At 42.6% G+C, this 106642-nt stretch overlaps 1 protein-coding gene across 4 annotated transcripts; it reads left to right on the top strand.

Moving 5' to 3' along the window:
- Positions 1 to 13507: 13507 nt before the first annotated feature.
- Positions 13508 to 106395, top strand: ADCY9 (adenylate cyclase 9). 4 transcript variants are annotated; one of them, XR_011741430.1, is made up of 11 exons: positions 13508 to 15942; positions 59055 to 59227; positions 64182 to 64286; positions 68683 to 68900; positions 73592 to 73694; positions 76723 to 76931; positions 84607 to 84766; positions 87663 to 87811; positions 90788 to 90829; positions 96588 to 98067; positions 106024 to 106395. XR_011741430.1 is itself a non-coding variant. In XM_065851000.2 (10 exons), the coding sequence occupies exons 1-10, from the start codon at positions 14244 to 14246 to the stop codon at positions 97774 to 97776; spliced, it is 4047 nt and encodes a 1348-aa protein (XP_065707072.1). In that variant the 5' UTR covers positions 13508 to 14243; the 3' UTR covers positions 97777 to 98746. The 4 variants fall into 4 exon arrangements, 2 of the variants coding, with proteins under 2 accessions (XP_065707072.1, XP_065707074.1); XR_010652422.2 differs by having other exon boundaries at positions 104588 to 106395; XM_065851000.2 differs by lacking the exon at positions 106024 to 106395 and having other exon boundaries at positions 96588 to 98746.
- Positions 106396 to 106642: the final 247 nt, after the last annotated feature.

The following is a 106642-nucleotide window of genomic DNA, read 5'->3' as shown; positions in this document are numbered from 1 at the left end:
CGCTGGGACAGCAAGGCGGCTGGGAGCGTGTCAGCCCAGCCTGCCGGGCGGCTCGCAGCCAGCAATCACACCACAGCCCAGCACTCCTGCACACGCTATTTCATTTGACTGCTCTTTTCCTAACACATTCATTAGCGGTCATTTAATTAGAGGATGCAAAAATGAGCTGTTCCGAAGTACTAAATATATGCATGCAAAATATGCGATGAGCAATTAGTGCTACTAATAAGAGAGGGAGGCATGGTGGCAACAACAGGAAAAATACAGCAACGTCCCAGCAAATCTGAGATCCAACCTGGCTCAGCTGCCTGCAGCGACCTGGAATTACCCCAGCGCCTCTTGGGGCACAGGCAGAGAAAGTTAAACATGGGTGGGCAAGCTGATGGATGGTGAGCAGCTGTTCCTGTCCAGGGGTGTCCCAAACCACCCGGAATTCAGAGCAAAGGCTGTCAGAAGGGATGGGAAGGGGCTGCTGGCACTGCTACCACTCAAAATCTGGATCTAAATTCAGCAGGATGGGGAAACCCATTGCTGTCCGCCAACTTTCTGATGCCATTTGCTTGGAGATGGGAATTAATGGGGCTGAGCATGTGAACCAGGGACTCCTGGGGATGGGGAATGCTGCCAGCTGCTTCCCAGTAGCTGTGATTGTTATTAGTATTAAATTCAGCACTTTTATGCAGGATGGAGAAGTGTTTAGGCAGGAGCCTAGCTCCTGTCCTACCTGTCATTAAAAAACATTGCAAATAAGCTGCAATGCAAGGAATTAAGAGTAAATGCATCCTCTGTAAGTGGCTTCAGCCTTTCATGGCATCTGTGTCCCACCATTTCCTCTTCGGCTGGCTGAGCTACTGAGCTACTTCTGTTTTCCTTGTTCTCATGACGAATACATTGCTTTTTCTCCTTAATCCTGCCCACAGCTCCTGACAGCGGCATCTCAGGCAGGAAGAATCCTTTGTGATGGAAATTTCACGTCAGCTGCAGCTGCAGCCCCAGCCTGGCCAAATCCAGGGCTGTGCCCCGGGTACTTGCCCACCCAGCCGGTCGCTGGTGCTCTTGTCGCTCCTTTGCAGCCAGCACCGGTACAGGATACAAGCCATACACAGTCAGAGCTAAATGCTAACACAACCCGTCAGGCTGCCCGGCGAGGGGTGCTCTCGGTACCCACTCGTGCCGTGATGAGAGATGCAGGGACCTGAGGAAATGCAGGAGCGGTGCCGGCTCCCCGCTGGCACTGTGGTGCCAGGCGGTCCCTCCAGCTCAGTCCCGTCATCTCTGTCAGCCAGAGAAGCTCAGCAGAGCCGGGAGGTGCTGCCAGACCCTGAAATCCCTGGGGATGCCAGGAATAGGCAGCACCACTGCACACGGGCTTGTCAGCATCCCCAGATGAAACATTTCATCCTGCATTGACAAATCTTTTTGTTGCTTTCAAGCACAAAACTGAAGAGGTTTAGAAACCATGAAGAAGCATATAGGAACTCCGGGGGTGACCACAGATCCCCTCTCCCCTCCATCGGCAGAAAACCAAACACTTGGTGCTCTCTGCTTGATGAAGAGTTGATAGTGCTTCAATAGAAAGGGTTTAACAACTTGTTTCCACCTTGCAGAAGATCTTGAAGGGATTTTCAGCAGTTGAGACCTGCTCCTGCTGAAGTCAACGGTGACGGACCTCAGCCAGACGCTCCCAAAGAGCCAGACCGGTGCAGCTCGGAGGTCCCCGGCAGAGCTGTGCTGACATGCACAACCATGGGGCAAAGCAGAACGGGGGGTTTATTGCATCCTGGGACAAGGTTTTCCTATGACATTACCTGCCTGGTTTATTCTGGCTGCGGTTCTCCCCCAGCGAAGAACAAGGCAGGACGCTGTGGGGTGGGATGTGGGGCTGGTGGTGACAGGTCAGCCCTTGCCAGGGGACACTGAGAAGAGCCATGCTAGTGGGGGCAGAAGGGAGACCCTCCTCTGTCTCCTCCCGGTGACTGACAGGACTGTGACACAGTCAGAAGCTGCGGTTAAAATCCAGAGAATGCCAGGAGAGACAGCAGCAGCGTAGAGCCAGGTCTGGCACGCCACGGCATGTTAGATTCAGTGTGGCCAGCGTTCGTGTGCCTCCCATAGCAGGTCCTTAAACCCCTGACACTGCCTGGGGAAAGGCAAAAAATCCCAAGATAAGATTTAGAGTGAGAGATTTGGACATAAAGAGGGGCAGCGAGGGAAAATAAACCCTGTGGCAAGTAAAATACCAATGCCAGGAATACCGTGTTGAATATTTTGGACCCAGTGCAATAAAGATGATGTGAAGCATCCTGAGAGCCAAAGTGGGCTTCTTAGGGTGGTGAAGGATGCTGGCAGACTCACACAGGGTCAGTCCAAGGGTCAGGATGTGTGGGGAGAAACGGGGGAGCAGCAGGTGTGCCTAAATTCAGGCAGATCTGGGACTGTGGCAGCCCCAGGGCCTGGCTGGCTGGGGACACGGCAGGTGGTGGTGGTCACCAATGGTCTGGGATTAAACATGGGGGATCACAGAACAGCCCGGCTTCACCCAGCGCCGGACTGCAAAGGGCGACGGCACCAGTCGCGCGCTGGACCAGGGCTCTGGCCACGGGCTCCCCCTGACGCTGCAGGGAACGGAAAGGTTTTGCTGGGGCTGCAGTACCAATGAAAGAGTTTTCTCTATTTTTTTTTTTTTCACTCATTGCTTGCAAACATCGTCATCTTGTACATACACACAGAATGCCAAAATGTGAGTCAGCTTAATGGCAGTTCGGCTTCTGCGCAGGAACAAGCTGATAAACGGCAGAACTGCAGTTTGCAGAGGTGATTTATTCCCCTTCCAGGGGTTTCAACAAGTCTCTTCACGTCAGGTAGAATACACTCCCGTGATATAAATAAATAAATATTTTTTGAATTTAATTTTTTAGAAATATACTTTTTTTGTTTTCAATTAGTTGCTTCCCATCTATGTGGGGAAACTTTTCACTCTCAGCTAGCGGACAAGTGTACTTTTTTTAGCCTTGATATGCACTAGAGAATGGGAAGAAATGCAGACAACATCCTCCAGCGAGCAGCAGATTCAAACTATAAGCAGGTGGGGGTATTTTTTAATAGCTACTAAATAAGTTTCCTGGCCCAGTTCTGTGATCCAGCACAACAAAAGATCCTATTCACATGAGGGAGCAGATCTGAGACCGCCGCAGGAATCTTAATTCCTGAATTTCTCAGCTATGTTTTTTTTTCTGATGTAAAGAATCTCAATGAGCTAGTTCTGGAGATCTTGACATAATGTCGGTTTTTTGGTAACCAATGCTATAGTTTAAACCCTGATCTGTAAACACTCAGGTATATACTTATATCTACATGTATAAACAATACCATGCAGGTCAGCAAAACTAACCATGTATGTAAAGTTAAGGGCATGTGAAAAGTGTCTGCAAGATTGAGGCCAGCGATTGCAAAACAGTTTAAACTATAATCCTCCATTTTCATTAGTTTCTTGAAAAACTTCTGCTGTGGGCTTGAAATTCTTCCTGTTTTGTTGAGCCAAAGGTGATTTTTCTCCTCAGGCAGTCTGAGCAAAAACCTTCCTGCTGTTTTTAAGCCGTTAGGCTTCAAAAATCACATTTCTCACTAAGGACATTCTGCCCTTTTAATTTAGAGAGTTCAGTGTTGGTGTGTATTGTGTAAATAGAGCTAATTAAAGACAGTTGTTATTTGCCATACATAAAAATACTCTTAACACCACAATCCGGTGGATTTAGCTGCTTTTGCTAAACAAAGCAGGATCTGTATGCACCGGCAGCATCCTTTTATCCTACAAATGGGGTGTTAATTTTTCAGCCTAACATATAAATAAGACCTCAGCCCCCAAAGTTCATCCCTTTCTAGGAGGCGGAGCAGTGCAGAAGCGGTGGGTTCCAGGTTTAAGCTCTGTTCTCTCGGAAGGTGAGGGGTGTCCATCTATGAAGGGCGCTAAAGCATCGCCCCGTGCCCAGCGCTGCTGGGGAACCCCGCACTGACCGTGTTGCTGGAGTTCCCTGGTCGGTGCAGCCGCCGCTCGCTCGGGGAAGAAGGCGGCTATGGGCTGGTTTGCAGCCTGGCCGGGGTTGGGAAGACGATAATCTCTGCAAGAGCCCACGCCTGCTTTTCTGGCTTTTAAGAAAATGAGGCTGCAGCAAAAGCGATGAGCTGGGTGCCCCCCGGTCTGAGCAGCCCGGCTGTGAAGGTAAAAGGGGGCAGGATGAAAAGTCTGGTTAAAAATCAACACACGGCCATTCAAGTCAAACTGTCTCTGAGGGAATATGGCATGTGCCTTGAGTTTGAACCAAACGCGACAAGAGAAGGAAGCAAGAGATCCAGATTAAGAGCAAATCCTTCATTAAGAGATTAAATGGTGCAGATAAAAAAACAAAAACACCCCCCCCCAACAAATAAACAAACATCCCCACCAACAAAAACAAACAAAAAACCCCAAATCCCGTGGCAATCATTATTTGAGTTATGATAAACTGAGATTTAACAAACATGTGTTTCAACCATGAAAGGGGAATGGAATATTTTCCCTGCTTTTCCATGGAGCCAAAGCCGAGGAAGTAACTGGAATGAGGATGGTAGAAGAGGAGAAATGAGCAGACAGGAAAATGCCACTTAGCACAATAAATCTGATTCTTAGCCCCCACTTTCCTGGTTTATGGTCAGAACCTTTTCTCTGTCTATGGGAGCGTGTCCCGCCCCTTGCAAAGGACCAGGCGGCTGGGTGTGAGATGGAGCCCTGGAGCAGCAGCCACCCCCCTGCACCGCTGCAGACAGGGCAGGTTCCTCTGGTCACCTGGCAGAAACATCACCTCAAGGCAGTGGAATATATATATATATATATACATATATATATAAATACTCTCAGTCATGCTTCAACTTTGTAGATTATTCAGGAGCAGGTTCTCCAGGCACTTGGGAGTTTAATATTAATAACTGAGATGTTTTGACTAGACACACAATCTGCTCGGTTGGTTGGTTGGTTGGTTGGACTGAAGAAACACTGAGAGGCAACTTCAGCTCCTTGTTTTGTTTTCTAAGTATTCTAGGAAATAACTGACCCAATTAACAGGCAATATGTGGGACAGTTTCAGGCATGTGGTGACGAGTCGGGGTCACACATTTTAGACATCCTTCGGTAAATAACTGAGCTGTTTGAACCTACCCAAACATAACCCCTGCACAGCTCTCGCAGGTACAAATCATGCAGAGCTTCCAAAAGCTGCAGCCTGGAGGAAACCTGTGGTGGGAAATTACCGAAAAGCCTGTGACAGGCTCTGATTTTTCCTGATGGTCATGAAGGGTTCAGCACGTGCCACGAAGCATGAGGGTTATTAGATTTTTGGCTTATCAAGTATGACTGTTGGTACTCCCGTTACCCAGTTCAAGGAGATTCCTGGTTTATAAAAGGATTCGGGTCCCATTCCTAACTCCTGATTGCATCTAGTCAATAATTTCTGGATTTAATTGAATTTCTCCCTTGATGACCTCTGATTGTGTCCTATGTGGCACTTTGTTTTGCCCCAAACTCCCCTTTTTAACAAATATTTGCTGTGTTTTGGTACCCCATGACCGACATTTCTCCTCGCTGTAAAAGCATGCACTTTCTCTTATCTTCCTCCAAAAGTATTTAATGTATTTGTCTAGTTCACAAACAGCAGAACTCAGACCTGAGTGACTTCACATTTTATTTCCACAATATATCACAGTTGTCAGGGCAGCAACGCAGGTACAAATGACTACGAGACGTGATAACCATCTCTGCCAAAGCGTTATGTATTCGTGTTTTCAGCCACATTTTCTTCCCATCTTGTTCCCTGGAAACAGAACTGGGTGCGTGGCAGAAAAATGCATTCACGCTCAGCTTGAAACACGATTGTTTGGAAGGTGTTTGCTGCTCCTTTAGCACTCACAGTCCATCGATAGCCCAGCAAAAGTCCCGAACACTCAGCAGGCATCCAGCACTCCTCAGATATTCTTTGAGAGTGTCAAAATGCTGCAGGTAACATCTTCATTTGGTAATTTTTAAGTACTCGATTCTGAAGCTGCAACAATAACATTTTACTGTAGTCTTTTCTTTGTGCAGTGTAAGTAAAACCTTTAAGTTATAAAGTGTAAAGTGCTGCCACAACCAGTTTAGAATGAAATCAGTTTTTAACAAACACAAATGCTGAATATATCAGGGGGTGCAGAATCAGTGGGCTGCATTGGGCCGCCCCAAAGTCAGTCACCACACTAACATAGCAGTGGTCAAATCGCACTGTGTCATTTCTTCGTGTTTCAAAGGCTCAATAAATCGAAATAATGACAAGTTCCTGTGTTTGTAGACAAGAGAAGCTCTTCCTGTGCTTATAGAATACAAACCATCTTATATACAGACTAAAAATTGATGTAATACTTGCTCAATGCCTTCCACTGCACACTTGTCATATCATTGCTAAACTGCTCAGATATGTCTGCTCCGGTTGGAGTAGTGGGGATCATCTATATTCCCAGACAGCATTGGAGTTGCAGCCCTGTAGTTACAATCTCAGGTAGAGCTGAGAAGAATGCTCTCTTCTGCCCTTTCTTAGGAAAAAAAGAAAATCACCAAAAATCCAATATTACTGAATTGGGCTATTTTTTTAAATGATTCTGGCATGCACAGCGCAGAATAACAGATTTGTAGTTAAAATACACTGTGACAGCCTGAGCCAGGGGAAGAGAATGGGAATCTATTGAGGGACGTGGCTGGGACGCTGTGTCGCGGTCAGAGAACGCTGGGCTGGGCAGGGCTGGCTCGCAGACCCGTCCCAGCTCACGGCGCTCGGGGTCACCTTCCTGCCGCAGCTCAGCTGGGGCACGGCATCAGGTCACCCAAACACCATGGCAACTCTGCTCTCCCCAGAAATCTGAGTTTAAAAGGGGCTCGGTGCATGCGCAGTGAACGTTTCATTAAGTTTTACGTTGTGTAATTCCTCACGGCACTCGCAATCCCACAGCCAGGATTTTCTGTGGATTTGCAGCAGGTCTTTCTTTCAAACGTGCAGCATGTGCACAAGATGGTTGCATAAGCCTGTCAGTGTGCCCGGTAAATTCTCAGCCCCACCTCTTTTTGGTTGAATTATGCAAACCCCTAAGTATAAAATGTGTGCAATTTGCAACTGCACTGCTGCAAAAGTCAGAAAATGGTAAAATTGTGTGTTGCAACATTCACATCCACTGCAGAAATGACAGTTTTCTCAAATCTCTATAATTTCTTTCATAATATTGCAGGAAAATCCCATACCAAGTCTTATCCCCAGAGGAAACTTGCCTGCGAGGTTATACGAATAGTTTAGACTGGTTTAGCTCTCAATAGCTAGACTTATTTAGAAGAATTTAGTTCTGAGGGTCCTTTGGATGCTCCTGTAAAAAAGAACTCCTCTGTCCATCGAGATCTTCCCACAGAAACTGTGCTATGGAGACGGGTTGTCTAAATAAGTGAGCTGTGAGAATAGAAAGGCTTTATTTTCTGTTTCTCTATAGTGTTGGCTACAAAAACCTTATTTTGCAAGATCACATAAATCGTGATGTTATACAAGCAGAGGAGCCTATACAAGATCTTCATGGCAAGAGGGGAGGTGGTTGTACTGCTGTGCAGGTTTGCAGCACATGGGCATCCAGCGCTTCCTTCAGAGGAGACAGAGGAAACGTTTCCAGAGAAAGTAAAATACATCTGGACTTTCCCTAAGACAAAGGTTTTTATTCCCTCAGCACAGTAATGTTTGGATATCTCATCTGCTCAGCATTTGAAAGGGGTTCCTGAGTTTTGTCGGCTCTTTAGAATGGAGATTGGGGACAATGTGCAGCACAACAAAGGGAAAACCAGGAGAACTGACAGAAAGCGGCACACAAGTGTCTGCCTGACAGCCCCCTGAAAATGTATCTTTAATGGGTGTCCTTTTGGAGGACGCTAAAAATTACTGATGCTACAGCTGCAAGATAAAAAGCTGAGCTACTTGAGAAGAGGTGAACAGCTGAATTAACATTATGATTATGTTTCTACTTCTTGGCCTGACTTGGAGCCACAGAAACTCCTCCCTAATTTATATCACATAGCACTATTCTTACATGCCTTTTCACTGCCTTCCACCTACTCATGGAAGTCCTGCTGATGACTTTACAGTGTCACTTCCCACTAGGTGACTGCAACTGTTGGTCATTTTCACTGTTTTTTGCTATTTTATACTGTTACAGAGTGGAGTTACAGCACGGCAGCGAGAGTGACTCAACTCTCCCTGGGGAATCCTGGATGAGCACGGCTGTAGCTGATCTCCAATCAGTGTTTTACAGCTTCCACCCTGTATTCTTGCCATCATTCCTTAATGGCTTAAGACTTTGCTTCAGCCTGGCTGTAGCCTGACCGCTGTCTCTCAGTCCTGAGAAGCTGCAGGTGGATGGAGAGCGAGCGTGGTGCTGAGCTAGTCTGGATGATACCAGCTACTGCCACTTGTACAGTCCTCCTGCTGCTCACTCCTCGGTGCTTCCACGTCCAGACAGTCCCATTCACAGCAACCTCAACACTCCTATTTCAAGTAAGAAGATGCAGGTTTTATTTATTTATTTTTACATAATTGTTTTGAAAGCAGCAGAGTGTCATGCAAGTTCCTCCACTGAGCGCTCATGGTTATAAAAGCATGTTAGATGTGGCTGTATTTGCAGATAACAGTGGTACTTCCTCTCTTCGGAAACGGAGCAAGTTTCTATTTCAGGCTTTGCTGACTCAAGGGTGAGGTACCCAAGCTGATTCAGCAGCTTGGCAAGCCAGGAGAACTTCTGGTTATGAATGGAATGAGCAATAAATTTTAAGTTTGTACTCGTCTTGCAGAAATGTATCTTTGAGTGAAGCCACCTCCTGGCGGCAGACATTTTGCCGAAGAAGAAGTGGTGTGGTCTGCATTGCTTTCTGTGTAGAACGCCACTTGGGAGAGATGACTCTAAAGCTTGCAAGTAAACTCCTGGTCCTATGAGAGACAGCAATTCCCATTCAGCTGGGGCAGGTTTCATCCTCCCTTTTGAGGTTCAAGTCCCAAATAAGATCTTCTACTGCTTATTCACTTATTTTATCAGTGCATCTTATCTGGGACATGAAATCACATCAGTAATACAAATAATTTCAGAAGGATGAAAATACAGAACAGGATTAAAAGGAACCTCGCTACCCTGAGGAGGTGAGAAGAATGCGACACTTACTCAGCTTGTGTGGCTTTGTATGGAAAAGATGTCAAAGTTAATTCTTGTGCTCTTCTTTGATGGAAGAGTGAAATAAGAACCATGATACTATTCTGAATTTCAAAAGCATGGAGGAGTAACAATCCTCCAAAATATATTCTAATGTTTGCCTGTTAGTCTGTGAACAGAAGTCAGAAAAGTTGTAGGTTTTGAATCTATAACACGAGTTGTTTCACCTAGAGGTTACCAGGATTCGAAACAAAGCTTCTAATGAATGCCACACACAACAGCAAGGATGCAGGCGCAGAAGTTTGTCAGAAAGTGAGGCTCTGCTGTTACAGTAAGAAGGTAGGGAATGGGTCATCTGTGCCATCTCCCCCGTGCCTTTCTGTCTCTGGATGGACTAAATAGGTTTTAATGTATTTTCCTCCACTATTTATGCTGTCTGCAGAGCCAGACAGGACGAATAGTCTCCACCCATGGCATCCATGATGCCTTTTCTCTCAGGCTGTAAGTTTTCCTTTGACAGCATACAATAAAAGCCACAAACTTCTAAACAGCATTTCTCATTCCCGACTACACCTGCTGGCACTCACATACGCTGTTGATCTCGCCAGCAGCTCCCGTGTCATATTCTTCTGCCTTGTGAAGGCGGTTTGTGAAGTCTAAAAAAGCATCATGTGGGTTGCCACATTGCAGAACCTCCCTAAATAGTTTGGTACAGCTCCATCAGATAAATGGTGAAGTACAATATTATGAATGTCAAACAAAACCTAATCATTAGAGCTGACAAAGCTCTGCCTCTGAGGAGGGAAGTAAATTCAATTCTATAGACTAAATATGTACATTTAATGGCAAAAAAGTTAAAAGTAGGATATGCATTTGCCCAACTATTGCTCTGTAAAGTATCTCCTTGGTCTCTGAGAAAGGAAACCAGTCATAGAATGTTTTGGAAGGGCAGTCAGAGTTCTCTACAGGAAAACAGTACAACCCAGAGCTACCAGACACTAAAATGAACCCAGGACTCAAAATCGATACTGCGGGGTAGCTCCCAGCCCTACCAAGATGTGCTGAGTGTGGCTGCTGAGAAAATGACCCAGAGGAAGCGTTTTCCTGAAAGGATGCTACAAAGATTACCCAAGCAGATGCCCTTAGAGGGACATGCTGACTGTATCATAATCCACCTCCTGGATCAAAACAAATCAGAAGGCAAGGAGGGAAATAACAGATACAACTTCAAACCACTTCTTGCCCTCTAAGATAAGTTTTACTCACACTTGAAATAAATACAAGCTCCACTGGTGTCTCTGGATTACTGTTTACATGGAGTTAAACTGCTGCTTGAATTGAATGGAAAAACAACTTTGTGATAAAAGCAAAACGAAAATGACCTAATACCCAATTTTAAAATTTCAGTCTTTCAGGAGGCAGCACTATTTTTTTCCCAGCCAGTATGGAGCTAACAAAAGCAAATAGATGGTAAATGGTCTCCCCCCTGTATACACAGGGTATGTTTCCACAGAGCATGACGCTGACAGAGGATGCTGGGGCATGGCTGGGCTGGGGGGTGTCGGAGAACTGTTCCACCCAAGAGTCAGAAGCAGGAGCTGGATGGGAGTTAGAGTAACAAACCTGGTGGCAGCTTCCTCAGGGGAGCAAGGATTCTGAACGATCTCCAGGTTGTGATCTGGAGGTTACCAAAGGAGGGGTTCGACAAGTCAAAAATTTTATGTCTTCTTGAGTTCCATTTCACTGTCCTTCGAACAAGTAAAACAAGGCTGGGAAAGAGGAGACTACTTCATCAGCGGAGATCAAAAGCGATCTCTGACTAGTAACCAGACAAAATTTGGCATCATGTGGGTCACTCAGTTAAAACTTGTGATGTAGCTACTACCTTTGATGTGATTCTGTTTATTCTAAGAACATACAAAGTCCTGCTTTATTGAGCACAGGGGAAGCAAGACACACACTTCTCTTGCATCTCAGCCTGAGCTCTGCTTCTGCTTGTCCTCCGCCCCCTGCACACACATACCTTCGTGCCCAAAGTGTTGGTCTCAGAGTTCTGTGTGCACGCAGGGAAAATCCGCATGAGTGGCCCCCCACATCTGACAGTGTGAGCACACTCGTGCACATGAACTCTCTACATGCAGCACAAATGCACCTGAACTACCTCCTTCCTGTGCATTCACACACAAGTCGCTGCCCAACAATTTTATGTCGAATGAAGGCATGACCTCGCATCTTCATTTGAGATGAAAATCAAAATTAAAGCCTACCCAGGCAAGTTTCAGTAGTAAATACCAATTTGAAGGGCCTGAGCTTTTACTATACTCTAACGTTTTACTTGTACTCTAATGTTTTACCTATTTACTGCCCATGCACTCTTAGTCACCCTAGGCCAAAGGAACTGAATGAAATTGTGACTTTATTGATAGCAAGGAGAAAAATCACATCTTCAACTGAAAGAAAATTTACCCTGGCATTCTTTTCAACGACATCCTGATTTACTTAGAAATAATATGGGCTCAAATTATTTCCTGTTTCCCCCCCATACTGCAGCTCGTTGTAGTTTCTGCCCTTTTCAGAGGGAAAGGCTGAGCTGAGCCAGACTGGCAGTTGAGTAAGGACGTCATAAACAATAATAATAAAACCATACCATCATAAAGCAAGGCTAAAATAAAATTATGCTTGAAATCCAGTACCTCTTACATCTCAAAGTCCAAATCACCCTATCTCTAAGTCTTACAGGTTTACACAACAAAGTTAAAAAACACAGGTAGTTTTACCCTAAATATTTTGCCATTGAGGCAAAATCTTCTTTCCTTTTTCCACCAAATTTCTACAATGTCTCTGAATACCTGAAGTTGTCACACTTGTTTAATCCTCCAGATTAAATAAATTCATCATCCTTTATGAAGTAAAAATGTAATTTAAAGTACATTTAGGTGAATCAATAAAAGGTTGCAAAGAAGTCTTAGTAAATTTATCAATTAATAGGCAAGTCCAGGAGGCCATCCTTCTTTTCCGCTCTGTCAGCTCAGGGGTTTCTTTATTCCCAACAGTGTTTATGCAGGAGTGGCATGGTAAGCAGCTCTCGTTATAAAATATTGATCAGCCCGAGCCATTAGTTGGAATTCGAGAGATCTCTGTGTCCTAGCAAAACGAAAACAATTATTACTATTGACTGGAATTTTTTATTAGAGATTGTTTTGCTGTTTGAGCACGTCAGGAAATGCAAATTTCTTCAAAACAATAATAAAAACACATTTTACAGCCTGGTTACCGCACAGTATCTTTAGAAAGGAAACGAAATAAAAAACCCAGCCGGTTTCAGCTCCAGTAACTGGCCTCATATTTTCTATTACCGTTTGGAAAAAAAAAACAGAGAGTACATTTTACCGACCCGCAGTGTTTTCGGAGGAGAAGGGGCTCGGTGCTGTGGGGCGGTCACTTTGGGGGCTCCCGACCGGGAAAGGATCGTCTGGAGAAACAGCAACGGGGCTTGAGGGAGCGGGAGGCACCGCAGGGAGAGAGCGGGACAAGCATCGGAGCGGGGTGAGCAGAGAGGAGAGAGCGTTTGGGAACATCACCTGCGAGCAACGGGGCCGGATGGGGAGCGGGGCCGAAGCTGAGGCGAGCGCAGGGAGAAACCCCGCGAAGGAGGGAGAGATCGGGGCCGCCTGGGAGGAAGAGATAATGACACCGGGGGAGCGGCGCGGGCGAGATAGCGCCGGGTATAAACAAGCCAAGAAAGGGGACAAAAATCAGCCAGCAAGTTCGCAGCGCGCTGCGGAAAGGTTAAATTGTTCGCTGGAGTGCGCGGTGTTTGCGCATGGCAACTGTCAGCCGGGCCAGGGGCGGCCCGGGGGCAGCGAGAGGCCGGGCCCGGGGACGCTCTGAGGTACCCGCCCGGCTGCGGCCCCGTTGCCCCCGCGCCGGCCCGGCCCTGTCAGCCCTCCCCGCCCGCTGCCGCCGCGGGGCTGGCGCTGCCTCACGGGGGGATAAATCGGCCCCCGCACCCGTCTCTGGGGGAGAGGGGCGCGCCCGGGGTTCTGAGGGCCGGTGTCCGTGCGCCAGCACCGGCTGCCGCCCCACGCCCGTCAGGCCGGGGAGCGGGAGGGGGTGCGCGCTCCCGCTGCGGCGCCGCGCCCCGTTGGCCGGCGGGGCCGCGTGCCCGCAGCCCCCCCCCAGCCACCGCCCCCGTGAGGAAGATGGTGGTGGCGGCGGCCGCCCGCGCTTGAGCGCGCCCCCGCCGCTCCCCTCCCCTCAGACGGCGGCGCGCAGGCGGGCGGGCCGGCCCCCGCCAGGGCACGGAGCTCCCCGCGGCGGCGCGGCACCACCCCGCCGGGAGGGGTGACGGCACCGGGACCGGCCCCGCGGCAGGCGACGGGGAGGAGGAGGAGGGAGCAGCCGAGCTCCGCGCCGGGGGCCGAGGGGCGCCGCAGGGGCACTTCGCTCTCTCGCCCGGGCGCTGCCTGCGGCGCCAGGAAAGCGCGAGGCGGCGGAGGGCCCAGGGCCCCGTTGGCGGGCGGGGGCGCCGCGCAGGCCGTTAGGGGGCGGCCGCCGGTGCCGTCCCGGTTGGGCGGGCGAGAGGGGCGGCGCGGACCGGCCCGTTGGCGGCGGCCGTGAGGGGAGGAAGCCGCGGGCCAGCTGCAGCCGACATGGAGGAGCGGTCCCCTCCCGGCGGGGGCCCGGCGTACCCCCCGCGGGACTGAGCGAGCCGCCGCCCGCCCCGCGCCTCGGCAGGGCTGCGGGAACGGGGCCAGCGGCGGGCGGCAGCCCCGGCCCTGCCCGGCCGGCGGAGGCGTGCGAGGCGGGGGGAATATGTGGGGCTGCCCGCGCCCCAGCGCCCCGTGTGCCGAGCCCAGCGAGCGGCGGAGCGCCGCGGCGCTGCCCGGCCGCCCCTCCGCGCAGGCGGCGGTGGCAGCGGGAGGAGACTAGAGGCGATTCTCCGAGGAGCCCGGTGGCTTTCGCAGCCTGAGAGACCCAACTCCTGAGCGGGCTCTTCGGGAGCAATTGACAACATGGCTTCCCCACCGCACCAGCAGCTGCTGCATCACCACAGCACCGAGGTGAGCTGCGACTCCAGCGGGGACAGCAACAGCGTGACCGTGAAAATCAACCCCAAGCAGCACCAGGGCTGCTCCTCTGCCAAGCACTGCAAGTACAGCATCTCCTCCAGCTGCAGCTCGGGGGAGTCGGGGGGCACCCGCCGAGCTGGTGGAGCTGGCGGCAGCGGCCCCGGCCTCCGCCGGCAGAAGAAGCTGCCGCAGCTCTTCGAGAGGGCCTCGTCCAAGTGGTGGAATCCCAAGTTCGACTCCAACAACCTGGAGGAGGCTTGCATGGAGAGATGCTTCCCGCAGACGCAGCGCAGGTTTCGCTATGCGCTGTTCTACATCGGCGTGGCCTGCCTTCTCTGGGGCATCTACTTTGGCATACACATGAGAGAGAAACGGATTGTTTTCATGGTGCCGGCTCTGTGCTTTCTCTTGGTATGTGTAGCCTTTTTTGTGTTCACTTTCACTAAGACTTACGCTCGCCATTATGTGTGGACTTCACTGATACTCACCCTCCTGGTTTTTGCTTTGACTCTCGCTCCGCAGTTCCAGGCTCTGAAACCTGTCTCAGGAAGTGGTGACATGTCCAATCAGACTTCCCCGACAGATCCTACAGACACTTGTCTTTCTCAAGTAGGCAGTTTTTCTATGTGTATTGAAGTGCTCTTGTTGCTTTACACGGTCATGCACTTACCCTTGTATTTAAGCTTGTTTCTGGGACTGTCGTACTCGGTCCTCTTTGAGACCTTCGGTTATCACTTCCGTGACGAGAACTGTTTTACACTTGTTGGAGCTGGTGCAGTTTACTGGGAGCTGTTGAGTAAAGCCTTTCTGCACATCTGCATCCACGCCATCGGTATTCATTTATTTATCATGTCCGAAGTCAGATCGAGAAGCACATTCCTGAAAGTGGGGCAATCCATCATGCATGGAAAAGACTTGGAAGTGGAAAAAGCCCTCAAAGAGAGGATGATTCATTCTGTTATGCCAAGAATAATAGCTGATGACTTAATGAAGCAGGGGGATGATGAAAGTGAAAACTCCATCAAACGTCATTCCACCTCAAGCCCCAAAAACAGGAAGAAGAAGCCCTCCATACAGAAAACCCCCATAATATTCCGTCCTTTTAAAATGCAGCAGATAGAGCAAGTGAGCATTTTGTTTGCAGATATTGTTGGCTTCACAAAAATGAGTGCCAATAAGTCTGCCCACGCTCTGGTGGGACTCCTAAATGACCTGTTTGGACGTTTCGACCGTCTGTGCGAGGACACTAAATGTGAGAAGATAAGCACTTTGGGAGACTGTTACTACTGCGTCGCTGGCTGCCCAGAGCCCCGGGCAGATCATGCTTACTGCTGCATCGAGATGGGCTTAGGTATGATTAAAGCCATTGAGCAGTTTTGCCAAGAGAAAAAAGAAATGGTGAACATGAGAGTCGGTGTTCACACTGGAACAGTCCTGTGTGGCATTTTGGGAATGAGGAGATTCAAGTTTGATGTGTGGTCCAATGATGTCAATTTGGCCAATCTGATGGAGCAGCTAGGGGTGGCTGGAAAAGTCCATATTTCGGAAGCTACTGCAAAATATTTGGATGATCGTTACGAAATGGAGGATGGAAAGGTGATTGAGCGAGTTGGTCAGAGTGTGGTAGCCGACCAGTTAAAAGGTATGTGCTTTTATTTTGTGCTCACTTTTTTTTTTTCCCCTTTTGTGGGAATATATTTTCCCTTGTGCATGTTTTCTGCTTGCTGACTTGCAAGTTGAACACATTTTACATTGAAGTCTGCATGCTGGTGATCACAAACCATGGGAATTATGGAATAAATGATGCCATAGAGATAAGCATGAAAGATCTTCTGGGATACTCAAAATGTACTTCAAAACTCCTCATTGCTCCTTGTGAGAGTATGACGTTGTAGGGAGGAGAAGGTTAATGTGTTTGCTGTCTCTAAGAGGTTTTTGTTTTACTGTTGTGTGTCATCCTTTAATTCAGTAAGTAAACTTGTTAATTGACTTCATCTGCCATACATAGAGCATATGTGTTTTGCAAAATTATGTATATCTGTGAAAAGTTTTTTTTTGGCATTGGTAGAGTTGGGACTGTGAAGACATTTAGGAAAAATGACAGCTGGATTCACAGAAAGAAATGAGCACTGTAGATTTGGCAGTTAGATATAGCAAGTTGTTACAGTTTGAAGTTAGGCTGGAAAAAGTTACTCAGGTGGTTGAGTGAGCTGGCAGAGGCTCATTTCTGCAGCTCTAAGGATTTGGGGATGAAACTGTAAATTTACCATTCGGAAAAGAAAATGAGGGATCTTTCAGTTCCCCTTATGGCTTGGCTGAGGATTCGATTTTCATTTTTCTGCACGGTATTCATTTTGAAATGAAACCCTTGACTGCTTTCTAGCAGCACTCAGGGGCGCATGCAGGAGGATTGTACATGGTGAGGGTTTAATTGTCTCGTTAGCAAAAGTTGTGTCTCCAGTGCTGTGCCTTTGGCAGGGGTATTGAGTTGTCTGCAGTGCTTGTAGCCCAGGGTGGGGAGCAGACGAATCAAAATGGGAGTGGAATATGTTGCAAACTCTTTTATACTATGTGAGCCTGTTCATTCTGTTTATAAGTGTATTCATTTTTATAAAAAAAAAATGTTGAAGATGGAGTGGAAGGAACTGAAAGAGTCACAGGACAGTGCTGTGATGGAGGAAGGAGATATTTGTTGTGACAAATACAAAAGGAGGCCTGGATGGCTGTGGAAGTGTCAGTGAGTAAGGACAGGGAGAGAGTATTGCAAAACAGTGGTGGAAGTGGTAATGGCAGGCCACTCGCCTGTGGCAGGTGCTTATTTTGATGTGACACAAATACTTATTTTTGGTGAGCTGGCTGTCCACATGCATATGGCAACAGGGCTGAAATGAGAGGCTTACGGGGAGAAAAAAATATCGACAATGACATTGGTGGCTGGAAGCCTTAGAACTAAAGCAGATGTGTGTCCCTGGGCTTCAGCTTTCTGTTTAGTTTCTAAAAATACAGATTCAGTTAATTTCCTTGAAAACTGTTGACACTGGTGTATTTTGGTGGAAGTGTGCTTTCAAGAAAAAAGCATCAGACGTAATTTCTCTGTTACTCTAAGCTGAATCTTGCTGTTCTAGTGAAAATAAAGTGAATAGGTTGTAGAGAAACAACCGTGTGATAGTTAAGTTCCTAATTTTCCTCTTCCATCTACCTTTACAGCCAGATGCAGTGTGAAGACTGAGTTGTGGCAACAAATTAAATTAAGTAATTTTGCTAAATTTATAACTGTAGTTGATATCACTAATCACAAAGTGACATGAACCTATTTGTGGAGACTGAGGGTACTGCTCTTAAATATTTTTATTTGTTTATATTTTCTTGGAGGTTGCAAGAGCACTGTGTAGAGCAATTATACCCTGTACCAGCAGTGTATTCCTCATGGCCTTTCTCAGACTTCTGTCCTTGGTTACATTTATTGCGAGCAGGCATGCATAGGCTGCTGTGTCTCATCAGTACAGGGGTTTGGATTTTGCAGATTTGAATGACTTTCACAGGTCCAACTTTAACCAGGGCACTACGAATGAACAAACTGAAATGCAATCTAGGTAAGATGAAGTATGCTTTGTAGACTGACATTTTAGCTGTATTTTATTACCTTGAAATCTAACTGTGAAAGCAGTCGTGGAGCATGTGGTAAGAATTGCTTTAATGAGGAATATGGGTTGGGTTTTTTCCCTTTTCTATATTTTGTTTTGGAACTGTAATTAGCTTCCATTTCTTATCAATGTCTTATATAGTTACAGACATTGGAGTCTGTGTGTACTCCTAAACCACGCAGATGCTGTGACTGCCTGGATCCACAGGTCAGTGGCACTTGTAGTCCCTGTCCCTCCAGTGCCCAGACTCTCAGGACATGTGGTGGGTGCTATGGAGTTGCCCATTTTTCCTCTTTCCTCAGTACTTTGTTCTGCAGTCAGATTACTTGGCTGGTAGGTAAATAGCATCAAGGGAAAAAAAAAAGGCAATGATAAAAGCAATCTAACAGCAGTGCCAGAGGCGGGCGGCTGGAACCTGCTGCAGGGGAGGGTTTTGTTAAGGAGCAGCTCTGAGATTTAATAGAGGAAACTGAGATTTCACCTCTTAATTAATTGTCCTCTGCCAAACACCTGCTCAGTTTTGTGAATGGAGGTGCTGTTTTAGGAAGCTTTGTTTTATTATTTTCCCTGAGAATCCATTGATAGTAGTGATAAAGAGGAGGAAGTTTGTGGTTGTTTAATTATGTCATACATCATACTCTTTTCAAGTATGAAAGTGCTGTGGAGATAATAGGCAGAAGCTTTGTCTCTCTACCAGTACTTCACTTCTCATCTTCTTTTCAACCATTGGTATCTTAATGATATCCTTTTTTTTTTTTTTTCATGTTGTATGTCTAGTTTATTATCTCTTAATGGTCTGAGCTGCTGCAGTGGTCTCAGCCATCTTTCTGAGACTAAGTCAACATGATCAGGTAAACTCTTCATAGAGCAAAATTGGAGGTGCCAAGACCTCAGTGCCTGCATTATGCACATTTCAGGACTTCTACCTAAGGCTAGTTCTGGGCTGGGTCGTTGAACGAAAGTACCTCTGTGGTTGGAGCACATCAGGTGTGCTCCTGGAGTGAGCCTCTTGGTTCGGTTCACCCGGAGGAATCCAGGTACAGCTCTACAGTGTGCACCAAAGCGGGATATGTGGGAGTGAATTGGGCCAGCTGTTTCAAAATGGCGTTCTCCGTTCCATTTGAAATACTAATGTATGTGCCCCCCCTGTTATGCTAGTGCTGTTCCTTGTTTTTTGGAATAGACAAGGCAAAACTAAATTTTTATCTCCCTGTGCTGTTTTGTGGTTCACTTAAATTTTTTAGGATGGAAATATCTGTTCTTCTACCTTTGTTTCCTTGGCTCCTTATTGCAAGAAGTGGGGTGCTGCTATGTTGCTTTGTGTTTCTGACTTCTGAATTAAGTAGATGGTGTTTGAAAAAAAACAGCGAAGAGGGTGAGCCACTGATGGCCTTGCAGTGTTTTTGCCTGTTTCTGCCTATTTGTTTTTAGATTGCTTAGGCCGTCTATTTTCACAGCACCAGATCCCCTTGGGTGTGAGGGGAGTGCAGGAGAGCAATGCTGTGCTGATATTTCGAGGTCTACAGATAAACCCTAGACAACAGTTCAATTATATCTGCCATAAAAAAATTACCATAGGCCTTCAGACAATTTACTTTTTCTGTTTTCATGCCGAACTTCCCAACAAATACATTTGTTGTAGACTATGAGATACTGAGATTCACATAATACACGTTAATGTGTCCCTTCTGGACTTGGTGGAGTCAGAGATCTCTTGTCAGGATATAAAAAGTTCTGCTTATGGAAATGTTTTTGTTTTGCCCTGTTCTTCTTGGTTGTTTGCATTTTTCTTTCTTGTTACTTAGGAGGTCACAGTATTGCTATTTACCAGCCAGCCAGCAACATTTCCAGAAATACCAGGGTCACCAGCATTTTTTTTTTTCCCCTTTTTTTTTTGAGTGCTCAAAATACATAAGCATGTGGGGGCAAGAATGCTTTCTCTCTGTTTATAGAGCATAGTACAGCAGAACCATTATTTCATTTTGGGCATCTGTATATATGCTGATACTCTTGTTTGAGTCATTGTTATTAAAGGATTCCCAAACTTTCTACAGCAAGACACCTCCTTGTTCAGTTTGCCTCAAGGAATGGCTTGATTGCTGAACTTTAGTTAGAAGCCCTAGAAGATACAGACATGTTTTTCTCTCTGACTTTTGCCATTTGCTTCATCATGGAGAAAATGTAAGTGAATCTGGTGCAGTGTGTCACCTGGCCAACCCAGCTGTGTCGGTGATGGCTCCAGGGGAAGGTCAGCTCTCTCAGCGCTGGTTGCCTGAAAATCCACCAGTTCACCTGTGGCAGCTGGTGGCCATTCCTGACAAGATCTGTAGCTTACTGTATAGTCTTTCCCTGTTCTCCATGGTTCTTTTAATATCCACTTTACTTTTAAACATTTTTTTAATGAAGCAAATCTGTTATAAAAATCACAATTTTACTCAGTATTGAAACCTTTTAATGTAATTTAAGGTTATTATTTCTCCATAAATAGCCATGTGCTTTACACAGTGGCAACCTGTGACCCATAGGATGCTTTTCCCTTGGCAGACTGTGGGATGCAGCTCTGCCTGGTGACTTGATACTCTGCTGCTTCTTCGGGTTTGGGTTCCAGGGAACACAGTGTGGATGTTCCTGAAAGACAGAAGTCCAAGATAAGGTTATGAAGAAATGAGTCGCTGAATTTCTGTTCCCTTTGCAGCTGGTCAGGGGAAGACCATGATTATACCCTTACTGCCTGTCCCATCTTTCTGTCTTTTACCAGCCCTGTGCACAGAGGACTTGGAGCTGTCCTGTGCTTCTGGAAGTTCCCAGGTAGATGAAAGATAAGACAAAAGTTTTCCTTAGCTTTTTGAGCCCAGCTTGCTGGGCGTAGCGTGAGTGGAGAAGGTTTGTGCTTGTGCCAGCAGGACAGCTCTGCAGAGAGCTCTGTGCGGATTCAGCTTTGCTCTGTGGCTTGGCTAAGAGCAGCTTTACTCTCATAGTGAGTGTTTTTGGGATGAGAGCAGGAGGTCATGGTGCCGATCTTGTCTGTTGCCAGCTGCTGTGCAGGTCTTCCCATTCAACCTCTAGTTGCATCGTGTTCCATAAATGTAAATCTTTAGATACTGGCTTTTAATGTTTACTGAACTCGTTTGTAACAGACATTGTAATTCTGAATTTCATGTATTTTAGTATTAATCTGATGGTCAGGCAACAGCTGACAGAACAAATTTTACTGGTTTTTTAAGTGATAGTGACATAGGCATACGTACACATTTCCCTTTTTCCACAAAACAAAATTCAGAGTCCTAAGAAAGAACCTTTTAATGAATTGCCCGCTTATCAATTTTACCTAACCCGACCTATTAACTGGTATTATTGAGGTAGTGGTTCATGATCTTATTTTCAAGTGTGAGACTGAAAATAAAATACTGTACACAGGTTGACTTCACTCCTGTATTTAAAAAATGAAAAGTATTCAGTGACAGCTAAAGACTTATAATTAGAGGTAAGTTGCGTGAAGGTACATTGCTAGAAGAAGTAAATTCTACATTGATTTAGTGTTTTGATGTGATCTGTAGTTTTACCATGTTTAGCAAAAAGAAAAGGAGGTGAATATAGTGGCTCAGCCTATTTTTTTGTCACGTCTTCACACGGTGAAGATGTGTTTCATAGTTATGAACAAAAGAAGTAACTTCGTATGAAGAACTAGTGATTACTGAGCTTTCCAAATATTTTACATGATGCAATTATGTGACTTTTTCTGAAAGGAAACCTATGGATTTGTGCGTTAGCACTGGCCAGCTTTACTGCCAGGTTGGTTTTATGACATCTGCAGGAAGGTCACAATTCCTCCAGATTTTGAGGAAGATTTGTCGAGTTGCTCGTTGTTTTATTTGTGTAAGATTAAGTAGAAAAATATCTCAATTAAAAAACAGTCACACTTAAGCTATTTTTATTATTTAAGGGAAACTTGGACGTTGGGTTTTGAGGCTTTGAGTTTTGATAACATACTTCAGGGCTAATTTGACTGCACACAGTGAAAAACAGTTTACAAGCATAGTTAGTATCTTTCTAAGATTCTCCGCTTTGTACAGCATGGAGGGTGATTCTAACCATATACTTTATTTAACAGGGTGAGCTCCAGTTTCAATTTATTTTGCGTCCTGACACTAATTAAAAAATAAATCAAGGCAATACTGACAGTCTGCTTGCGAAGTGTTGCAGCTCTGCCTGTTTAAGCCTTTGTGAGCACTGTGAAGTAACAGTTTCAATAGACCTTAGGGTGTTTACATCCTCCAAGAGTTGAAGTGAGCATGGCAGGAGTGGGGCTTTGTTCTGGTACATGGGAAAGATGAGTGCTGAAATCTGAGGTCCCGTAATACTGGAGGGACGCCATGTCTTTGGCTGCATTCGGTGATTGTCATCTGCAGAGTCCTTAATTGATGTTTTTCTCTTCAGCTACCGAAAACATAGCTGCTGCAGTATAGACAGGTACCCTGCAAATAACAAGTCTGAGCTCTCTTCTTCCTTCTTTCCATTTACATCAATAAATCTTCAGAGATAGGTGGGGGACTATTTAAATGCAAGAGAACTTCTTTAAATAAGAGCCTTGACACTGTGGCTTTTAGAGGAAAAAGATTGATGGAAAAGACAAAACAAAGTCAAAGACACATAATTTATATTCATCTTCTGTCATGAGGAGGATGCATGATTTGAATGGGTTGTTTAAAACTCTTTTTGCAGTTATTTCACAATATGTACTTCACTTTTCCTTCTGGCAGGCGAGATATATAAGAATTAACATCCACCACTTTAAAACAAAGTACAGTTTCATTGCATTTCAAGTTGCTGTATATTGTCCTGGAATATTACTAAAATTAGTAAATTAAAATTATTTTCTACCATCTACAGTTGGTGTGTAAGCTATCTCTCTCTCTCTCTTGATCCTGAATCACAAGCTCACTCCATCCATCGTGGCTCTGTAAGAAGAGACAGCCATTCCTCTTTCTGTCACAGCTGACACTTGAAAATTCTCTGCTATTTTTAGATGATTTTCAATCTCATTTCTGTCCCTTGAAAAGAAAGAAAGAAAGAAAAAAATCGTAGCCTTTAAATTTGTAACTTCCAGTGGGAGCTGCTATTGCAAAGAAGCCAGCTCGTCAATATAGCCTCATTTAACTCATTTAACAGGTTCTGTTGTATAAGTTTGCATAATTGTGATGGCTGTTTCATAGGTTTGTAGAAAAATGTTGGAATTGGATTTAAAGCAAAACCATGCAGGTTTTGGAAGTGTAGCTGTTTGCTCCCAAGTACTAATTGGTGGAAATGTGAAGCGGCAGTTGGAAGTGAAGTATAAACTGGAGGTTGTACCATAGTGTTACAGCTTCTTCTTTTCCTGAATGTCATGTTGGGGCACTGGTGCTGTCTTGGGCAATAGGACAGATTTGGCTGGTCAGGCTTATCTCGCATTTGTCAGTATTGGACTGTACTAGGAACCTCTACTGCCCTTTCAAGCCAATTTTTTTCATCAAATGAATAGTCTCTTTTTTTTTTTTCTTGTCTTGCACATATTTTAGCACAGAGCAATAGACTTACTAGGTATGTGGCTTTAGAGACAGATATTTTTCATGGTGAAGGAACAAACTGTTCTAGATGTATTTCTTCACCTAGCATTCATAAGATTCAAAATGCCCCTTTACCATTGCCCAAAACCTTTTTGCCTTTGTTATTTGCAATAGTAACTTAATGTGTGAATTCTTAGCAAACCATATAAACAACAATGATTATATTGCAAGTCTTTATTTCACTGGTAGAACTTACTGTTCTTCTTGTTGCACTTCTAAAGCTGTTGTCTTCAACTTGACTTGATAAATTTAGAAATCACATTATTGTCACAAAATAGTGTTACTTATAAAATCTCCAGAGCTGGAACAGTGCAGAGGAACTAGTGAAATTAAATCCACTAGCTCGGTAATGGACCTTTCCTTCTGACCGCTGCTTAGCGTATACAGAAACCTGCAAACAAAGGAAAAGCTCTTGCTATACATGTAGCATCTTGAATAGCTACTGGTGCAAGAGCAATTTGCTTTCCTTTTGCTGCTGCTTTTTTTAAACCTTCAGCTGAAGTTAACTCACATTCGCTTGTGTGGGTGTTGTCATGGGCTGAAGGTTCCTGCTGACCAGGTGGTTCTTTAAACCAGAGGTGGTCCCAATGCAAAGGGAGGAGAGGGGCCATGCAGAGTCTTAGTTTCCTTCCAGTCTTGTTAATTATAGACCTCAAGAGAAATTTTTTTTTTTCCCTCCTGAAAAGAGAGGGAGGAGGAGAAAGTGGAAAGCAAAGCTAATCCATAATCAATAACAATTATGGTAATACCTGTTGATGTGTTTTAAGAGCCAAAGTGGCTGAGATTTGGTTGACTGTGCTTAACTGCACAATAAGCAAAAAAAAAAGTCTATGATCAAAGATGCCATTAATATTGATTCAACCTACAGGAAACATAAGAAAACTTCTGATACTGGATGCCTAATTCTTTACATTCATTGCATAAACCAAGGATATTTGAGTCAGAAGTGGAACATTTTGAGATGTGCAGCTTTGATTTTTGACGTAGATGCATATGCTTCATATATGGAATAGATTTTTATTTTCTTTACAGAATATTACGTTAGGTTTGCTATTTCCAAAAGACCTCCCAGCAAAGCTCTAGCATTGCTGTTCCCAGCAGTTCTTGGAATCAAAGCCTTGCATTTTTTACCTCTTGTTTAGTGGACGTGTGAAGTCTGTCCTGTAAGGTACTAAGTGTCTTTAACCTCTGACTGACTTGGACGAAAGTACAGCAGATAAATCTTTTGGAAATGCTCAGGACTTGACAAGACCGATGTTAAACACAGGATGTAATGAGGAAATGTTCCTGTAAAGGCATTATTCGTGAAGAGACCAGGTACAACACTAGCTCCAAATTTGCTTTGTTTAGGCAGCGTGATGCTTAGTAGGAGCTGTTGGTGTTTCTGGGAAGTCTGTGTTCAGACTGCACTGAGAGAAGTGGCCACAGGCTGCCAGAAGGAACATGGAGACTTGGTAGTGTCGCACACGTCCACAGTGAAATGACAGCAGCAGATAAAAAGGCTTTGATCCAAGACTTTTGAAACTTTTCCCATCTATTTCCAGTTTTTAAAAATCGGTTCTGATTTGATAACACTATGTAGGAAAGCAAAAGCATTTCACTTGTTTGCCCCGACTCACTATTTAGGACTGACTTTGCTACTAAGATACAGTTTCTGAAAGAGATTCCATCTCATATGTACATATGAGTTACTAATGAGACAGTCCGAATAATATTTAATGTTTTAGTTGCTGCTTGGCAATGTGGCATTAACTAGAAGCAGAAATCATTCTTAAAAATACGTGAGGATGAGAAAATGTGTTACAAGGTGTTTTATAACCCTAGTAAACCATTTAAGAGAAACACACACACCCCATGCCTCACCCTAGGTTCTGGAATCCATAATGATCTGAATTTTTCTGCTGACGATGTTAAAATAACATATACGTCTTTGGTTATGAAACATTGCTGCTGCTGGAATTTGCTGTGGATACAGGGGTAAACAAAAGGTCTGCCAGTCTTTACCGAAGTCACATTTTCTTACCTGTGTCAGATACTTTAATTTGGTCTTTGACTATAGTTTTCCACAAATAAATCCAAAAATCTTTATTACAGAAAACTGTTGTGAGTTATTTTGGTTTTATAGATAGGTATATGTGTGTATATACATAACATTTCAGTAAACATGTGCATCCTTAGGATGTTTCTTATGTGAAAATACTCTGAGTTGTCTTTGTAGTCTGTTATTTCTGAAAAAGAAAATGTTTGAATCATGTTTAATCAGCTTGGAAAGTGTGCTTAATTCTTGTAGCACAAATGAGTAGATGTTCATCAAGTGGGTGGCTTTTTAAAATGAAAGTTTGCTTAGCTCCCTGTATTTAATAAGGAGCAGCATAAAATGTACCTGCTGATAAGAGAAGGTGGGAGAGGTTTTCAGACCTCTCCCAGTGGTGGCTGCAGCACAACATGGGATGTGCCCAGCTCACAGTGCTGCTCGTGGGAGACCAGATCTGGAAAAAGGAGGTGGTTGCCACAGTGGCAGAGATGGCTTTGAATCCAGTCTGCTCCTCATGGTAACTGAGCCTGCGGTCTCTTGCTTTGTCTGATGTAGGGCATGGGGAAAAAAGGAGATAAGAGATGCCTTTTTTATTTTTTAATTTTTTTTTTTAATGTGCAGGCAAAGGCCACCGAGGGGAAGGTGCAAGTTTGTGAGCACTGGGACGACTGTTGTGCTTTGTCGCTTACCCTTGCGCAGAGACAGGGGCAGTCTGGCAATGGCTGTTTGCCCTTTAGGAGCTGGTAATGATTTTGCGTCCATTATCAGGTACTGAAAGCAAATCAGACCATACGGAAGACTTTTTGATCAGGCACAGCGCTTTTTAAGTGTTTTAAAAAAATGTGTACATGATGTGGCTATATTTAAAATGTAGTACATCTGTTAAGCATATAATTCTTTCCAAGATTTCAGGAGGTGACAAAGTTGGAAATTGTCTTATAATTTAGATTAAGTTCGTGGGTTTTTTTTTCAAGTTAGGATATTTGCCTGCTAGGCTTCCATACTTACCAGTGCTTTTTCAGAGTAGTGTATTAGATAATCACTTAAATACAGTGCACTACATTTGCGTTTTGGGACTTGGGTTGTGATTCGACTTGTACTAGCCTACTATCAGTCATAGACAAGTGTGCAGCCAATACGGTTGTAAATTTGTGTGGGTTGTTCTGCTGCTGCTGTAATGGAGAAGGCTTTGTGGTGTTAGGTTGTGCTGACAGTGCATTATTTGTCTAACCCGTTTGGAGTACAGGATTTGTTAATTCTTGCGCTGCTTAGTAAGCCCAGCAGTTGGACCGTGCCCACCGATGTCTGGTGCAGCTTTTTAAACACTAAATCTTCCTAATTCAAATGGCACTCTGTTAAAGTTTACAGTTATAGTTGTTTCATTTCCAAGAGCCAGTTGTTTTTAATAGCAGAATTATTGATTTGTGGAAATAACTGGACTCTGTGTGTTTGTTAAATGTGATCTCTGGGACATTATGGCAACACAACAGTCTGTGTAGGGGAAATACATAATATTCAATTCAGGAACTGCAGTTAAAATACATTGAGTGTGTCTATAGTTTATCTAAATAAGACAACTTTAAATGTAACAAATGACTTTCACAAATACAGGTAAAGCAAAATGGTGTTATAAAGGTCCTTGCTGCTGTATTTGGGTGATTCAGTATAGAATGGACACAAAGTACAAGAGTTAAAGCTATAAACACAGACTTGGGAATGAAAGATGGTAGGAGTAGTTACAAGAGTTTTTATTGCTCTTTCAATGCATATGTAAAATTATAACTCAACTGCAATGACTATTAGAAGATCTTACGGAAAACGAGCCAGTAAAGTGTAGCTGATATTAGATGCTCACTGAAAGGGTTGGTCCTTTGATCTTTATTTATGGAATGAGGCACTTCTCAGAGAAGAAGTGGTATTGGATTAATTGGAAGCCTGTGCTGTTACCTGTGCTTTCCAGGTGGCGAGGAACGGTGGCACTGAGCCCCAGTGAGGTTCCCACTCACATGATGACAGCGGAAAGCAGGGAGCTGGTAGCACCAGTAACCTATTCCACATGTGCTGTCCCGCTCCCCACGGCAGAGGGGGTGCGCAAAGAAAGAAGGAGACGGCAGCTTGAATTCAGTGTTGGACCAAACCAGCAATGGTCCCATTCCTATGCTTGAGTTGGTAATGGCTCTCTCAGAACCTTGTAAGACAAATAACCATGCTCAAAAACTGGAAACTATTTATCTTTTTTTTTAATCCCTGATGTGACTTTGCCATATCTCGTACATTTCCTTTCTTTCAAGAAAGCCTAAAATAAATTTATTGATTTATATACATTTGGATATTTTTATACTAATATATAGTTGAACCATAACAAAAAGAGAATGAAGTTTTACTGTCTAATATTTACTCTTTCCTTTCCCTTGTCAGGCGATAAAAATCTACCACATAGGCACAGTACATAAACTGGAGAGACAGCCAGGTATTTGAATAACTAGTGTGGATTAAATGTATGTACTCGTACATGGATACTGTGGTAAGAGTGAGCCAAGTGCTTGCTTTGAAAACTGTATAGGATCTGTATCTTTAGTTTCTTAAAGAATAAACTTCTCATCTGTAACTGCGTCACCCATTCCTGAAAACCCGTTCGACATTTGCCCGGCTGAATGCATCATTCTTCTGACATGCCCATTTGATAATTTGCCAGAGGAGGTAAGTCATCCCTAATCAAACTCCAGTTATAGCTGTTGTTGGGTGTCTTGGTGTTTGTGTTTTGTGGTGTTCCTGCTTGCTCTAAGAAAGCTTCTGGAATAGTTTACTTGACCTTTCTGTTCTGTGAATTTTAACTATTCCTAATGTAAGTTTTTTTACTCTTTAATGTGAAGCTTGCCAGACACATCCTGAAAATGTGACGATGAAGTGTTGTCTTGCTGTAACTGAGATTTCTACTGTAAATCCTTCTATGTGACTCCTAAAACCATGTTTAAATCCCTAGCAGTCAGACGTGTTCACTTCTGAAATGTATTTGTAGTAGAACAAGTGATGCGAAGGGCTGTTATGTGCTGAGGTCAGGTAATGAGTTCATTTGTTAATAAGAAGCTGTGCTAATCCTTTGTTGACAGCAATTCTCAAAATGCTGTATTTGAGGTTTGTGCAGAAATCCAGGTGCTTGCTGCTGTAGCAGGTATAAACTGATTAAATAGGGAGTAGTTACAATTTCTGTTATTGTTCAATGGGACACGGGGTGTATTGCTTGATAATTCCATTTTGGACACTGTTTGTTTGCAAACACTGTTTTTGGCTGCAATGGGAATATTTTCTCATACCCTGTCACAGTCCCACATTTTCTACCTGTAGCATTTGTGTCTCGAAGTAAGGGGAGTATAGGGGAGAATTGTACTTTTTAATATGGCAGTATAAATAAATTGCAAAATAATTTGAGGTCTTAAAAAGGTGAATCTGTATTAGGACATTAGAAGAGGTAAGGGGATGTGGAGATACCAGGTGTCATTTCAAAAACAGGATTAAGAATTGCAGGTGTTCAGCAGAGCAGCATTTGAAATCTCACGGATGTGGGTAGGTGCTGTGTCTGTAAGGAGGAATGTCCGTGTTGTCCCCTCTGGAAGTTCTTTCTCGTCCTGCAACCCCGTATTTGTTCTGCTCTCCTGCGCTTGGGTGGCAGATGCTTGTTAGTGATGTTTTCCCAGTTGCTTGTCTGCATCTTTTTGTTTGGTTTGCATTCCTTCACTCATGGTTCTGTGCCTTGCGACTTAAATGGGAGAAGTTGTTTGGTTTTTGGGGGGGGGAGCGGGGGTGGTTTTGTTTTGTTTTTCTTAATACAAAACAGATAGCAGTTTCTCTTACTGCGATGTTACAGTAGTTATAGAAGAGAGAGGATTTTTATGTGGCACTTATTTGGGAGGAAGGAAGTGATCCTTTAACAGTCTGAAGTTTTCTGATGCTGTGTTTTGGGGAGATTCGTGCCGTTTCCTGAAACAGAATTTAGCTTTAGGGATGTTGGAGACAGAAAGAACATACTGCAACAGTAACAGTTTAGCCAAGATTTTTTTTTGGTTGCTCATTTGTAATAAGCTCTTCACAAAGTACATTTTAAGACCTTTAAAATGTGGAGGAGCCTCTACTTGTCCCATGTATAGAAGCGATTGAATCACTAAATGTGTCCAGCTAATATTTGACTGTTTTGAATACAGACTACTTAGCATGACTGTTTGTGTGAGTATATCTTTTGATGTGAATGTGTGTCAATGTGGAGAAATTGTAGTTTTTGAACTGTCAGTGTACGTTGTACAAAAGCATGACGTATTTTTAGTTGCAGTTTTATCAGCCAACAACAGAGAGACCAAGTGTGTACAATACATGAAAATCTGAAAGGGAAACGCTAGTGTGGATGTTTACAGTACAGTCAGTAGGTTGTTGCATTTCCTCATGTTTGCCTTTAGAGCATACTACTATCAGATTTGGAGCTTTAATTACTTCATATTTAACTACATTGCTGTTTTTAATGTAATTTAAAAATATCTACTTAACTAAGAATTTAGTTGGGAAAAAAATGTTTTAAAATAACCGGAAGTGAAAGGAAGATTAAAAGCTGATTTTTGTTCCAGTGGGATATGACGAGTTCCCATGGTCTCCTGAGCATGATGATGACGGTTCTCCATTTGTGAGCTCAGACACCAGGGTCTCTCCGTGGAGGTTCAGTTTTCTTTCCAGATGTTCCTTTACATTCTTGATTGCAGATTTGAGGCGCCACAGAGGATCTGAATTTTCTCAGTGAAGTACAAGCTACTACCCAGGATAACTTGTGCGGTTCTAAAGAAAGATCATATTTGCTCATAGATCACTCTCCCTCTGCCCAAAAAAACCTGACAGCTGTTTTAAGAAGTTATTTTCAGGCTGGAACGTGAAACTTGGAAGAGAACCAGACTCCTTAATAAACAAACTTAGCAGTGTGTCCCCCCCTTTAAAAATGACACTGTACTTTTATTTACAATTTAATGTAGTTGATCGTATGTTAATGGTGTAGTTTATTTCCCCCTTTTTATTTACTTTCATGTTCTTTAATGTTTGTTCGCTAATATTAATAATTCAAAGGAATAAACAAGTGGAGGAAGTGGTGGACTTTGTGGTGGGAGTTGTAATAGTGCTTCCAATGCAATTTGCTGATGTGAAATACGTTGTGAAATAGGAAAGGCAGGATTTATGGATACTGGTATTGTTATGGTTTCTAGCCATAGAACTGAAGAGCAAAACTTGCTTCTGAGCAATATCTCACATATTTTGCAGCAAGTTTCCAAGGTCCCATAGCACCATGGTAGCTTTTCTCAAAATATTGTGGCTTATTTAGATAATGTTTCAGTGTTTGTTTTCTTTGTTCTCTTGCAACTGAAGATAAGCCCCGTAGGCATTATAGCAGCAAAATATTTTAATGGGATGGAAGCTGTTAAGGGAAAACAGCTATTCTTACATTTTCTTTTGTGTTTTTAATTACCCATTAGATTGTATCTTCTGAGAAGTAAATTAGAGAGGAATTTTTTGATGGTATTTGGAAAAACTGGGAGGCAATGGGGAAGTGAAAATCAAAGGGGTGGTGGGTGACAGTGCGAGGGAAGAGATTATAAGAAGTTGAAATCTGTAGAAAACTATTGATTAATATTAACTAAGACTAATAACGTGGATCACTTTTTGAGGTGTGTTTTCTTTAGTCCTTAAATTTCATACATTTTGTTTCAGTAATAGAAGAGACATGAACAAAAAAGATGTATGAACTCTATCCATTTGGTTTGCAAGAGCAACCGAGATAGTCAGATGTCTAGAAAAGAGCAAAGGAATTGCAGCTGGTTTGGTCCAGAGTAAAAAGCTGGATGGGAGAGAGAGACACATTCTGCAGATGTGGGGAAGGGCTGTGGGCAGAGTGGGAAAGAGCAAGAAGCCCTGGACTGAAATGGCTGCAAAAGCAACGAGACGTGTTGGGTGGAACAACAACCGAAGGAGAAGTTAAGGAATGATGAATGTCTGCAGAGACTGCTTTGGGGTGTCTGACCTTGGGGCAGGCGAGTGCCTGGGCTGGTCAGCAGTCCTGTGAGCCTTATCAGTTATTACTGCTGTGGAGATAACGTACCACCTTCTAGAAAGGATCAGAAGGCTGCGAATAGTGATTGATTGCTGCTGGAACAGCTTAGCTGGGCCGCTGTAAATAAAGATGAGCTATTTCAGCAAGATGGCATTAAAAGAATTGTAATCCTCTTTTTGAGTAATTTGGCATAGAACCATTGCCGATTTACTGGGGGGGGTGTGGAGAATGTTGTTGTTTTTTTTTTTTTTTTTTGTGTCGTGATCTGTCTGACTTGTCCAGGATGCACAATAAAATACAATTGCTCTGCTTGAAGTAGACAGAGATGATCTTTGCTGTCATCAAAAGCTTCATGGAGTGATAAAGTGATGCTAAAGCTCCACCTTTCCTTTCTGTGAAGGTTTAGTACCCATCAGTCTTGGTAGCCCATTTCATGGTGTGTTCCCAGAGGGGCCCACGGGTGCACGTGAATGCGGGTTTGCACACACAGGTTGCAGAATGGTGACCCAGATGTGCATTGGGCTCGCAGTACCTGTTTCTGGAATGAAAGTGTGGTGTTGAACAGAGAATTGTGCACTTGTCCTACATCCCAGTGACAGCTGCTGAACAGAGCAAGGTGCTTCGCAGGGTTAGTACTCCTTTTTTTATTTTTTTCCCTTTTTTTTAACACTCAATCAGTCCCTGCTTCTCATTACCAAAGCTTTTCCTCTTGGTAGAAATTCAACACGCAATGGAATTCAGTTGTATCTTTATATGGATACATGTGTAGGTATATAAATAAATTCTTTGATTCTGTTCAGAACTGAAAATAAATATTGTACGCTAATGTTTTTGGGGGTTGTTTTGCTTTTAATGTGAAAGCTTTTGGATGCTGCAGCCATGTAAAATGCCAAGACAGAAGCTGGATATCTCTTTCCATTTGAGCTGCCTGTGAAGCGGTGCCCGTGCTGTGGGTCAGCCCGTGTCCCTGGCAGGTAGATGTGACAGCCCAGGTTGGCATTGCCCGTACGTGGGTGACTCTGCTTGTTATGTCTTCTCGTTCTGTGCTTATCTGTGGTTGCCTTGGCCGGCCGAGTCCAATTCCACTCCAGTTAGCCAGGCCTCGGTTTGCAGCGCCGCTGAGCCCTGCTCTGAAGGTGTTTTTGTTGTGGGTGCACTTGTATGATAAGTTTTTGTGATTACAAATGTATTTCTTGTCGGAATTCATTCCGCTCTGGTCTGCAAGCCCTGCCGTAACGTTTCCAGATCTGTTTAACTGGAAACTTCACTCACGCTGTCTAAACTTGCAAAAACAAACCAGACGTAACTATTTGGAAAGGTTGTTGTGTGAGCTGTTCTTTCTGTATATTTTCCAAATTTTTATTCAAAAAGTAGGATGTAAATGGAAAAATAGAAGTTGGTTTGTGTTAAAGTATCAACCACAAACAGTAAAAGATCCATTTCCTCTTTGGCTTTCTGAATACAAGAGTGTGTTTGTATCATGAAACATTCTCAAATATTTTTTCTTCTTATTTTATTTTTTTTCTTATCTACTAGTACAATTGTATAGGCTTGCTTATTGATAAGCAGGTAAATATCAAACTACTTGTATCAAAGATTGATAAAATAAACTTTGATTGAGGCGGAGTTGGCAAGAGACGGAAACAATAGGTGTGTGTGAGAACGTTGTCTGCAGTCGGTGAGCCTGGTGACTTACTGGTCATGTTTCAGACTTAATGCCTCTCCCAGCTATGAGGGGAGACATCAAATAATTAATATCATGTTAGCAGTTCTCTCCTTGCAGTTATCTACAGGGAGATGAAATAAAAATACATTAGAAAAAAGCATGTGACAAAGATCAAAATATCCTTGGGGCAGGGATCACTCCGAAGGCTGCTTTTAGGTACCTAAAACTTGAGACTGTCTCTCTCCCCCTTACCCCACTTGTTTGGTTGTATTGTGTTTTGTTTTTCAATAAATTATTTTTATTTTCATAATAAAATTGTTGCTTTGAAGTACTATATTTTAAGGATCTCAGGAAGTTTTAGGGGATTGTATTGTTTATATTAATCAGTTTATACCTAAATATTTCTTTGCATCTGTTTTATTAATTTTTATCTCTTTAATTTTTTTGTTAAATTGCACAGACCCATGTTACTATGTAAAGGTTGCCAGTGTGTGTTTGTATCCAGTTTCCTCAATAATTTGTTCTCTCTTTGAGTTCGAAACTTAAGTCTTTTATTTGCTTTTGTTCAAATGTGAGGTAACAGTAACAGATCTGATTATTTAAATTTCCTGTTGTAACCTTCTCACAACTTAAACATTTTCTATAACACTGAACTTTCACAAGTCCTGAAATTATCCAGGCTATACCTTGCATTTAATTCGCAATTTCAAATTACTGTGGGACCTGTGTCCATAACTCATTTCAGTCTCTCCATCTACAGGTTGTGGAAACTAAGTTTTAAACTAAGATTGAGGAAAAAATTGAGGTATGAATACATTTTGGTCATCTCACTGGGACTGCCTTACCATAAAGCAGGCTGTGTCGAGCAATTTGAAGCCTGCCCTTAGTTGGTACAATATGTTGTGTTCCCAAGGAGCACCAGGGAGAACTGGTGGCCTGTTTCTCCAGCCTCCCACTCATGTGGGACTTATGCAATGGGGACAGACCTGCGATTTAGTCCAAGAAACTAAATCCCATCTTCTGATGGAAAGGAGACAGGGTTTTTAATTTCTCCATCTAGTTGCCAAATGCAGTTTTTTCACGATTGCTGGAGCTGCGTGCTGTTTGGTGGAGGACAAGAGCGTGCCCAGTGGGACTGGTGCTCTGCCGGTGCTGGTGATGGCCACCGTGCGTTTCTTGGCAGGGTTTTCCATGACAGGAGGTGGGGTGTTTACCATCAGTGTTCTGCAGTTTCCCTGTGTCCTTGCAAATAACCAACCAGTCTGGCCCTTGGGCTCAGTGCTGCTGCTCCTCAGGCTCTGCCCTCAGCTGCTGCTGCTGCTCCCCGCATGCTGGTTTTCCTTCCTTTGCCAGCTCTCCCCCTCTCCTCTCACCGGTGTAACTTTTACTCAAACTAAGGAAACACAAGGGAAAATGAGCACATTTTAAGAGGCTGGTTCTTCTCTGTTAATGCAGCGTTGAAGTGCTGCCTAGAGTTTGCCTCCATAGAAAATTTCAGCTTTTGCTTTGTTCTAGGAAAGGGGCAGCAGCTAGAGAAGGGTTTTTAAGTAGGGGAGATAATGAGGCTTTGCTGCTGGTGCTGTGGCACAGGCAGCGCTCACACAGCTGTGTGGTTTCTTGGCCTTCCCTCCTCCATGTAGATTAGGATTGTTGCATTTCCAGTTGCCATTTGGAAAATTTGTTTTACCTTCTTCAACAAAATCTTAGAGATGTTTTCCTTCCCTGCCTCCAGCTTCTTACTTTTCCCTATGCCCCTTCCCTTTCTTCCAGTCCTTCCTTCCAGGTTTCCACTCCGAGACCGAAGCCACAAAAGCAGGTTGATTTGGTGTTTGGTACAACTGGAGGAGTGAAAAGCTGAAGCAAAGGGAGTGAATGAAGCAATGGAAGCTGGGGCAGGAGGGTTGGAAACTAGCTCAGGCGTTCCTCAGTCTGCAGCAGATCCGCTGCTGGGGTTTCCCACATCCTCCGGTCTCTTGTTTTCTTCCTTGTAGTTGTCCAGTTACTGTGCCCATCAGGATGGGATTCCTGAAGAAACAGCCAAAACCTGATTCGAGAGGGTCATAGTCATCCTTTAAATTTTTTTATGGGCTGCGATCAAGAACATTATGCAATCTGTGTTTATGAATTGGCAGTGAATATCCAGGCTGTCCATTCTTCAAAACCAATTTTAACTGTTTTTAATAACATGAATATTCAAAGATACAAATGGCAGAGTAGCTGAACCCCTTCTTGGTTGCCATCTCTGGTGGGCCAGGAAGTGCTCATAAACAGTTTTCAATGCAAATAATTTGGTTTAACTGAGCATTTAGGAGATTTACAATAGCACAAAGCATAAAGTAAATAATACAATATTTTATCTGGAGCATCTCTTTTGCACTTGAAATAAGCGAGGACTAGGAAGGAAAGGGTCGGGATGACCATGGCAAGAGCAGCTCGCCCAAGCTAACCGTGCCACTGGATGGAGCGGAGGTGCCCGCCACAGCCACCGGCTGCCTGGGCCAGGAAAAGAAACATTTCTTGTCAAAATACAGCTGCCCAGCCTGTTCGCTTTCTGGGAAAAACGTCCAGTAACTGCTGGTACAGCCTTGTGATGTGCAGATTAAATGTATAAACATTTACTTACTCTTAACTGAAATTGTTGGCTTTTCAGAACTCCCAGGGCAGGGCAAACCATAGTACTGCTGACTGATGAATGGTCACCGTGTAGCGATGTGAGGCTCAGGCAGAGATTTAAAGTTCAAAGCGGTTTGCCTTTTTTTTGTTTTTCAAAAAATAAAAAGGCTCTTATCAGGAGGAATATAGCAAACAAACTCATTACTTGCAGAAATCATGCATATTTGAAGTAAATTCAGTTTTGAAAAAAAAAAAAAAGGTAGTAAAGATCTTTTCCTCATCATTTGAGTTAGATTACTTTATAACACTTTTCCGTTATTGCTCAGAGGATTTTAAATTTCCATAGGCTCCTTAAATGATGCAAGAAATTGTCCTGTTGGCATACGATGTAAACTGAGTGGAAAAGTAAATATTTAAGACTGACATATTGAAGTATAAATAGCAGTTATCGTGTGTAATGTTTGAATTGTAAAACTATTTCTCGAGGTCTGATAGTATGCACCATTGCTTCTAAAATGATAATGTTTTTTGAAAGTTGCATTTATATTTTGGAAAGTATACCTAGAATTGGTCACAAATACTTTTTTGGCAGCTGTGGTACCTCGGATCCCTCATGCCTTTGGCACTTGTCTCCTCAGAAGGTCTGATCTACTTGTCAGCAAACACAAATTAACGGGCAGCTAGGTTTGTCATTCCCAGAGGTTTATCCGTATCTCAGGCTGGATTTGGAACTGTCTGTCTAATCCAAAAATGAGGAAGATGCTTAGGAAAATGGTCTATGAGGAAGATGCTGAAATGCCGGTGTTGGGTCAGCTGGAAGTCTGGCGGTTTTGCCTGGCTGTGTCCAGCACTCCTGGGGAAGCTTTGTAGGGGATGCTTGTGCTGCCCCTTACAGATACTTTGAATTAACTGTTCTCATCTCAGGCATCTCAACAGCCAAGCAGAGTTTGATTTTTCTCCATCTCTTTGGAACTTGATCTTCAGCACTTGTGTTTTGCAGGAATATTTATTGGACCTTATGTCTTGAAGTACCTTGTCCCACAGCCTCGATTGGAGGGACTCTCCTCTGAATTTCCCATTCTTACAGCTTTAAGACAGATTGTGAGTGATGTTTCAGCACAGTTCTTGTGTTTAGCAGTAATTATACAGGCTTTACTGTATCCTATCTGTGTCATCAAGCCTGGCTGGCTTCCATGTGGGCACGCAACCAGTGAGATGGAAGCTTTTAACGTGCTTTGACATTGCACAACAGCTGTACACTACTTCAAGCTAAAGTTTACCTCAGCCTGAGCCAGCCTGGCATTTGAACTTACTGTTTAACATGTTTTACTTTAGAAATAATGTTATAGGGAGGCATCCCTCAATTGAAAAGTGTTATGCTAACAGGTAACAGACTTCTGGAATTCCATTGGTAATTATAGCTAAATCCACTTTGGAACGTTTAGATATTGTATGTAAAACGTTTTTTACTTAAAGTTTTGTAAAAGGGAATAGTGTGCGAGATCTTTCTAAATTTCATCTTTTCCAGCTCTTAAAATATTGAGTTGAAAACGCAAAAAATCAGTTTTGGATTGCACTGCAGAATGAGAATACACTGGAGCCTTTCAGAGTGTTTTCTTACCTTTCTGAAATGTAGCTTGCTCAGACCAGACTAATAAATTTGTCAGTGATATGCACAGTTATAAATGTTAATTATCATAGTCTCCACAGATGCTACTGCTGTCGTGGTCAGCTCATACTTTCTCTTGTTTATTCTTTCTCTAATACTGCCTGCTAATACTGAGTCATATTTTGAAGTTGTGGTTTGGAGGCTCCTTTCCAAGACCACGAGCTCTCCACCGGTGAAGTGCTGTATTGCTTTACTTTCTCTAGCAGCAACTTCTTTTGGTGGGAACTCCCATTCCCTTGTTTTCCTCCTGAACAACCTGCAGTCCTATGGCAGAGCAGGATTTTTGGTCACCGGTCAGAGTAGCCCAACACATGATTCGTTGTGCATAGCAGCACAGGGACAGACAACTCCTGTTTCTACCTGGCTGTCCTTGTGATGGGATTATAATATTCCTGGCAAGGGCGTTTTTGTGTTGTTAGGTGGGTCCAGCAAGAGGAATTGGGGGATTAAGGGCAACTGCCTCCACTTAAACTAAGTCATCTGGTTGTCACAGCATTAGGAAAGGCAACTGGGAACAACACAAACATGTGCCCAAGTCACATTCATAGTTGCGTTATTTGTTGACTGAATCATATCAGTCATTTTTATTAGTTGAAAAAGAAATGATTAGTAAAAGCTTTTGTGGCCAAGGAAGAAAAGTCTTTTTTTTTTTTTTTTTTTTTTCAATAGTTGTTCAAATATGTGCAGTGAAATATGGTTATATACTTAGCAATAAATACTTGCTCTGCTGCTCCCATACCTGTGGTCAGAGCGATGTGATAGCATTTCTATTATTATCCTAATACAAGTAACTTAGTTAGTAAATTATTATGTTATATATTAGTTTATAATCTAATATATAATTATATAATAATGCTAATGAAAATTAAGAACATTCTCTTAAGTGCTCCAAAAACAATGAAAAAATCTCTAGCCCTGTGAGCGCTGATTTAAATAAACAAGATAGATGCAACAGAGAGATACAGGCCACAGCAGAAAGAAATTTGCATTCGGGATATGAATATATCTAAACATTTTTCTTCACAAATGAGGTTTTAAAAAGGACTATCTAATGTCCTATCTTATATATTTAAAAGTCTAAAAGCTTTGTTAATAATCATGAAATGTGCTGTGCTGATCATGCAATACAGATAACTGAGGCTGTTCAGCACTTAACAAATGTCTTATCTTGCCAACTTCCCTCTTACAGATTTGTTCTCTCCTCCATTTGATCTGCTCTGTTTTGTGCAGCCTACTGCTACTTTTCCGTCTCACTAATTCTGTGATTTGTTTAGTTGCTCGGTCTCACGTACCTGAATCGACAGCAGAGAGTGAGGCTGTACGGCAGGTACAGGCTATAGACTGTTCTACAGACTGTTCATTTGCTGTAGTTTAAACTTATTCATGCACTTCAGTCCATGTGGCTGTTTGGAAACGAGCTCTTCAGACTTCAGATAGCAATTGTAAGCTATACATTTCTATCCCATTTTTATGTTTAATTGCAGTTTGTAAATCCTATCAGTAATTGATTAGAACTGTTCTTCAGAGAGGCTAGATATGGTATAGTCAGGTCTCTGAAGGTGCTTGCTTTGTGCTTGTTTCCTGTCTATTGCTGAAAAGATCAGATTTTTCTCACCATAGTACTGACCGTCTTCCCACTATTTGAATGCTGGAGTGAAAAACGTAAGAAAGAATGCAAGAGTGGCCAATAGATCCTTTCCTGAGCTCAGAGCTCAGGAAGGGGCAGCACACTTTCTAAGGTTGGAATCACTGATTTGACTTTTGTAATTAATCCATATTTCTGTCTTTAGGAGTGTTAGCTCCAATACATTTGTGTAATTTATAAAACTTTAATACCAACAGGTTTTGCAGGTTGTATTACAGTTAATTCTTATTCCACAATGATATCTTGAGCAAATGCTTAATTTCTTTTATTGCCCAAGAAATGCTAAGTGCTAATTTATGATGCAGTTGCGTTCACATTGAATCTTAATTTTATGTGTGTGTCACTTAACAACAGATGCTTTGGGGCATAAAGACTCCTATAATTAGATCTGGCATATGTTTTCAGGATAGGTGAAATAGTTTGCGTGCTTCTAGAATAAATATTTTCTGCAGCCCGTATTTATAATAAAGGTAAACAATTGAACGTGTTAGCTCTGAGTCCTGCATGTTTAGTGTAAGCTGTGGCTTTTGGAACATGTACCCCTATGATTCAAAAATATTGAGTCCTTTCTAATGGTATTTTTTGTTGTTGTTTTAATACTCTAAAAAAGGGAAAGATCAAAGTGCAGTCTGTTCTTTCCTGCCCTTCTAGATACACAAAACAGCTGCAAAGCACAATCAGCTATTGTAGTGATATGTGCCCGAGGTCTATAAATAGATATAAAGCTTTAAGCTTGAACTGTGCTGCTGGAGAGGCCAGGGGATTTTTGCTTGGGGTTACTAAACATTCCCTTGGTTGTTTGTGGTTTAGAACCATAATTTCCTAGGCTGCTATATTCCAATTAAATTTGAATTCAAAATGATTTTGCCGTGAAGGCTTTACATGACTTCACTGTTTGCAGTTTCCTCGTTCCCTGTTTTTTTTTTAACTGTGTGTTGTTGTTTTTCCCCCAAAGCAGGTTTCTAAAGGAAATCGATTTAAACCAAACAACTAAATTGCTTACTAATAGAATATTGTCTTAGACGGACATTTTGAAGGGTATGTATGGAGAGTGAGAATCAGAATTATGTTTCATTTCTCCTTCAACAAGTGTATTGCTTGATAAGAGCTTCGTGTTGTTCTGGACTGGAAGGTAGGCGGCTGCTGCAAGGACGCTCTGCCTCACTGCGCAAGAGAGCAATGAAATCTGTGCGACAGATTCAGAGCTGTTAGAGCTGTTCCCAGATTTTTTTAATTCAATATGCCACATATTTTTTATTCATCATGTTAACTCATATTGGAAGAGCTGTTGAGAATGCGAGAGCTAGGGACTTGTTAGATGATGAGAGAAAAATTAGTGTATTTGGCAGGAGTAAGGCATTGGAGATAATTTGGGTTTTGAGTATCCAGGATGTGGCTGAAGCTGCTGCTGGCAGAGGTGAAGGAGAGTTGAAACTGCTCATCGCCTTTCTGTGCTCTCTCTTCCTGAAAAAACTATTGATTCCCATTGCATTTCAACAACATTAGCACCTAACAATATCACTAGTGATGTCCTGCTTTAAATTTAAATGAGACAGAGTGATAAAAATAACTACTTTGGCATTTAAAATTGGTGCTTTTCAGATGTAACCTTCATGCTTTGAGTCAGGCGAACCAGTGTATCTCAAGTCTTTCTTCTTCCACTGCAGATCAGGAGTGATTTAGAAGATCTTGCTCCATATAGGCATCTCATTGAAGGTGTTCCATGAAGCTTTCAGTGCATAAATACAACTTCAGTAGATGCAGTCAGCATTTTCCAGGGGGATGTAAGGTTATGGTGGAAATTCCTCAGTCAGAGAACAGAGGGGGAATTTCTAATACCTTTGGTGTTACAGTGTTGTTTCTGAAGAAACCGCAATAAAAATGTTGAAGGAAACATTGAAATCTCAACTGAAAAAAATATATATTCTTTTTCTAAAAATAATATACGGGTTTATAAAGTTTATTGCAGCACCCAGAGTTTTATAGAGGATGCAGGTATGTTTATAGGGCTGCTGTTCTGAATGTCAGTGATGGTTACTGAGTGGTGTTTGCCTGTGGTTTTTGTCAGTTGGACAAAATTCATGATGAATTGAAAAAATTCATCTAGTACATCCTTTCTTTGTGAAGATTAGGGCATGAAGGGGAATTTTTAAATCAAATATGAGAAAGACTTGGAAAACTTCTTCCAGTCTATGTAGTCTTCTGCTGGACCAATGAAAATCAGCAGATGTTTCAGACAAACAAAACCTTTCTTAGTTTTCTGTGTGGCAGCCATTTGGTTTCATGGAAGAACAGAGGTTGTTCATGGACCTCTGCTCCTGCTCAAGAGGTTTAATTGGAGCTGGTTGTTATGAATCTCCGCAGCTGTAACTTGTCCTCACCGCATCTTGTCCCGTTGCTGTGCCTCTCTGAGGAGATCCTGGCTCTGTCTTCTCCCTGCCCTCCCGTTAGGCAGTCCCAGTCTTCTCCTCTCAAAGCTGCTGAAACCCACCTCTGTCCCTGCACATCGTGTGCTTCAGTCCCATAATCATAGTGGTGGCCCTCGCTGTTTTCATTCCGCTATTGCAGATGTCTCTCTGGTCTGGGGAACCCAAAACCTGGTTCTCCAAGTGCCATCTCATGCTCACTGTTACGCTGTCATTGCTGAGGTCCCAGCGAACAGCTGCCTGGTGTACCAGTCTCTTGACTGCTCCCAGCATGTCATCTTGTCTCCTCCAGTTTGGTGTTGGCCGTGAACTCAGTGATAATAGAGTTGTTTTCCCCCTCAAAATGACATCTGCAAATTGAGGAGCTCCAGCTTGTTGTAGAAAGGAGGCAGATGAAACCTGTGTACCAGCACCAAATGACATGTAACTCCAGTATTTTACCTTTTCAGCTTCAAGAAAACAAACCATTTCTGAAGCACACCAAACCTTGCTTTCACGTTGGGACAGTTATGAGCAGAGAGATCTCCTTTCACCATAACCACTGCAAACAGGAGGTCCTGTCCATCCATCCATGTTCCTCAGCTGGGAACACCCCGTGTGTCCCAGGAGGGACTGTCTATCCATCCGTGTTCCTCAGCTGGGAACACCGTGGGTACCCCAGGAGGGACTGTCCATCCATCCATGTTCCTCAGCTGGGAACACCCCGTGTGCCCCAGGAGGGACTGTCCGGCCGTGGCTCTGAACCGCAGCCGCCCTGTGGGTGCTGGTGAGAGCGCGAGCAGTTGTGCTGCAGGCGTTGTGCGGGGCCGCTGCTCTCGTTACATGTGCTGTCACAGATAATAAAGACAATGGAGAGCCTTTGGGGAGGTCAGTGGATTCTTTGTTTTGGACTAGAAGATGATGCTGTCCTGTAAGTTTCTTTTCCCAGAAAAGAGACAATAAATTGAAACATTTTAGAAGGGTTGGTTTTTCAGGGCAGGTTCTGTATCGCATGCTCCTCTCTTTTGGGATCAGCATCTTCACCCAGCATTTTCGGTGCATCGGGCAAAATGGGCTCAGCCTCACTTCAGTACCCAGCGCTTTTATTTATTTGCTTTTGAGAGCAATGGCTGTTCTCTGTCTTCTGAAATTCTGTTTTTTTCCATGAGATCTTATTTGGTTTCTGATGTTACAGGCCCCTCGGTTGAACTCCTGAAATCACCTTGTTATCTTGAACAAAGCGTAGCTGTTGTGATAGTCCTCACAACAGTTCCCTGTTTGAGTTGGCAAATCTTTTCCTGAACTTGCTGTACCCTCCAGCAGATAGAGTGGCAATCTAAAAACAACACGGGCTTCACACCAAAAGATCAGATTCAGGCTTCACTGAGCACAGCTCTATTTTTATTTTTTTACTTTCAAACTTCTGTGCGTGCTGGTTCGTCTCAGAGAAAGTGCAGCTACCCTGGATGTGTGCACCATGCTGCTCCAGCTGAAAAGACAAATGCTTTGCTTGTGTTTTGGTGCTAATGGGGGAGCAGACTTAAAATAATCAGTTTTCATCTAAAGTAAACAACTTATATGCCTTCTGACATAAAAGATGAAAAGCACATCCCCTTTTAAAACCAGAACTTGCTCCTTAAGATTGTGGCAGCTTCGTAAATTTAAACAAAAAAAGCGCTTCATATAGTGTTTCTTAAAAATAATTTATCATATGATTTCCATATTCTATATATTCTTCGTATTCTACACACAGGACACCCAGCTGTTGTGTAATAACCTTCGATAGATGGCTGTGACTCAGTAGAGCCCCCCAGTAGCTATAAGAAAAGTATTTCCTTTCTCAGTTTTAAGTGTATACACTCCTGTTCCAGTTTCCCAAGTGAAATCTTGCATGAAATTCCAGTGGCCTGGATCAATGAGAAATTAAAATGTCCTTTCTTGGACTAGGCAGCTAATTGGAAAAAAAAGACATTGAATTATGCGTTTAGCACAGAAAGTTTGTTTTAGGTTGTATTTTGCCCTGTGCAGGAGGATAATGCTGTTCCTTTTGGAGTTTCATTTTCCTAAGAGACATGAATGGAGGTTTCCAGCCTCAGGAAGTGTCTCAAATGGAACAAAAACTGCTGCCCAGGCATGTCACCTTTGGGCTTTTTTCTGTTAAGCAGAGAGCTGCAGCTCTGTGCTGGGAGATCAGCAGAGCCTTCTGTGAAAATTATTAGCTGCATAATGCAATTAATTTTGGCTTGCCCATTTTGGTACAACTTTATTTATTTTCACCCCTGCAGAAGAAGCAATCATTCTATAAGTTTCAGTGGAAGACCACTGTATTAGTGATGTATAGTTACGCACTCTTATATCGTAGGTTTCTAAGGTGATGCTTTCTAAGGGAGAAAAATCCCTCACTTCTACATGATACAGCATTGACGTGTCTTCCTTTATATGCAAAATTATTTTAATAACATATTTGTTGAATTTTAACTGGTTTTAATAAGTAAATTTTAATAAAAGTTGTTAACGAAGCTTTTTATGTTTAATCATTTGGGAGAGTACGCTTGATTTTAACATCGAATTTTTCTATAATTTTTATATTGCTGGTTATGGAAGCCAAGTGCGCAAGAGCAACAGGAGGAGTGAAGTGCAGTCAGAAGTCCACCCAGGAGGAAAATGCCCATGAACAGTAGAGATCTCACTGTACACAAAAATGAGGTGGAACTAAGGCATAGACTGAAGTTCTGATATTAGTGGCAGGGAATATATGTACCGAATAACCTGTGTACTCTGTTTAATACCATTTCATGGTATCAGTGTCTTTAATTAGGTTGATTGTTTAGTTTCAGTTTTTGTGCAGGAAGGCTTTGTAAATTGAAGGGCAATTTTAATGCTTGATTTGTCTGTTTTGAAACTTTAGTGCATCTCGAGTTTTGCAGTTGCCTTGCTATACTCCAGTTATGCTGTTGCTTCTAAACCAGCAAGAGATAATACTGGTTATCTCAGGGTGATAGAGAAAGTATCAGCAGTTGTTATAAAATTCTCACTTTACATAAGATAGAATATGCTTTTTGTTACTTGTATATACTCTTTCTCATTCAACCAAGCTCATAGTGTTTCATAGATATTTTTTAAAAAATAATTGCTTGTTATCAGATTAAAAAACCTCCCCTTTTTAAGATGAGCAAGCTGAAACCACTGTGATTCATCGTGTTTCTCAGAAACCTTGATCCCTAACCTCAGGGAAAGAGTAAGCCCACAAAATACTTCATTCTTCATTGAGGAATTTTGGTTTTGAATGCTTGGATCTTCAAATAAATCATGAAAGACTTCGTTAGGCAAGTGTTTTGATGGAGTTACAAAGCAATGGGACCAGGGAGGTGCCCTTTCCAGTTCTAGCAGAGTTCTGGCAGCAAAGGGCAGCAGCAGCACAGAAGCAAATGCAGGGGTCAGGTAAATATTTAGCCTTTAGATTTCTTTTAATTTTGCCAAGTATAACCAAAGTATAACCGAGAGCCCTTTTTTAAGGTTTGGTAGGGTAGGGGATATTTTTGTTTGTTTTTGTGCTTTCCCTTGATTGTTGGTGTTTTAGGGCCTCTTTTTAGCTTGCCCCCCACCCCCCGCCCTGGTGTAGCTGCAATGAGATACAGATTTTTTTCACAAGAATCTTCTTCTGGAGACTTGAAGTGTGATTTTTACTTTTCCCAGTATCTTTTATACCTTACTTCATAGTGATTAAGAGACTTAATAACTCCACATCTAAATGAGAAGGGATTTATAAGTTATGCAGGTACAGCACAACACCAGCCCAACAGATCCCCTCGTTTCCGTACATACCTGGGCCTGTTTGTATAGGTACCTTGCAGGGCTACTGTCTTGCTATGTGCTGTAACACCCTTTGCAGGGAGGTGGGGAAAGAGAACAGCCCTTTACGCTGTGTGTGCTGATCTCATGGTTTCATACTCTGCCTGAAGATACTCGGGGTGATGCTGGAGTTCCCATGGACTAAAGTAACTTTTCAGAACAAAAACTTTCTGTCAATAAACCTGTTACATGGTATCATTTAACCATAAAGAAAGCTTCTATAAAAAGAACTTTTTCCACATTTCTTTCTGAAATGTGAAGTATTTGGTATATCCCAAAACTACTGTCTTTTACATCAGTTTATCAGCAGATCTCTCGGGGCAGTTACGGGTCTAGCATACAAGCATCACAGAAACATTATTTATATTGTATTTTATGTAGGTGCGAGATCCTGAGAGCCACGAGATCAGCTGAATCAGTTCACCAGCAGATTGATTAGAGGAGATAGTGGGCTGCTGTCTTCTGGTTTTGTTTTTGTGTGAGGAGATGAGTTTCTGTAATGAACTATCTATTTATACCAGCTCAGAGCCCACTGATTTTTCACCCCGTTGTTTTTGCATTCCAGACACATTCCTGTACTCCCCAGTAATAACTTTTAGCCTGAGGGAAGTTTGAAATGTAATCAGCCAGTTATTAGCACAAAGTCTGAGAATGTTTTTGGAAAGGAGGAGGAAATCAAATGTTGGACATGAGCTGACAGAGGAGCTGGTTATTGGGGGGTTGCTTTGGAATGAAGCAGCCTGCCAGGTTTGGTCCAAATGTGGAGAATAATAATGGATGATTTATGGAATATTTGAACCTTGGAAAAACAGAAATGCTGATTTTTACCTACATCTGTTTTACGTCACTTGAAAGATACACCAGTGGTGTTAGTATCTCCTTCAGTCTTAAAACTAGGTTTGAGTGTCAGCATTGGGCAAAGGCTTGTTGCTTGTAGTATGGGGATGAACTCATTTCAAACACAGTAACAAGCCAAAGGGACATGTTAATGGCCTTGCATTTGGACAATGTCTATTTAACTGTACGTTACCTAATGTTGTTCACACTAGGTGATTTAGTGACATAACATGATGATCGAGCAAATCTGTTGAGTAATAAGTGATAAATCTCAATTTCATCAGGCAGTTTACCATTTGGATACATGAAATAATTAATTATGTCTGTTCTATATGTGAATGATTCATCTAAATTACGATTGATCTATCATATTATTTGGTGAAGTGCAAGTTGCTGAACTGGATAGTGATAGAGCATTTGCAGTTAGTGCATGGGACCAGAGCTGGCATGGTTTTTAGTCTCAGCACAAGATCCCTGTTTTTTGCTCTAATGTCTCCTGAGCCAGGTGTTTGGCTGCTGTATGAGGGGAGCTTTGAGTGATGGGAGGAAGACACTCAGCAGCTACTCGGGTGACAAAAAGTTTGTTCTCCGTCCTTGTAGTTGGGGGCAGTCATCACCCTTCTTGCCTGTTGTCTTCTGGTAACAAGAGATGTGATGTACTCCATTGGACAGTGATATAGTGGGAGAGGGCAGTAGAAGATGCCCTAGAGAAAATCCCTTGTTATGGTGGTTTTCAGCCTCTTCTGGCTTGCAGCCTCCTATGAGTACGGGTGCTTCAGCATGCTTAGAGACTCAAAGCCAGCTCTCAGCAGGCTCCTTTTCCTTGATTTTTGTTCACAGATGCTTAATAACTACTCCATAAATTCAGAGTCTAAGGATCACAGGCTGAAAACAACTGAAAGTAGAGTCAGCTGTTGGCTAAGACTCTTCCAGTGGAGAGGCTGCTGTGTCTGTCTCACCAGCGTAACCGGCCAAGAGCACGGCCGCCTTCTCACCAGGTGGTGGGTTCTGTCTGCAACCGGCCATCGCAGGAGCCGTCGTGTGCTTGAGGGTCTGCTCCACATGTAACAACACACGATCAGTCTCCGGGGTGGGTTTAGTGCCATGTCCCGAGTAAAAGGGATCCGTGTTGTGGATCCACCCTGGAGCCTGAAGCCACGGCTGCCACGTGCAGAGGAAGAGGACGGTCAATGTGTCGTGTCAGGACTAGAGATTGAGTGCCATACAGGGCGGAAATGGAAGGAATCTCAGAAACGCTTTGACTGTGCGAATAAACATAGTCCTGGAAATATTTCCTATTTAACTTTGTTTTGTGGCTTTTAAATTCTTTTTATTTTGAGGAGAGGTTGTTTATATATTTTACTCAAGGAGGGGGAATAAACTGAAAAGATGATTCTCTCTGCTTGGGGGAGACAAAACACTCAGTAGCTGTTCTCAGCAGTGGCCCTTGAATTAATCTTTCTTTTGTGCTAGGAACACTGTAAATACTCAGTGGCTGGAGTTTGCCAATTAAATTAAAATTACAGCTGCATAGTGATACGTACCTAGGTGGTGGCTGCACTTAAGAATTTCTTCTTCACCACCTTCCCAGTTTTTATACTACTGCTATATATTGTTATTCTGAAGTGCCTCCTGCAGCAGTTTTATTTGCATTAGTTTTATATTTCTGTACTGAATTAGTAACCATTTAGAACTGTCAACCACATGTAAACAAGTGGTGCATAAGTTATGAGTAACAACTTACCTGGAATTACAACCGCCTGTTTGTATTGCACAAGGCACAATGTTGGGGGAATTGTGACATGACTGAATTCAGTACTGCAACGTAATTTCTATTTATTGAATTTCTTGTAGCCCATTTGAATAAATATTAATATCTCTAAGCTTGCATGATTCCCACAGCCTGGGACAGGGATTGCTGGATTGCCATGTTGTTGAAATATAATGATGAGCAGCGTTATTTGCAGGCTCTGCAAAAGCTGTGCTTGCTCACTAGGTAGCTCTTCAGTTCTGGCTGAAGAGCAACAGAGCTTGGATGGGGGAACAAAAGATCATTATTAATCAATTTAACAACAATAAAACGTATTTACCAAATTCTTGATCTGAACATTAGTTCTTCAAACTGTGCTGGCAGGCTTTGATGACAAAGATAAAAGTGATGATCTTTGAAAACTGAGATGTAATTTTAAAAGAAAATAATATCCTCTTATTTGTAATGCATGAGTTATCTATGATATGCAGATTTATTTCTTTTACTTTTTGTCTCTTAAGAACACATCGTTTATGTTCTCGGAGTGTGACTTGGGCTAATCAAGTTATGAACTGTTATGTGAGGTATCGTCAGTATTTTTTGTGAAATGTTACTTTTGTCCCTTAAGATGCTCCAGTACAAATAAACAGGCGTGGAGCAAAGCTGGCCAGAGTGTGCGGTGAGGCTGCATAGCAGATCCAGAGCTGTGCATTTCCCAAAGCCCTGCCATGCCTTCTCAATTAATTGCTTTTACCTTGTTAGTGCTTTTTGTAATGGGAAGAGGTGGCAAGTTCCACATGTGCATAGCCAGTACTGAGGAAAGGTTAAATGAGAAGGGTCATTCTTACCAGCGTGTGATGGATATTTGGAAACATATGAGTTAGTTTTCTTGTATGTGATCACAAAGATGCCTGAGATTATACGTTTTCATTTTGACTTAAGATGTGAGTGCTTGCTGTGTGTTTTCAATATTGTTTGATCAGTTGCTTGGAAAAAAAATCTTAAAACTGCTGCTGCTGCTGATGTGACATCCGGTCTTTACCTTTTAAATGTCAGACTGTCAATTTTTGACTATGATCAACCAAAAAAGTTCCAATGTGAGGAGCCCACCAGCTCGTAGTAGATCTGCCCATGTTTGTTAGTTGATTTAGGTTTACTTGCCTACAAGTCCATAGAGAGCAGTGCAGCTGCACGACAGTTTATGAAGGCCTAATTAGCCCGTAGGATTGTCCTGGCTTAAATAAAATGCTGATTTAGCATGTCAGATCCAGACTACCTGCATTATGCAACAGGGAAAGAATTTGCCTGATTGTAGTCCTGTCAACACAAAGAGATTGCACCAGTGTAACAAAATAGACTTCGGAAGTCTTGTTTAAATTGGTGCGTGCTCTTGTCTGGAGTCTATTAAAAAAATTTTAGTACCAAGAGCCACAATAGCTCACTCTGTTACCACGGGCCGGAGCAGGATTCAGTTGCATCAGACTATTGTTTTTTTAATTGGAATCCTTTTGTGCATCCTGCGCGCTTGCTATTCATCACTTCTAAAATATCAGTCAGGAAGATAGGTGGCATCTTCCAGTCCCCAGTGAAATTTTCCTGGGTGGGATTTCTTAAACTTCTAACTGCCTTCAATCCGGCCATGCCTTTTTAGTTTAAAATTAATAAATTCTCATTCCCAAGAGCCTGGAGCTGGTGAAACTTTCACTTGGAGTCTCTTTCTCTTCATCTTATTAAATTCTACCTATATTTAGCAGAAGCTGGTATGACCATCCATAATTCTTAAGGTATGGCAGCCAGAAGAAAACTTAATATATAGGATGTCTTCCTGGAATGCTTGTGGCTTTGTATAATTGTCTCATCTAGAGGAGTGGAATTTTTCTTGAAAAATCCTCGTCTATCTGTAGATCTCTGTTTTATAACGCTGTTGTTTAAACAGATTGGCTGAAGTCCGTGCCTTGGAGATATCCTCTGTGCAGTTTTCTGATTGTTTGTTTCCCTCCCACAGTAAAATGTAGTTTTAAGTTGGAAACGCTTTTTTGTTTATAATAAAAGGAAGTTTTGGAAGTATATGCCACATATCCCCAAAGGATCGTTGCGATCTGGAACATCAGAACTTCCCACATGTGCAAATTCACCAGGGAAAGAAACATTGACAGATGCGTGACCGAAAGCTTGGATTGAAGTGGCTGTAGGGGAGGCTCCGTGCAAGGGCTCCCTCCATCATCTTCCTCGTTCCCGTGCTGTTCTTGTGGCTGGGCCTCTTGCAGTGATTTGATCTAAGTACAGGGATGCACATAATGCTGGTGCGTTCCTGAGGAACTCCTGGGTCTCAATGTGTGGTCCTGCATTTATTAAAATGGAAGGCTAAGCAGCCTTGAACTTTGAGGTACACTCTTGTCAACTATGAGTCGGGGGGGAACCCCAAACCCACGTCAACACCCTAAACAAAAAACTGTAAGAAAACATTTCTCTATAATGTCTTCAAAAGCCAGTGTTGTCACCTTATCATTTTTCGTAAAGAACAGAGTCCATAGCATGCTGAAACAGACAGGTTGTGTAACTGAAATGTATTGACATCCGCTTTACATCAGCGCAGCGGTGCACAGCGGGCTGTACGGCTCCATGTGCGCGGGTGTCGGGGGGAGGCGGGCAGTGCTGTGCAGGGGGTTCCTGGGGCTGCTCCGTCTGCACCCACTGCTGTGTCCTGTCTGCTCCTCAGTCACAACCCAGTGAAGCCAGCGTTGAATTTCTAAACGGGCTCTATTCATAGTTAGATTTGATTTCTGATTCATTATTCTTTAGGTGTATTTTCAGAAAAGGTATTCTGTGGTAGGAATATTGCCATTTTTGCAGAAGTTTGAACCCTGTGAAAAAGCTGTGCCCATGTGTGCCTGGTTGACTCTTGTTTGGGCAGTTGTATTGTTCAAAAATTTTGTTTTCCCTCATCATACAGATTCCTTCTCAGCTGTTAAAATTAACACAGAGGGCAAAGGGATAGTCAATAAATGTGAAAAAAAATAATGCCAAGAAGATAATAGCAGATGCTTTTCGGTGCATGTAATTGTACCATGGCATTTGTTTTCACAAAGGTGTTGCAGAGACCAAGTCTGCAGGCGAGTTTACAGGAGGACTGAGCAGTAAGTAAAAGCCAGTCAGTCATAGAGCTGGAGTTAGGCCATCTTTTTGCTTTAGATGTAGGAACATCCTGTATCTCTTAGATTTTGTGAGGAATCCTTAAGACAGAGATAATCTTTTTATCTGCAACACATTGCTAAATTTGCTGGGCTTCTGGCTTCTCTCGTGGAGTGCGCTATTTCCCTGGCAGGACTGAAGAATCCCAGGCGTGCCTTCTGAATCACGTGGACTCTTCTCTCTTGTTAAGGTGTCAAGTTGTGAACTGTAGTGAGTAAAAAATCAGTTCAAAACTCAGAGAGTAATTCCAGTGAGTGCACTCGTCAGCCGTTTATTTTCAAACCGTGATCAGTGGCGCGTGGGCACCGTGGAGCAGAAAGTAAATAAGGGCAATCGTAAACCCCAGGATGAGGACGGGTCTCACTCACCAGCCCATCTTTCATTTTGCTAGTAGAGACTTTAAAGCTGGATGTAAATATGTTCCTGAGCCAACAGTGGTAGCTAGACCATTGTGTTTGAGCTGGGTTTGCCGAGGCGTTCTCTCCCCAGTATTTTTCAGGGTTTTGTTTGGTGTTTGTTTTTTACTTACAGAGGTGAGAAAAACATAAAAGAGACTGAAGGAGGATAGACCAGCAGCCTGCAACTTGATTTCTCCGGTTTAACTATAAATGTAGATTGTGGGATCAGGTATAAGGTTCCCCACTTAAAACTGGCCAACGTTAAATACTAAAATTACACATATGTTGTTGATCAGCATTTTCTAAGCCTACCGTTGTTGCTCAAAAGTAAACACTTTGCTTTTCTTCGCCTCTTTTGTTGAGCAGTGGTTTTCCATAATATAGAAGATGCCTTTGGTTTCTCTGGCCTTTTGCAATTCATCTTTGGAGATTATGAAGATAGGTTTGGGGTTTTGTTTTTTGGAGTTTCTTTTGTGTTTTCAGTCTATAAAGTTCTGTTTCTTATTGTCACTGTTGCTGCTTTCCAGAGACCTAAGATAACAAGTTGGCTCATAAATTCCCTTTCTAACTTTAGCCACAGGAAATGCTGCTCCGTACATACAAAGTGCTTTTCTAGGTAGGCTGGTTTGTTAGAATCCAGGTGTTTTGGGTTATGTGCCTTTTTTTTTGTTTGTTTTTCTGAACTGGAAGTGGTTTCTATGGGTTGGAGGGTAGGTCTGGCTTTATCACAAATGCAGCTTTGCAGGTGGGAGAAAATTAGTTTTGTTTTTTGTAAAATCATCTGATGTCATCTTGCACAGTTCTGCAATGTGAGTGGCAGAAAATGCCCGTTGATATGAAAGACAGTGATGTGAGTTTGGTTTACAGCTATATTGCTAAAATATCTGGAGATTAAAGGCTGAAATTTAGGACTACAGCAGGACAATACTGAAGAGTATTTTTAGGGCTTTAAAACAAAATATTCATGAAATAATTTTTATGTCATTCTATATATCCTACTGGTCTGGTAAGTGGCTGCGTTGTGCCTGACTTTCCTGTCATTTCCACCACTATTTTTCAAGAAGGATCGATATCACAGTGTGGGGCTTTGGGGCTTGTATTTAATAATATTGGAGTGTTTGGTAAACTGCTGTGATGTGTAGTGTTACACACCAACCATACATCATGCAGGAGCAGTAGAAATGTGCAAGCGTTTTGTTTAGGGCTTGTGAGAATTAACATAGAAGTCTTCCCCAGTTGTGTGTGAAGAAGCCTGCTGACCTTTGCTCTGCGGGACCAGATTCCTTTGGGCTGTGGAGACAATAGGAAGGGACCGTGCAAGGCAGGACCCGTCTGTCTGGGGTCTCCTGCAAGGAGCAACTCTGCCACCCTGATACCTGGCAGCACTAAGCTCACCTGTGGAACCTGAGAGATCAGGTTGTGTGCCAAGGGAGAGGTGCAGGCTTTTTGGGCTGCCCCTGGTACCTGGAGGAAGGACAGCAAAAGAGATGCTGTGCCTGAAAGTGAAGGAATTCTCAGTGACTTTGGGGAAGTTGTCTAAAAGAATAAAGTAAATGTGCATTTGCTCTGTAGGGTTATGGAAATATGTTTTACTTCTCTCTGAAAATCCTGTTTAGTTTATCTGGGGAGGTGGTGAAAAAGGTGAAGGTCTAGAAAGAGTAAAAATGAGGGAACTGTGAGTTTGTGGTCAGAAGCACGCAAAAGCAGTGCCCCATGGGTGTGAGTGGGGTGGGAGCTATTACAGCCTTGGAGCTGGAGTGAAGTTTAAACTTAAAATATCAGGTTAAGTGCTCCTTCCTTTTTCTTGGATCTTCCCGGCGGTTGAGGGAGCACAGCACTTTTTTAAATGCTGTGTCTAGTGGTGTTTAAATGCGACTGCTGGTAGTTCCATCAGGAAATTGGGTAAAGTCTGTTGGGCACAGCCTGTCAGGCACTGCTGGCAGCCGGGGTTAGGCAAGTGTTTCCAGTCTTGGAGCATCTTGTAAACTTGCTGGAAAAGCTGCTCCTCTTGCAGTAGAAGATCAGGCTAATAACTCTGCATCCTGGGCTGATGCCTTTGGGGAGCCTGGAAGGTTCTGCCTTGGAAGCTCTGCACTCTCTGTTCAGCGTGGGCAAGCGGATGTTTGGTCCGCTGCCCATTCATACCTCTTCAGGGAGGACTTGTCCTGTAAGTGGCCTCTTTCTGCACAGTCTCATGAGTTCTGGGCTGCTTCAGAGCTTCCAACAGAAATTTATTAATTTTTTAGCAAATCATTATTATTTTTTTTCCCTGTTGTAATTTTTTTCTCTCCAAGCAATCTAATTACAATGTAGTTGCTTCCTTGAAATTCAAAATGTTCCTATAGGCCTTTACAAGCCAAACTTTCTGAAAACCAAAAGCGTAAAGTTGAGCTTCGAAGTCAGAACGACTCCAGCGAGTTGTGATGTAGAATAACTACTAGAGCAGAGGATTTCTGCTTTCACAACTGTGACATTGCAGTTGACCAAAAGGTGTTTTGCAGGGTTATCACAGCCCCTTTGATGATCCAGTTTGCATTTACCAGGTGTTCTTGTTAGGTGAGGACATTCCTCGGAGCTTTTGCTTCTCTTTGTTTTGACATAAGCAAATGTTGTAATCATTACATTAGAAGCTTCAAGAAGAAAACCATGATGAAGTTATTTCTTAGGTGTAACAATGTTTAGCCAAATTAAGACTGCAAAATAGAAAAAAAAAATAGAAGTAATGACCCTTATTTACATTTAAAGTTGTACTGTTCTTGGCATAACATTCAGATCGGTCACTGGTACCTCTTTGAAGATGCATCAGTCCATCAGTCTTACATTGGCTACGGAGTCTGTCTAGGAAAAGGATTTTACATTTCCGATCCATCGTTTTCAGATTTGCTCTCTAGTGAAATACGAAGTGGAAGTTTCTGTCCTTCAGTTTCTAGCGCACATGTATTTGGAGCAGCATTTCATGTTCTCGTTGTGTCCAGCTTGCTCTCACGTGAGAGTCACAGTTGCTGGGTTTTACATGACGAAACAGTTTTCTTGCAAATTCTAACTTCGTGAGCTAAGATAATACAAAAGTAAAGGGCCGTGAAAATCAAGCTCAATTAGGTTTGTAAATTTATACTTAATAATTATTTGGAAAGTAATGTGATTAAATGATATAATTGTGTAGACACTAAGGGAAATGATGGAGAGATAAATAATGGAGAGTTGTTAATATAAAGCTATTTGGTAAAAGAGGCATAATTAATATAATTTGGATTTTGTTACATCAATCAGGGAATGTTCCTAGTCTTAGAGAACAGAAGGAAGCAGTTATTCTGAAAAGGGATGTCATCTGCTCGTTAAATGCTGTTTCTCTGTACTGCAACTAAAAAAGTGAAGTGATTCATGGAGGGAAGAACAGGAATATATAATCGGAGTGAGATTATATTTTTATTAAATGAATCAGTAAGACCATGACTAAAATGTTGCCATTGTTTTTTGGTGTCTGTTAGAATCAGTGCTAAAAAGGGTTTCAAAAGCATTTGAAGTTTGTTAGAGACGTGAAAAGTTTGCTGTGAAGTAATTCTCCCGGCCACTGTCAATAGAGGGCTAAAAAGTTTCAGTTCCATACAGGTGGAGCATCAAAAATTGAAACTTGGATCTTATCTTACCAAGGAATTGCTCACCAGCTTTTGTATTAATCCCTCATCTTTTGAGATCTCCTGGGGGAGAACACATCCCATCTTTCAGCAAGGCATGGTGGGTTGCCCTCTGCTGATGTACGAAAAAGATTAGACAGGCCGAACAGCAGCTTCTGTCCTGAAGTCATGAGGATAAATGAACTGAATGGAAGGGAATTAATGACTTAATTAAGGACTTGAAGCACCAGAACATCTCTCCCTGTCCCTGTTCCTTCCCAGTAGGTGACTTTCCACTAATGACCTGGGGCGGTTTTTCTGTGCAAACAGCTCCAGAGCCAGCCCGACCCAACTGAGTCTGACCTGCACTGGCAGGGGCACCAAAACCAGGTTGAAGATGAATGTTTATACGTGGCCTTATTTATGCCTTTGTTTGTTTTTGTGCATAGAGAAAATAATCTGTGTGTGAATGCATGTGTATGGGTTTTTTAATTGTTATTAGTATTTTTCAACGTTTGGGATGGTTTTCTCTTTGTTTAAGTTCAGAGAAGTACCACTGGTCAAAAGAAAAGTGAACTGAAGAAAGGAACCAAGTACAGAAATTTCCAAATGCTTCTGAAATGCGGTGGTAGTAGGACTAAAATCCACCGTAGTTCTGTGGAGATCTCACTTGTTAACCGTTTGGTCAAAAATGCGCTTCACAAACACCGCCATGTCAATGTTCAAAATGGTTGAGTTCAATAAATGAGTGTTTTTGCTCAGCATGCAGGAGCTGTTACTCCTTATAATGCTTAAAGACAAGTGAAGGAAATGGCTTGTGTTTCTCAAAGATAAATGATGTAGCTCATTTTTTCCCCAAGGCAGAAACACTGTATAGATTAAATTGGTGTGTTGGGGCTGCATTGTTGTAGCCAGTTCCCCGTCTTTGTTTCCAAGAGCCATCTCTGGAAGAAGCAGAAATGCGTTGCAGGATAAAACCTGCCAGAGTACAGATTCGCTATCAGGCAGCTTGAGGTCGTGTTATTTTTGAGCATTTATTTTGAATCAATTTGAGGGAAGGGAGTGAGTGTAAGATTGGGAATGGCAGGAGGGAAACAAAGGGTGAGCTTTGCCTTTATAAATAGTACAAGCATCTTGTAACACTTTCTTCATTGCCATGTCTTGACTTACATCGTTGCGCAGCAACACAGACCAAAAATTGCACCACGTTTGCTGGTTTTCACATAAAATAGCAGCTCCTCCGTTGCTGTATTATTCATTTAATTTTGTTGTGTTACCTAATTGATTTAAATGTGCTACATGGTGGTGTGCATGTTTTTCACTGCGTACACCATTTGTATGGAAAATTACAATGTTGATTGTAGTAATTCACTGGAGATGTAGAAGGAGGAAGAATACTGTTCTTGTATAATACATTTTAGTTTTATCGACACAGTTCTACTGAATTAATGACCCCTTTTTTTAATACCGAAATATTTCAGACTGAACGAAGGAGTCGCTTTGTGAAGTGTCATAGATTTACAAGGAATACTAAAGCAAATTGAATTTTGCTATCATAAGAAACATTTAATAACAAACAAAGTATTAGGCAGGCAATGTTAGTCAAGTTCTAAAAAGAACTTGATTACCCATTTTGAGTAACGCTCCTTGTTTGGTGGATGTGGTGGGACTGGAGAGCACAAGGAGTTAGTAAAGAGATCCTTACAGTTCTTGGTGCCAAAGAGCAGCCGTTTTAGCCAATCCTGCAGCCAAAACCAATGGGACACAGCTGGTGCGAGCAGCAGAGCCTGGGATCTGCAGCCACTGCGTTTTCAGGTTGGGGCAAGAGTGGATTCTGCTTTCCCAAACACATTTGCAGTTACTGGCGCATTGTGCCCTTTTTCCTCAGCGTGGAGCTCAAACTGGAGATAATTTTACTGCATGCAACAGATTGACAAAGTAATTATGCCACGCAGTGCAGTAAGAACATAAGAAGTGCTTTTACAAAAATATATCTATTTTTTAAGTGGTGGTTTAGAAAAAAAAAATAGAGGAATAATAGGAATGGTAAAATAATCCTGTTTAAGGTAGCTTTTGAAAACAGGAGTAGTAATCTTAATGCTCCAGCTTTTACCACAGCAAACATACAATTGTAAGCCAATTGTGGTGAGTTCCTTACATGACAGCCCCCATCAATATGAGTTCGAAGGAAACAGCCCTACATCTGGAAGCCAGCAGCAGCTCAGGATTTTATTAAGTGGCACTGCCAAATAAAATCCAGTGCTACTATAAATGGTATAAAAATAAAGATTGGCTATAGCATAACATCTCAAATTCACAAGCGAATGCTCCAGAATTTGGGGCACTGTGTGACAGCACTGTAGCTTTCCCAGCGGCTTTTGAGCCCGAGGTTGAAATGGTCGATATGGATGTGGGTTTCTGTGTTGGTTGAAGAAGTGTTCAGGAGTTTAAGTTGCTGGTGGAATAAACAGAAGTGACAAGATTGTTATTAGTATGTCTAACATACTTTTATTGGAAAGGTTACAGAGTGCTGTCCGTGTGACATACTACAGACCAAAATAAATGGTTTATAGAATATGATTTTCTGCCTGTAAAGAAGTTTATGAGAGAATGACCTTATCATAAGGAACAGAAACCTGCCCTCTTCCAAGGGCTGCAGCTTGACATATTTGTCTCCAGCTTTCCTCCTATGGACAGAGGCAATTGAGCGCGGTCGATGGCTGTGACAGTCACGTGTCTGGCGGTGGCTGGTTGACAAGTGTCAGGACAAGGGAGGGGGTGATGCGCAGCTGACCCGAATACAAGCCCAGCAGCCACCCCGTGAGCAAGAGGTCGGCTGCAGAACCACGCGGGACAGCAGGCTCCGGCATCACAACACAACAAGTGCTTTCCAGTTCTGCGAGCTGATGACCGACGCACTTTCGGAGCACATCAGTGCCCTTCCTTGCTGAGTGGGAGACTGCCTGTACAGTGGCAATAAAATTAACTCATTTGAATTCAGAAAGAAGCGTGGTTAGTAGTCTTCTTAGTCTTTGTGCCTAGAAATAACCCAAAACATCACAATGCAAAGTTTCAGGGAAGTAAAATAAGGAATATTCTAAATGAAATTCAGATCTTTTATTTTTTGAACAGGTTTTTGATACAACTCAGCTTGACACAACATGGTATTTACCAGCCTGGCCTTTAATATTGGATCTGCTTTCCAATTACGATTCAATTCGTACAACAGTTGCAGAGAGCGCGTGTGGGTGTACATGAGAGAGATTGATTTTGTTCTTTAAAAATGTGAAGTCTGCACTAACTATGAAAACCCATCAGAATTTCTCACACTTAAACGCCATTTCCTTTCTCAGTGTGCTACCAGCATGAAGCAATCTTCGCAACATATCTCTGACAAATGGAGAGTGCAAGTGGAGGAATACATATCATTTTTCAGAAGTAGAATATTTATACAGGTATCACTGAAAAACAGGCTGCAAATCCCTCGCGGAAGTAAAGACTTAGTATGAGAGCTCAAATTGCAACTTGGAAGTGGATACGTAAGGTCTTAGCTCTTTTTCAGAAGTTCATCAGTGCAAATGCAATAATGTCAGTCCTGGCTGTTGCTGTGTTAGTCTCCTGTGTCTGGGACAGCAGCAGATGTTGGGCAATCCTAATTGCCACCACTTTACACAGAGCATCTTTATATTCCTGGTGGTTGTTATTTTGGTCTTTCTATGGTTCTGACTGTTCATTTCTTTTTTTTTCTGTAGGTTTGAAGACTTACCTGATCTCTGGTCATAAGGTGAAGGAGCCCCACTGCAGCTGCTCGCAAACGCTGCTGCCCGGCTTGGAACCTGGAGATGGAGCCAGGATACAGGGAGCGTCATCAGCTGAGAACACCACTGACTTGACAAAGACTCTCAAACATGCAGAAAAAACTAAGGTGAGTTCTTGTTCCAAAGCCAAGCAGCATAGATCTCAAACTGTGCAAACCAGGGACAGAAGTGCGGATGGGAGAACATCACAGGTTTGCTTAAGCACTGGTTTATATATTTGTGTGTATATATATATATATATATTTGTGTGTGTGTATATACATATTTGTATATATATATATATATGTGTGTGTGCATATACATGTAGTGACAAAATGTAGTTTGAGGGACAGAAAAAAAATTGAGGTGAAATGCCTCACCAGTTTAAAAGCAAGCCCTGAAGTAAGGTGAACACTTTTAAAATGTGGTTTCAAATAAATAATTTTTTTAATATTTCAGGACTTGGAGGTCAATGCTGCATTTTCAATGGTCTCGATTTTTAGGGGAGAATAAAGAATATACTTTAAGCAGCTACTGTAACTTCTGTGATTTTCTGCTTTGCTGCACCCTGCTCCTGCTGTTCCTCTCTTGTGCGTGTCGCGTGCCTGTGAGCCCTTTCATAGGACTGTGTAACAAGCATCCCCGCAGAATGATAACAGGATTGTTTGTGTTGTGGGAGAAACTGCTCTCATAGGCTATGAGATAGTGTTTGAGCTGCTTGCTCTAGAAACCTGTATCTATAACTGAGGGCCATGATTTGTGTGGATTCAGCTTAGAGAAATGATGACATTTTGTTATGTTCACACCTCTCACAAGATCTCTTGACAAGGAAATCTGTGAAACAATGTGTATTGCTTTGAAGCTGTGCTGTTACTCTCCATCTTCCAGCTCAGAACAGATTTCCCAAACAACAGATGTCTATCCTCTGTTTTCATTTGTGCTGAGAGTTCCTCGCCCTGGGTTACCCAAGGTGGGCACAAATGTCAGAACCATGGGTTGTCACCTGCAGGTCACTGTCCCAGTGCATTTAGTCCTGAGAGGATCTCTTCAACTGGGTTTTGAGATAGACCTGACAGCATGGATATGGGGTGACTTCCATGCTACTCCGTTTTTGTGGCTTGTATGTTGTCTGGGTCAGGAGAGTACGAGTAGGGCACCTTAACCCTGCCTCTGTGCCTGGTTTTAAGTTTTGGAGTAAAAACAATGGATCACAAGTGAGATCAGCTGGAAGGCTGGCCCAAGTATATGGTCCAAAGTTAAATGAGCTCCTTTAGAGAGCAAGGCAGGACTGTTTAACTACGGAAGGTATCTGTCCCTCCCCAAAATATTGCACTATATGTGGTTTGACTGCATCCGGGTTACTGGTGATAATTTTCTATTCCTTCTCCTGTGTAAGAAAGAATATTTTTTGCATCGCTCAGGCTCCAGCTCTGCACCTCTCTCTTGTCTTTCAGAGAAGGTACTAGTGAATAAGGTAGGAAAATACATCTGAGAGCAGTCAGTGGGTATCTGTACAAATAAACCTGTCTGTGCTGCCCAGTGCGTGGTCATGCAGAGGTACGGGTGTGACAATGAGGGGCAGAAACTCTCTTATTTCAAGTAGTGAAGGAAGACAAAGGTACCAGGTGGAGCAGTGTTACTGAGCTGCCTGTCTGTGGAGCGGGGAGGAGAGAGGAGGGATTAAAACCATAACACTAAGGGTGCTGTTCTGAGAGGAAGCGAGGACGCTCTGTTAGTGTCAGACAGCGAAGTAAGCTGTAACCAGAGGGCTGTGAAACTACAGTGAACTACAGGGCTGGCCTGACTGCAGCTAGGATTTGATAAGATTTGTTATCTATTAACTTGTGGTACTTCTTGTTAAAATGATCCAAGTCCAAAATTAAATCTGTTGTTAAAGATCAGCTATGGTGTTTTATAAAAAATGGGGTGACTTACTCTGCAGAGGGTAGATAGAGGGGCACTGCTATTCCTGAACAGCTAGGATGCAATGTGGAGGTGTGCTGCTGACCCACAATGTTTTGTTTACTGCCTAGTCCCCAATTTTTGTGCTCTGGGACCATCTTGGCTGGGTGTTAATTGCTGTTTAAAAGCTGAATGATGATTTACACAGTGCAAAAGTGCAAGCATGGCTGTCCAAACAAGTGAAGGAGAATCTAAAAGAAGCTGCTTCAGAAGAGCATCCAGGGCAAGTGCCAGCTCAGTTTCAGCCTTCTTGGATACCCTGTCTACCCTGTGCTAAAGCTACTGCATCGAATTTATACTTAGAGGTACCTGTTTGTGTTAATCTCCAGGAGTACTGCAGGTCTGGCCAGTGATCTCCTAAGCAGCCTCACAGCTCTTGGAAAATAGTGTGTCTGACTTGACCAAAATACACCAATGCTGGAGTCAATTTTGCATGACCCCAAACTCAGCTTTCCCCGCTGCCTGATGCGCATCCATACAATACATGTCACAAACTGTGTCAGAATGTGGACAGCATAGTGAGGAAGCAATCGTGGCAATGCTGAGCACTTACTTAAAAACATGTTCTGTCACTGTAGTTGCAGTGCAGGAGCGCAAAGTGTACTTGCTTCTCACAACATGGCTTGGGACAGGTATTCCAGACCCCACAGCACGCTTTCAAATGCACGTGTGCACCAGCCTTCTCTCTGCTGCGTGTTATGGGAATGGCTGCGGACTGAGAAGGCTGGGTCAAGCTTGCAACGAGTGTTTGATTTGCCAGCCATACTAGAATAGGCCTTACAGTGTTAAAAAAAAACCCAAAACAACTATATCTCTCTCTATATATATATATATAAATCCCCATAAATAATAACTGTGCAATTTAATCACAGATCAAGCACAATTTTTGAAAAGGAGTGTTTTTCTTTTTTACAGATTTGTTGGGGGGGGGATGATTTTTATTTAATTTTTTTTTTAAGCCTGCAGCTTGCTGGTAGAGTCTGGAGATAATAATTTGCAAATGAATCATGACTTCCATGCCAACTGTTTTAAATACAAAGCTGTAAACAGTGTCAGTGTAGGAGGAGATGACTCCAGCTCTGCAAGAGAGACTAAGTAGGAGGGGCAAACTTAAAGGCAAGTTGAAATATTTTTGTTTTGAAGGGAGTAAGCGGCCATATTGGATGTAAAGGATGACTTTCGCATTTTGGGCTTGAACAGATGTCCTAGCAGTTCTAGTTAAGAAAAGTCAGGAAGGTGAATGCAGCAGTTATTGATCCATGAAAGGAATTACATTTCCTCCTCTCCTCCAGCATATCTGTTGTTCATTTAATTTCAAGACTTGTTGCAGTATGAATGTTGATAAAATGCATGTACATAATGAAAATGATGAAGACAGAAACTAAAAACTATAAGTAAATCTATTGCAGCAGCTGATTTTTTCCAATGAAAACGTTGTAACCTACTTACGCGGTTTTGCTCTCAGTTTATTTTCCTGATTGTATTTTACAAAATCCCTTACTTGACAGTGAATCATAAGCTGTTGTAAAAATGTCTTAATCGTTGCTTGTTATGAAAACAGAAAGTACTTTTTCTTGTCTTGGTGTTTTTCAGAAGTGCATTAAGGTATTACTCGTCATGACGAGGTCCCATATGCACTGAGCTTGTGTGAATGTCTGCAACAGAGAATGAAGTTAATTATAGCGACTTGAACACACAGGGTACATCAAGACAGATTTCCACCTCTTCTCTAAAGCTCAGGCTTATTGTCTGAGATTTTTGTGTTCTTGTTTAACCCCAGGAGTCAAGTATTTGAGGTGGTCTTGCTGATTTATTAGCAAGATCAAACAGGGAGTATTTTCTTTATTTTTCACTAGAGGTATTTGGTTTTGATTACTGTGAACTGACTTTTGCCATGGATAAATCTACTAACTAACAGTCTAGGAGTACACAAGGCTTATTAGCCCGTTGTCACATTAATTTTTAAAGCAGTCTGATATTGCCTTTCCCAAAGTGGCCAAGGCATTCATTATGTTTAGTTCTAGATTATTTTTAAACAAAACCATTTGAGAACTAACTTCATAATTTCTCCAAGTGTGCTTGTATTTGTTCAGACTGTACGGGTTCAGAACTGGATGTAACTTGCTTATCTGATGCCAGATTAGGAAATTCACAGTAGTTTCAGTGCCCCAGCTTGGACTGTGCTCCTGTGGAGCAGCAGATGTGATGGTTTGCTGGCCGCTAAGAAGACTCAGCGTCCTTGTGAAAGCCTTTGAGAGGTGTTGTTGGGTGCCGAGGGCATTGGCAGCGCAGGAAGAGTGGACTGGGAGAAACGGGCTGTTCCGCACCAGAACAACCTGAAAATTAAACATGCACGTGATTCAGTTTCAGATGTGACAGAGAAAAGTATGAAGAACTTGCAAGATACAGATATGGGATTAATTTCCCTTAAGAAGATGACATTTTAACTCCAAGGGGTTAGGTCGTTTTAAAACCTGAAGTGTGACATTCTAGGTCACTTCCCAAATGTGTAACCTGCAGCTATTACAAGTCCTGGTGGTTTTGCATTCCTTGTTTCTGGTGGCATTTGCTGGATGTTTGGTTTCAATAATGTACAATAGCTTGAGCTCCACTCTACTGTCTTAAAGCACTATATGAAAAAGTATTTCCCTGTATTAGTTTCAGATTTGTTGCTTTCCCTTTCCCTGTACCGTTCATAATGCATTGTGATGTTTCATGCTTTTTTGAATTGTGCTGCATTTTGTGCTAAGTCTTCACTCATTTTACCATTCAGACCCTTTTGCAGGCAGTTTTTAAACAAGAAAACTGCACTTCTCTCACTAAAGAGTGTTTCCTTCTTGGGCAGGCCCTTTGCTAGTATGCAGTGATTACAGTATATCCGTGATCTTACACCAGTAAAGCTTTCCTGGGTTAGATTTAGCTTCAGTAAACAGAAAATCTGTGATCTATTTTTTAAATGGTGTGTTCTGTTCCAGTCAAATTTTGCTCCCTGCTTCCCATTCTGTAGCATTGTTTATCTTCTAACCATGCCGCAAGTGTACAAGTGGACTGAATTATAAATTGCATAATACTACGAAGACACCAGAATGTTCCTGGCTAAAATTTTTTGTCTCATTGCAGCCTTGCCCTTCATGTAGTACCACCCTTGTTCCCCACTGCGATGTCAGCATAGACGAAGGAGCTATCCAAAATGGTTGTCAGGATGAGCATAAAAACAGTACAAAGGTAATTTAAGTATTTATCGTATTATCCCGTCTTTTCCCTTACTTCTCTGCTTCAGTTAGCTTTCTCATTTTTCTGTTGCTGTTCCTTTATTCCAGCTCTTAAGCAGCAGAAACAGTTTTGATTTTGAGTAGTTGTGTTCTGAAATTTAGTTGAGCCCCCCCCCCCCCCACCCAGTTTTCAAAACTGCTGGTAGTTCTATGGGCCCACTTTGATACTGAGGAGGAACTAAACTTAGGACTCTTTAAATTATGTTGAGGATACCCAAAGCAAGAGGCACAAACAACAAACAGTACCACGCTCTCCATCCCTTAGGCCAGTGTCTGTGTGTCACCTTGCTACAAGTTACACCGATGTCTTGCCAGTGTCTTCTGTATCATAGCTCTGAGCTACAACAAAATAATTTCTTTTCATGAACACAGCTGAAATTCAGGCATCTTAAGTCAGTTTGCATCCTTTTTCTGACCGACAAATACAGCATCTTAAATATTCAGCATGCTGCTGCCAAGATTGCTTTCCTTGCCTGTTGCTTAGATATTCTCACTGGAGCTGTGTACTTCCTCTGCAATACCAGACGTTGCCTATTTGTCGTTTTGTTCATGGCCTTCATAGCTTTTCTGCTCTGCCTGTTGTCTCTCGCTCCTTCCTGAATATTAAGCTCCTGCCTAAATGCAGACTGGATACTAGTGCTCATCACCTGATTGTTTTATTTTCAAATAACTTTAATGGTTTCCCTTCTTGGGGACAATAATTTTTTAAACAAGTTCAGAGATAGCTATCTTGGTGCTTTCTTCACATCTGTCTTTACAACTCTTCTTGCATATAGAGCTAATGGAGAAACTTGCCAGCACTTATTCTGCTGATGAGCTACTGCATTAATCTGTGTCCCTCTGCTCTCTGCCTGTATTTGACCTGTTGTCTCCTATGCTTAAGTTGTAAGCTCAGAAGCAGGAACTGCCTTACTGTACTGGACTGAAATGGTATGTAACACAACAGAGCATGTTCTGTGCTGGGTTCCTTGGAAACAGGCTGAGGAAAAAGAAATAATAATCCCTTCAGCTCTTTGGGAGATAGAGCAGAGTGGCCAGCAGGTGCTGGGCTCGGAACAGCATGAGATCTTTAAGACAGAAAACATTGTGGGAGATCTGCCCAGGCTGTCAAGATGGTATGTGTGTGATGCTGCTTCGCCAGGCTGCCTCTGCCCACAGGCCAGGGATCTCCAGGAACCGACTGCAGAGATTTGCCTTAGGTATTGACTATCTCGTGTCGTATGTTGTCTTCATCAGAGTTATCCTTTAAGTTTTTTCCTACTACAACTGTGTTAGCTTCATGTGTGTTAATCGGCAAGTCCTCCTTAGAAGATGCCTGTACATACTGAATAAAATGTCCATAATTGCACTGGAAGAAACATACTGGTAGAGACCAGATCCCTTGTCCTGCTTTGATTTGGTTTAGTTATCACTAAGTCAAAAATTGGGCCAGTTAAGTGGCTACCAGTACATCTGGGGTGCCTGTTTGACTGAAAGCTTAAGGAACAGATGCACAAAGTTGCAGTGGCGTTTGTTTTCCCCATCTTCTTTGCAGTCTCGGGTTTCTTGGGAAGGAGAGCTGTAAGCTCCCTTTACCTGTCTCTGTTCCCTTCCTGTACCACGTTGCTGCACCTGGCCCAACAGCGTTCACGTCCCCTCTCCTTAGGGAATGTTCATGATGTGAACTGTGTCCTTGCACCTCCGTGCGTCCCAACACCCTTTTGCGCCTCCCTGTCATTTGATGAACTGTCACATGGTGCATCAAGCCTCGAAGCACTCAAAAACCCCTGTACAGTCTGTTGCCGTCAGGAACCGCAGTAACATTGGACCTAACAACACGTAATAAATCGGTATTTTCTCCTTACACACAGGCAGTTTCACACTCTAATCCCCTCCTGTTAATAGTAACAGAATGGAGACAGCGCAGGAAAACCTTGAGCTGACTGAAGAGAAGAATTTTCTTAGGGATTTGAGCCTTTGCCAAAGAGCTAAAGAGAAAAGGCCAAGCGAAGTCCGTGCTGACCTTCTCTGAAAGAGCAGAGTTTTTTGCTGCATTTTTCAGATGAACTTGAAGAACAGACAGGGAAAGCAAACAGTGCAGAGGAGTCCCTGTCTTTTATTTGAACTGCTTATATTAATAGCAAAAACTGTGTTCTCTCACTTACTGCTTTTCAAGTAACGACATCTGCTGCAAGGGTGTGGAAAAGGACAAATATTCTTTACCAGAAAAAGAAAAAAAGGTGATAATTATGCTCCCCCCCTTTTTTTTTTTAGACCTGAAGTTGTTCTGGGAAATGCTCTGAGCAAATATAATCTTTAACATGAATTAAAAAATAAAACAAACAAAACCAAACCACACCGCACAATGAAGATCCTTCACTTGTAGCAACTTACTGGACAGTTCTCTTTGGTTTGCCTCTGTTGGTTCTCCTCATCCCCAAAGCAGAGAGGATCCCCTGGCGCTGCTGCACGGCTGTGCTCCGTAGCCATGTTCCCTCTGGGCGGGCTGGATAACCTGGGACACTTGCAGCAGGGCTTGCTCTGAAGCTGCTGATGTTTTCCCTTAGAAAGAAACTGGTGACTTTTTAAGTGAGGCCTTGTGCCTCTGTGAAGTCTTCTGCCATACACAAGTGCCTTTGCAGTCCAAGGGGTTTTGTTTGGATTTTACCGAGATATGTGTTGCTGAAATCACCTTTGTCTTCTGTTGATTATGTTATTTAGCAAAACATTGGCAGCACACCAAGGTAACTATTGAATTTCCTATTCTACTTTGTCAGCTGCTGTCACTGTGCTGTGAACACCTGCAAGCTGCCAAAACAGCTGTTGTGAGTGGTAGAAGGGACAGGACTGGACTGGGAATCCTGTCACCTCCTGGCTCCCAGCACGTGGCTCTAGGGGCTCACACCTCCATAGGGCAGCCCACGGGGGGATCCTGCAGCCCTCTGTGGCGGGAGGAAGCGGAAGCACAGGCCACCTCCCTCCTGCTTTTCCTGGAGCTCCAGGGAACATTTCCAACACACCTTGTTATGGCTTTTTAGCTGTTGAAGTCTTGGCAGTGACAGGGAGCCAAGCCTGAACGCTTTCTGTCTCTTCCCTGCACAAGGTGACATTCTCCTGCTGCTCCATCAGTCTCATATCAGCACTGATCGCGTCTGCACCTTTTGTTAAACCTGCCTCTGCTCATCTGCCTAGTTTGCTTTACAGGATACATACACAAGGAGGTTGAATTAATTTTGCATGGACAGCCAGAAACCAGATATTTCTTAACTTTAACAAAGTTGATTTTATGATCTAAGTAACATATTTCAGTGCGCGGTTGGGGCGGTGATGATATTTGTGGTATTTATTTATGGTCACTGTGGTGGCATCCAAGAATAGTCTTCTGGAGGAGCTTGTCACTGCTGTACAGGCAGGAATGAAGAAACTTCTGTCATGAGTGGGTTTCAGGACAAGGATAAATGATACGTGATAAATGATAAGACATGGAGGGGGGAGATGAACATTCATATATGCCAAGTTTGATATATGTTTGCATTCAGAAATGAGCCTGACTAACTGCAGTTCATTTTCATTCTAACCATACTTAGTTGTCTAATTTTTTTGTTTAGTTGCTTCAGTGCATATTGGACTACATCAAACAAAATGTAAAAGAAGGAACTTCCAGTTCCATGAAAATAGTGTAATTTTGGTTAAAATAATTTGTGTTCTCAAATGACCGAAAGTAGAATTGATAATACTGTGTACCTAAGCTGTGTTGCAAACTGGTGCCAGAATTTAAAAATGCAGTATTAACTAATGCAAAGGCAAAGAAAGCCAGGAATAAGTATATAATAGTGAAGAAAATGTAGCTTAAGTTGCAGGGTAATTTTTTGGTGGGGTGATGAGATGCTCAAAAGGGCTGTTCCCGCAGGTAGGAGAGAGGAGGCAGCTCTGTCTGGAGGCAGCGGGGCTGTGGTGGTCAGGGGATGCATCAGCAGGGGCTGTCAGAGCAGACTGTCTGTGACCTGTGGATAGATAGCACAGCTTAAGTAGGTATTTAAAAAGCTTTTTAGAAGAATCTTGACCTTAAGATGAATGAATGAAATTTGTGCTTGTGGTAGCTCTTCATTGCGTGGGTAAAAATGTACTTTGCTTTCTGCTCTTTGGAAACTTGGTACAGAAAAAGCAAAAAGATGACACCTAAACAGGCGTGTACTTGCAGAAGACGTGAATGATTTCAGGGCAGGTGGAGTTAAGTCTTTAACATGGGCAGGTAAAAGCTCAGCATGTTGAGGGAAGAACTTCTTTCACCTTTTGCTCCATGAAATCTCTTCTATCTGTTTTCTCAACCACTGTTTTTCTCCATGTATGTTTTACTTTCTGTCATCCAGGCCCCAGGAGGACACAGCCCAAAGACTCAGAATGGACTTTTGAGTCCTCCACAGGAAGAAAAGCTCAGCAATAGTCAAACCTCACTCTATGAAATGTTGCAAGAGAAAGGAAGATGGGGTGGAGTGAGCCTGGATCAATCAGCTCTCCTTCCTTTGAGGTTCAAAAACATCAGAGAAAAGACAGATGCTCACTTTGTGGATGTGATTAAAGAAGACAGGTAAGGAAAATCGAGCTGTGCAATGTAAAATTATATAAAGGTGAGAAGGTGATAACAGGGATCTCATATCTTTAATCTTTGTGTGCTTTTTGTCTAATGTCAGTATTTATTGTTAACATATAGCGGGTCGTATGTTTTCTAATCTTAGTCTATATTCTGCTTAAACTAAAGCAGGAACTTGATATCAGAAACATCCTGCTCAGGAGTATGTAAAGCCAGGTTTTTCATTGTTTCCTTGGTGCACAATCATTCTTCAGTTGTCTTCGAAAAGGAAAAACAGTCTGTAAATGACTTGTCATGAAATTGAACTCTTTACATTCAGAAGTCCTCTTAATGCACATAGCATGTACCTTCCTCTGCAATTAGAAATGTAACGTAGAATCTGAACCACAAAACTCACATTTTGTGTAGCAAAAGAACAACATCTGATAACATTGTATGACTAACTACTACCTAGAAATCCTACTGGCCTTGGAAGGAGAATGAATAGGAGTGAATTCTCATGGACCTACGACCTACCTACAGCATTTTTTAAAGTTAGCTTCTCTCTCTGTTTAAAAACAAACAAAACAAACAAACAAAACCCACCATTTTATTTTGGGCAGACAAAAGCACGTTCCTCAAAATTCAGTAGTGTGTGGTTTTTTTGTAAACACAGAACCATATCTCCCTTATGGCAGTGGCTTGACTGGATCAGCTAAACCGATAACTTGAGTTTGTTATTATTTATGGGTTTTCTTATTTTTGTTTCACTCCTTTATTTTATTTAAATATCCTTGAAAGTGCATGCTCGTATAGACTCCAGGCTACTTGGAACAGGGACGGTGTCATCTGAACTGGAAACTGGACTAAAGCAGGAGCAGTGAGAAGGGGGGACACCAGTCCCTCTCTTGTCTCTTCTTTATATATCTTTAGATTACCTTTCTCCTGTGGCCAACTGAAATTTTAGCTTTCTTTTTTTTCTTTTTCTCTATGTGTGTTCTGTCATTAGTGGCTGATAATAGGGGTTTAGCTGATATTTTCAAATATTGGAGGAGAGACGGATTGAGAAGGTCCAAATGTTGGCAAAAATCAGCAAGAACAAATTGGATTTTCTAACTTTCTGCAGATTTCCAGTTGCAGAAGTAGCTTGATTTATGTTGTTAATCTGCTGAAGATACCGAACTCAAGCTCTCGTGTTCCTGGAGCTTTCCTCTTCCACTTACAACATGGATAATTCTTTCTGATTAAGACAAAAGGAAAAAGCAGGACCATGATTTGACACCAGCTAAAGCCTGGCTTTGTTTTGGTCTCAATTAAATATCATCATTACCATATTAAGTGGGCCATTTCTTGTTGCCAGGGAAACTTCTCTGCTGAGTTCAGTTCATGTAAACATAACTTTCCAAAAATAATTGTCTGATTAATTAGGTCTATGCAAAATGGTTTAGGCCTACTATTGTACATTAATCTTTTTTAACATTTCTCAATTTGAAGTTATATGTAATAAGTCATTTTTAAACCATTCTGGATCTCCTACTGGGAAACATAATATATTGTTAATCTCAACAAATCTAGTATGTGTGAGGATGTCTGAATGGGAAATTTGGGTTTGTTTCAGGGAAAGGGTGAAGGTCAAACTTCCCGTTGTTCATCTGACATGAAACCCCCATTCTTAATCATCGTACTGGAGTTGTGCAGTTTGGGTTTTATGTTACAGCAAACCCAGCAGCAGCAAAGCGTGAGCTTCCCCGCGCTGGGCAGTGATTCCGCTGTCCCACGCGATGCTGGTGTTCTGACATCAAATTGTGGTAACAGAAGGTACCTAACCCAGAGATGGCGATAAGGTGCATAAATTAATCCCACAGGCTCCCTGTACAGCTGGGAAGAGTTAAACGTCTGTGAGGGAGGGTTCAGGAGCCTGTACGTGGCATTAGGGAGCTGATTAGGGTTAGCTAGGCAGAAATGCTGGACACTGGTGATGTTTTTCATTTCCCAACCTCTTCCTAGAGTTCAGGTGACTGAGTTTCGTGAGTTCATCTCTTTGCGTGCAGAGATTTCACCTTGGAGGTGATGTCTCAGCACGGTTCCGGTTGTCTTTAAAAATAACAACAATAGAGCCTGTGCTGGTGTGGCATGTTTGTATTACTGCATTATATAAGAATCCTTTTCACAGAAGTCATCAGTTTGCATCTTCTTACAGCTTCATTATAAATATTTGGCAAACAGCGTATAGTTTGAGCTTTGAGTTTGACCTTACTATAACCACTATAAGAATACCATGCTTTGTTCATTTGCTTATTGCTGTGTATTTTAAAAGAAAACTATAGTGTAAGAGTACAAAATGTTTAAACTGAATTTCATTGGGGATAGCCTCAAAAGGTTCTCACTGTTTAGATTTTTGTTTCCAAGAAAAATTACATGTTCCTTAGGTTATAAACCTTTTGAAGTACAAGAAACAAGTACTTACGTGCTAATCAGAACAGTACTTAAAAATGATCTCTTTAGACTTGCAGATCAGTCCTAGGGCAATATGAAGCATTCCCAGCAGCTAGGTGCTGTGCAGCACTTCATCTCCTACCCTGGGTCACCTTCCTCTTTAAATACTTTAGAAATCTGTTTGTTTCTTTCCTTGCCCACTTCCCAGCCTTGCTCGATTCAGGGCAAACAGAAATTGGTTGTGCTGGGGAGGCACAGCCCCTCCTGGGAAGCAGATTATGTACTTGACTGCATTTAGTCAACTAAACCGGGGTCTTCGTGTTTGGGACAGATGACTATTCACATGGGGCTGGGCTGGCGCAGTATGGCTGCTGGCATCAGAAACGCTGCCTTAGCCTGGTGGCACCATCTTACGCCTTCTGTTTCGTGCTGCACTGGCAAATCAGATTGTTCTTCCTACATCCTGAGGGCATTGCAGCTCCAGCACAGCATCACCGTACTCTGTTGAGTTAATTCAACAATATTAAAACAAAGAAAAACAAACAAACAAAACCACCACACACACACACACACACACAACTTCCCCCCCAAAAAAACCGCAAACAAACAAACAACCCCTGCAATATTTAGAAGATGTTCTTAGAAACCTCTAAGGGATGGGAGAGATGGAAGACAAGGAAGAATGAACAAGAGGAGGACTCAAGTGAATTGTGTCCTGTCATTCCTTCACAGTTAACCTGATATTTTTGATATATTGACCAAGGCCAGAATGTTTAAAGTTTGTAAAGTATCTGCCATATTCATGGTTGAAATCTTTTGTCTTCTCAAGCTTCAGTCTGTCAATGTGTGTTTGGTTGGTCTTGCATCTCAAGAAAAAAATACTTCCCACACGTCATCTTGTACTGGGGAGCTTGTAGTTCAAAAAAACCTCTTTGATTAAGTGTTCATGAAACATAAACAGAATAAAACAAAAACAAACCCCTGAATAAAAGAATTCAGGCACAGTTCTGTAGGATCCTTCAGCTTCCTCATCTGCTTAGAATTTGATCTCCTGTGCATTTCTCTGATTTTTGCTTAGAGTTATCAACTTGAAAATAGCCCGCTCTCATTGTTGCTCTGGTGCTGTAATTTTCAAGATGGGAATAGCACTTGGAAAGAAGCAGCCCCATTTCAGATCCTACAGCAATTTTTAAAACAGTGGGTTGCTGGAAAATGACAGGAGGTTCACAGCGAGAGTGCGTGTTCCGGTGTCTCAGATGAGGGCTGCACAGCAGAGACGGTGATGGGCTAAACCAGCAATAAATGGTGTAGGCAGGTGTGACCTTACTCTGTGACCATCAAATCCTTTCAGCTCTCTGACACCTACTAGAGAAAGACAAGGTTTGCAGATCAAGTGCCATGGATGTTGTTAGAAAACTTCTTTCATAAACCTCTTACAAATGATGTAAAATGCAAAAAAATGTTGTCTTTTTGCTCCAGAGGGTGAGGAATAGAAACAACTGTTTAATGATTGAGGCGTCTTTTTATGTTTTGGGTTGGTTGGTTGGTTTGTTTTTTTTCCTGCACCTGGCGCTGGCAGATAAGGTGAAGGAATGCATGAGCACCCTCTGGTAGATACCGCTTTCTGGTGCGCTAGTCCTAGTGAGCTAATTTCATTATTTGTCAGTGTTGATAATTCCAGTGATTTCAAATCTTCTGTTTCAGAGGTAAATGTAAGCTATCCATCTCCTCAGTTCTGTTTCTCTGTGGCCTGGATCATTAACAGAATGTTCTCAGTTCAGTTACTGAGTTATTTTAGTGTCTTTGAAATAATAAGTGCTTTTTCTAAAATGGACAAGTTTGTTGTTGTTTTTTTGTTTTGTTTGTTTTTTGTTTTCATAAAAATTTGTCACCTTTGTCGTCCTTGGCTGCTTTGAACGATAGAATTCCACTGTAGGACACAAATGTCATGCAGCCACACATCTCCTAAGGTTGTGCCTCTCTAGCAGCAATTAACCTTTACCATTTGCTGGCTTCACTTTACAGTTACCTGTAGTGATCTGTGGTTATAACTGGTAAGTTTCTGGAAGGACTTGTTAGTCTCTTCCTGAAAATATAAAAGTTTGCTCTCTCATTTTTTAGTAAAGTATTTCCTTTTACTGAGCGAATAAAGAAGAGTGACAGGAACTTTGAAGCCAAGCGCCAGCATCCCTGGAAGCAGAAACCACAGAACAGGGGACTCTAAAAGAGTTACAGGTGAATAAACTGATGGTGATGTTGTCTTTTCTCTTTAGCCTCATGAAGGACTACTTCTTTAAACCACCCATTAACAAGCTGAGCCTGAACTTCTTGGATCAGGATTTGGAGATGGCCTACAGGACAAGCTATCAGGAAGAGGTGTGTTTCTCCTGGTGTTTGTTTCCTTCTGTAATCTATCTAAGCAATTGTCTGTCATTAACACATTTCGTTTCAGTCAATGACAAGGATCATTAAATGTTGAATGTGATTTACTACTTGGTGTTGCTGCCTCTGAAAACAGTCTCCTTTCAGCTTACCTGTTTTGTGCCATGCCCTGAGTTTCCAGTGTTTAGGCTGGAAATATATTTTCACAGTCCACCAAGATAGGCTAATTACTTCTCACCTGCCTTTTCTCCATATTCAGGCTAATGTTTTGAGGCTTTGGGCAGGCCAGAGAACAATGCTAAGCTGAAGGTAGAGGTCCAATTGCTACTTGTCTTCTCATCAAATATCCTGACTTCAAGAATGATAACTTTGAATTTGATTCTTCATGTCACAGCCTCATGATTATCCCTGTGGAACCTAAACGTGCTCTGAACTCAAATATTGTAAATTTGCTGAGTGTGCTGCATTCAGAAACAGGCAGTTCAAAACACTGAGTAACTTCAAGGAACAGTGAGTAAGTTGTAAGGAACTTGGTGCTCTCTTCAGGATTCTGCACTGAGTGTAAAAAGTCCTTAATCCCCTCGAGGGCTGATAGTATTGCCAGCTTTCCATGGCAATAGAAACTCCTGACTGGTTGATACGAACTGGCGAGATGCTTTATGTTTACATATAATGACATTAGGTGTCAGCACTAACTGAATCTGCATTTCCACAAGTTGCTGAACAGCTGCTGCAGAAAGAGGGCAATGGCTCTCCCCTCCTTGTTCCTACCCTTCCCTGCCCCTTCTAGTGGCTGTGGTGCTCATCAGCCTTCCCTGCTGTGAGCCAGTTCATGCCAGTTCATTTTACCAGCCCAGCATAAAATATTCTTGGGGTTTTTTTTCTGTTTGTGGCTTTTTTTTTTTTTTGTCTCCTGTCTGGTCTGTGTTCTGCTGTATTGAACCAGCAGCTCACAGAGTGGTTGGCAAGTGCTAGAGCCAGGGCAAGGTAAGTGTCTGGCGGTAGGACGGGGAATGGGCCCTTCCCCTGCAGTACTGCTGAGCTCTTAGTTTGGGTCATCTGTCTGGCAGAATCGCATTGTGATAAATGTAGATGTTGATTTATCTTCTTCCCAGTGTGTCCTACATCTGAGGGCAGGCAGGATTTCTGCTTCTGCTGCTCGTTGCTTTCTGTTCATGTGCTGCTTTCTGTTCTAGGCAGTGTTGTCATGTTGACCTTAGCAATAGCCCCTATTTACTTGTTTTGCAATGTTTACAAGTGAGACCTAACTTACTTTGTTAACAAAAGGAAACGTAGTTGTGTTGCAGTTCAGTTTGTTCCCTTTGTTCAGGAACCCCATACTCATCCTGCAGCGCTGTATTTCAGTGGCATCTCTCTGAATAAAGTTCATCTAGCAACTGCAGGGAGAAATTTCTCCTGGGATACAGCCTGCAAAATTTGCATAAACTATACAGGAAAAAGTAAATTAAGTTATTTCCAGTGGAAAGATTGGAAAGAGAAGTGAAACAATGAGAGTCAAGCATATACAGATTGACGTATTAATGTGGGTATGTGGGAAATTCATAGAAGGAGCAGGAAAGTGGGCTCTGCATTTTGTTAGTAGCAAGCTGTTAATGTGAAGATGATTATGTGTAAAACTTCCTGGGAGTGGGAATCTTCACTCTGGACTAGTAACTGCAGCATTGGGGCAAAACCTGTTTGAGCCCTAATATTAACATAGGACTGGGTCCAAAACAACAACAACAAATCTTCTCTTGGGAGAGTGAAATGGTTTGTCAGCACTGCTGGTTCTTTAATTGCCTTGCATGGCACTGTTGCTGACAGTCACTTCCAGCACCTAAGTTCACCTCATTGCACAGTGCCCGCTGCCTGTTCAGCTTGTGATCCTTCCCTGTAAGCAGCTCTGCTCCCAAGAGCTTGACTGGCCTGGTCTTGTTTGGAAATTAAGGCACAAGTTAACACTGTTAGGGCACCCTTAATGCTGTCACTTTAGGATACAGTGCTGTTTCCCGTAACTCAATTTATGTCATTTTCTCTGTGGACTAACAGGATTCTGCTACAGTTCAGATGGAAAGGTAATTTTGGCACTGAAATGATGCTAGCTGAATTTATTTGGTTGCAGAGAGGTACAAATGAGGAACAAGTTCATTTCCCAGTATAGCTGAGCGCAGATAGCATTCTGAGGAGCAAACAGAATTTCCAAATCAAACCAGCGTACTCAAGCTGAGCTACTTCATGGTGACATTGATAACATACTTTTTGGTTTTTTCTTTGGAACTTGCTTTCTGTGGTCCCTTGGGCAGATACAAACACTCTTAATGCTGGGCTCATTGAATTAAGCCAGGATGTGGAGCTCATGATCTAGTTTTTAGCTGGACTGGCCAAAGTAGCACAAAGCGCAGCTGCACAATCGCTGGGGCCAGGACAAGACGGGATGGGAATGTGTGGTAAGGGCTTATGGAAGAACAGAGCTTGGTGTCCTGGGCTGCCATCAGTTCCGATTACAGAGTGTCCCGATTGCTGCTTTTAAACTGGTCTGAAAGGGAGAGGTGAACTCTGCCACAGACAAGGAGCTGTTTCTGTAGAGTCCTATTTGGAGGTTTTTCTTAAAGAACCATTGAATCTAAAAGGTTTATTGTGAAATCTATTTTAAATTAAAATCCTCAAAGAAAACTTCTTATAGCTTTATCTGCTAAATTATGTGTTTCATGTTTCTTTGCACAGAACAACCAATTTTCATATTGTTTATTTCATTATCATAATATTCTGTAAAAATCACCCCAAACCCAGGGACTGTGCTGCCAGTACTCTTTTTTCAACACATATTTATTCTCAGGGAACTGTGATAGCCGTCAAACTAACTGTTTCTTGTTTCAAAACGGTGCTCATGTTGGATTAATGAAGTGGCAAAAAGTTCTGTATTCCTTTGTTTTTGTAGACTGCTGTTTATAATACAGTTAAATTCAGCAAAATGGCAGTTATTAATTTTCATCCCTTCTCTCACTGCCTGGATTCCACACAGGTTATAAGGAATGCTCCAGTGAAGACATTTGCCAGCGCTACCTTCAGCTCGCTCCTGGATGTGTTCCTCTCCACCATAGTCTTCCTCATACTGTCTGTCACCTGTTTCTTGAAACACGGGATGGTCGCATCCCCTCCACCTCCTGCAGCCGTCGTGGTGTTCGTCATTGCCATCCTGCTAGAGGTGCTGTCCCTTGTCATCTCAATTAGGTAAATAAAGCATAAGCAAGTCTTGAAATAGCAATGGAACTGAAATGGTGGCTGGTTTGGCAACATTTTGTTTGACAGCACCCCAGGAACTCACTTGGATGGTCTGTACTGTTTAGAAAATGGTGTTAGTGAAGCCAAGAAGGCTTGTGGCAGATCTTGTGTAGAGAGAGGTCGAGCTACAGAATTTGTAGGAGCGAAAGGTGACTCTGATAGAGGCCACTTAAGGAATCAGAATCTCATGCCATGCCCGCCCCTGCTTATTGTTCCTTGGGATGCCACACACAACTGGCTGTCTTCTCCCCTCACAAGACTGTCAGAGTGAGGGGACTCAAACAGAAAACTTCTATCTGTCCTTCTAAAACAACAACTCTGCCTTAAAATTCCTAGGTAAAAGTATACCATTCTGGGGTTAAAATGGAAAGAATGTATCAGAAATGCAAAGAGCAGTTCTTTTCTCAAAAAAAGGGGGGGAGTTGTGCAAAAGTGACATCTGTCCAGAATTAGTTTTTTGAATGATCTCCATTTCAAGTCTCATGGGTTTAATATTCAAACAGTTTGTGTTTTCTCTGTTTGACACGTAATTGGAGTTCAGCATTTCCCCCGAGTCCTGGGCTATGTGACACACTGCTGCAGAGGGGGTGAGCTGGCAGTGCCAGCCCCAGCGCTGCCTCTTCACCGCAGCAGCGGAGCATCCCCAGTCCCTGAGCTCTTGTCCGTCCCTGCAGCCCCTGCCCCTCTGCCTCTCCTGTGCCCCTGAAGGTGAGGCTTGGCTGCAGATACTTGATATGTAACAGTGACTTCTCATTCCTGACTTGTGCCCAGTCACCCAGAGAATGTGGTTCTGGACTTTTAAGATGCTTACGGGCCTTACCCTGGCATTTGTTACTACTCTGTGAGTGGTTACTGTGCGGTTCCTACCTAATGTGGGGTTTTCCCCAGGCATGTTGGAGCTACCAACGCATTCAAGTGCAGCTGAAGACTGCAGCATTCAGTAAAGCTCCTGCTCTCCTGGGTGTGTTGTCTGATTTGTACAGATACTACTTGTAACCTGTTATTAACCCAGATGACAGACCCAATAATAAGTTGTTTGTCTATACTTGTGAGAGCAAGTTTTTTCTGCCCTCCTCATCCCCCGTTTTCATTGCGCTTCCTTCTGACACAAGAGCATCTTACAAAGGTGCTGTGTGGAAACGTGTGTCCTCACTTGTAGTTCTGCAAATCTATCAGGTATGTGTAAGTTAAAATGCTTTCATAATTACAAGTTAGAAGCAATTCTGCTGTTGTTTGAAGGGAGACAAGACATTGCAGTTTTCACTCAAGGTAAAAGCTACTGAATTTGTACAGTAGTCACTGACAGAAGCTTGTAACTCTGTGCATATAAATGTATGCAAACGTATTTGCATGAAAGCTGGCATTTAGGTGTAGGGAGAGGTCATTTGGAAATGCTTTTAAGGATAGTATTTCTTAGCAGGTGTATTTGATTGTTGCAATTTGAATAGTATTGTGGTTCTGGAGTTTTTAGAAAATGTAGAAATTCAGAAAGTGTTAAGACTTGTACTGAGGGATGGTTGAACTGGTAGGGCTGTCATTCCAGTGCGTCCTAACCTGGATTAACTGTTGCTCTGTCCTCTCTCTTGCACCAGAAATGCATTTTTCCCTTTGCAGAACAGTTACTCTCTTTTGGATGGGGGGAAAAGGGTTTTCTTGTCAGTTTCATGTGCCCAAGCAGCTCTTTCATTGCACCAAGCAGGAGAGTAGGAAGGCAGCAGTGAGCAGGTAGTCGGTGTTTGCCACGGCATTGTATGCTTGAATTTGTTCAGCTGTGGACAACTCAGCCACCACTTTGCAGAAGAGCTGGTTTCTGCTCTCCAGGTATGTTTGGAGAAAATTTGTGTTCATTCACCTTGCAGGTACCTTATCAAAGTATTCCATTTTAGTATTTTTTAATTCATTAATGGTCCCCACTTGTTTTTTCCAATGCTGCATCGCATTTGCATTTATAAAAAAACTATTGCTATAATCTTAGGAATTTTTAATGTGTAGTTACATATGGTTTTATTTCAGTCCTGTTGTGTAACTGGAGGTTTATGAGTTTCTTAAGGAGAAGGCATATTGTTTTCAATGTGCTTTCTACAGGGTGTTTCAAAAAGATGGACCCGATTTCAAATGGAGTCGATCTCTTTGAAACACCCTGTATATGGTCAATTTGTGAAGTGGTTTTGTCTTTCTGAGCCATGTACAGCTGTGCAGAGGTTTAGTTTCACTGCAGCACTGTGTTGAGAGCCATGCTCTCTGATAGTGACCGTGGGCCATTACTGAGGCGAGTTTAAGTGGCTTTATAATGTTTTCTTAACACTATTTTGTTTTGCCTCTGACTTTTTAAATATTTTCCTGAGACAAAGTTAGCTTAAAGTCTGAATTTGACTTTGTAAGCCAGCTGGGATGCCTCGTTTAAAGTCAGTGAGATTTAAAAAGCCAGTGTTAGAGGATCGTTCCTAAGTCTTACAAATACGTCATTTTTAATATTAATCATTCTTTTGTGCTTAATTCTGATTTGACAAAAAAACAGGTTAAGAAACATCTCACACTGTGGAGAACACCTGTAGCCAGCCTTCAAAGCTCATAGTCCCACCTGGTGTAGTAATAACAGATGTTCAGTGAACACTGTACTGACAGCACGCAGGAGGTTTGGGCACGCAGGGAATATTGCAATTCTTGCACAGCTACGGCAAGGCGCAGATGATCGGTAGTCAGCAGTGCTTGCTGCATTCATTGCAATCAAGATGACCCTGAATCTCGAGACCCCACAAATTCTCACGGTTATTTTGGGAAACAGGGGTTGCTGGATGGGATAAGCGGTTGCTGCCCTCCCTCAGCCTGGGAGCAGGGACCTAGGAATCACGTCAGCAGGTATCCCTGGCGCATGGAGCCCCTGTCATGCAAGTGAGAGATGTGTTGCTCCTTCCTTTTGGTAGGAGGGAAGGGTCTGTAAATCACTGTATTTACTCCACAGTTACAAGCAATTGATTGTCAGGAACTTGCTGTCATCGGCCAGCTTTCCTCTGTTAATGAGATATAATTTGTATTTGGCTTAGTTCCGATCATCACATCTAAAGTAACACTTCAGTAAATCTCTTAAAGTACAAAACAGGATCAGCTGAGGTCAGAGTAGATCTTGCCCAAGGCACCTTCTTCAAAATAGCCTCATACTATACACCAAATAGAGCAGTCTTTGTAGATTTGAATTTTAGAAGCTTTCTGGTAGGTTTTCAGTTCTAAATATAATGGCAGTGGTGTATTTGAGGGGAACATTTTAGGAAAAGATACGTGTTTTGGTTTGGAGGGTTTTTTTGTTTTGAATTCATAATATGGCTTTACTTTATAGTAAATACATAAAATACACTGCACAAGCTAAGGCGCACACTCCTGTACAGCTTCCTTGAGCAGAAAGAAGTAAGTCATATTTTTCCTCTTCAAATCCTCTTCGGAGTGAGGACTGCTCACTCTGCGCACTCGTTATGCGCAGAAACGGTGTGGAACTTCCTGTGCAGAAATGTCATCCCAAATGACAATCACAGAATACCACCGAGATATCTGAAGGGAGGAGATTGGACTACAATGCTGGGCACAATCCCAGGATTTCAGGAAAAGGGATTATTTTAGGACCACAAAATTCTTGCCTAAGTTTCTCATTGTGTTTTCATTATCGTGATGCGAAACACCCTGTCTTTAAATCAGTCTAACTTTTAATTGAATCCAGGACTCAGCCTAGGAAGTACTCGCTACAGCTCTTGTGGCCAAGACCTTTAGTCCAGCTGCAGGAGCGGGAGAGCAGAGAGCTGTTGCTGCCTGTACAGCAAGGAACGAGTTAAAACTCTAACGTTGTAGAAGAACAAAAGTCCTCAGGTATTAAGGCTTTCCAAGGATGTTTTGATTCCTCCGAAGTGTCTGAAAATCAATTATTGGAGTATCTATGAATGAGGATCTCACTGCTCTTGCAAGTGCCACTGTAATTGTATAAAGCTGCACACAAAAAATGGTGCTTCATTTGGAAGCGTGTAGAAGATGTCATCTCCTGTTCTGTAAATGTAGTGCAAAGAATCTCCTCCTGCCCACTTGAAATGTGGCTACTTTGACTTTTCATGAATTCAGCTGAAGTGTAAGAGGTCCTAAAGTTCTGCTATTTTATAAAAATATCTTGGGAAATGTCATTGAACATAAGACAGCGTGTGAGACTTCAGTTGGGAATCTTATTGCTTCTGCAGGAATACAGGTAAAAGGCATCTGCCCACTCTTTTGGTTGTAAAAACAGGATTATTGTTAACTAGATGCTTTTGACATCTAGTTCTTGTTCTTGAGTAAAACTTGTTATAGATAAGTTTGTTTAAAAAGATCAAGTGTTGCTTTTGATAGCATCCTTCAGTGAAGACTTCTGGGTGTAGAGATGAGACCAGAATAGTGGATATTTCAACCCTGTTCAAAAGAGTGAGAGGTGGAAGCACTTGATAAGTTGCTTCAGGAGTTCAGAAGTACGTTTCTAGAGGGAAATACTGAACAACCTTCTGAGTGAAGAAAGTAAGCAAGTAGAACAGTTAAATGGGAAACTGCTGTTGTGTGATGGAGCAAAACTGGCCTTTGCCTGGTACTTCGGCTTCCCAGGGCTTGCTGAAGTAGCCCCGGGTCTGTCCACAGCTGAAACCCTGTGGCCACCCAGTCTGGTCTTCTGAAATTCCCGGTGACCAGGAATAGAAATTGTTCTCTGCAACTAGAGCTTAATGAAACTGTTCTGTTACAGCATGACTGATACAGAGTATTGATGCAAGGCAAAACAATGTATTCTGTTTGCCTTTATTTATTTCTAACATCTGTGACTTTGGTATTTAATATCCCACCAAATTGCTGCTATGCCAAAAGCTTTTGATTTGAACTATGGGAATTGATTTCAAAGTGCCAGTAAATACAGAAGTGATGGTAACATTACCCATTAATCATTTATGTCAAAGTTACTAATTTGAACTCCGGCATGTGTAAACATCTTGGATGCTTTAGCATTTAAGCCCTGTTGAGCTGCCCACTGGCACTGCATTATTTACTGATAGCGCCCTGTATCCATTAAATCTGTCTGCAGCTCTCATTGCCGTCTGGATTTAATGCACTGCTCCCTGCAATGGGAGGGTTGTGCGGTGTTCACAGGCTTTTGCTGTTTTGTGAAGGATGAGATTTCAATCATTTTAATTCCAGAGCGCAGAGCATTGTAATAAATGCTGGACCGGGGAGTGGGGGGAATAGAAGGTAAACATTATCACAAGAAATGTGGCATTGTGCTGAAATTTGCAGCTGCCTCAGTAAAGAAGTATCCTCATTACAGGATTAACTGATCAGGTTCACTGATGGATTTGTTGCTATAGTTCCCACGAGAATTTGTCCTGGCATGGAGGCTTGGCAAAAAAAAAACGTAAAAAGCAGCTTTCTGCACCATGGAGTCCCTGTTGTGTGGGTTGGGGTGAGAGACATGAGCTGCACTGGGTATCTTGCCATGCTTTGCATGCCACGGAGCTGGCTTTTGTGCCAGCCCACATGGGAGCAACACGGAGGATCGGGCAGAGCGTGGGCAGAGGTGTCGCGGAGACAGACAGACTGACTGACTGACTGACTGACTGACTGACAGACTGCCTGCCTTCTCCTGGCTCCGCACCCCGCTGCCCGGGGAGGTGGAACCGGGTGCACTGCCTTGGAGCCCAATTCAGCTTCCTGTCTCGCAGTTCAGCCTTGTAAATGTTAATCCTAATTCGTAGGCTTTGGGAGAATTGAACTTTATTTTTAGAGGCACGATCTTGGGTGACATTTTCAGAAGTACTCGATACCGGGCAAGCTTGGCTGCCGCTGTTATTGATGTTGGAGGCAACTGAGTGAGGACACTATGCAATGCTTCAGAAAACCCAGTTCTTCCTCTGTAGAGCTTTTTAAATAATTTTATTTTGCTTTATATACCATTTATTAATTTCTGTGTGTTATTGTGAAGTTTTTTTAATGATGGAACATAGCTATAATTTTTGGTGTAAATGAAAGGCTGTTAAACTAGGAACTGACAAATCTGTGAGCACCCTCTCGTGGGGTCCTGATGTATTACAACATCTTCAATTCTGTTACCCCAAACTTATCTTTCTCAATGCATTTAAGTATAATTTCTGGATTTTAATATATTAAGTCAGAGAAGAACTCTTGAATATTAAATAACAATGCTTGAGCTCCTAAGATTCAAGAAAATTCTAGACCAGAAAGTTAAAATATAATTTATAAATAATACATATTTAAAGTGTGGAATAAGTGTCAAATTCACATAAAGAGCTTTGAATTTATCCTGTTTTATAATAAGCTTTTATCCGGCATAATACCATGTATTTTAGACAACAGTGTTAAGAACTCAGAAGATAGTTTTTCTCTTTTGAAAGATATAGGTAATATGGAATACTTCGTGTAACTTTGGGAGATTGTGAATTTTATATGTAGTGTATGTCGTGTTTATACTTACTTTTTTTGTTGTTGTTAGTTGTGAGGATCTCTGTCCAAAAAAAAATAGTAATTATGACTGTCTGGGCTCTACTGGAGTCCACGGTTACAATAGCAGAATTATATGCCCAGACCAATTCTGATAATTACATACGTCCACAACAAAACAGCTTTGAACAAAACTGACTCTACTGTCTTACCTTTTGATGTCTTCATAAAAGTAATTAGAAACTTGAACAGCAATTGCGATTTCTCTAGAGTGACTAATGTTTTTGAACTATAAGAAGCGAGTTACCCCAAGGGTTTGTTTCCGTAGATAAATAACAGTTTTCTATGCAGTGTCCTCGAGCATTAAGCATCCTTGTACCTTTCTTTATCTGCGTTAACGATCAGAAATGCTCTCACTCAAGCGGTATCTCCCTTACGCTGCTCTCCAGAGCTCTTCCAGTTGGCTCCTCCAGCACTTCGCAGGTTTGGGCCATGGTTGTATCAGCAGCTTGAGGCGAGAGCCGTTCCTCCCGGTGCCTCGGAGCCAAGTGCTGCGACGCTGCTGGCGAGCGGAGGAGCTGCCAGCTGGCCCGGCTGCTCGCCCCGCTCCCAGTGTGCCGTGCCAGCTCCCCAGCCCACGCTCCGCTTCCCGACCCTCCCGGCAGGGAACAGGCTCCGGCTGCAGACGGAGCTGCTGTTGGGGCGGGTGGAACTGGGAGAACTGGTTTCGGTTGCAGTGTGATGGTAGGGCGGTGTGGATGTGCACGGCCACTGGGATACTGATCTGTTAGAACGTTGCTGGTGTTATTTTAAGTATTTTTTTTTTAGCTTGTAGAAGTTTCCCCTCTCCCCACTGGCTTTAAGATTAAATATTTATGAATGGAGAGAAGTCTTTCATGTGTTTACCTTCCAAGTAAGTGAAATTTGGGCTCCAGTTTTCCTCCGAGCCCACTATCCCGCTTGCTCTCACACCCCTTGCTGGAGCAAACAACTGGCCATCTTTCAGCAAAGGCGGATTTTCTCCTGAAGTTATCAACAGGTGCTGTGGCATGTAATATGTCGTGATTGCTCATACAATCTAAGTGAAGGGTTTGAAGTTATATTATTACAAGTAAATTAGACGTACGAAGTGATGCGCTGACATGAATGCCTGGATCTGTGATTTCATTTGTTCCAGAATGGCGTTCTTTCTGGAGGAGGTGATGACTTGTACCAAGCGTCTCCTGGAGGTGATATCTGGCTGGCTGCCTCGACATTTTTTCGGTGCAATCCTGATTTCTCTCCCAGCTCTTGCAGTTTTTTCACACTTCACCTCTGATTTTGAAACAAATATACATGTAAGTTGTCGAACTCTGTTTCATAATCTGACGTTTTGGATCTAACAAAGCTTGTTGCTTGCCTGCAGTCTTCTTCACCTCCCTCCTGCTTTACATCTGTGTGATGCAGATACCGCAAAGGGATAGGACTTCTGTGTATGATGAAATGCCTGTTTTGTTATGTAAATACAGTTACTTGCTTGTTTGAAAACTGTTATACAAAAGAGGAGAGGGGTACCTATAAACGCCTGCCTACACACATACTTCTTTTTTCTTAGACCGAACACTTCTGCAGGTGTTTATCCTAAATAATGTGAGCAGTGTATCTCAGACTTAGCGTTGCATTCGTTTTGGTTTTGAGTTAGAGTTTGCAGCTGGAGATGCCGTGTATACTTAAAAACCTTGCATGCATGTTAGTGAATCTCTAACAGCAAGAACGGTGTTAGCAGTGGATGTGTTTTCTTTGCAGAATTAGATGGAGAAATTCAAAGGAGACCTGAGTACACAGAAATGATTACCCCGCACGGGTTGTGGGAATGGTTAAAGGAAAGCAATAGCTCTTTTCTGAAAAGGAATGGAAAGAAATTGGCGTGTTTAACCTCGCCACAGAAAAGTCCACAGGGAAGTTGGTGTCTCCTTTAATAAAAACATTCAGAAGAAGGGAACAAGGGGTTAAATAATGAGAAGGGGGAATAAGGTTTCTCTTAGGTAGCACAGTGTATGATCCTTCCTTTCCAGGATCTTCAGGGAATTCTGTTTCACAAGTCTCTAGCTGTTTTGGGGCCCTAGGCATAGGTAACGACCAGATCCTCTTCATTCTTCCTATCACAGTTTATTACTGGGTGTCGGGAAGTGTTTGTTCCATGGAAACGTGGACCAGACATATTTTGGTCCTTCCTGATTTAGGCAGATATTGTTCCATGGTTATCACAGTTACAGAAAAGTGTATTTTACATTCTTTCACATCTCATGTTTAAAATCATTCTGCAGCTTTTACCTTTTGTGAATTTTAGTTGACTATTTTTAAGCCGGAATTTTTTTTTCCAGTTTAATTATGGTCTTCCTCCCTCGAAACTACCAATAAACTAACTGTAGGAATGTTTTCCTCACACTGAAGGGAGCTGAAAACCTTCAAATCTCTCAAATCTGTCCGCTCATTTTTATATCATCCCGTTCATCACCATCCTTGATCATATCTCCAAACGTTTAAGAAGGAAGAACCTTTGCACTGAGTATTCTCCATACCTGTCCGTATCAGGCTGTCGTCCAAATGCTCCGGGCAGCAGCAGGAGGTGGTGGTGTTTATCACCAAACTGAGAATGAACTTGGCTTTCTTTCCTCTTGCAGGTCCTCCAGAGTCGTGGGGCGGTTGGCTCACTCTCCAAGAGATGTCCCAACTCGCCTTGTGTTCCAGCACTCATGGAGCTCTAGGAAATGGAGTCAATCTATAGAGGGTCAGGTAAGTGTCATCTTTTACTATGACATGGTTTTGTGAAGTTTTTTTTTATTCATAGCATTTTATACCCTCCCTGGATATAAAATAATTAAAATCAAAATTAACGAAAACAAGAATGAAAAAAAAAACAAAAAAAAAACTTTCCAAAGCCATGCGTACATAGTAAAACACAGCACGTCCTGACCCTCTATAGGCTGGCTTCATGCTGGGGCATCACTTGGAGGGAGAACCAGTGCTCTGCCACTTTAGGAGACCTGAAATGGGGGAAAAAAAGTAAGTTTAAATTATGTTTTTTTTTAATGGATGCTTCTGCAATTCCTTTTATCCATTTTTGAAAAAAAAAAATAAAAATCTGTGCTTGTGGTTTAAAAATGGTAAATGATGTAAGGTTTTTTCCATACACCGTGTCTACTTCTGAATCACATGCTTGTTTGTTATGCTACAGTATTGCTAATGTGCAGTCTCTGCATTTCAGCTGTAAAGGAAATTTAAAATGAGAGAGAGAGACTGAATGTTTGATTGTGTAAACTGCAGTATATAGCTAGAACAGAGCTCCATAGTGCAGTTGTGGAGTCTCTGTTTTAGCTTGGATGGCCATGAATATTCTTGATAAAACCAAAATTTGCACATCGGTTTGAGAGTTTTGCTCGCTATAAGATGGTATCTCAGGGAAATGAAGGCACTCTGGGCAACACAGCCATCCTGACCTTCCTTTTCTTTATCCAGTAAAGATGTGGACAATTGACATAATGGTTGGGTTACCAAGCACCAGTTGACAATGGCTGATACCTGCCTTTTGTTATCAAACCAGATTCTTTTCCTTTTTGATTTCAACTGCTGCTGGCCAGTACGATGATGTTCTCTACGAGGTGTTTTTAAGTGAAGGGAATTGGATGAAGTTTCTGAGGGTGAATGTGTTCCATGTGTTCAGTGCAGTGGAATTTTGACATCCCGTTGAAAAGAGACAGGGTCTAACCCCAGCAAATGAGAAATGTTTACCTTTTTTCCTCTTTTTTCGTATTCTTCTTTTTTCTTTTCTCTTTCTTCTTTCTTTTCTCTTTCTTCTTTTTTTTCTTTTTTTTTCTTTTTTTTTTTCTACTTTTTTTCTATATTTTTCTTAATAAGAGGCGGCCTTGAGTTTTTTGCAAAGGTAAGCTGAAGGTATTGAAAGTTACTGAAATAACAGTTGTGCAATGCGGTCATAAAACACTCCATCTAGGGAAAATTGTGGCAAACTACCTGTGCTAAAAGTTTCCTTGCTCTTTGAAGGGAAGACCTCCATCTTCAAGTGCTGTCTCCTGGCACAGACACTGTGAGGGATTACTGACTGTGCATAGAATACAGATGAAATTAGATCCTTCTCTTTTGTATCACACATTCTTTAATTTACACTGGTGTATGTGTGCAGAAGGGCTCCAGCCAGCAAGAAGAGGCTAACCCCGCTCTCTCTCTTTGTTGCAGTACACCATGTTCATGTGTTGCGCCATTCTCATCACCATTGTGCAGTACTGTAACTTCTGCCAGCTGAGCTCCTGGATGCGATCGCTGCTGGCAACCGTGGTAGGAGCAGTGCTGCTCGTCCTGCTCTACGTCTCCTTGTGTCCGGACAGGTGAGCATCGCGCCTCAGCACTCGGAGACCACGCTTTGGGTGAACTACTTTAGTTTTCACTGCCTGTGAAGTGAGGGTCTAATGCATGGGATTTTAGTGTCTGCCATGAATCTCTCCAGCATCTAAAACTTCATAATTTGATTTGGGAAGAATTCTGCGTTTTTTAAGGATTTCAGGATGATATCTGAGGGGCCCGATTCTGTAATCTGTCTTGAAATCACACTGTCCTCAACAGATGTGTTTCTAAGACATGCTTATCAGACTCATAGAATTGTCTTTCACCATTTATTTGAAAATCTATAAGAAATTTCTGAGGCATTTGATGGTGCCAGAGAGCCCAGCTGTTCCCACACACCCCTCTGGATTTAGTTTTGCCCTTAAGAACCATGAATCTCCTACCTATTTCCTCAAGGAGTTTTCCACTGTGGAAAGCAGGTGCTTAGGTTTAATAGGATTCTAATACCCTGTTTCCTTTCTCCCTTTCCTGCCTCTTCAAAGGACGCTGCAAGACAGTAACCAGAGGAATCAAGTTAATGCCGTTTCTGTGCAATAACCTTAAGGCTTTTCAGTTTTTCCTCTGGTAACCAATTTTCCCCATAAGAGAATTTGTTTGCAGGATTCTCCTTCTGTTTTCTTGCCAAGAGAGTCAGGGGAGTCCTGGCAGCCATTCACTCCTATTGTCAAAATTTTATAATCAACTTGCGCTTCTCCATGGCTTAAGAAGCCTCATAACCTTTAGCACTCTTACTATGGTGTGGACTTTGCAAGGACTTCTTAAGCTGCATTATTCTAGTTCTTATCAAAAGCCCTTCCTCAGAGTCCTGCTGAATCTACAGTGAAAAACATGAAAAAATCCAAACAAACCAAACAGTTTGCAGATACATGTTTTGTGTGATTATTTAGCTTTTAATCCCCTCCTCAAGTATCTTCAATGGTGTCTTTTAGTCTTGATCTAATTGATAGAAAAAAAAGGACAGGTAGAATAAAAATCACTCCTTATACGTGTTGACAGGTGGAAGTGGCTGCAAGGATGTCAAAGGAAAGTCTTTCCCTAGGAAAAAATAACTTGGAACCAGAGTCAGCTGACAAGTGGTTTCTAGATCTCATTAGACGGAAGACAAATCTCTTTTTTGTCTCTGCAGAGCGCTCAGGCACCGAGTGCAGGGCAGTTCTTTCTGGCTTCAGTGGAGGGATGTGGTGTTTAGTTTCTGGATGCCTTCTCTTTGTTTGTCCCTTTGGTTTCAGTTGTCCAGCTTACCTAACATGGTCTCCACTCCAGCGCACTAACAGGCCCTCTCCCAGTAACAACACTGACTTTCCATCCATTGCCTTTTTCCCCTGTGACACTGACACTCAAACTGTCCAACCACCTGCCTCACTGAGAATTCAGCCCCAGGTTTGTTTTTTTTGGGGAAGTTAGTGAAGATCAAACCCTTGATGCCATTTCTTGACTCCCTGGCTGCTCCTCCATCATTCCCTCCAAACGGGGGTTCTTGTTGCTCGTTAAGCTACCTTAAGCTACACCAGAGCGTCTGCGTGGAGCATCGCAAGATGCTGGTTCATGGCAGAGGCTTTTAAAATAGGTTAATATCATACATTTGTGGTACCAAAAGCCTTCATACAAAGGCAGGCAGCCCAGGCGAAGCATGACAAAGGTGTCACGGTTGACATTTCCGGAGCAACTGAACCACCCTCCACGTGTCCATGTCAAAGGCGGTTTGTTAGAGGACGATCAGGAGGTTTGGTGCCATAATCGTAACTCTTAATTCCTTACTATTCCTCCTATTCCTTATTATTATTATTATTCCTTGTAGAACAAATGGTATGTGTGATTACTAAATCAGCTTGTGCATAAGCTCTGCATTAAGACATTGTGCGGAAAGGGAGATGCAAAACTTGGGATTTTCCCTGCATTTCAGCATTATTAAAGGACCGGGAAAGGCTGTTCCTGAGCACAGAGGTGGAGACCTTGCTATTGGATCGGTTCATAGCATCAGGTTTCACTGACTACTAAAAGGATGGCATGAATGTTAAAGAAATATTATCTTTAGCAGTTTTGCTAATGATCGCATATGTTCACCTGTGGTTTGAACAGCAGTGACCATTAATGGACGAAGTACAGAAATCTTGGAGTATGTTGTTATTTAGTCTTTTTAAAGTAAACATTTAAACTGCAGATCTGAAAAAGTGATTTATAGAATTGATCATGAACAAAAATAATGCGGGTTGAATTAGTGAGACCCATAACTTTTGTTTGTTAATAACAACTTTTTTACTCCTCTCTTATCATTAGTCTGGATGATGTTTTTTGTCGCGGTGGGAGCTGCAGCTCAGTGCACATCACAGGCAAATCCATTCTGCAGATTTCTTTACTTCTTTTTTCCAGAAGTAACTGATCCTGGGAGTTGTGATACTTGATTGTCGTGGAGAAATTGTAAATTTGTAAACACAAAAATTGCTTGAACTGCTTACTTATTTTCTGTAATGGCATTTTCAGAAATAGGCTCTATATTTGTTTGGTTTTTTTGTTTGTTGTGGGAGGTTTTTTGTTTGATTTGTTGTTGTTTTTTGTGGAGGCTTTTTGTTATTGTTTTTTGGGTGGTGTTGTTTTAATCCTTGTATTGTGTGGTCAGATAACATGAAGGCATAACTGGGATTTAGGGTTCTGAAATTGCTTTTCCACATTGCCAAGGTAAGATTGGATTGTTTAACAATTACTTGTTCCAGGCATCATCTTGACTGCATTATCATCAGTTACCCTTTAGAGGTGTTTGCATCTGGCTGACTGGTTGCTTCTTCCAAGCAAAAAATGAAGATAAGTCACGTTCAGAGTTTGAAGCTGATCAAGAGTGGAATGCAATTATTGGTCCTACAGTCTACATAATAGAAAAGTTTAAAATGCGAACTGAAATTCTGGCAGGATGCTTTGTTTATTGCTTTAACTTTCCTTCTGATATCAATACTTTTTTATTTCAGCTCCGTGGAAACTCTTCATCTAGATTTGGCACAGAACTTTAGGTAAGCTGTATATAAAATTGCCATCTTTATGGATAGAAACATTTTCAGTCAATTATACATAACAAAACTTTGCATCTGCAGTAATATACTTGGGAGTTCAACAAATTGGTTCAGCAAGTTGTGTTTAAGCTCTTTGTGTGTGTAATTTCCTTTACAGAGAACTTGGGTATGACCAAAAATCATCAGAGCGCTGACGCTGCAGTCAGAGTTGTGTAATACTATTTTCTTTTTAAATTGGATTTCTAGGAAATAGGACCATGGAGAAGCTATATAAAATAGCATCTGTTTTTTTCTAGTAGTAGAAGTTTTTAAAGCATTGTCTGTTCATCAGGAGCTATTTATTGGATTTCCCTGGCTGATCTGCACCATCCAGCAGTGTGCTGAGTTGGATGGTGTCCACAGCTGGGAATTCCCTAGGGCAGAGGGGCTGCAAGAGCCGGCTGTGAGGGCAGCCTGGGTGGCTTTTTGTTTTATTGATTATTTCAATTGTTTTATTGATCTTTGGTATTAGAGAAGTATGTGCTTGCTGATTACAGATTTGGAAGCCATACTGGGGCAATGTTGTACTTGACTGAACTAATGACCTTGTGAACATGTGATTTAATAATTCATCTAAACAAATGTGTATTCAGGAGCATGTTGCTGTTCCCGCCAGCATGTACCCAAACAAAATTACTTTTTAGAAAATGTCATCTACATGAATACTCTGGTAGTTGAGAAGACACATGGATTTTAAGTCACAAAAATGGTCACTGTGTTTTCATGTCAGATGTTTATTCACCAAGAAGTTAGCACTTACTACAATGTTAGGTTTTGGTTTGTTTGGTTGGGGTTTATTTTCTTTTCTTTTTATTTTATTTTATTTTTTTTCTACATGGGTTTTCCTTTTTGTATGGCTTTGATTCATGAAAGATAACTTCATTTTCATAGCAGAATCCCAGTTCACTAAATCCACAATGGAGAGTTAAAGCCAAAAGAATAGACATGGCTCGATCTATTTTTCTTTTTGTAAGCTAAACCACTGAAAGGAATCTGTTGAAAAGGCAACGTACAAAATATTAAAGCGTGGTGATCACTGGAAGTAATATCTGAGGATTAGCCTGAGTTTGGACCTTTAGGTGGTTTACTATTAGTTTGTGAAATCGCTGAAGCTTTGTGTTGCTCAGAATTACCAATGTCTTGCCCAGCTCTGACAGCAGCTTAGGAGGCTCCTGACCAGCTGCTGATCACTAACAAGTAATTCATTCTGCCTTAAATAATTGACAACCCAGTCTTCCAGTCGGTTACTATTCCTACATCATCATTTATTAGAAATCTGGCAAAAAAAAATAGCTAATCGAGCATTGCTTGTATGCAAGTATTTTTCTTCCATAAATATATAACTTCTAACTCAGGCCAAATAAAGGTAAAAGCAGATAACAAACCAAACCATGCAGAAGATGTTATTGCAAACAGGCGTGGAGCACGCTCTGCCTGCTTTGCAAATGCGAGTTTGTGCTTTAAATACCAAATAAGGCAGTGACCAAAACATTTGGCTCATTAAACGTTTCTAAACTTCATTTTAAACTTTTTATCGTGAGATGTACAGATTTGTGCTTTGCTCATCACTGTTGGGGGAAAATGCATGTGTATTGTGCATGAGTTAATGCTGCATTGCGCTGCCTTTTCTGCAGCGGTTTGTCCAGGTTGGTTGGTCCCTGTCGCTGTGTTTTTGCAGAGCTGTGTCTGCCCAGCAGGATCATTGTTACCAGTCCGCGCTCCGCTGAGCTGAAGCTGCCCGGGCACAGAAGTTAACACAATGCTTCTATGTGTTGGAAGTTAAGATAGTTATTCCTATTCCGCTTCTACCATTAATTCGCAAGAGAATTTGGCTTCTCTTTTCAGGGCTCTTTTAATGTACATTGTTGAATACCAGAGTTTTGGAGTTCTGTGCAGAATTTCCCCTTTTTCCTGGTGATGGACTCATAAAAAGTTGAAACTCCCTTATCCTAACAAACTTCTTTGCTGTTCTTTTCTCAGTGAGATAAATAAAATGGTTCCTTCCTCACCCCAGTCAGCACAAGAGCTTTTCCTGTATTCTAAGAGGGCCAAACAAACTTACTTGTTTTGCATGCATTTAATGAGGTTATTCCCTTTCCTTGATCAAGAATTGAGATAATAATTAATGTTGCATGGGAAGAGAGATACTAGTGATGATGATGGAGTCTTAGCACACAGTTCACCTCTGGACTGTCCGCACTATGCTCAATAAATCAGAATATGGAATTTGCCTTGTTTTCCAGACAGAACAGTTCTTCAGCCCAGAAGATATGACCATAAACTTTGTCTTTTAAGCAGGAAATATTTCTTGTTTTCATCCATTTCTTATCTTGGAGCAGGTAGGGTGTTTCATTTTCTACTTGGTGAGTGGAGGAGCAGCAATGGGCCACTTGAGGTCGAAGACCAAACTCACTTGATGACAGGGGCTTTTTAGTGTGCATCCACTGTATGTTCTTCATCGAAAGCAGCAGTTTGATTTCCCCTTGCCAATGGTTCCACCACTGCATTCCTTTTTAACATTTAGGAGGCATGCATCCTCTTTAAATATAGCAAGATATCCAAATCCAAACATAGGTTACTGGCTCCGAAGCAAAATGGCTTTCCAAAAATCTTTATGAGTGGAAAGCCATTATCTTGATGATTTGTGATCAAGCCAAAGAAGATTCTATCTCCAGAGCTCTCACTTGCTCCACATTCAACACACAGCCTGGATGAAGATGCCAAGTTAATAGTTCAGCGTCTGTGCCAGGAAGCACTTCCCCAGTTTGAGTCAAAGGAACATTGTTAACTTTTCAATTGGAATCATTTCTGAAATGAGTGTTCTGCTGCGGCACCTCATAAAAAGTAAAGCTTAAAAAGATGTGGGTGTGCGTGATCCTTTCTGCTATAGGTGTGGGGTGGTGATTCTTCTTTTCATCCCAAAGAGCAGCTTCAGGTCATCTTTGCTAACTGACTGTGTAAGATGATTTATAGTCCTATAGGTCCTGTGACCTAGTTGCTGCAGCATCCAGAAATTTGATTTTCAGTTAAGATGTAATTGCTCTCTCCTTCAGGCTGGTATTGTTGCTTTTTGTACTAAAGCTTGTAGCAGTTGCATTGTGATCAAGACTCCACGCTCTGGAAAAGATACTGCACCTTCTTTTTTGAGATAGTAACCCATTACCTTATTAATGAAATCAGGTCAGCTTGCGAGTGAGTCACTAGGTTCACATGCAGATCCCTGAGGTTGTGCGCCCACATGGGAAATAGGGTCAGGCCAGCGTGTGAGGAGGTGATGGAGAGCTCGCAGATGCTGGTACTTGAGGAGCGGTGAATGGGAGGCAGCAGGTTTTTCTCAAAAGGCAGATCTTGCGTTCGACATGAGCCGCTTTTTGAGACGTAAAACTTGTGATGCTTCCCTGATTCATTTGAGGGGAATTAAAGTACTTTGAGGAGTATTTTGTACAATATACTGTAAATAAAAAGCCTTTAATGACTTAAATCCCTGTGGCAGGGATGTCTGATGCTAGAGCAGATTATCTGTATCAAGCTCGTACTCTCAAAGGAGTAATGTGTCATTGCTCGATCCTCTAGCAATCCTCTCTTCCCACAGGTAATGGAAGACAATGAACTGGTCTGAAAAGAACCTGAGTTGTGCTCCTTAATTCAGATTAATTCCTTACCTTCTCCAGCCTTGTTTATTCTCTTAAGAGCTTTTCTCTTACTTATCCTCCCCTAATGTTGTTCTATAAGTCCATCAAACTGGGAGGATATTCTGCCACCAGCAAAATGGGTAGCAAGCTTGTATTTCAGGGATTGTTACCATTCAAGTCATTAATAGCTTGGCCTTCGTCTTAGTCTCTGTCTTGTCTTTCTAGGGAGAAAATGAGTAGGTTCATAACGGAGGTTCTATTGAGAAAAGGGAAAAAGGAAGGAGTCTTAGTACAGCAACACACCAGCAATTACAGGAGCTGATTGTAGGGACCTATTCCGTGAGTTGGGAGTAAGCGCTCCCTTTCTTTCTTCCATCATGTTTTTTTAATAGTAAACCAATAAAATGAATATATCTCCGCTTCTCCTGGGAGAAGTATATTTACTTATTTGAAAGCAAAAGGAGTGATTTCCAACATAATATGCGGTCTCAGCTTTAATTTGAAATTCAACCTGTAAGCTCTCTATTGTAAATATGTTACTTACGGGAAACTTTTTCTCCTATAGGCTTACTATGATAAAAGCTAGTAGATGCAAAGACAGACCATGGCACATACACATATTTTTCAGAGATTGTGCACGTTCATCTCTTTCACAACTGTGCTATGTTTTTGCTTCATTGTGCTTTTCTGTCAATCAAATATTTGAGAATGAGCATTCAGAAAAAGAAACTGGGTCCATAATATAGCTCAATTGCTAAAATGTCCACTTCCATTTCGGAAGTGGAAGGTCATCCCCTATGGACATGAAATTTAACTTAGAAATACAGAAGAAAAATTTAGTTTTCTCAGGCTATTGCCGCAGTCGTGCTTTGAGTTTTAATCTCTTTGGCAACGTACCTTCATAAGAGAAATACAGACAGACGCTGAAACACACATTGCCTTTCTGTTTTTCAAGGAGAAAGGTTGGTGTGACGCTTTCCCTCATCAAACCATCTCTTAACTTGGAAAAACTTCAGTGTGTGTCTGCTCATATCAAGTCTTAAGCTTTGGCATAATTTCATAGAAAAAACTGCAGTTAAGTGATTTCAGAAATCACTGCATGCCAGTCTGTCTGGGTTTAGGCTTCATTTCCAGGATTGCATAGGTGGTGTCTTCTGAGATTAAACTGGTGTCTTTGCATCTCTGCAGAAAGTGGAGATGGTGGGATGCAGATGTCTCCTTGTTAAGGGTGGTTTGGCACCAGAAGCATCCACCCTCAGTGCTTCATAATCTGCACAGGCAGTCAACGAATTGTCAGAAGGATTTGAAATACTACTCTCCATGTATGCGAGACATGACTGGCTTTTTTGTTGTTGTTAATCTTGGCACATTGAGAAACTTTCTGTCTCCACCATAAAAAGCTTCAGTGGTTATAATGTACAAAAGATGTCAACCCAGAGCCCCGTATTCTCTGCTTTCAAGCAGGAGACACGCAGTTCTCCATCAAGTGTCTTGTACAGGGTTATCTTCTTCCAGAACCTTCCTGTGTTAACATTAAAGGCCCACTGCAAAAGTTACTGGTCTTTGATGAGGAGACAAGGGAAAAGTGCTACAAGTATATAAAGCAGATGCTTCTGAATATTGGAAGTAATACAAAAAAAGTTGAACTCCACAAAACTTACATACACACCCCTCCTATACAGATATACATGTGCACACGTATATCTAAACACATGCACAGGCATTATTAAGCATTTTTATAGACATATTTACATGTGGTGCTTTTAGTTATATATTTAGAAATAATAAAAAACGTTCCCTTGCTGAAGTCCTGAAAATAGGGCTTCCATAAAGGCTGGGCAATTTCTGTGTTGCTGAACCTCATGATATCCCTTTAAGGAAGCACTCACTGAATTTAAAAATTAATTATTTAGCATGCTTAACAACAGATGAAATTATCAAAGCCTATTTTATATTTTAGTATGTAACATACACTTCCTACACTTTTTTCTAGAAGGGGATTTCTAACGGTGGAGCAGAAACGGCAGTGCCCTAACTCTGTAGTTTTAAATGCACCTTTCATGGTCTTCCCTTTCTTCTGCTTCCAGCTCCAGAAGAAGCCCATGCAACAGTTCGGTGCCATATGACACGAAGAGGCCGGCAGACCTGATCGGTCAGGAAGTGATTTTGGTTTCCTTCCTTCTGCTCCTCCTGGTCTGGTTCCTGAATCGAGAGTTTGAGGTCAGTTACCGTCTCCACTACCATGGAGATGTGGAGGCTGATCTTCATCGCACCAAAATTCAGAGCATGAGGGATCAAGCCGACTGGTTGCTGAGGAATATTATTCCGTACCATGTGGCTGAGCAGTTGAAGGTTTCCCAGAGCTATTCCAAAAACCACGACAGCGGCGGAGTGATCTTTGCAAGTATTGTGAACTTCAGCGAGTTCTACGAGGAGAACTACGAGGGAGGCAAAGAGTGCTACAGAGTCCTGAATGAACTGATTGGGGATTTTGATGAACTGCTAAGCAAACCGCATTACAGCAGCATCGAGAAAATCAAAACAATTGGGGCAACCTACATGGCCGCTTCAGGACTGAACCCCTCGCAGTGTCAGGACAGCAACCATCCCCATGGACATCTGCAGACCCTTTTTGAATTTGCCAAAGAAATGATGCGAGTGGTGGATGACTTCAACAACAACATGCTATGGTTTAATTTTAAACTTAGGATTGGCTTTAACCATGGCCCCCTCACTGCTGGGGTCATTGGCACCACCAAGTTGTTGTATGACATTTGGGGTGACACTGTGAACATTGCTAGCAGAATGGACACCACTGGCGTCGAGTGTCGTATACAGGTGAGTGAGGAGAGCTACCGCATCCTCAACAAGATGGGGTATGACTTTGACTACAGGGGGACAGTCAATGTGAAGGGGAAAGGTCAGATGAAGACCTACCTTTACCCAAAATGCATGGACAACGGGATCGTGCCGCATCACCAGTTGTCTATATCTCCAGACATTCGGGTTCAAGTGGATGGCAGCATTGGGCGATCTCCGACGGACGAGATTGCCAATCTGGTGCCTTCTGTACAGAATTCTGAAAAGATAGCCCATGGCACAGATAACTCAGAAACCAAGGACATCCTTCCTTCCACCAAGAAGCTCCAGAAAGATGCGGTGAGAGCAGAGGAAAGGTGCAGGTTTGGCACAGCCACAGAGAAGACTGACTGTGAGGAAGCGGGAACTGAGGAGGTCAATGAACTGACAAAGCTAAATATCTCTAAGAGTGTATGATGCACTGTCAGAGTTGCATGAAGTGCTCTGTCAATAGAAACACAAAGACATTTTGCAATTGGCAGTTTCCTTTTTCAAGAGAGACCTTCTCAACACCTGGGTTGTACGTTTGTTTTCATTTCAGCGCCTGCTGCTGTGTGGATCACAGCTCTTCAGGGGTGTTTTCATCCATCTCTCTCCTCCGTGCCCCAAATCACATCCCAAACTCCCCAGCTCCCTGTGCAACCATATTACAGCTGAGTAGAGGATATTAAGTGCCTTCAGATATACTCCATTGGACTCCCTGTCGAGGTACAGAGGCCCCAAGTGAAATCATAGCTTTGGGTATTTATCTAATTTTAAAAAAAACAAGAAAAGCTGTGGTTATATCATTTTTATTGTTGTTTCTCACAAAATACTTTTTTTGGCTAATGCAACTCCTTAGGTTTTTTATATCTCTCTGAACAATGTTTTACTGTTATCAGACCTTTTGTATGTAAACAAATGTGCATGTATCTACCATATGAGACTGACATAAAGTGCCAGTAACGTACCACAAAAGAATGTCTTGGCAAGGGGGTGACACAATTTGACTTTGTGTTGGGCTGGAGGAGGAGTTCTGCAGTGGCTCAACATTTAGTTAGAGTAGGCTGAACAACTGCTGTAATTTTATTCTTCTTTACCAATGCTTTCTTCAACCTTAATGTGCCATTGTGTGCTTTGGATACACTTCTTTTCCATATAGCCAATGAGTTACTGATATGTGGGAATGGAAAAAGGGTTCGGACTTCACCAGCTCTCAGGACAGGTTTCCAGAAGCAGATGAGTGACCATGAGAGTGTTACAATTCAGGTCTTACGAGTCTAAAGCAGTTTCGTGTTACTCCATACCTTAGCGAAATTTATGAAGGTAGGTGAAGTTGGTGTCTCTATGCTGGTCTGATTTGAGAGAGAGAGAGAAAAGCGAAATAAATGTTTTGGGAATGCCTTTATTTATTTATTTATTTTATTCCTGTTTTTATTTTGTTTGGGGGTTTTTGTGTGCGTGTGCGAAAGGGATCAGGAGAGACGAATTGTTAATTGGTTTAATAAGAGTGATAAGATGGTGTTTCAGCCTCTTTGAACTACCAACCACTGTGAGGATGTTACCTAGGCAATATTTGTTTCAAAACTGGTGAAACTTCCGAAGCTACCAAACGCAACTGAGTATCCCAGCTTCCCTCTGTACTGAATCAATGGTGCTGCACAATATTCTTCAGGATTTTTCCCCCTACACTGTGCTTTTGCAGCAGGGAATAAAACAGCATGCTCCCTGCATGCCACTGAAAGCAGGAATAGGGAAAAGAGTCCTTTTAGTGAGCTGAGAAGCACAATAATTTCCCAGTCCTGCTGGTGACTCTGTGCAGGTCCCTGGGACCGGAGACCCATGGGAGCACAGAGGGACCTGCAGGCGGGTGCCTCAGGCTGCACCGCCTGCCCTCTGCACGCTTCCATCACCGGTCACTTACGTTTGACGCTCTGCTTTGGATGATATTAGTTATTTGACTATCACAGCTCAACTAATTCCTTGCGACAACAAATAAAAATGAAAGAATTTTGCTGCCCCAAATAAGCTCGTTAGTCAGGGCAGAGCATGTGAAAGGCAGTGCTGGGCTGTCGGTCTGTTGGTGTGGGGTTTATTTCTTTTCTCCTGGACTAAAGTCAGAATATATTGATGCTTCTTTTTATTCCCCATGTGATTCTTGGAGTTTGAGTAATAAATACATATATTGTGAAGTTCCTGTGCAGCTATTTCAGATCCCTCTACACTCCATGGTCAGCATGGAGCCCTTGAAGCCTTTGTCAAGTGTAAATCTGTGAGATTTCTGGATTTCAGTTACTTCAACAAGACTCTGCGCACTGTTCTCACAGAAGCTGCTGTTGTGTGTCTAAATTGCATTTGATAGGAAAGCTATTTAAAATTAATCTTACTTGCTCAGTCTGCCAGCACACAAAAAAACAGGGGATACTTGTCCCCATACCGTTCTGCCACAGATGCTGTAGCCTGTTTGGGGGCTATTTCTGACAAGCCACAATATAAAGTTTGCATTAGTGCACAGTTTTACAGCAGCCTTCCTTCTCTGTAGATTAAAACTTGTCCCCTCTGCCCCTCTCCCCGTAGTGGGTCGCACTTCCAACTTTCAGGTAGTATAACTCTGCAAATACCTCTTGCATCTGAAGAATGTATTCTTGAAACCATTTTTAGGGTTCTTGTTTCAGTTAAGTGTACGGCAGTATTTCTTTTCTTACATTAGAGGAGTTAACGTGGTCCAGAATTGTTTACATGCCTTCTAGTGTTATATTAGTGTCTCCAATCTCCCTTTCACTTCTTTCTCCCAATTTTATAGATGACTCTACCCAGCATTTCTCTCTCATTGATCAGCTGGTGGTGGAGTTCAGTGGAGATGTGCCGGCTTCTCTCCGCAGGAGACGCTGCACGTTAACTGCACCTCCACCCGCAGGAGGTTTGCACCGGTGACTAAACCCGAATGGAGAGGGTGCTGGAGTAAGGCCCTGCACCCAGAGCACCTTCCTTCGCATTATTCAAGCAATGCACTGCGGGAATACAGAACCGCCTCATCCTCCGGTCTGTAAAGTAAATAGCGCTCCCATGCTGTCATGGTATGGTGCTGTGGGCGAGTATTGTTGGTTTTCTGCTAAGGTTAGAATACCAAAAAATAAAATATACCAGAGCCTCTTTTTTGTTGGCACTAAGCAAATAAAATGACTGAAGACAGCAGTATTAGCGGACTCTGAAATGAAGGGCTGTTGTCTGCTCTGGGAGCTGCCGGCGCTGTTACTCTGCCTTAACTCAGAACCTGGGAAAAGAGTCGTGAAAACTCAGTAACGAGTGGTAGCCCTGTGTGCTTACGGCCAACAGCAAGCGTTCGACAGCTGGGACTGCAGTTCTGCTTTCGAAGCTTTTAAATCTCTTCTTTAATCTAACAAAATCAGAATCTAAGCTCTCAAGGTACCGCTTAGATAGTGAGATTTTTCCCAGGCACAAGGAGCAAGGAGATACTTGTTTCCTATTGTAAAACAGTGGGAGCTGAACCTTTACACCTTCCCTTTATGCCTTTGAAAAGATGTCCCAGTGCTCGGAAGAATTACTCTGGAGGCGTTTTTAATGGCGCTGTGCGGTTCCGCATTCCTCTCTGCAGCTGTGACACGTGCGTGCTTGTGGGAGGCCTTGATCAAAGTTCATTTCGTTAAAATACCGTTTGTGCTTGTTCTGTTAGTACCAGCACAATTCAGACGCTGTGTAAAAGTTCAGGAGTTGGCTGGGTACCTGGAATTGTATTCTGCAGGAATAGTCGGTGCATTGCTGCGCTTCCTTTTTTAGGGTGTTTTAATAGTGGTAATTTTAAAATGACCCAGAGCAGGGGGGATCGATTGCTGAATATTTGCTACCCCTGTGTTGCCGTCTGCCACAGTTCACTCACAGGAGTGGCTCTGGAGCTTAGAGTAACGAGGAATGTGCTGAACATTTTCTGCAGCGTTGTCTTAATCTGCCGCTAACACACAAAAGTGCTTGTTTTTCTCCCAGCTTCTTCTGTGAGACAGATTTCTCATTGAAAAACAAGTCAATGGCATTCCCGTTGATTTACTCCTGGCGTTTATGATTTTGAGAGAATAACAGATTTCCCTGTATTTCCGAGGATTTGGGGCTGTTCCCGTTTGCTGGAGGTGCCGCGAGTGCTGCGAGCACCAGGACCGTGCCGCTGCCTGTCCGGCCCCTGCGGGTCCCTATACAAGGTGCAGGGGGATTTTTGAGGTGACAAAATGAGCGGGGAGAGGAGAGAATACCCAAGGGCTTTACAAAACAAGAAGTATTTGGATACTCTTACTTCAGGGCTAAAACACAGAAAAGAAGCACCCAGAGCAAAAATGAAAGGAGCTATAAACCAAACACTGTACCCATACTGGCTTTTAGCTAAATAAGGACTTATTCTTGATTAAAGAGCCAAGCTTCCAGGGTATCTAGCATTTTTAAATGGCTAACTATAACCCATCCCTAAAACTTTAATTCTGAATACAACAAAGGGAGCAGTTCTTAACTTCATGTCTTTATTTTGCAACATCACAGGAGGCTGAGAGAGTCCGAGGTTGGTTCTAATGCAATCAGCTTTTAACTGTGCAGCTTGGGGTGGGCTTTTTTGCCAAATTTAAAGACCGTGTCCATTTTCTCCCTCCTTCCCTGCTGTGCTCTAGTCTGCTCGGTCTGGACGGGACGTGCGAGTAGTTCCTGCCTCCCGGCTCCTTGGTTTGCCAGACGGCGTCTTTGGCATCGCACAGCAGCGCTGGGGCTCTGCTGCTGCCGGGTCGGGGCTTCGGGTGCTGCTCTCACTGCTCTTTGCATCTCTGCTTCCTATACAGAGTTCGTTTGGTTTGGTATCTTGGTCCATTTGTGCGGTCACTGCTGTAGCTTTCTGCTGTTCGATGTTAAGCTGCTTGACAGAAGATAAAGAAGAGCAACAGGCACATACCAGTAGTTAAATTAAATAATTCTGTGGAAAAAATACTTTTTTCATCACACCAAAAGTGGAAAAACTTGTCATTACGCTGAGTTTTAGTAAGTGTGCAAAAGCTGAAGGGGCTAAGAAGTAAAATCCAGTGTTTGCTGTCAGTGTTGGGGTTTGCTGAAGCAAGTCCTGTTGTAGTTAAATATTACAAATGTGCTAAAAATGCAGTAATTATTTATTGATGTGTCTTTCTCAGTTGTTGAAGTGTCACAGGGGTGGTTGGACTGTAAATGCAGAATGGTTTTCGTGTGGAAAGAGAAGCAGTCGAGGTAGAGGTACAGGGATCCCCCCCTGCTTCCGTCTCTGCCGATGCCCACGCAGCTGCGGGTTGGGGTCCTGGAATAACCCTGAGACGTGGCCAGCGGGATGCAGATCTTCACTTTGGGCAGGAAAGCCAATTACTCCAATACTTTTCGTTTTGATCTCTTTACACAGGCTGTAGCAGTCCTTGTGTGGATTGCTAGAGAGACAACATTTAAGGAGAAAACCTGAATTGCTGTTCACTTTGGGAATATCTTCTGCAGGCAGTGGCGACTGGATTCTGCAAAGTCCTGTAAAAACGTTAGAAATTGTAACCATTACACACTAATTCCTTAAGATGCTGTCATTGTCCAGTTTTAATTTCAGTGGTGTGATGGTTTGAAGGTTTTCAGTTAAGGGCTATGAAATATATCAAAAATGTAAAGGGAATGGTGGAGGTGGAAGACCCCAGTCTGCAGGAGGGCAGCGCGGGTGCCGCAGGGTTGGGCTCCCCGTGCCAACGTGCACGGCGTGGGAGACGCTCTGTACGATAGCGTGTGCTTCCAGGTCTGCAATCAGCGAGAGAAGGAGAAGGGGAACGTTAAACAAGACCTGGGGTTGTTTTTCAGGCTGATCTGTAATTTCCAGGTGCGGTGTCTTTGCTTGGCTACTCTTGGGGTGGGTTTCTGAGCAGTGCACATTTGCTGTGGTGTGGGATCAGGGAGCATTAAAATGGACTTTTATTAAATCTCATATAACGCCAGCCTCTGAACTCCAGAGAGATGAGAAGGAGTTTTGTCAATGGAAATCAGGCACCAGGAGCTCATTACCTTTGTCTTTTTCAAGTTTATTTAAAATCAAACATGGGGCTCTGAAGAGACTCAAGCAGAAGCTGAAATTAGAGTGAATTATATTTTGTCTTAACAGCAGCTCAGTTCAAGTGGTGCTGCAGAGATGAGTTTGAGGTGCTTTATAGATGCTGGGTAAAGCTCTCATAGGAAAAAAGAGTTTCCTTCTTAAAATCTCTTTTTGAGTCTTTAAGACAAGCTAAGCTTTCTGTCTTCAGCAGAGATAAGTGGTTGTACAACATGCGTAGAAATATTTGTTACTTACGTTTGAAAGCCAACATTAGATTGTGAGCAAGAAGATTATTTTGGAAAAAATAGATCAATAGAAGATATTTAAAACTTTGTTTCCCTGGTATCTTGTTCTAGCTGCTAAATATTTGCTCGCCTAACCAAGCTGCCCGGGCCGAGGTGATGCAATACGTTTAACGAGTCCAGATGCAGTGTGTTTAACATCATTTCCAGCAGCTGTTTCACACACATGTCTCCGAGTCAGGAATCAGTGTCGAGGAAGTAGCCGTTGGTGTTTTACACTATGGGAAGGCCCCGCGGCTGCTGTGCCGGCGGCTCGTGTCTCAGCCTTTACGTGGTTCGTTCTGTTCTCTCCCTGTTTTCTGGCTCGCTGCAACAACACGTATTTTAATCTCCAGAATTTGCAGCGTTTGCTGAATCTGAAGAACTGCAGGGAAGGTCATGCCTGGGAACACTTAGTAGAATCTTAAGTTTTGGTTCTAACCCGTGCTCCTCTAACCAATTTGTCCTCGGTGGTGAGCGGCGACACACAGCAATGTCAGAGCCGAGTGTCCAGCGGGCGGCCGGTGCTGCCGCTCACACCTCCCTGCTTTGAGCACCGCTTCTCAAATCATCTTTCGATGAGTCAAAACAAAGCAACTTCCTGGAGTTTTTCCTTCTTTTCTCCCTTAGTCACTCATGTCATTGCTTGTTTCTAACTTAATGCATTGGCTAAATATTAGTTTGCAATTGAAAGATGGTTTATATCTCTTAATTGCTGGAAGGTTTAAGGCCAGGACAGTGAAAATGCAGTGTGTGGTACATCTGTGAGTGAGCCCAGCAGGATAATGCCTTTTTAGTGTCTTTGAAACTTTGCCTTTATTCGAATCAGACCAGAGCTTTGTGATTTATTTTTACTATTATCTGCATAACTCCATCTTGCTGTTGCCCCTAGAAATTGTCCAGAGGAGGGGGTTTGCAGTGTTGCAGTGCTCTGCCCTACGCCGCTGCCAGAACCAGGTTTTGGCCACTGCGCAGGTACCGGCACGGTCCCACCGGCACTGTCAGACCTTCCTCTTCGTGTGTTCGGGAGTCCACAGTTGCCAGAGGAACCCTCTCCCCAATTTAATTTCTTCTAGATTTTAGAGACCACGTTGAGTTATATACATATGCTGAGACAGACTTGTTATACCCTACTGCGAGTAAAGCTTTAAACTTCCAAAGTAATGAACTCTCTAAAGCCAAGAGCCTTAACAACTCCAAACATCTGCTGAGAGACAAAACAGTTTCAATATTTGGGATGTTTATCTGCTCGATGGCGAGTGTCTCCTGTTTGCGAGGAGGCTGTGGCAGTATCCAAAAACAGTAAGGACCTTGGCCACCCTCACCAAATTACCCAGGAACAGGCAGGCAGGCTCCCCCTGTGTGCTCTCAGGAAGGTCACCTCTCTCCCCCTCTGGGGCTGGTGTGGTGGTTTATATATTGCATTGCTCGAAAAAGCTCCTTCCTTTTGTGAAACGGTGTTTTTAACTTAGCACAAACTGTTGTCTTTTCTGACGGAGGGGCTGGATTCCTCCTTTCCCACCCCCAGGCTGTTTGGGTCCCGCGGCACCGAGATGGAGGAGGCTGGGATGTGGGTGACGGGACAGACGGTGAGTTGGGAAGGAGCAGCGTGTCCCTGGAGCAGCCGAGGGGCCGCGGTGCCCAGGGAGCAACGCGGCTGCGGCTTCGGGGAGGTTTGCTCCGTGTTCGCTGAGCTGCCCCACGGTCAGCCCCACGGCTGGCGGGTGCCTTTGTCAATACGTCTTCCCTCCCGGCCTGTTGGTTTCATTTCACATCTTGATAGGAGCACATTTCAGGTGGTTGTTACAAACATGCACTAGAGATGGAGGTGCTGCTGTCTGACCGCGGCCGGGCTGCGTGGCAGGTTGGATCCTGTCCCACCGGGGTTTGTACAGTATTAACGCCCACACACGGCCCTATAAAAGCCATCGCTGTGCAGCAGGAGCTGCAGCACCCGGTGACAAACAGCCTGTGTGAAGTTGTTCTCGGAGCGATAAACTCCAAGCGGGGTTGGCTTTGGCGTACGGAGTGGCTGGGAGCCGGGCACCGCGGGCTCAGACCGGCCCCTGCGCTCTGAAATCTGCTGCCGCGGCACTGCCGGGACGCCAGCGCTGTCTGGCCTCGCCAAAGCACACGTGGAGATTGTACCAAAAGTGTTAATTGAGAACATTACTGAAAAATTATTGATTTATGAATTGAAACATTAATTGAGAACAGTTTCCAGTTGAGATAAAAAACTAAAAGGGCAAATTAAAACTTTTTAATGTCTCCAGGTTAGCTGGAAATTGTTTCTTCATGATTCCTGTGTTTTCTTTCTCTCCCACCCAGCGCAGCCCCTGTTCCCGCTACCGTCTCCCCAACCTTCTTGCAGAAAGAGAGAGAAGGGGTCTGTTTACACCCACCGCTGGGGGAACCTGCGGCTCTGCCGGGGCTCTGCGGGGCCGGGGCTTCCTCGCACGGCCTCGCTGTAAATACTCTGCCTCTGCTTCGTTCACAAACTGAAACGGACAAAAGTTGTATCTGTGAAATATTAAGCTCTATATGTATATAGATAAAACGCGTATTATCTCTTGACTCGTTACTACGGCTCTGTAATCAATTGTATATTAAACTGTTTTGCTGTACGGCAGATCATTTCACGCTATCTTAGATGTAGAAAAGCTGAGAAAGTAATTCACAATACACTATGTCAACTTAAAATTGGTTTGCTTTTTTCTTTTTGCTCCAGCACGACTTTGAGTGCAGTCCCGTGCCATTTGCACATTGTCTTGAAGAATAATAGTTTGGAACAGAAGTTTTTTCAGCCCTTTGTTTCAGATCTGGCTTTTTACAGTGTTTCTTTGATAAACCATGAAACCACCGAGTTCGTTTTTGATTAGGTGCATGTTTAGAAGGCATTTCAAATGTGAAAGGAATTTGTCACATAGACCAGCTTTACTTTGATGTG

The sequence above is a fragment of the Patagioenas fasciata genome, chromosome 15, assembly GCF_037038585.1.
Source record: "Patagioenas fasciata isolate bPatFas1 chromosome 15, bPatFas1.hap1, whole genome shotgun sequence".
NCBI lineage: Eukaryota > Metazoa > Chordata > Aves > Columbiformes > Columbidae > Patagioenas > Patagioenas fasciata.
The sequence above is the reverse complement of the archived record's forward strand: the minus strand, read 5'-3'. Positions and strand labels throughout refer to the sequence as shown.

Excerpts from the sequence above, each read along its gene's own strand:
- ADCY9 (XM_065851000.2), top strand. The coding sequence starts at position 14,244 with ATGGCTTCCCCACCGCACCAGCAGCTGCTGCATCACCACAGCACCGAG. Across the intron at positions 68,901-73,591 it reads GATGTGATTAAAGAAGACAG|CCTCATGAAGGACTACTTCT; the intron begins GTAAGGAAAATC and ends TTTTCTCTTTAG. Across the intron at positions 76,932-84,606 it reads TCCCTTGTCATCTCAATTAG|AATGGCGTTCTTTCTGGAGG; the intron begins GTAAATAAAGCA and ends CATTTGTTCCAG.